The sequence below is a fragment of the Dama dama genome, chromosome 5, assembly GCF_033118175.1.
Source record: "Dama dama isolate Ldn47 chromosome 5, ASM3311817v1, whole genome shotgun sequence".
NCBI lineage: Eukaryota > Metazoa > Chordata > Mammalia > Artiodactyla > Cervidae > Dama > Dama dama.
Genome location: NC_083685.1, coordinates 125,862,836 through 125,992,326, shown reverse-complemented (window position 1 = coordinate 125,992,326; position 129,491 = coordinate 125,862,836). Strand labels below are relative to the sequence as shown.

General features: G+C 50.6%; 10 protein-coding genes across 33 annotated transcripts in view; all 10 read right to left on the bottom strand.

The window, feature by feature from the left end:
- Window positions 1-8,666: 8,666 nt before the first annotated feature.
- On the bottom strand, window positions 8,667-20,597 carry CD300LB (CD300 molecule like family member b). Of its 3 annotated transcripts, none has more exons than XM_061144943.1 (5): window positions 20,437-20,597; window positions 12,259-12,311; window positions 11,982-12,156; window positions 10,368-10,431; window positions 8,667-9,709 (listed from the first exon to the last, which is right to left on the bottom strand). In XM_061144943.1, exons 1-5 carry the CDS (start codon window positions 20,474-20,476, stop codon window positions 9,544-9,546), a joined length of 498 nt encoding a protein of 165 aa, XP_061000926.1. In that variant the 5' UTR covers window positions 20,477-20,597; the 3' UTR covers window positions 8,667-9,543. The 3 variants fall into 3 exon arrangements, with proteins under 3 accessions (XP_061000926.1, XP_061000927.1, XP_061000925.1); XM_061144944.1 differs by lacking the exon at window positions 20,437-20,597 and adding an exon at window positions 15,608-15,953 and having other exon boundaries at window positions 11,982-12,086; XM_061144942.1 differs by having other exon boundaries at window positions 11,982-12,311.
- Window positions 20,598-24,893: 4,296 nt separating this feature from the next.
- LOC133056176 (CMRF35-like molecule 6) lies at window positions 24,894-28,562 on the bottom strand. Its single transcript, XM_061141277.1, has 4 exons — window positions 28,165-28,562; window positions 27,393-27,716; window positions 26,375-26,498; window positions 24,894-25,199 (listed from the first exon to the last, which is right to left on the bottom strand). The coding sequence occupies exons 1-4, from the start codon at window positions 28,223-28,225 to the stop codon at window positions 25,079-25,081; spliced, it is 630 nt and encodes a 209-aa protein (XP_060997260.1). The 5' UTR covers window positions 28,226-28,562; the 3' UTR covers window positions 24,894-25,078.
- Window positions 28,563-30,786: 2,224 nt separating this feature from the next.
- On the bottom strand, window positions 30,787-35,997 carry LOC133057861 (CMRF35-like molecule 6). Of its 6 annotated transcripts, XR_009693112.1 has the most exons (6): window positions 35,628-35,997; window positions 34,845-35,174; window positions 34,261-34,305; window positions 32,973-33,096; window positions 32,255-32,423; window positions 30,787-31,669 (listed from the first exon to the last, which is right to left on the bottom strand). XR_009693112.1 is itself a non-coding variant. In XM_061144937.1 (5 exons), the coding sequence occupies exons 1-5, from the start codon at window positions 35,686-35,688 to the stop codon at window positions 31,522-31,524; spliced, it is 708 nt and encodes a 235-aa protein (XP_061000920.1). In that variant the 5' UTR covers window positions 35,689-35,987; the 3' UTR covers window positions 30,787-31,521. The 6 variants fall into 6 exon arrangements, 4 of the variants coding, with proteins under 4 accessions (XP_061000920.1, XP_061000923.1, XP_061000922.1 ...); XM_061144937.1 differs by lacking the exon at window positions 32,255-32,423 and having other exon boundaries at window positions 35,628-35,987; XM_061144940.1 differs by lacking the exon at window positions 32,255-32,423 and having other exon boundaries at window positions 34,845-35,037; window positions 35,628-35,987.
- A 3,123-nt stretch (window positions 35,998-39,120) lies between these two features.
- LOC133057860 (CMRF35-like molecule 6) lies at window positions 39,121-44,332 on the bottom strand. 6 transcript variants are annotated; one of them, XR_009693110.1, is made up of 6 exons: window positions 43,963-44,332; window positions 43,179-43,508; window positions 42,595-42,639; window positions 41,307-41,430; window positions 40,589-40,757; window positions 39,121-40,003 (listed from the first exon to the last, which is right to left on the bottom strand). XR_009693110.1 is itself a non-coding variant. In XM_061144933.1 (5 exons), exons 1-5 carry the CDS (start codon window positions 44,021-44,023, stop codon window positions 39,856-39,858), a joined length of 708 nt encoding a protein of 235 aa, XP_061000916.1. In that variant the 5' UTR covers window positions 44,024-44,322; the 3' UTR covers window positions 39,121-39,855. The 6 variants fall into 6 exon arrangements, 4 of the variants coding, with proteins under 4 accessions (XP_061000916.1, XP_061000918.1, XP_061000917.1 ...); XM_061144933.1 differs by lacking the exon at window positions 40,589-40,757 and having other exon boundaries at window positions 43,963-44,322; XM_061144935.1 differs by lacking the exon at window positions 40,589-40,757 and having other exon boundaries at window positions 43,179-43,371; window positions 43,963-44,322.
- Window positions 44,333-47,455: 3,123 nt separating this feature from the next.
- On the bottom strand, window positions 47,456-52,665 carry LOC133057859 (CMRF35-like molecule 6). 6 transcript variants are annotated; one of them, XR_009693108.1, is made up of 6 exons: window positions 52,296-52,665; window positions 51,514-51,843; window positions 50,930-50,974; window positions 49,642-49,765; window positions 48,924-49,092; window positions 47,456-48,338 (listed from the first exon to the last, which is right to left on the bottom strand). XR_009693108.1 is itself a non-coding variant. In XM_061144928.1 (5 exons), exons 1-5 carry the CDS (start codon window positions 52,354-52,356, stop codon window positions 48,191-48,193), a joined length of 708 nt encoding a protein of 235 aa, XP_061000911.1. In that variant the 5' UTR covers window positions 52,357-52,655; the 3' UTR covers window positions 47,456-48,190. The 6 variants fall into 6 exon arrangements, 4 of the variants coding, with proteins under 4 accessions (XP_061000911.1, XP_061000914.1, XP_061000912.1 ...); XM_061144928.1 differs by lacking the exon at window positions 48,924-49,092 and having other exon boundaries at window positions 52,296-52,655; XM_061144931.1 differs by lacking the exon at window positions 48,924-49,092 and having other exon boundaries at window positions 51,514-51,706; window positions 52,296-52,655.
- Window positions 52,666-53,683: 1,018 nt separating this feature from the next.
- LOC133057858 (uncharacterized) lies at window positions 53,684-55,647 on the bottom strand. The gene is made up of 2 exons (XM_061144927.1): window positions 55,324-55,647; window positions 53,684-54,441 (listed from the first exon to the last, which is right to left on the bottom strand). Exons 1-2 carry the CDS (start codon window positions 55,406-55,408, stop codon window positions 53,894-53,896), a joined length of 633 nt encoding a protein of 210 aa, XP_061000910.1. The 5' UTR covers window positions 55,409-55,647; the 3' UTR covers window positions 53,684-53,893.
- A 124-nt stretch (window positions 55,648-55,771) lies between these two features.
- LOC133057857 (CMRF35-like molecule 6) lies at window positions 55,772-65,304 on the bottom strand. Of its 3 annotated transcripts, none has more exons than XM_061144926.1 (5): window positions 61,290-65,304; window positions 60,375-60,931; window positions 59,613-59,942; window positions 57,972-58,095; window positions 55,772-56,670 (listed from the first exon to the last, which is right to left on the bottom strand). In XM_061144926.1, the coding sequence occupies exons 2-5, from the start codon at window positions 60,433-60,435 to the stop codon at window positions 56,523-56,525; spliced, it is 663 nt and encodes a 220-aa protein (XP_061000909.1). In that variant the 5' UTR covers window positions 60,436-60,931; window positions 61,290-65,304; the 3' UTR covers window positions 55,772-56,522. The 3 variants fall into 3 exon arrangements, with proteins under 3 accessions (XP_061000909.1, XP_061000908.1, XP_061000907.1); XM_061144925.1 differs by having other exon boundaries at window positions 60,375-61,461; window positions 65,246-65,286; XM_061144924.1 differs by having other exon boundaries at window positions 60,375-65,304.
- A 2,233-nt stretch (window positions 65,305-67,537) lies between these two features.
- LOC133057856 (protein CD300H-like) lies at window positions 67,538-75,034 on the bottom strand. 2 transcript variants are annotated; one of them, XM_061144923.1, is made up of 4 exons: window positions 74,920-75,034; window positions 71,623-71,979; window positions 70,000-70,054; window positions 67,538-67,694 (listed from the first exon to the last, which is right to left on the bottom strand). In XM_061144923.1, exons 1-4 carry the CDS (start codon window positions 74,969-74,971, stop codon window positions 67,628-67,630), a joined length of 531 nt encoding a protein of 176 aa, XP_061000906.1. In that variant the 5' UTR covers window positions 74,972-75,034; the 3' UTR covers window positions 67,538-67,627. The 2 variants fall into 2 exon arrangements, with proteins under 2 accessions (XP_061000906.1, XP_061000905.1); XM_061144922.1 differs by lacking the exon at window positions 67,538-67,694 and adding an exon at window positions 67,703-68,170.
- A 912-nt stretch (window positions 75,035-75,946) lies between these two features.
- LOC133057855 (CMRF35-like molecule 5) lies at window positions 75,947-117,389 on the bottom strand. 4 transcript variants are annotated; one of them, XM_061144919.1, is made up of 5 exons: window positions 117,035-117,381; window positions 115,867-116,196; window positions 97,493-97,822; window positions 96,066-96,168; window positions 75,947-76,079 (listed from the first exon to the last, which is right to left on the bottom strand). In XM_061144919.1, the coding sequence occupies exons 1-5, from the start codon at window positions 117,087-117,089 to the stop codon at window positions 76,010-76,012; spliced, it is 888 nt and encodes a 295-aa protein (XP_061000902.1). In that variant the 5' UTR covers window positions 117,090-117,381; the 3' UTR covers window positions 75,947-76,009. The 4 variants fall into 4 exon arrangements, with proteins under 4 accessions (XP_061000902.1, XP_061000903.1, XP_061000900.1 ...); XM_061144920.1 differs by lacking the exon at window positions 75,947-76,079 and adding an exon at window positions 92,945-93,259 and having other exon boundaries at window positions 117,035-117,371; XM_061144917.1 differs by lacking the exons at window positions 75,947-76,079; window positions 97,493-97,822 and adding exons at window positions 93,282-93,979; window positions 114,440-114,542 and having other exon boundaries at window positions 117,035-117,389.
- Window positions 117,390-126,010: 8,621 nt separating this feature from the next.
- The window catches only part of LOC133056175 (CMRF35-like molecule 5), a 7,451-nt gene continuing 3,970 nt past the window's right edge, over window positions 126,011-129,491 (bottom strand). The window contains exons 3-4 of the mRNA XM_061141275.1: window positions 128,428-128,497; window positions 126,011-127,606 (exon numbers count right to left, since the gene is read on the bottom strand). Coding sequence (XP_060997258.1) covers window positions 127,471-127,606; window positions 128,428-128,497 — 206 coding nt within the window. The 3' untranslated portion in view covers window positions 126,011-127,470. The remainder of the gene's footprint in view (window positions 127,607-128,427; window positions 128,498-129,491) is intronic.

The following is a 129,491-nucleotide window of genomic DNA, read 5'->3' as shown; positions in this document are numbered from 1 at the left end:
GGGATGTGGGGTCAGGACAAAGGGCTGCCTAAGGTTCTCTACAGATGTCAGGGAAAGAGCTCTCCAGCTTTCTGTCCTTGTCACAGATGAAGTTGAAACAGTATCATCCTCACCAAGGCCAGAGTTGGCCACTCAGCATCTCAGGAGCAATTTGGTGGATGTGTGTGTGTGGGGGGGGGGGGGGCGGGTGAGAGAGACAGACAGACAGAGAAACAGACACACACGGAGGTTCAAGACGGGAGAGATAAAAAATCCAAACATCCGTCCTTGGCCATCGCAGACCACGTTTGTGTACCCACGTATAAAATATATCTGTGACTGTAGCTGTTGGGAAAAAAATCCCATCAGTGGAACTTTTTTTAAGTCTTTGCTGAATGTGCTACTATACCCTCTGTTTTATACTTTGGTTTTTTGGCCGTGAGGTACATGGGGTCTTAGCTCCCCGACCAGGGATCCAACCTGCACAGCCTGCACTGGAAGGCCAAGCCTTAATTACTGGACCGCCAGGGAAGTCCCTGGGAACTGTTTATTTCGATAGATATTGACAGGTAGACCTTCAAAAGGCCTTGCCCTCTGACTTTCCCATTAAGAATACCCAGCAGAGCCCATTTCCCTTCACTCTTGCCCATCTTAGATATTTTCAAACATCTATTTTAATTTTACTGTGATTGGAGATAATACTATCAATTTGCATTCCCTTCCTTAGGAGTGACGTCAAACCCATTTTCCCGTGTAGGGACCGCTTTAATTTCTTTCCCTGTGGTCTTTGCACCCTGCTCCAGGGTGGCAGACCTGTGCATGCAGGGAGCAGAGCCCAAGTTCACATACCCGAGGAAACAGTCCAGTCTCCGTCGGGAGCTCTGGACAGAACCTGGCCAGGAAAGAGTGCCGATCTCAGGACTTCCTGCCTTTCTGGAGCTCTGGCTTAGGGACCAACGTCTGCCCCCACCCTTGTCACTGAAGCATCTTTGTTCCTGGGTACAGAGCTCCAGGGGGTCGACCTCAGAAGGAACCACTCTCTACCCACAGATGTTTGAGGTATTAAGTCCTCCAATTCCAAATTCTTGCCTGGCAGAGGCAACACAGCCTGGTCAGATTAGAGAGGCCCAGACCAGGTGTCAGGAAATGGGCCTCCTCTCCCAGCTTGGCATCATGTGGGAAGTCGGGGTTGGCTAGGATGGGATAGATCATGCATCATCCCTTTCACAGATGTTAAAACTGAGGCCCAAAGAGGTAAAAGGATGCACCCAAGCCTGCACTGTTTGCCTGGAGCCTGGATTCTGGACCAGGCTCTGAAGAGACCTGAGTCTATTCTTTTTTTTTTCCTTTAATTGAAATACGGTTGATTTACAATGTTGTGTTAGTTTCTGGCATACAGTATACTGAATTCCTTCACGTATGAAGTGGGGCTGGCCTTGCCCAGCAGCCAGAGTTATTGAGAAAAATGGGGCAGCGGACGTTGTAAAATGGGGTTTGCACTGTTTGCACACGCAGTGCGTGTGTGTGCCTGTGTGTGTGTGTGACAGAACGCTATCTCTGACCTGTGATGTAAGTTCCCTTCCCACCCCTGATCAGTGGGGTGGGTGCTCTCTGACCTACCTCCTTGAACTTTTCTCCTTGCTGCTGAATTTTAGGCTCAGCACAGCAATTTAGGTCCATCTAGTCAAAGGTCTGTCTGGTCAAGGCTGTGGTTTTTCCAGTGGTCATGTATGGATGTGAGAGTTGGACTATAAAGAAATCTGAGCACTGAAGAATTGATGCTTTTGAACTGTGGAGTTGAAGACTCTTGAGAGTCCCTTGGACTGCAAGGAGATCCAACCAGTCCATGCTAAAGGAAATCAATCTTGAATGTTCGTTGGAAGAACTGATGCTGAAGCTAAAGCTCCAATACTTTGGCCAGCTGATTCAAAGAACTGACTCACTGGAAAAGACCCTGATGCTTGGAAAGATTGGGAGGTGGGAGGAGAAAGGGACAACAGAGCATGAGATGGTTGGATGGCATCACCGAGTCAATGGACATGAGTTTGAGTAAACTCCGGAGATTGGTAATGGACAGGGAAGCCTGGCGTGCTGCAGTCCATGGGGTCGCAAAGAGTCAGAAACGACTGAGCAACTGAACTGAACTGACAGCAGTTTAGCCGGGAAGTGTGGGAGTGATGCTGAGATGAGATCGAGGAGAATGCATGTGAGCAGCTTGAGGATCCAGACCCCAGCAGACAGAAGGATGCACCAGTCCGCTTGGGATCGCTCCACCTCATGAAGTGGGCCATGGGGACCCTGAGGTTTCGTCTGGTTGGACCAATCTCCCCACGTGCGTCTGAAGAGGATGGATGTAGGAGACAGTGAGGAGGCCTCCTCGTGTTACATCCCTTGGGTGAATTTACCCAGGCCTGGTCCTCATCCTTGCAAATCTAGAACCCAGACTCCAGCCAGACAAGCAGAGATGCTCAGACTCCACCATGACTCAGCTCAAAGGATTCATTTTGGGGATAGTCCCTTCTGGAACCTGAATGTCTTGACCCCACGTCTCCAGGCAGGCTTCAGGGCCCCTCTCCAGTTTTCTGGTCTCAGTTACCTGGGGGGTTGCCTAAATCATGAAATAGGCAGAAGGTAGTTCATAAGTCTGGGTTAGAACTGGTGTCATTCTGCTGGGGCATCTCCTCTGCAGCTGGGCTGGCCTCAAGTGGCCCTCATCGTCTCTATCTTTCTTTGTATTCCAAATATTCTGCAGTTGGCATCATGTTCTTTGTTCAAATAGAGTTTCTCAACCTTGGGTCTGTTTATTTCCTTTGAGTGACTCATTTTTTATCTGTCTCCCAGGGTTAGCCTTTCTTAGCTAGATTTTTATTATTTTTCTTTTGTTTTTCCCTACTTATAAAAGTAATAATATCATGAATTCTTTCTTATTCTTCACCTTCTTCTTCTTCATATTCTCCCATCTCTTCCCCTCCCCCCTTTTTCTTCTTCCTTTTTTTTTTTTTTTTTTTGCCACACCATGCAGCATGCGGGATCTTAGTTCCCTGACCAGGGATTGAACCCTCGCTCCTTGCACTGGAAGTGTGGATTCTTAACCACTTTGGTTTTCATGACAACCAAAAGCATCTCGGACATTGACAAATGTCCCCTCATTGTCTCCGGTTGAAAACTTCTGGTTTAAAGGGTTTGCTTGATTTATTAAAGTTTGAGGTTGAGACTTCCCTGGGAGTCCAATGGTTAAGACTCCGTGCTTCCACTGCAGGGGGCCTGGGTTCGATCCCTGGTCAGGGAAATAAGAGCTCCACAAGCCGTGCGGTTTGTTCGGAAAAAAAGTGAAGTCTGATCATGACATTGGTCCTTTGAGCCTGGCAAACATTCCATGTGTCTTTCTATACTCCTCCCTGCCGTCCAACACTGAGTCTTATTTTAAATGAATTCCTCCCCACAGGGGCAGGCCCCCTCTCTCGTACTGACACCCTCTATATTGTCTGTTGTTTCCTCATTTATTGACTATTTACTAGATACCAGGGGGTGTCCACACTGGGGATGGAGAAACAGACGAGATAAGCACGGTTCCTGCTTCACGGCTTCCCTCTTCCTCATTCTGCTCGTCAGCTCGGAGAACAAGCACATGTGGGTGCTGCCGTGGGGAGGGAGGGCTCAGGCTTTCTCAGAGTTTACAATGAAAAAGCTGTTAGGAGACGCTGCGTCTGTATCTCCACTGCACACAGGATGTTAGGAGGAGAGTGGCAGTGAAACCAGAGGCAGAAGGTCATAGCCGAGCAAGGAGCGCAGTCCACACACCCTGACCCGGCTGCGACGCCCTCTCCTTTAAAAATATTTATTTAGTTTTGACACTGTCAAGTCTTGCTTGCCACACGCGGGATCCTCGCTTCAGCGCTTGAGCTTCTCTCTAGTTGTGACTCGTGGACTCAGTAATTGTCACTCACGGACTCAGTAGTCATGGTTCATGGACTTAGCTGCTATGGCGAGTGGGTTTAGTTGCCCCAAGACGTGTGGGATCTTAGCTTCCTGACCAGGGATCAAACACATTGGCAGGCGGATTCTTAACCACTGGGCCACTAGGGAAATTGCTCCCATGTTTTTTGGCCCCCATTATTCAGGATTGGATGTGTTTGTCCCTATAAGATCAACTCCCAGACTTTCTCAGGGCACCTTAGGAACCCAGGCTTATCAAATGATGTGCAAATCCAAGGGTGTTTTTTGTTTGTTTGTTTTTTCAAGTCTAAAATCTTTGCTTTTTAATCTGAAAGGGCCCAAAAGGGTTACCCAGGAGAGGAAAGACTAGAAAATCCTTACAGGATCCATCCTGATTTATCCTCAGAAATTCTTGGCTTCTGAGTATGATGTTTGATCATCTTAATTCTCTGACCCAACCCTGTCCCTTTATTCTCATGTCCCCTCTTCCCGCCATCCTGAAGCCCAGCCCTCTCCATTTCCCCAAGCAGGGCTTGGGGCAGCCTCAGAATACTCCGTTTCCAGCTCTTGTGTGTCTTGATATAAAAACAGCAGCAAATTCCAATCTTATGTGGATTTTACCCCAGTGCTATTAAAATTTTCCTATTGGCCACCTTAAAAACACTTTTAAAAAGTTGAAATTAATTTTAGTAGTATTACTCGATACACTGGAGAAGACTCTTGAGAGTCCCTTGGGCTGCAAGGAGATCCAACCAGTCCATCGTAAAGGAGATCAGTCCCGGGTGTTCATTGGAAGAACTGATGTTGAAGCTGAAACTCCAATACTTTGGTCACCTGAGGTGAAGAACTGACTCATTGGAAAAGAGCCTGACGCTGGGAAAGATTGAGGGCAGGAGGAGAAGGGGACGACAGAGGATAAGATGGTTGGATGGCATCATCGACTCAATGGACATGGGTTTGGGTGGACTCTGACAGTTGGTGATGGACAGGGAGGCCTGGCGTGCTGCGATTCATGGGGTCGCAAAGAGTCAGACACGACTGAGCGACTGAACTGAACTGAACTGACTCGATACACTCAAAATATTATCATTTCAGTGATATTGGAGATATTTTAAATTCTTTTTTCCATAGCAAGTCTTCAACACCTAGTGTGTATTTGACACTGGCAGCACACCTCAAGGCAGACCATTCACAACGTCAGGAGCTCAGCAGCCACATGTGTCCTGTGGCTGCCGTATTGGTCTGGATGCTGGTTACCTGGCTCCCAAACCTCCAGCCCAGATCTCCTTGGTGTTTCTTTTTCCTCTACTTTCTTCTCCCACCTCCTCCAGCTGTGTCTTAATTTCAAGTATTAAAAGAGGCAGCAGTGGCAGAAAACTCCTCGTAAGGGTTAAGAGCCTGATGCACATCAGACCATGAGCTTTTGCCTTGGTAATGAAATAAACAGAATGCACGCAGAGTTGTATTTAAACTACAGAAAGTGTCAGTTCTCCCGACTCCCCATCACGGCCCCCGTCTGCCTCTGGCCAGCTGCCCTTCCCCTCTAAGATTCTCACTTTTTCTCTTTATGATCAGGGCAATGTCCTAAATAAAAGTCTTCAAAGTGAAGATTCTACCCATCTTTCTGGTTTGACGACTAGGGCATTAGTGTCGGATTTTTTTTTTCTTCCCACATTCCCTTTATCGAGATTAGTTTGGGACTTCCCTGGTGGTCCAGTGGTTAAGAATCGCCTTGTAATGCAAGGGCATGCAGGTTCGATCTCTGGTCCGGGAACTAAGAGCCCACATGTTGTGGAGCAACAGAGACGACTGGCAGAGCAGGGGTGGGGGGGGAGGGTAGTGCTCAGCAGCAAGGGGATGGGAGAGGGCTGCCATCCCCTCCTTGCTAACTCTCCCAGTGTGAGTGTCGGGGGAACTCAGGAAAGCCCCCAGAGGTGCATCTGCACGCCCCTTCTGGGAGGAAACTTGACTCCCAGCTTCATAGGAGGCAGGGTCCACAGATAAGGACAGAAACAAAGCCAGCCATGAGGATCTAGGAAGTTTGGGGCAGGTGGAACAAAGCCAGGCGGACAAGCCAGCTGTGGAGAACGAAGCTTCAGAGAATAGGTGAGGGAAGTGCTGAAAACTTATTCTTTTTGCCTCATTTATTAAGAAAACAGGGCTTCCCTAGTTCCTTAGATGGTAAAGAAGCTGCCTTCAATGCAGGATACCCGAGTTCCATCCCTGGGTCAGGAAGATCCCCTGGAGACAGGCATGGCTACCTGCTCCAGTATTCTTGCCTAGAGAATCCCACGGACAGAGGAGCCTGGTGGGCTATAGTCCATAGGGTCCCACAGAGTCAGACACGACTGAAGTGACTTAGCACGCACTCATTAGGAAAACATCATTCAGGGAGCATCCGTCATCAAGAAGAAAGCTCCCGGAGTCCTGGCTTGGGCTACTGTTGCTTCTCCCACCCCTGACTCGCTTCTCTCTGCTCTGGGTGAACTTCCTCTGTGGTTGCACAGAAGCTCAGAAGTAAAGGCCCGTGAATAGGAGCTCACAGGAAAGAAGTGCTTTCCTCTAAAAATAGCAATCCGCATTACAGAACCCGCTGGTTACAGAACCCGCTAAAATCACACACGAGGAACCATCTGAGTCTCCAGCTATTGGAGGACATGAGGGCTTGGTTACCAGGCTCCTTCTAGAAACACATTAGCTGGGAAATACCATCCCAGCTGTAGTGCTAACCTATTTCATTTCTGTCTCTCTCCCTGCCCTGGAGAGTGGGCGTATTAGTCAAGTGTTGCCTGACAACTTTCGTTGGAACCCAAGAGGCAATTCCCAGAAGCATGAGTGTGTGTGTGTGATTTTATGTGTGTGTGTGTTCGTGAGTGGGTGAGTGTGTGTGTGTGGCAGAGATGGGGTTCAGGACAGACAGGGGATGCCTACTCCAGTGGATTTTCTTTGATGACATTGTGTGAGTAACAACCCACCCACAGTTTCTCCATAGAGATCCGGGGCTAAGTGAATATCAGCTGCAAAGAACGGTGGGAAAATCACTGTCACCAGTGATTGGCCCCTCAGCCACCTGAGCCAACGAGGCAGCTGGACTCTGGCTTTGCCAGAGCAGAGCTGCTGTCACCTGAAGCTATCTGGCCGGATCTTTGGAAGGCTGGATCCAGGAGGTATACACAGAGGAGGGGTCTTGGGAGCTGGAAGACTGCGGGTTCCCAACAGGGTGACTTGGAGAGTCTTTAGTCATTTCAATTCAGTCTCTCAGTCGTGTCCCACTCTTTGCGACCCCATGGACTGCAGCATGCCAGGCCTCCCTGTCCATCACCAACTCTGGCTCAAATTCTGTCCTTTCTGAAAATGTGCAGGCCCATCACTGACCAGAACGTTAAACCAAGTGTAAAGTGGGAGGTTTCTCATTGGCCAAAGGACAAAGAGAGGGGATTACAGTACCCCAGGGAGGTGGGGGAGGGGGGATCCCAGCCACCTTACTGGGGACGGGGAAGATTCCCTTCTCCTTTCCCCCCAGGTGAGGCATCTTCCGGGCTGAGAACCAGGGCCCACCTATTAGGATAAAGGGTAGGATGGACAGGTCTTCACAGGTGTTCAAAGAGAAACATTCTGCACAGAACTTGGGAGTGGAATCAGTGGGGAGGGGCAGGGCCGGTGGGAGGGGGCTGGGTGGGGCGCAGCGGGGAGGAATGGGAGAGGCTGACCAGAGGGGACAGACTTCCGGGTCTGAGATGAGTAAATCTGGGCTCTAAGAGTACGGGGACTTCAACTCATCAGACTGCTGTATGGTGGGGATTCGTAAGAGGGTGGATCTCATGTTCTCACTGCACAAAAAATATTAAAACTGATTAAAACAATAAGTGTGTAAAGCGACTGTTAACTTATTGGGGTGCTCATTTCACAATGTATATGTACACTAAATTATCATATTATGCGCATTTTAAAAATCATATTTACATTTTAAATATACACAGTTTTTATTTGTTGCTGTTGAGTCGCTTGGTCATGTCCAACTCTTCGGGACCCCATGGACTGTAGCCCACCAGGCTCCTCTGTCCATGGGATTCTCCAGGCAAGAATATTGGAGTGGGTTGCCATTTCCTTCTCCAGGGGATCTTCCCGACCCAGGGATTGAACCTGCGTCTCCTGCGTTGGCAGGAGGGTTCTTTACCACTGAGCCCCCAGGGAAGCCCAGTAAAGCTGGGGGAACAACCAGAGGGAAACTTCCCAAAGGTGTGTCTATCCGCAGGCTTGCCGGTGTAGGTGTGGAGGCACACATCTCAGGGGGAGCTATTTCTCCTCAGTGAACTGAGGCTGCCGCTGGTGTGCGGACTGTAACTGAGTGACAGAGAGAGACCGAGTCCCAGGGCGTCCCCAACGCACGTGAGGCGCTTCAAAGAGGCGACTTTCCCTCAGATGTTTTAAATTATTATGATGTTTTAAAGAACATAACTTTTTTTTTTTTTTTAACTTTTGAGCCACACAGCATGTGGGATCCTAGTTTCCCAGCTGGGCATCGAACCCACAGCCCCTGCAGTGGAAGCTCAGAGTTCTAACCACTGAGCCAGCAGGGAAGTCCCCAAAGGACATCACTTCAGAGAGGCAACAAGATTTCCCTCAGACAATTTTAATTAACCTGATGCACACGTTATTTAAAAGAGACACCACCCTCCCTGACCTTGACGTACTTTCTGAGCTCCCCCCCCCCGCCCCCCCCCCCCCCCCACCGACACCGCCCAGCCCCATGGAGACCCTGCAGGCTTACTGCCGGGAGGAAGTGAAGGGCAGGCTCCCAAGTCTCAGCCCCCGGGGAGCCCAGCCCCCGAGAGGTGGGGAGCAGGGAGCTTGGGGAGCCAGAGCAGAGTGGGGAGGGGGAGGATGAAGGGGAAGAGAAAGGCCAGTCCCAGGGCCGCACCTCAGCCCCCTGGACACAGAGCAGTGTCCTCCCTGGGCAGAGGGGATGTCAACCTGTCATGGTCCAGAACAAGCACTCTCTGCAGAATCACCGTCCTTAGGATGTGTGTGTGTGTGTGTGTGTGTGTGTGTGTGTGCGCGTGCCCACGAGTGCATCAAGTCAAGTGATGGTCCCGAGCCTTCAAAACCCAGCTTGAGATTCATGTTGATGTTTGACAGAAAACAACAAAATTCTGTAAAGCAATTATCCTTCAATTAAAAAATAAATTAATTTTTTAAAAAACCCAGCTAAAGGAAAAAAACTACAAAATCCCATATGTCGGAAGCCCAGTCAGGGAGCGCGCTGAGCCAGTCTCAGGAAGGAGGCCCCCGCGTCCTCTCCCCTGTACCCCTGTGGCTTCTCTCTGGACTTCGGCCCCCAGCCCTGCTCCCAAGCTCTCTCAGCACTGGGGACACGATGGTCTGAACCGGGGCTCCAGCCCAGCAGCTCCCAACTGTGAGCCCTGAACCCTGAGTGTGGGTCCAGGCAGGGCACTTGCGACCTGGAGAAGCAGGAACAAGATGCTGGCCCTCCAGGTGGGGACCGCACATCGGGAGCGTGGGCCCTGAGCCGGGCAGGACGGCTATGACTCCGCGGTGTTTCTTTCCACAGCCGAGTTTCCCCTGGAAACGGGGTGCCGTGTTGGAAGCCTCCGCTCATCCGTCCGTCTAAACGCGGGTGTCTCTGGTCAGAAGCTCAGAGGACAAGTTGGCGTAGATGGGCTGACCCTGCGGCTCCACAACGTCCCTCCGACGTTCCTCCAACCAGAGCACGGCGCCAACCAAGCCGAGCAGGAAGGGCATCTTCAGGAATGCCAGGAGCATGTAGTGGGTCCTGGGAGGGGGTGGGCAGAGCAATCAGAGCCCCGGGCCCCTCCATGTCCACCCCCCAGAACTCGGACACCAGGGAGCCTTGCGGGGAGCAAAGCCTGTGACGCTGGGCTCGGCAGCCCCGTCCCCCAGGGACCTGCTTAAAGGCTCAGTCCCGAGGGCCCTAGGAATAGCTCAGCTTTGCGGCCTTGCTCTATATCATGCTCACTTCCCTCTCCAATTTCACCTTTGTCTGAGTGCATCTCAGCCCAGGAGATGCGCCTGCAGGTCACCCACGGCAGGCTGGCTCTGTGTGTTCACGGCTCCCACGGCCGCCAGCTCCAGGCTGCTAAACCACCCTCCCTGAAGCCTGGAGGTTTGTGTCTCCCTCCGCATCCACTAGGTCATCCGTGCTGTTTTGTTGATTGGGCAGAGGACCCGCGAGCTCCTCTCCAGCAGGGATGCTTACAGAGGAGGAGTCTGCAGAGCAGACATCTGGCTGGGGCTCCAACAGGAAGATAGAGGATGAGGAGGGGCCTGGGCGGAGGGGCACAGAGGGTGGGCCAGGGTCCTTGGCTCTGACCGAGGTGGGCTCCAGGGTCAGGTGACTGACTGCATGAGGGTCGACAGCCCCACAGGAGAGGCCCCAGGTCGGGGCAGGAGAAAGGACCACAGCTACTCACCTGCTGTGGGGGCGGGAGGACGCGGCTGGACGGCTGGTGTTCCTCGTCCTGGAGGCCTGGCTTCCTAGTACGGTCAGAGCAGGCGAAGTCGGCCCAGGTCATCAGCACAGACCCGGGGTGCATGCTCCCCTCACAGTACCCCACCGCGCTCAGCCCTCTCAGGAGACCCCCTTCCCCTGGTCCAGGGGGCTTCCTCTCTAGCTGCAGTCCCTCTGGTTTCTCCCCTTTCTGCCAAGTCATCTGAACCACAGTACACAGTCATCTCCCCCCCCGCCATCATTTCCAGGTGTGGCCAAAAGGAGTAAAATTAAATATGTCAATCCCAGTCTCCCAGTTCGGCCCATCCTCCACGTGTAAAGCAGATAGCTAGTGGGAAACCGCTGGGTAGCACCGGGAGCTCGGCTGGGTGCTCTGTGATGACCTAGCCGGGTGGGATGGGGGGGTGATGGGAAGGAGGTTCAGAAGGGAGGGGATACTTGTATGCATACTGTTGATTTACTTCACTGCACAGAAGAAACCAACACAACATTATAAAGCAACTATCCTCCAATTTTAAAAAAGAAAAAGAATGTATATATATATATTAATATATGACTAACCCTATATGAATCCCTTTGCTGTATAGTGGAAATTAACACAGCATTGTAAATCAACTATGGAATTCGATCCCTGGGTTGGGAAGATCCCCTGGAGGAGGGCACGGCTACCCACTCCCATATTCTTGCCTGGTGAATCCCATGGGCAGAGGAGCCTGGCGGGCTACAGTCCATGGGGTTGCAGAGTCGGGCATGACTGAATAACTAACACTTCCACAAATCAACTGTACATCAAAAAAATAAATTTTTAAGATGAAAAAAAAATTTTACATTCCCATTAAAAAAGAATTCAAAAGAAAATGAAATAAAAGTAAGCACTGCATTTTATTCTGGGGAGAGAGAAAAATCACACCGCAAGTGGAACTTTTTGGTTGAAGGTGGTGGGAATCCCTGGTCCTTTCTGCTCAAACAGTGCCCGAGCAATGAGAGCTCAAGAACAGACGTTCTGGAAACAGGGCGTCTAGTTACTGGGGCGGAAATGAGCAAGGGGGATTCCAGAACGCTGGTGGATAAGAGGACCCCTTCCGGTGAAATAGTGAACAGTGACGGTGATGAAGGAGATATACATCTCATTAAGAGAAACTATGGAGACGATTTATGTGAGCAGCCTGGTCTCCAGTGAACAGAGGCCCCAGAGCACCCTGGGGTGGCCGGGGTCCTGGGGTTCAGCGCTGGGACGCACTGGGTTACCCCAGATGTCCCTCTGTGCCCTTCTGCGTAATGACAGGTTCCGGGTGTGACGACCGGAGGTTGGCCACTTCCTAGAGTGATGCTCTGAGACATCACCGCAGGGGCCTCGGAGAGACCTCGGGGATGCGGTGGGCAGCCGGGCTGGGAAGTGATGCTTTGCCTTGGTCTCTCCCCCTTCCTCCCCATCCGTCTGTCCCTTGCTCTCGCTCACGCTCGCTCTCAGACACCCCGACCTTTCTCTCCTGCCCTCGGGGAGGGGTGGGGAGGGGACATCAGTCTTCCAGTCCTGAGCACCAGGGCCCCGTAGTGTAGACAAGAAAGCTCTTACTTGGTACAACAGTCACTTTAATTTGCGTCCCCAGGTCAGTTCCAGGCTTCTCAATCCCGCACCAGTAAGTGTCTGCGTCGTCCTGCCTGAGCTCCTGCAAGGTCACTGTGAACGAGCGGTTTCTCTGGTCGTCCTTGATGGACACGCGGTCTCCTTTCTCTTCTCGCCCCGATCCCTGGGTTTGCACGAGGATCCGGCATGAAGCCCACCACGCCCCCCGACACCACCACTTCTTATGGCTCTCCCACTTGGAGTCGTATCGACACTTCACACTCACCGACTCCCGCTCCTGGCCCCGCACGGACTCTGGGCCTCGGATGGACAAACAGCCTGGAAAACAGAACCCAGAATCCAGCTCCTGCCACTCCGAGCTGGACCAGACTGATGTCCGAGATTGCACCAGCGTCCCCGGCCTTCCCCGAAACCCCCAGCTGACGGCTCAAGTCCACCTTCTCCTCTGTCCTTCTCCCCACCAGCTGCCTTGGTCTCCTCGGTCCCCGTGTCCCTACGCCTGCTCACCGCATCTGCTTTTCTGGCACTTTCTTTCTGTGTCCTCTCAACACTGTTCTCAGCTGGCTCCTCCTCTTCTCCAACTACTCAGTCCCCAAGGCCTCTATGGATTCTCTTCTCTCTCTCTCTTTTTAAATCTTGGTGTAAACAGTGGTGCTGTTTTGGTAAATACCTAACAACCCGTCCTTGGGGGTAAAAACAATCTCCAGTTTGGAGTGCTTTCCAAATTCTGGCGTGTAAATATTCCCACCACGGCTGACTTCAGGCTATCCACGTGACGTCACTGGGCACCGAGGTGGGAAGAGGTGTCCCCAGTCTGAGCCAGCTCCCCCGAGGAAGAGCCGGGGACCCCCTTCCAGCCTTTATCTTGTCTCACTGTATTACACCCCCAAAGAGTGACTCTCCATTCCTATGGTTTCTTGTCTACATGATGATGATTCCCAAATCCATATTTGTAGACCCAATTCTCCCCTTGGCCCCAGCCTGACTGTGCGCATGCTAAGTCACTTCAGTCGTGTCCGACTCTTTGCGACCCGACAGACTGTAGTCCGCCAGGATCCTCTGTCCATGAGATTCTCCAGACAAGAATACTGGAATGGGTTGCCATGCCCTCCTTCAGGGGATTGTCCCAACCCAAGGATGGGAGCTATATCTCTTAGGTCTCCTATATTGCAGGCAGATTCTTTACCACTCGTGCCAGCTGGGAAGCCCTGGCCCCAGTCTACCGCTTACAAATACACACTGGATGTCTCTTTCCCAGAGTCAATAGTTACAGAGCTATAACGCTTTTGAGGGGAGCTGGGTCACACAGCTTTGGGGATCTCAGTTCCCCAACCAAGGACTGAACCTGGACCACAGTAGTGAAAGCGCAGAGTCCCAGTGCCTGGACCACAAGGGACGTCCCGACAGTCGCAGAATTGAATACATCGCTTCTTCCATCCGGACTCACTCTCCTCTCTCCACTTCCTCTCTCTCTTGGAGAGTTGGCATGGACGAACCAGCAAGGGTCTGCTGGGAGTGGAACTAGGTATTCTGCTTTTCTGTGGACTGAATGGTTAAACTCACTGTGTTCAGATACACAGATACTCTATCCTGGGCCAGGACCATTTGTGCATTGACCACGGGGCAATACGCCAAGAGAAGCTCACAGGAAGCCTCTCTTGACCATCTCATGGCCCCAGAGCACCAGGGCCAGGGCGCGGGCTGGGGTCTGTGCAGGACGGAGAGAGTCAGGTCCGTTGAACCAGGTGTCACCTCTCACACCTCGGACCTTCTCCCTGCAACTATTTTAGTTACTTGGGGTTTGCACTTATGGCAGCAGAATAACTCCCTCCCAACATGCTCACGTCCTGGGCTTCCCCTGTGGTTCTGTGGCAAAGAATCTGCCTGCAGTGCAGGCGGTATCAGCGACGCGAGTTCAATTCCTGGGCCAGGAAGATCCCCTGGAGAAGGAAATGGCAACCCACTTCAATAATCTTGCCTGGAATATCCCATGGACAGAGGAACCTGTTGGGCTACAGTCCATGGGGTCACAAAGAGTCAGATACAACTGAGCGACTAAGCACAGATCCTAATTCCCAAGAATTCACAGATGTGACTGAAATAAGGCTCTCAAGATGGCAAGCTTATCCTGGGTTATCCAGCTGGGTCCAATGTAATCACAAGGGTCCTTAAAAGTGAAAGCAGAAGGGACTTCCCGGGCTGTCCAGTGGTCAGGACTCCACACTTCCACTGCAGCCCTGGGTTCAATCCCTAGTCAGGGAACACAGATTCCCACAAGCCATGTGGTCAAAAAAGAAAAAAAGCGAAAGAGCTGAAGGAGAGTTAGTATCAGCATCAGAGATTTGAAGGCAGAGAAAGGGCTCTCGAGCCAAGGACTGTGGGCGGCTTCTGGAAACTGGGAAAGGTGAGCAGACAGCTCTTCTGTAGGGCATCTAGGAGGGATGAAACCTTGCTGACCCCCAGAGTGTAAGCCAGTGAGACCACTTTGGACTTCTGACCTTCAGAACTGTAAGAAAATAAATTCGTGTCATTTCGAGCCCAAGGCTTGTGGTAATGTGTTACAGCAGCCACAGTGAAATGGAGCAGAACCCTATGGTGCCTGCCCCCCATGTCCTCTGCCTGCCTTTCCTCTGTGGAAAAACTGTAGCCCATGAACAAGTTTCATTAGAGAAGTGAAAACACGCAGAAGCCAAGAAAAACAGTCAGAAGAGACCAAACGATAGCGATGCCGTGCTTAAGCATAGTCAGAGAGCTTTAGTTCCGTCTCACGGGCTACAAATAGTATTCTGAGCCCTGCTCTCTGAGCAGTCTTACAGAGATGAGCCCCTCGCCAGGTGGAAAAGTGAATTACAGATGACCAGATTATAGCCGTGACATAAGCTACCACAGTTCCAAGAACTGGCCTCAGGGAAATGGGAACAAGCCCACCCTGGAACTGAAGACTAACTGTACTTAAAATAATACGATGACGCTTGTCAGACTGCTGATGACCAACTTCAGGATGACTGTCGGAGATGATTGTGTTGTTTCTGCCTGGAGCCCCCCACCCCCGCAGTCTGTAAAAGCTCTGGCATCTTGACTGTCAGTGGGAGGGGAGTCAGCCTTTCGACAGGCGTCTGTGCCCAGCACCCACCCCGCCCTGTTGCTGGCATCCAGCTAAAGCAAACTTCCCACCAACCTGCTGTCTTTAACGGCTTTGAGCAGCGAGCAGTCCGACCCTGCTTTCGATTATGATAAGAAAGGAGTGTGGATTTCAATCAGCAGAACTAATGCTACTCTCCTCAAACCAGCACCGCCACGAGCACATCTAACTGGAGACCCTGGCATCCTCACTGCCCTGTTCCCTCCCTCCCCCTCCACAACTAACGGGTAACCAATCAGACAACTCTCCCTCAAAAATGGGGGCTTCCCTGGTGGCTCAGTGGGAAAGAATCTGCCTGCCAATGCAGGAGACTCAGGTTTGATCCCTGGGTCAGGAAGACCACTGGAGAAGAAATTGGCAACCCACTCCAGTAGTCTTGCCTGGGAAATCCCATGGACAGAGGAGCCTGGAGGGCTACAGTTCATAGGGTCGCAAAGAGTCAGATAGGATTGAATGACTGAGCATAGCACACCTCAAAAATGCTTGTCCAGATGATTGTCTTGTTTCCTCTGCCATCAAGGTCCACGGGGACAGCCTGACATGCTAGAAAGAGCCTGAGCTCTGGACACAGAAAGACCTGTCAGCCACAGAGTAGTTGGGAAACTTTAAGTTGCTTCCTCTCTGAGCCTTGCTTCTGTATTTGCAAACTGGCTAGCTACTTTCCACCTTGCAGGTTCTTCTTGGGGATGCGTGCAACCCTCAGCATTCAGGAGTTGCCCCATCAGCGGTAGCCCAACCACACCCCTGCTCTGCTGCCTGGGTCACAGCAGCAGCCCGCTGTGGGGTTCCCCAGCCCCGACTGCACCCCTCCTCCTGTCTCCTCTGCACATCGCCACGGGAGTTTTGCACCAAAATTGTCCCCAGATCGTCCTCAATGACTCTTGCCACGAGCACTTAAAATCTTTCAGGACCTCTCCCGCAGCTGCTTCCCACTGCCTTGGAATGATGTTAGATGCCTGAGTTTGCTCTACTTAAAATGGATAAGCGAAGACCTAATGTACAGCACAATGAACTCTGCTCCATGTTGCCGGCAGCCTGGACGGGAGGAGAGTTTGGGGCAGAATGGATCCATTGTGTGTACGGCTGAGTACGTTCGGCTGAGTCCCTTCTCAGTTCACGTGAAACTGTCACAACACGGCCAACCTGCTCTGCTCCAATACAAAATGAAGTTTTTAAAAAATGTCTTAGTTTGGTAGTTAGGTCTTTTACAACCTTGATCCAGTTCTCTGTTCAGTGTGACTTCCTGTGGCTCCCTGCCTCCCACTCTGCCCACCCCCACTTTCCTCTTTCCCTGACTCAGACGCTGCCTCCCAAGCGGCTGTGTCACTGCCCTTCTCCTTCCTTCCAGCTAGAAACCCCTGCTCCCAGCCCTGCCTGTCTCCTGGTCATTCTCCAGGTCTCCTTCAAGGTTCCGCCTTCTCTGCAGCCTTCCTCCTCTTCCCCCCACTGCTCCACAGCCCTTTACAGGAACCTGAATGCTGCACTAGTGTCTTATCGTCCTCAGCAGTCTTTCTCTCTGCCTCCCTTGCCAGGATGCTCTGTTCCAAGGAGCAGAGATCTTGTGTTTGTTTTTTCTCTCTCTTCCCATCCCCAGCCCCCTGTGACTTACACACTGTTTGGATCCTGGTTGGGACCCTTGAAGTATATGATTTATTTTGAAAAGAAGCTAGTTGTTATGATCTCAGACAGAATCATCCAAGTCTAGGATCAATTATAGTTTCCACACCAGTGAGAAATGACATGTAAGGGTGCTAGCTGCATTGCTAACACTGAAACAAATCCAAATGCCACCAGTGGGAGACTGGGCTAATAGACTGTGATCTGTCTGACACATGGTTAGAAGAAAAAGACAGGGACTTCGCTGGTGGTCCAGTGGCTGATTCCCACTCCCAATGCAGGTGGCCCAGGTTCGATCCTGGGTCAGGGAACTAGATCCCACATGCTGCAGCTAATATCCAGTGCAACCAAATAACTAAGTACATGTCAAGAGAAAAGACAAATCATAATGATGGGAAAGACGTCCCAGATATAGTACCATTAGGTTAAAACAAGTTGCCTGATAGAATGTGTGTGATTCCTCTTCCTTAGTTTTTTCGATGGCACATGCGTAGGGGAAAATAAGTGGTTCGAGTTGAGTTTGAGGATTTTGAGGGGAAATTTCACTTTCTAAGTCACACATTTCTATTTTGTCAAAATCTTCAAAAATATAATTAACTGATGAAACAACAGCTTTTTTTATTAAAAAGGAGTCAATTGGAAGAATTGCTGAAAAGACAGGAATTGGTGCAAATTAAAATCTAATGTAAGAGTCAGCAGAAGGAGTCATGTTTTTGCCCCTTAAAAATAAATAAGCTATAGTAGGAAGCAAAAGCACAATCAAAACATATTCTATCTGCCGATGATCATAAACAGCAAAAAACAGGTGTGGATACTTGGAAACAGAAATGCCATCCACCCCAGCCTTGGTAATTTAACAGAATGGTCAAGCACTCATAATGTGATGGCGCTTGGTTTTTAAAAATACATGGGAGGTTTTTATAAACTGAGATTATGATGGATAATAAACTGTTCATTAGACCTATGTGTATTTTCAAGAGTTTTTTGTCGTTGTTGTTTTTAGTTTTTGCTTTTGGCCGTACCACTGCAGTTTGCAGGATCTTAGTTCCTGACTGGGGATTGAACCCCGGGGCCCCAGCAGTGAAAGCGAGAAGTCCCAACTACCGAACCTCCAGGAAATTGCCCCAAGAATTGGTCTGAAGGAAGAGAGAAAAATGATACGACACTGCTGACCTGGGAGCAGAACTCTGGGAAACATAACTGATGGGTTTTAAAAGCCTAAGCTTGTTTGAGGCTTCCCTGATGGTTCAGATGGTAAATAATCTGCCTGCAATGCGGGGGACCCAGGTTTGATCCGTGCATCCATCAAGAAGATCCCCAGGAGAAGGGAATGGCTACCCAATCCGGTATTCTTGCCTGGAGAACTTCATGGAAGAGGAGACTGGCTGTTCGAATTTCAATTTTTTTTTTTTTTTTTTTTTGCTTTCATGAATTTTAGATATAAACTTTCTTTTTCATGTCAATCGTTCAGGGAAGTTTGCCCTCTGTGCAAAATTCTTGGGTGAATGGTCTTGTCTCAAAATCGAGAGCGTGGTTAATCTCCACATCTAGGCTGATAGCGAGTGAAAAATGACTCATAAAAATGAGGCAAATTCACCCAAGGGGGACTCAGAGCAGATGTCCTGGGGAACGTGTGTTGTGCAGTGGGGTTTGATCCTGTCTTAGTTTGCACTTATAGGGCCAGGGGTCTGGGCTGGTGTTCCCCAGACATCATGGCAGCCCAAGCTAAAAGAAACAGTTTCTGGGGTGCAGATCTGGGCCCCTGGTTATTCTTGCAACACTTTGCTCTTTGGGGAACAGGGATCTCTTCTTCCATTCTTGGGGTTGTTGGGGGTCAGGTAACCAAGCAGATGAATGTCCAACCAGAAGCTGGGTCATTGTGACTTCACCATGTCCACCTCTCTCCTGCCTTTCACAGAGGAAACCCAGGGCGGCTGATGGTGTCTAGAGGTGAAAACTTGACCGGCTGGCTTCTTTTTTTCATCCTTGACTAACTTCATGCCCAAGTTCATTCAGAACTGGAAGAGGAGGGACCCATCTGCTCTCTCAAGGCCAACCCTCCCCCCAAGCCACCGATCAGCCTGTGTGAGTGTGTGTGTGGCTGTGCAAGTGTGTGGTTATTCTGTGTCCCTGTGAGTGAACATATATGTGTGTCTGTGTGTCTATACGAGTGTGTGTGTATTATAAGAGTGTGGGAATATAGATGTGAACTGGCATGTGATTCCATAGGTATGTATGTTCAACTCCATCGGGTGAGTGTGTTGTGTACATGCGTCTAAGAGCATGTGATCCCAACACAGTCCACCCACACCCTTCTCCTTGGCCTCCCGGTGAGCTGGACGTTGAGGTTAAGAGAGGGAGGAGATGGAGGGGTGGTCTTGGAACTCAGATGGAAAGCTGGAGCCCAGGGGGAGATGCATACATTCTGAGCGGCCATCCTTTGGGGGTCTGGGTCACCTGGGGTCGCTGTTAGTGAACACGGCCATCACAGACAAGCTAGTCCCACAACCCGTCCACAGGTATCATCAGAAGGCTTCTTCAGCATCAGTACCATCAACAGTGGCAGTGAGAATTCAGGGGCGCCCATCTGAATGGTAGAGTCCTATGCCTCTAGAGCTGGAAAGGGCTCAAGGACTCCCATCCCCTCGGAAAGCCAACAAGGGACCGGGACTCAGCTCTCTGGACTCCTTGGCCGTGCTCTTTCCTGCGGCCCCTCTACGGAGTGGTCTGTGAGTGTCACAGGGTCAGTCCCCAGGCCTGGAGAGAGAGGACCGTGTGACCCACACCTACTGCCTACATTGTGCAAGCTTCCACGCTGTTTCCTGGATGCTAGGGCAGTGGTTTTCCATAGAAGAGAAGCCCCTCTCATCACCCAGCAGTTCCCTCTTTGAAAGCCTCAGTTCCTGGGCAGGGTATCCCAGGCCCTTCAGAGTCCTGTCTGTGGCGCTCCCAGCCTCAGTTCCAACCAGACACCCCAAGGCTCTCTGAGAATTCAGAGCTCCCTCTGCATGAACCCAGCATCCTTTCTCAAGCCTCCAACCCTTGGCATGCAGTTCCCTTTCTGAGGAACACTGGTCCCTCTTCTCCACGTGGAGAGCTGATCCTCCCGTTCTCCCAGGCTCATCAGATGGACGGTTGCCATGAGCCTTTTCTGTTAGGCTCGTGGGAACTTAGTTCTCTGACCAGGGATTGAACCCAGGCCCTCAGCAGTGACATTGCAGAGTCCTAACCGCTGGACCGCCAGGGAACTCCCAGCTCCTCTTTTTAAAGGTTGGTCCTATTTCTCTTTTCCCTTCCTCAGAGCCAGATGCCTGTCTGGTACAAAGAGGAACCCAGTGAGCTTTTGTCGGATGAATTAACAAAGTCATCTCTCATTTCCCCAAGATATTCTTCTTTGTACCTGAGACAAGGGCTTCCCAGGTGGCACAGTGGTAAAGAACCCACCTGCCAAGGCAGGAGATGCAAGAGATGTGGATTCGAATCCTGGGTCAGGAAGATCCTCTGGAGGAGGGCATGGCAACCCACTCCAGTATTCTTGCCTGGAGAATCCCACGGACAGAGGAGCCTGGTGGGATAGTCCATGGGGTAGCAAAGAGCTGGACACGACTTAGCGACTTAGCACACACACATATCTGGGACAGACCCTCCACCCCCTCGCCCCCTGCAGTGCCCCAGCCCGCTCACCTGGGATGCTGAGAAGCAGCAGAGCTGGGGGCAGCCACATGGTCCTGCCTCCGGGCTTCCTCTCCCCGCTGACTTACAAACTGGGAAGCACGTCCAGGTGCCAGCTGACGCTCAGAGCTCTGAGCACAGGCAGGCTGGAGCCCTCAGCCCGTCCAGACCGCCTTTACGTTTCTTATTCGCTTCCTTTTATGGAGTGAGTGTTTCCTGCTTTTAATTATTCAGCATAAGCAGTGCTGTTTCTTGGCAGGGCTGGGTCACAGGGTATGAGACCTGCACTAGGCCAGAAAGAGGAAGCTGGGGAGCTGTGCGGGGGAGAAGGGGGCCCGTGTTTGCAGAAGGGTCAGAGGAGCGGGTTTCTGACCTACCAGGCCTCGGGTGGGTGTCAGCTCCAGAAATGATTCTCCATGACAGCAGTGGGTCCCAGCAGCAGGAAACTCTGCAACTCGCGGGCCAGGTGTCCGTGCTGGGCACACCTGCTGATGCCTCTGTCCAGGTGTTACAGCCAAGCGCGTAAATGTGCCGGCTGTGAAATGAGACAAACCCAGGCTCTAACCCCATGAGCACCACATACGAGCCATGTAACTGTGGACAACTTACTTAATCTTTCTGAGCCTCAGTGTTTATATCTGTAAAACGGACTAATAAGAGCTCTTATGAGAATTTAATGAGGAAATGTACGAGAAGTTCCAAAAACAGAGTTCTGGGATGTGGTTAGCAAAGTGCGTCCTTATTAATACCCTGGGCAAGACTCCAGACACTAGATGAAGAGTAGGATTAAAATAAGCCCAGGATAGGGGCTTCCCTGGAGATTCAGGGGTTAAGACTCTGTGCTCCCACTGCAGGGGGCTTGGGTTCCATCCCTGCTCCGGGAACTAAGGTCCTGCATGCCACAGGGTGTAGCCAAAAAAGAGAAAAGCCAAGGGGGCTGAGAAGAAGCCAGTGGACTGGGTTTCCTCACTAATAATAGGACAAATTCTAATCTCAACCAGACTACATTTAATTCAGATCACAATATATAATATAACCCAGGACTAAAACTCTTCAAGAGCAGTTCTGGGAGGCAGGTGAGGGTGTTTCTTCCCCGGAGTCCAGAGCCAAACTGGAGGGGGGAGCTGTCCCTGGAAGTCCTGTGTTTTGGTGGCTCAGCACACATTCAGAAGGGCTGGAGGAATAAGAGGACCTTAGTCACGTATCTGGGCGCTATGGGCACCAAGGAAGGGATGAACGGGAAGTAGGAAAAGGTGTGGAGTATGAGTCTCCCCCAGGTTTCCTCAGAATCAGGCCGGTTCACTGCCCCACCATCTTCACTCCTCTGGGAAGGTGGAGCAAGTCTGTTGCTAGTATAAAAAATTTAGGGAGTTCCCTCAGATATGCAGATGACGCCACACTTAATGGCAGAAAGCAAAGAAGAACTAAAGCGCCTCTTGATGGAACTGAAAGAGGAGAGTGGAAAAAGTTGGCTTCAAACCCAACATTCAGAAAACTAAGATCATGGCATGTGGTCCCATCACTTCGTGGCAAATAGATGGGGAAACAATGGAAACAGTGAGAGACTTTATTTTGGGGGGCTCCAAAATCACTGCAGATGGTGATTGCAGCCATGAAATTAAAAGACACTTGCTACCTGGAAGAAAAGTTATGACCAACCTAGATAGTGTATTAAAAGCAGAGATATTACTTTGCCAACAAAGTTTCGTCTAGCCAAATCTTTGGTTTTTCCAGTGGTCATGTATGGATGTGAGAGTTGGGCTATAAAGAAAGCTGAGTGCTGAAGAATTGATGCTTTTGAACTGTGGTGTTGGAGAAGACTCTTGAGAGTCCCTTGGACTGCAAGGAGATCCAACCAGTCCATCCTAAAGGAAATCAGTCCTGGGTGTTCATTGGAAGGACTGATGCTGAAGCTGAAACTCCAATACTTTGGCCACCTGATGTGAAGAGCTGACTCATTTGAAAAGACCCTGATGCTGGGAAAGATTGAAGACAGGAGGAGAAGGGGATGACAGAGGATGAGATGGTTGGATGGCATCACATACTCAATGGACATGAGTTTGAGCAAGCTCCAGAAGCTGGTGATGGACAGGGAAGCCTGGCATGCTGCAGTCCATGGGGTCGCAAAGAGTTGGACACGACTGAGCAACTGAACTGAACTGAACTGGTGATCCAATGGTTAGTGGAAGCAACTCGGTGCTTCCACTCCCAGGGCTCAGGTTCAATCCCTGATCAGGAAATTAAGATCCCACAAGTGGCATGGCAGCACCCCCCCAAAAAAATTATATAATTCATCATGGTAATGTAATAAATGGCATCCGGTCCCATCACTTCATGGCAAGTAGATGGAGAAACAGTGGAAACAGTGGCTGACTATATTTTTCTGGGCTCCAAAATCACTGCAGATGGTGACTGCAATCATGAAATTAAAAGACACTTACTCCTTGGGAGGAAAGTTATGACCAACCTAGACAGCATATTAAAAAGCAGAGACATTACTTTGTCAACAAAGGTCCATCTAGCCAAGGCTATGGTTTTTCCAGTGGTCATGTATGGATGTGAGAGTTGGACTGTGAAGAAAGCTGAGCACCGAAAAATTGATGCTTTTGAACTGTGGTGTTGGAGAAGACTCTTGAGAGTCCCTTGGACTGCAAGGAGATCCAACCAGTCCATCCTAAAGGTGATCAGTCCTGGGTGTTCATTGGTAGGACTGATGTTGAAGCTGAAACTCCAATACTTTGGCCACCTGATGCGAAGAGCTGATTCATTTGAAAAGACCCTGATGCTGGGAAAGATTGAGAGCAGGAGGAGAAGGGGATGACAGAGGATGAGTTGGTTGGATGGCATCACCAATTCAATGGGTATGGGTTTGGGTAAACTGTGGGAGTTGGTGATGGACAGGGAGGCCTGGTGTGCTGCGGTTCATGGGGTCACAAGGAGTTGGACACGACTGAGGGACTGAGCTGAACTGAACTGAATGTAATAAAGGAGAAAAGCCAAATTACCCTGAATATTCATTGGAAGGACTGATGCTGAAGCTGAAGCTCCAATACTCTGTCCACCTGATGCGAAGAGCTGACTCATTGGAAAAGACCATGATGCTGGGAAAGGTTGAGGGCAGGAAGAGAAGGGGGTGACAGAGGATGAGATGGTTGGATGGCATCACCAATTTAATGGACATGAACTTGGGCGAACTCCGGGAGGTGGTGAGGGACAAGGAGGCCTGGTGTGCTGCAGTCCACGGAGCCGTAAAGACTTGGACATGATTGTCCAACAACAACATGCAAAGCATTATACAAAAATCCAGTACTTTTCATGATAAGCTAGGAATGGAAAGATATCTATAAGGAAACATTCTGCAAACATTAAAACCAGTGGTAAGGACTTCTCTGGGGATCCAGTGGGTAGTACTCCACGCTTTCAATGCCAAAAGTAAAAGTCACTCAGTCACGTCTGACTCTGTGACCCCATGGACTATACAGTTCATGGAATGCTCCAGGCCAGAATACTGGAGTGGGTAGCCGTTTCCTCCTCCAGGGGATCTTCCCAACCCAGAGATCAAACCCAGGTCTCCCACATTGCAGGCGGATTCTTTACCAGATGAGCCACGAGGGAAGTCCCACAAGCCTCAGGGCATGGCCAAAGGAAAAAAAGGCAAATCATGAAAAGGCCTCCCTTTAAAAGCAGGAGAAAGACCAGGATGTTCATAAAGGCTCCTGAAAACCTAAAGAGAAGAACGACCATATCACCTGGTCATCCCACTTCCAGGCATGTATCAAAAGGAAGTGAAAACGGTCTCGAAGAATATCCACACACCCACATCACTGCAATAACCGAGATATGGAAACAAACCGAAATGTCTAACAGCAGACGAAGAGATGAGGCAGACATGGTGTACACACGGTGAAATTGATGCCGTACATCAGTTATATCTAAAAATACCCGGAAAAAATGAAAATAGAGTGATCTTGGGGACGGCTAAAAATATATGAATGCTCTGAGGGGAGGATAAATTAGGAGTTTGAGGTTAACATATACATACTACTATACATATTGAATAAAATAGTTAATCGACAAAGACCTACTGTATAGCACGGGGGCCTCTAGTCAATACTCTGGAACAACCTCTATGGGAGAAGAATCTAAAAAATGGATATATGTGTATGTATGTATGTATAACAGAATCATTTTACTGTACACCTAAAACTAACACAACATTGTAACTCAACTCTATTCCATTATAAAACAAACATTAAATTAAATTGACAAAGAAGATGCTGGGTTGACAAACCTATATGTGTATATACATACACACTCTGGAAAATCATATGCATATATATGGTAAAACCATGAAGAAAGGAGATGATGAATGTAAAATCCAGAGTTTAAAGGAGGAACTTAGGGCTTCAAAAGTTTTAACGATGTCTATTACTTAAGCTGCAAGATAGACACTCAAGAGTTACAGAGTATTCCTGGTTTAAAGAGTAGGCATTTATTAGGTATATTCTTTTGTTTGCATGATATATTGCAAGAAAAAGTTTCCCAAAAGTTCCCCGAGTGTTCTGAGAGCAACACTGGCACTGAATTTATTGGTCAGAAGTCATTTCCATCCAGCAGAGGGGGCTGTGACCCTTGGCAGTCATAGCAACAGATGTCACTGGTTCTCGGAGCTTCTCAAGGGCCTGTGGGCCCAGAGGACGGCACCGAGCAGGCCCAGGAGCAGCGGCACTTTCAGGAAGACCGGGAGCAGGAAGTGGGCGCTGCCCAGCCGGGGCCTGTGGGGACACGGGGACAGACAGTGAGCAGCATCCTCAGGGAGGCCCTGGGCTCTCCACCCCCGCCCCCCAGAGCGGAGGCCACGACAACCCACACGAAGATCACCCCCGGACAGGGCAGCCCCTCCCTAAGGACCCCTGCTCCCCTTCTCTCTGCTGAACAATTCCCCGCGAGAATTAGGCCTGTGAGCAGGAGGGTGGACGTCGCCGTGAGAATCTCGTGAGGGAGACCAGGGATCCTGGCGGGATCTGGGCAGGAGGAGGATTCCTTCCGAGGCCCTCCGCAGGTGGGGTTACCCTATCTTGGGTACAGTAATCAGTCGTGGGGTTATTTGTTTGTTGTCTCCTCTCTTATAAACAGCGTTTTCCACGAAGGAAGGGACTGTTTGTTTTATTCACAGGGAGAAACTCGTACCAGGCTGATACCTCTGAAGATCAGCAGTTAAACATCTGCTGTATACTCTAATATGAAATAAAAATTAAATTAAAAAAAAGTCATATGGTGAACATTAAAAAAGTGATGGTATTAGTTGACGGATGAATGAATGACTCCCTGAGCTCTCTCTGCCCTTGGAGGCTGGGGTTCTTCGACGGGATGACACGTCTGACCAGGGTTCAAGGTGGGGAGGGGCCACAGTGCAGGAGCCAGTGATGCCCAGAGCTGCTGCCACCTGCTCTGCCCTGGACCAGGTCCCGCAGCCTCCTTTTATGGGACATTTACACTCACTTTTCTCTCTACCTGGAGCCTCATTTCTGCAGAAACCTGAATGCCAGGCTCCCCAGATCCTGCAGGTCTCCCCTCAAAGGATTCAGCCAAGCATCCCTGATTATCATGTATTAAATAGCAAATCTAATCATCTTCCCACACACACACTTAGCAAACCCCAGTGACTGGTATTGTTCCGTAGTACTCATCACAAACCACCATATTTACATAGGAACTCTGTGTGGACTGGCCCAGGGCGTGACTTCCCCCTTAGAGCACAGTTCTCATCAGAGTAGGATCCTGTCCGGGTGGTCTTACCTGCATCCACACCAGAGCACCAGCACCAGGACCTTCACAATCAGGTGTGGGAATAAACGAGGGGCCCGGAGACGGAAGACCAAATCCCCCACCTGTCCCCTCACCCAGAGAAACCACCCAGGTGCCCTGTCCTGGGACGTGGGCCCCTTACCACAGAGGGTGGCCGGGATCGGGGGTCTCCTGACCGGATGCGGTGCTCCAGGTGGGCCCTGGCAGGGTCGTGGGAGAGCCTGGGGAGCCTGTGGGCCTCTCAGGGCTGGTGGCTGCAGCAGGGGCTGAGAGAGAAGCACAAGGCAGGCCCTGTCTCCTTCCCCTGGTCCCCACACGCCGGCCCGATGTGGCTGTGACTCACACAGTCAGGGTCACTCAGGCCACCTGATCAGATGTGCTGTGTCCACCGCTCCCCATGGTCTCACCCAGGGCTGACCAGCACCCTGGGCCCCCCTCCCCCCAGCCTTCAGATGCACCTTGGCCAGGTGGGCACAGGCAGATGCAGAGTGGAGAAAAAGAGGGAGAAACAGGCTTAGCCCAGCAGGGCCGGAGGAAGTCCCCCAGAGCGACAGAGGGAGCCCCGCTCAGGTCGGGGGCATGTTTTTGCACTTTCCTTGGGGTTACAAGAGAAGCCCCAGAACCCCGGGAGGTCCTTCCAGAACACTGTAGGGTCATTGGTGGCCTCTGGGCCAGCACAAGGGCAGAGTGTGTATTGGATCGTGGTGGAGAAGCCCGCCGCAGGTGCGGGCTCTGGAGCAGGTCCCACCCCTAGGCTCAGCGGGCTGCCCCATCTCACGCACGTCCTCAGGGCCCCGGGGTCAAGGCGGGCCTGCATGCAGTGGGGCCTTGTGAGAGTGCGCCCCCCGTAGGCGGGACCCTGCACAGGCCAGAAAGAGACACGGGCCTCTTGAGAGTGGACGTGCCCTTGTGAGGACAGCAGGCAGCCTAGACCCCAGAGCGGATGCCTGCCAGCCTGTGAAGCAGAAATGTGCATGAATGTCTCCACCTGGAGACAGAGATGTGCATGTGTGCAAACAAACATGTCCCAAGACACCACCCAGACAAAGGCTCACTGCCCACCCGCTCTGGGTCATCCTGGCCCAGCTTTTCTGTCCCACTTCCTTCCTGAGGGTCCGGGTGACCAGCCTGCTGCTGGAGTGAGGGTGGAGGATGCTCACCTGGGGTCACAGACACCTCCACCTGGAAGGTGAGATCCAATAAAAGTGGCACATCGATCCCACAACCATACTTTCCCGCATCCTCCTCTCTGAGGCTCTCCAAGGTCACTGTGAAGGTGAGGTTTGCAGGACGGTCTCTGATGGACACGCGGCCCATCCTCACTTCTCTCGCAGACCCTCCAGTCTCCACAGTATTCCACAAACAGGGGGCTTTGCACCAGAATTTGATGTTTTGCTTGAATTCCTCCCGGTACTGACACTCCACGCTCAGTGATCCCCCCACGATGCCCGTCAGTCTGCTGGGGCCACTCAGGGACAAACAGCCTGGAAAACACAGTCGGGTCCGGCTTTCAACAGGTGGGCCTGGGTCAGAAGAGCCCCGGATGCGGGTCCCTCAGCTGCCCATGGGGTCTGGAGGAGGCCAAGGCAGAAAGGGAGCCTTCCTCAGACCCAGGGGAGGAAGACGGAGCTCCCTTCTCACCGAGGAAGGGTGTCCTCAGAGACAGAAGAGCCCAGGATGGGAACACCTCCGTGTGTGTGTGTTGGGGGGTGCCCCAGGAGGTCATCTCTGACTGTGACCGTTGAGGTGTGACCATCACAGGTGCCCCCCCCACCAGCAGAGTGGACCAGCCTCACCTGCTTCACGCCCTGAACCCTCCTGCTCGCTGCTGAGACAGGCGGCGGCCCCTCCTGGGACCTTCGTCCCCCTCCCCCCGCTCACCCAGCTCCAGCCCTGCCCCCTCCCCTCCCCAGGAAGGGCTCAGCCGCTCACCTGGGACCTGGAGCAGCAGCAGAGCTGAAGGCAGCCACCCGGCCCTGCCCCTCGGGCTCATTTCCCCAGCAGGGATGTCAACTGCAGCAGTGCCAGGCCCCGGGCAGGGACAGGGTCAGGCCTCCTCAGAGCAGTCCCTCCCCATCCCCACTTCCCCTCCTCTGGGCATCTCTGCTTCCTGGTTCCGTCCTGGGTCGGGTGAGATGATCCAGGGGGCAGGGGGCAGGAAGCTTAGGGGGAGGGGCACATGGCTGGTCCCGGGCAAGGACCCGCTGCCCTCAGCTCCGCTCAGCCCAGCAACTAGACAGGTGCCGGGCCCCTTGATCGGGGAGGCTGTCCCTTCCTCGCCCAACCCACAGCAGAATCTCTTTCAGTCTCACACGCCCATCCACGGCAGGGACAAGCTGGAGTCTTCTTCGTGGCACATCCCCGCCCTCTGCGATACGTCATTTCGTTCTGGTCAGGATGGGAAGTCTGAGGGTAGATGTCATGCTCATCCACCCTCCCCAGTCCTGGTGGTGACCAAGCGGTCACTGTCTCCCCATCTGCAGCTCTAGGCGACCACAAGCCGTTGCCCCCACAGGAATCAAAGTCCTCTTCCTACCCTGCAAATCTGCCCCGTGATCCCAGACAACTTCCTACGTCCCATCCTGGCTCTGGTTCCCGCCAGGGTACACATCCCTTGGGCTGTGGCTCCCCCCATCTCGGGCCCCTCGCTGCCCACATTAGACACAGATCAGCTGTTCCCAGCCTTCCTTGACCCCTTCTTCATGCTCTGCCTCTGGACAGAGGCTACTCCCCGTTGAGAAGCAGAGAGAGACTGGGGACGGACAGGAGCCATAGGAGAAGACGCTGGGTGGAGGGATGAGGAGCTGGGGACCTGGGGGCTGAGAGGAGCCTCCTCCCCCGTCAGTGGCACACAGGGGGCAGTTGTACAACAGGGGCCCGAGGGCAGACTGCTGGGCCTCTCCTGGATCCACGATGAGCAGGGGCCTCTTCGCAGTGCAGGGATGAGGGAGGGACCTGCCCACAGAGAGGAGACACACTGCCCCTCCTCACTCACAATGGCATTCTCACATGACATGCAGGGGCATGGAGTCATATCTTCCTGGGCAGTGGGATGGGGATAATGGGGAACTGCAGTCCTTCCCTCGGGTAGGTTTTCTCAGCTTCTCAAGATTGTCTGCAGAAACCAGGGTCTCCCATTACGCCCACGCTGGTCTTAACTCTCCCTGCTTCCCGGGCATGGGCAGTGGACCTGGGTCCCAGGGCAAAGCTGGAGAGATACAGTAGAGATGGGTCACTCTGCTTGACCGATCACTGACCACACCAGCGACTCCTGCCCTTCTCCAGATGAAGCCCCCGTGTTCTGACCAGGTCTCTCCCACAGCTCGTGGCAGCATGCAGAGGCCAAAAACTCAGCCACCTCATCCTGACTCCAGATCCACCCCCAGGCTGCCCCTATCCCCACACTGGGCCTCATCCAGACCCTTGGACCCCTATTCCTCCTACTGACCCACAGCCAACACCCTTGACTGTTCAACTTCCCTGACCCTCCCAGCTGAGTTTGGTTCTCTTGTTGTGTGTCCCGTTGGACCATTGGACACCCCCTCTGGGATTGATCTCCTGGGATTTGTGGCTCCCTGTGTGTCTCCATCTGGGCTGTGGCCCCAAGAGCTGATATCACCTTCTTGCCTGAAGCCCACTGTCTTTCCAGCATAGCCTGTGGCAATTCAGCTAAGGGATCAATGACTGAATTCCTCTCTCAGGACTCCCCTGCTTTCAGGAAACTAACTTCTCCAATCCTGCTTTTCCTTTTTCTACTCAGGCTGGTGAACACGACTGGATCATGATTCTTGGAGAACTTGGCACCAGTGGACCCTGCAAGCATCTGCCCTCTGCTCTCCCCTGCATCCGCATCTAAGATGCTCCCAAGGCAGGACGTTTGCACCCGCAGTTCCCTTTGCCTGAGGACACTTCGTCCAGGTGCCCACAGGGCTCACTGCATTCCTTTCTTCTGGACTTGGTTAAAGATCACCCTCTTCACAAGGATGATAGGACTCATCCCTTACTGTCTCACCAATAGCACCTCCTCTTATGTTGTGTTACTAAAGATACCCTTCAATATGGACTTGGACATTTCTGCATGTCTGCATACCTGCACTATTGTATCTGTTATTTCTCTCTGTCCACCAACTGGAATATGAGCAACAAAAGCTGAGCTTTTTCTTCTGTTTAATCATGGTTGGAAGTAATGCCTAGGTTACTGGTTACTGCTTTGGTCCTCTCTCCATATATTTGCTGCATGAAAAGTGGGCGCAATTGCCCAGGTCCTGGCTGCTTCAAACAGATGAGTCAGGATGATAACCTGCCTCTCAGAGATCTTTGGTGCTGGCAAGTTCATCACGATGCAGTTTGAACTGAAACTGTGGGAAGCCTACCCAGGTCTTTGGTCGTACAAGTCATGGAGACTAAGCTACTGAATAGAAGACTCACTCATGGCCCCTCAATCGATTTCAAAACTTGAACCAGGTCTATAACCACGGACCTTGAATGATGGGGTGACAGTGGGACTTGAGTTAACTTTCAAAAGGAGGAAGGAAGGATTCTGTGATAGTTGCATAAATTTCATATGGTTATTTTCTACCAGCCATCCACAAAGGACCTAAACACACGAACCAGTTTGACTGGGCATGGGGAAGGGAATAATCTGGTTTTCCATGCAATGCTGGATTCTGTTCTGAACTGACACCAATTGGAGAATCCCACATGGTCCTTCGGGCCATTAGACAGAACAGTGGGATGTGAAAGTTCATGCAGAATGGAGTCTTGATTCAGGTCCCATGCATGCTGGCTCCGTGGACTGTCGACTCTCTGCATTGTTGTTTCCTGAGTTTAGAATGCCTAATTAAATAGACACATTCAGCAACTGGAAGTTTCCCCACTCTGGATCCGAGACCTGTGGAAGGTGGGTGATTATGGTAGCACAGATCATGTGGGAAACCATGGAACTGCCTGGATCCATCAAAACAGATCCAAAAGCCAGATTCCCACACTCCTAGGGTTTGAAGCCTGCAGAGAGGGCCCCTGAGACTTCAGTGCATGAGTGATGCTCCGCGGATGAGCTGAAAGCTCTGAAGTCAATATTGATCTGTGGTCACAGTTCAGAAGCACCCATTGAGGAGGTATGCTTTTGGTTTCAGAGAATCATGGGCAAGGAAAGAAAGCTACAAGGAAATCCACAAAGGCAGTATTCTGAGAGAGTGGTAGAGTGTGATACAGGACAGGTGAGTCAGAAGGTCATTTCCATTCAGTGGTCCGACTGCATCATCGAAGAGAACACGATGAACACGGGGGCTACTGGTTCTCATAAATGGACCGACTCCGTCTGTCTGCAGAGCTCCTCAGAGGCCTGTTGACCCAGAGGACGGCACCGAGCATGCCGAGGAGCAGGGGCACCTTCAGGAAGACCAGGAGCAGGAAGTGGATGCTGCCCAGCAGGGGCCTGTGGGGATACGGGGACAGACAGTGAGCAGCATCCTCAGGGAGACCCTGGGCTCTCCACCTTGCTTGGCCCGCGTCCAGGTTCTGTGGCCTCAAGAATCTAAACAAGGATCAACCCAACACAGAGCAGCCCCACTTGAATGACTTCTGGACCCTGAACTTCAAGAATTGCCCCTGAGATTTAGGACTGTGGACATAAGGGTGGATGTGGCTATGAGAATCATGTGAGGGAGACCAGAGATCCAAGGGGGACCTGGGCCTTAGGAGGGTTTCTATCTGAGCCCTCCTCATGGGGGCTTCCCCAGAGGCCCAGAGGGTAAAGAATCTGCCTGCGATGCAGGAGACACCCGGGTTGGATTCAGGGTCAGGAAGATCCCCTCAAGAAGAGATTGGCTACCCACTCCAGTATTCCTGCCTGGAGAATCCCATGGACAGAGGAGCCTGGTGGGCTAGAGTCCGTGGGGGTCACAGAGTCAGACATGACGGAAACATCTAAGACACTCCTCATGTGGGGGATTTGCGGTCTAGGGTACTGAACCCAATACTGGGAGACTTGGTTGATGTCTGCTAGCCAGTAGAGCATCACCTTCTTGAGCACAGGAACTCTTCTGTCTTATTCAGTGAGCAGCCAGTATCTGCCCAGGGTCTCCAAAGCTCCAGTCCTTTAAAGCCCTTGGCTGGTGAAAGAGTGACCCCCTCAGCTCTGCACCATCAGAGGCCAGGTCTCTTCAGCAAGATGATGCTGATGAGCAGGGCTGCAGGGGACAGAGGGGTCACCAATGCCTAGAGCATCTGTTTCCTGCCCTGCCCCTGGCTGGGGGCCTTTGGTTCACCCTGTTCCTCCATGTGCCTGGGGCCTTATTTCTGAGGATCCCGGCATACCTGGCCCCCCAGATCCTGCGGGCCTCCACTCAAGTGTCTGGAATCAGTTAGGGGCCCTCTCATCATTGTGTGTTAACTAGCAAACTCCACCACCCTCCCACACATGCTGGCCCATCACCCAGGTGACATTGTCCTCCAAGCAATCATCAGTAGGTCGTGTATTTATACGACTGGCGTGTCGATCTGTTCATCATGTGAGTCCCCTCTTAGAACACGACTCTGTCAGGGCAGGACTGGGTCTGTGTGCTTTGCTGCTGCATCCCAAGTCAACGAGAGTTCCAGGCACTTAGTAGGACCCTTACTTCTTGTTACAGAATTTGTTGAATAAATTAGGGTCTTTGGTGAAGGGACACTGGCCTGTTACTCCCTGGGCTCACCGAGAAATCACCCAGGTGAGATGTCCTGGGATGGGGGTCCCTTACCGATGAGCTTGGCCGGGATCAGGGGCCTCCGGCCCAGACACGGTGCTCCAGGTGGGCACTGGCAGGGTCGTGGGAGACTCCGGGGTGCTTGTGGACCTCTCGGGGCTGGTGGTTGTCATAGTGACTGAGGGAGAAACACAAGTTAGGACCTGTTTCATTCCCTGGGTCCCCCTCTCCGTCCCAGTGTGGCTCTGACTCACAGTCAAGGTCACTCACGCCATCTGGATGGACGTGCTGTGTCCACCACCCCTTGGCCACACCCAGGCCTGACCAACACCCTCGGCCCCCCTCCCTGCCCCTCTCCAGATGCCCCCACCAAGATGGGCACTGGCAGAGGCTTATGACCCTGCTCCCCTGGGGATCTGAGAGTGTAGAGAGGGCACTTGGCTCCAGGTCACCCCAGCCACAGACACACCTCTGTCCTCCTGGCCCACCCTGCCAGGGGACAAACGCGCAGTGACCCGTATTCTTTAGGGATTAACACAGAGAGACGGGGTGGACAGTGACGGGCAAGGGGAGAGGCTGGAGCGAAGCTCAGATGGAAAGTCCTGCAGCTGAGTCTGAGCTGAATCAGGAGACCCCGTGTCCCTGTCAGCCAGGCCCAGGGTCCCAGGCAGTCCTCTCCATGAGAGGGCATGACCGGAAAGATCTAGAGAAATACCGGCCTGGTGGACCCCATGAAATGTGGCCTCTCCTGAGGTTAGTGGACAAAGCCCTTCCCCGACACACCCCGCGGAACCAGTCAACTTTCAGTTCTGTTCTTGTAAAGAGAAACACACAAAGGAAACCTCCCTCGTGAGAGAGAAGCAGGGGCCAGCAGGAAGGAGCTCGGGGAGCCGGGGGCTACGTCAGAGCAAGCAGTCAGGGGAGAAAGCGTGTGTGTGGACAGAGGATTGTGGCTGGCTTCCTAGGAAACCAGAGCAGCCTTCTGTTAAAGAAGTCTTATTGGGGCTTCCCTGGTGGTCCAGTGGCAAAGAATGTGCCTCCCACTGCAGGGGACAGGGGTTCAATCCTTGGTCTGGGAAGATCCCACACGCCACCAGGCGTGCACAATGCCTGAGCCTGTGCTCTAGAGCCCGCGCTCCGCAGCAGGAGATGCCACTGAGCAAGAAGCCCGAGCGCCGCAGCAAAGAGCATCCCATGCTCACTGCAGCCGGAGAAGGCCCGCGTGCAGCAGTCAAGACCCAGCACGGCCAAAGAGAAAGAAAGAAAAGTTTAAGGATTCATTTTCAGCATGTGGTGGTCTACTGAGAGCCATAACACCTCCTAAGACCCTTTTCCTCTTTACCTTTCCTCATCCTTCTTTGCCTAACGGGCCCCTCTGGGTTTCCTCCTTGGGTACCAGGTGCCAGAAGAAGAGGGAGAGGCAAGGTCAGGCTGGAGCAGAGAGGGGTCTCCAAATCATCCAGAGCCCCACGTGGGATCCGGGACTCTGCCTCCCCCCTCTCGAGGCTGCTGCAGATCCCCAGGACCAGCTCGGTGAGGCTGGGGCCCCAGGAGCCCTCCACGACACTGCAATGTCCTCTGCTGGCCCTGCTGGTCCCTGTCCCCTAGGGCTTGCCAGAGAGGTCCAGGAAGAGACACAGAGTCACCTTCAGAGTAGACCTGACCCTTGTCAGGTCAGAAAGGCAGCAGGCACCCAGATTCAGGGTGTATCTCCCTCCCCTTCCACCCAGGAGAGCTTCAGCTGTGCGGGTGTGTCAGGGTAGACACAGAGGAGGTCTCGAAGAACCAGAGGTGCACATGTGCCTGTCGACCACTCAGCCCTGGGTCCTGATCACGGATCCCAGGACACCCTCCGCTCCAGGTCCTCCCTGAGGGTCAGGGTCCCAGGTACAGTCAGCAGCCCTAGAGTTGACGTCACAGGCTCACCTGGGATCACAGACACTTCCACCTGGAAGGTGGGATTAATTGAAAATCGCACATCAATCCCACATACATATGTTCCCGCATCCTCCTCTCTGAGGCTCTCCAAGGTCACTGTGAAGGTGAGGCTCGCAGGATGGTCTCTGATGGACACGCGGCCCCTCCTCACTTCTCTCTCTGACTCTCTGGTCTCCATGATCTTCCACAATAACACACACGGGAATTTGCACCAGTATTTGGAATTGTTTATGAATTCCTCCCGGTACCGACACTCCACGCTCAGCGATCCCCCCACGATGCCCGTAACTCTGCTCGGGCCACTCAAGGACAAACAGCCTGGAAAACAATCAGGTTCAGCTTTCATCAGCTGGGCCTGGGTCAGAAGAGCCCCGGATGCGGGTCTGTCAGCCGTCCGTGGGGTCTGGAGGTGGTCAAGGCAGCAAGGGAGCCTTCCTCAGGCCAGGGGAAGAATATGGGGAGGAGCTCTTTCCTCACCGAGGAGAGGGTGTCCTCAGAGACAGAAGAGCCCAGGATGGGAACACCTCCGTGTGTGTGTGGGGGGGGGGGTGCCCCAGGAGGTCACCTCTGACTGTGACCATTGAGGTGTGACCATCACAGGCGCCCCTCCCACCAGCACAGTGGACCAGCCTCACCTGCTTGACGCCCTGAACCCTCCTGCTCGCTGCTGAGACAGGCAGCGGACCCTCCTCAAACCTTCTCCCCCTCCCCCCGGCTCATCCAGCTCCAGCCCTGCCCCCTCCCCTCCCCAGGAAGGGCTCAGCCGCTCACCTGGGACCTGGAGCAGCAGCAGAGCTGAAGGCAGCCACCCGGCCCTGGCCCTCGGGGTCATTTCCCCAGCAGGGATGTCACCTGCAGCAGAGCCAGGCCCCGGGCAGGGACAGGGTCAGACCTCCTCAGACAGGCCCTTCCCATCCCTACTTCTGCTTCTCTGGACCTCTCTGCTTCCTGGTGCTGTCCTTGGTCAGATCAGATGGGTCAGGGGTCAGGGGACAGGAAGCTTAGGGGGAGGGGAACACGCCTGGTCCGGTGCAAGGACCTGCTACCCTCAGCTCCTCTAAATCAGGGACTGGACACATGCAGGGCCTCTCCATCGGGGAGGCTGCCCCCTCCTCACCCAACCCACAGCTGGTCCTCTCTCCATCCCACATGCCCCCCCCTGCCCCATGCCCCTCCCACCTCCTATGGTCAGGGACAAGCTGGGTTCCTCCTTCCAGGAATGTCTCCACCCTTTGTGACACATTCTCTTGTGGTCGGGGGTGGATTTCATACTCATCAGCCTGTCTGTCTTTGTTGTTGTTGTTTATTCACTAAGCGGTGTCCAACTCTTTGTGTTCCCATGGACTGTAGCATGCCAGCCTTCACTGCCCTTCACTATCTCCCAGTATTTCCTCCAACTCATGGCTATCGAGTCGAAGATTCCATCCAACCATCTCATCCTCTATCACGTTTTCTCCTCTTGCCTTCAATCTTTCCCAGCATTATGGTCTTTTCCAATGAGTCGACTCTTTGTATCAGGTGGCCAAAGTATTGGAGCTTCAGCTTCAGCATCAGTCCTTCCAATGAATATTCAGGGTTGATTTCTTGTAGGTTTGACTGGTTTGATCTCCTTACTGTTGGAGGGACTCTCAAGAGTCTTGTCCAGCACCACAATTCAAAAGCACCAATTCTACGCCACTCGGCCTTCTTTATGGTCCAGCTCTCACATCCATACATCTGTACTGGAAAAATCGTATAGTTTTGACTATATGAACCTTTCTTGGCTAAGTAATGACTCTGCTTTTAAATATGTTGTCTAAGTTTGTCATAGCTTTTCTTCTAAAGAGCAAGCATCTTTTATTTTCATGGCTGCAATCACTGTCTTCAGTGATTTTGGAGCCCAAGAAAAAAAGTCTATCTCTGTGTCTATTGTTTCCCCATCTATTTGCTATGAAGTGATAGAATGGGATGCCATGATTTTAGTTTTTCGAATGTTGAATTTTAAGCCAGCTCTTTCATTTTCCTTTTTCACCATCAAGAGGCCCTTCAGTTCCTCTTCACTTTCTGCCTTTGGAGTGGTGTCATCTGCATATCTCAGGTTATTGACATTTCTCCTGGCAATCTTGATTCCAACTTGTGATTCATCTAGCCTGGCATTTTGCATGATGTATTGGTCCTGATATTGACCAGAGAGGTCTCTCTGTTCCAACCTGAAGCTTGTGGCAACCATGAGACTCTGCCCCCACAAGACCCCAAAGTCCACTTCCTGCCTTACAAATTGGCCCTATGACCCCAGAAAACTTGCTATGTCCCATCTTGATTCTGGTTCCCCCCAGGGTACACATCCCTCAGGCTGTAGCTCCCCCCATCTCGGGCCCCTCGCTGCCCACGTTAGACACAGATCAGCTGTTCCCAGCCTTCCTTGACCCCTTCTTCACACTCCGCCTCTGGGCAGAGGCTACTCCCCGTTGAGAAGCAGAGAGAGACTGAGAATGGACAGGAGCCAGAGGAGAAGACGCTGGGTAGAAGGATGAGGAGCTGGGGACCTGGGGGCTGAGAGGAGCCTCCTCCCCCATCAGTGGCACACAGGGGGCGGTTGTACAACAGGGGCCCGAGGGCAGACTGCCGGGCCTCTCCTGGATCCACGATGAGCAGGGGCCACTTCACGGTGCAGAGATGAGGGAGGGACCTGCCCACAGAGATGAGACACCGCCCCTCCTCACTCACAGTGGCACGCTCACATGACGTGCAGGGGCATCGGTCATATCTTCCTGGGCAGTGGGATGGGGGTAACAGGGGGCTGCAGTCCTTCCCTCGGGTAGGTTTTCTCAGCTTCTTAAGATTGTCTGCAGAAACCAGGGTCTCCCATCCCTTCCATGTGGGTCTTAACTCTCCCCGCTTCCCGGGTATGGGCAGTGGACCTGGGTCCCAGTTCACAGCTGGAGAGATGCAATAGAGATGGGTCACTCTGCTTGACCGATCACTGATCACCCCAGTGACGCCTCCCCTTCTCCAGATGAAGCCCCCGTGTTCTGACCAGGCCTCTCCCACAGCTCGTGGCAGCATGCAGAGGCCAAAAACTCAGCCACCTCATCCTGACTCCAGATCCACCCCCAGGCTGCCCCTATCCCCACACTGGGCCTCATCCAGACCCTTGGACCCCTATTCCTCCTACTGACCCACAGCCAACACCCTTGACTGTTCAACTTCCCTGACCCTCCCAGCTGAGTTTGGTTCTCTTGTTGTGTGTCCCGTTGGACCATTGGACACCCCCTCTTGGACTGATCTCCTGGGATTTGTGGCTCCCTGTGTGTCTCCATCTGGGCTGTGGCCCCATGAGCTGATGTCACCTTCTTGCCTGAAGCCCACTGTCTTTCCAGCATAGCCTGTGGCAATTCAGCTAAGGGATCAATGACTGAATTCCTCTCTCAGGACTCCCCTGCTTTCAGGAAACTAACTTCTCCAATCCTGCTTTTCCTTTTTCTACTCAGGCTGGTGAACACGACTGGATCATGATTCTTGGAGAACTTGGCACCAGTGGACCCTGCAAGCATCTGCCCTCTGCTCTCCCCTGCATCCGCATCTAAGATGCTCCCAAGGCAGGACGTTTGCACCCACAGTTCCCTTTGCCTGAGTGCTCCTCTTCCAGGTGCCCACAGGGCTCACTGCATTCCTTTCTTCTGGACTTGGTTAAAGATCACCCTCTTCACGAGGATGATAGGACTCATCCCTTACTGTCTCACCAATAGCACCTCCTCTTATCTTGTGTTACTAAAGATACCCTTCAATATGGACTTAGACATTTCTGCATGTCTGCATACCTGTACTATTGTGTCTGTTATTTCTCTCTGTCCACCAACTGGAATGTGAGCAACAAAAGCTGAGCTCTTTCTTCTGTTTAATCATGGTTGGAAGTAACGCCTAGGTTACTGGTTACTACTTTGGTCCTCTCCTCATATATTTGCTGCATGAAAAGTGGGAGCAATTGCCCAGGTCCTGGCTGCTTCAAACAGATGAGTCAGGATGATAACCTGCCTCTCAGAGATCTTTGGTGCTGGCAAGTTCATCACGATGCAGTTTGAACTGAAACTGTGGGAAGCCTACCCAGGTCTTTGGTCGTACAAGTCATGGAGACTAAGCTACTGAATAGAAGACTCACTCATGGCCCCTCAATCGATTTCAAAACTTGAACCAGGTCTATAACCACGGACCTTGAATGATGGGGTGACAGTGGGACTTGAGTTAACTTTCAAAAGGAGGAAGGAAGGATTCTGTGATAGTTGCATAAATTTCATATGGTTATTTTCTACCAGCCATCCACAAAGGACCTAAACACACGAACCAGTTTGACTGGGCATGGGGAAGGGAATAATCTGGTTTTCCATGCAATGCTGGATTCTGTTCTGAACTGACACCAATTGGAGAATCCCACATGGTCCTTCGGGCCATTAGACAGAACAGTGGGATGTGAAAGTTCATGCAGAATGGAGTCTTGATTCAGGTCCCATGCATGCTGGCTCCGTGGACTGTCGACTCTCTGCATTGTTGTTTCCTGAGTTTAGAATGCCTAATTAAATAGACACATTCAGCAACTGGAAGTTTCCCCACTCTGGATCCGAGACCTGTGGAAGGTGGGTGATTATGGTAGCACAGATCATGTGGGAAACCATGGAACTGCCTGGATCCATCAAAACAGATCCAAAAGCCAGATTCCCACACTCCTAGGGTTTGAAGCCTGCAGAGAGGGCCCCTGAGACTTCAGTGCATGAGTGATGCTCCGCGGATGAGCTGAAAGCTCTGAAGTCAATATTGATCTGTGGTCACAGTTCAGAAGCACCCATTGAGGAGGTATGCTTTTGGTTTCAGAGAATCATGGGCAAGGAAAGAAAGCTACAAGGAAATCCACAAAGGCAGTATTCTGAGAGAGTGGTAGAGTGTGATACAGGACAGGTGAGTCAGAAGGTCATTTCCATTCAGTGGTCCGACTGCATCATCGAAGAGAACACGATGAACACGGGGGCTACTGGTTCTCATAAATGGACCGACTCCGTCTGTCTGCAGAGCTCCTCAGAGGCCTGTTGACCCAGAGGACGGCACCGAGCATGCCGAGGAGCAGGGGCACCTTCAGGAAGACCAGGAGCAGGAAGTGGATGCTGCCCAGCAGGGGCCTGTGGGGATACGGGGACAGACAGTGAGCAGCATCCTCAGGGAGACCCTGGGCTCTCCACCTTGCTTGGCCCGCGTCCAGGTTCTGTGGCCTCAAGAATCTAAACAAGGATCAACCCAACACAGAGCAGCCCCACTTGAATGACTTCTGGACCCTGAACTTCAAGAATTGCCCCTGAGATTTAGGACTGTGGACATAAGGGTGGATGTGGCTATGAGAATCATGTGAGGGAGACCAGAGATCCAAGGGGGACCTGGGCCTTAGGAGGGTTTCTATCTGAGCCCTCCTCATGGGGGCTTCCCCAGAGGCCCAGAGGGTAAAGAATCTGCCTGCGATGCAGGAGACACCCGGGTTGGATTCAGGGTCAGGAAGATCCCCTCAAGAAGAGATTGGCTACCCACTCCAGTATTCCTGCCTGGAGAATCCCATGGACAGAGGAGCCTGGTGGGCTAGAGTCCGTGGGGGTCACAGAGTCAGACATGACGGAAACATCTAAGACACTCCTCATGTGGGGGATTTGCGGTCTAGGGTACTGAACCCAATACTGGGAGACTTGGTTGATGTCTGCTAGCCAGTAGAGCATCACCTTCTTGAGCACAGGAACTCTTCTGTCTTATTCAGTGAGCAGCCAGTATCTGCCCAGGGTCTCCAAAGCTCCAGTCCTTTAAAGCCCTTGGCTGGTGAAAGAGTGACCCCCTCAGCTCTGCACCATCAGAGGCCAGGTCTCTTCAGCAAGATGATGCTGATGAGCAGGGCTGCAGGGGACAGAGGGGTCACCAATGCCTAGAGCATCTGTTTCCTGCCCTGCCCCTGGCTGGGGGCCTTTGGTTCACCCTGTTCCTCCATGTGCCTGGGGCCTTATTTCTGAGGATCCCGGCATACCTGGCCCCCCAGATCCTGCGGGCCTCCACTCAAGTGTCTGGAATCAGTTAGGGGCCCTCTCATCATTGTGTGTTAACTAGCAAACTCCACCACCCTCCCACACATGCTGGCCCATCACCCAGGTGACATTGTCCTCCAAGCAATCATCAGTAGGTCGTGTATTTATACGACTGGCGTGTCGATCTGTTCATCATGTGAGTCCCCTCTTAGAACACGACTCTGTCAGGGCAGGACTGGGTCTGTGTGCTTTGCTGCTGCATCCCAAGTCAACGAGAGTTCCAGGCACTTAGTAGGACCCTTACTTCTTGTTACAGAATTTGTTGAATAAATTAGGGTCTTTGGTGAAGGGACACTGGCCTGTTACTCCCTGGGCTCACCGAGAAATCACCCAGGTGAGATGTCCTGGGATGGGGGTCCCTTACCGATGAGCTTGGCCGGGATCAGGGGCCTCCGGCCCAGACACGGTGCTCCAGGTGGGCACTGGCAGGGTCGTGGGAGACTCCGGGGTGCTTGTGGACCTCTCGGGGCTGGTGGTTGTCATAGTGACTGAGGGAGAAACACAAGTTAGGACCTGTTTCATTCCCTGGGTCCCCCTCTCCGTCCCAGTGTGGCTCTGACTCACAGTCAAGGTCACTCACGCCATCTGGATGGACGTGCTGTGTCCACCACCCCTTGGCCACACCCAGGCCTGACCAACACCCTCGGCCCCCCTCCCTGCCCCTCTCCAGATGCCCCCACCAAGATGGGCACTGGCAGAGGCTTATGACCCTGCTCCCCTGGGGATCTGAGAGTGTAGAGAGGGCACTTGGCTCCAGGTCACCCCAGCCACAGACACACCTCTGTCCTCCTGGCCCACCCTGCCAGGGGACAAACGCGCAGTGACCCGTATTCTTTAGGGATTAACACAGAGAGACGGGGTGGACAGTGACAGGCAAGGGGAGAGGCTGGAGCGAAGCTCAGATGGAAAGTCCTGCAGCTGAGTCTGAGCTGAATCAGGAGACCCCGTGTCCCTGTCAGCCAGGCCCAGGGTCCCAGGCAGTCCTCTCCATGAGAGGGCATGACCGGAAAGATCTAGAGAAATACCGGCCTGGTGGACCCCATGAAATGTGGCCTCTCCTGAGGTTAGTGGACAAAGCCCTTCCCCGACACACCCCGCGGAACCAGTCAACTTTCAGTTCTGTTCTTGTAAAGAGAAACACACAAAGGAAACCTCCCTCGTGAGAGAGAAGCAGGGGCCAGCAGGAAGGAGCTCGGGGAGCCGGGGGCTACGTCAGAGCAAGCAGTCAGGGGAGAAAGCGTGTGTGTGGACAGAGGATTGTGGCTGGCTTCCTAGGAAACCAGAGCAGCCTTCTGTTAAAGAAGTCTTATTGGGGCTTCCCTGGTGGTCCAGTGGCAAAGAATGTGCCTCCCACTGCAGGGGACAGGGGTTCAATCCTTGGTCTGGGAAGATCCCACACGCCACCAGGCGTGCACAATGCCTGAGCCTGTGCTCTAGAGCCCGCGCTCCGCAGCAGGAGATGCCACTGAGCAAGAAGCCCGAGCGCCGCAGCAAAGAGCATCCCATGCTCACTGCAGCCGGAGAAGGCCCGCGTGCAGCAGTCAAGACCCAGCACGGCCAAAGAGAAAGAAAGAAAAGTTTAAGGATTCATTTTCAGCATGTGGTGGTCTACTGAGAGCCATAACACCTCCTAAGACCCTTTTCCTCTTTACCTTTCCTCATCCTTCTTTGCCTAACGGGCCCCTCTGGGTTTCCTCCTTGGGTACCAGGTGCCAGAAGAAGAGGGAGAGGCAAGGTCAGGCTGGAGCAGAGAGGGGTCTCCAAATCATCCAGAGCCCCACGTGGGATCCGGGACTCTGCCTCCCCCCTCTCGAGGCTGCTGCAGATCCCCAGGACCAGCTCGGTGAGGCTGGGGCCCCAGGAGCCCTCCACGACACTGCAATGTCCTCTGCTGGCCCTGCTGGTCCCTGTCCCCTAGGGCTTGCCAGAGAGGTCCAGGAAGAGACACAGAGTCACCTTCAGAGTAGACCTGACCCTTGTCAGGTCAGAAAGGCAGCAGGCACCCAGATTCAGGGTGTATCTCCCTCCCCTTCCACCCAGGAGAGCTTCAGCTGTGCGGGTGTGTCAGGGTAGACACAGAGGAGGTCTCGAAGAACCAGAGGTGCACATGTGCCTGTCGACCACTCAGCCCTGGGTCCTGATCACGGATCCCAGGACACCCTCCGCTCCAGGTCCTCCCTGAGGGTCAGGGTCCCAGGTACAGTCAGCAGCCCTAGAGTTGACGTCACAGGCTCACCTGGGATCACAGACACTTCCACCTGGAAGGTGGGATTAATTGAAAATCGCACATCAATCCCACATACATATGTTCCCGCATCCTCCTCTCTGAGGCTCTCCAAGGTCACTGTGAAGGTGAGGCTCGCAGGATGGTCTCTGATGGACACGCGGCCCCTCCTCACTTCTCTCTCTGACTCTCTGGTCTCCATGATCTTCCACAATAACACACACGGGAATTTGCACCAGTATTTGGAATTGTTTATGAATTCCTCCCGGTACCGACACTCCACGCTCAGCGATCCCCCCACGATGCCCGTAACTCTGCTCGGGCCACTCAAGGACAAACAGCCTGGAAAACAATCAGGTTCAGCTTTCATCAGCTGGGCCTGGGTCAGAAGAGCCCCGGATGCGGGTCTGTCAGCCGTCCGTGGGGTCTGGAGGTGGTCAAGGCAGCAAGGGAGCCTTCCTCAGGCCAGGGGAAGAATATGGGGAGGAGCTCTTTCCTCACCGAGGAGAGGGTGTCCTCAGAGACAGAAGAGCCCAGGATGGGAACACCTCCGTGTGTGTGTGGGGGGGGGGGGTGCCCCAGGAGGTCACCTCTGACTGTGACCATTGAGGTGTGACCATCACAGGCGCCCCTCCCACCAGCACAGTGGACCAGCCTCACCTGCTTGACGCCCTGAACCCTCCTGCTCGCTGCTGAGACAGGCAGCGGACCCTCCTCAAACCTTCTCCCCCTCCCCCCGGCTCATCCAGCTCCAGCCCTGCCCCCTCCCCTCCCCAGGAAGGGCTCAGCCGCTCACCTGGGACCTGGAGCAGCAGCAGAGCTGAAGGCAGCCACCCGGCCCTGGCCCTCGGGGTCATTTCCCCAGCAGGGATGTCACCTGCAGCAGAGCCAGGCCCCGGGCAGGGACAGGGTCAGACCTCCTCAGACAGGCCCTTCCCATCCCTACTTCTGCTTCTCTGGACCTCTCTGCTTCCTGGTGCTGTCCTTGGTCAGATCAGATGGGTCAGGGGTCAGGGGACAGGAAGCTTAGGGGGAGGGGAACACGCCTGGTCCGGTGCAAGGACCTGCTACCCTCAGCTCCTCTAAATCAGGGACTGGACACATGCAGGGCCTCTCCATCGGGGAGGCTGCCCCCTCCTCACCCAACCCACAGCTGGTCCTCTCTCCATCCCACATGCCCCCCCCTGCCCCATGCCCCTCCCACCTCCTATGGTCAGGGACAAGCTGGGTTCCTCCTTCCAGGAATGTCTCCACCCTTTGTGACACATTCTCTTGTGGTCGGGGGTGGATTTCATACTCATCAGCCTGTCTGTCTTTGTTGTTGTTGTTTATTCACTAAGCGGTGTCCAACTCTTTGTGTTCCCATGGACTGTAGCATGCCAGCCTTCACTGCCCTTCACTATCTCCCAGTATTTCCTCCAACTCATGGCTATCGAGTCGAAGATTCCATCCAACCATCTCATCCTCTATCACGTTTTCTCCTCTTGCCTTCAATCTTTCCCAGCATTATGGTCTTTTCCAATGAGTCGACTCTTTGTATCAGGTGGCCAAAGTATTGGAGCTTCAGCTTCAGCATCAGTCCTTCCAATGAATATTCAGGGTTGATTTCTTGTAGGTTTGACTGGTTTGATCTCCTTACTGTTGGAGGGACTCTCAAGAGTCTTGTCCAGCACCACAATTCAAAAGCACCAATTCTACGCCACTCGGCCTTCTTTATGGTCCAGCTCTCACATCCATACATCTGTACTGGAAAAATCGTATAGTTTTGACTATATGAACCTTTCTTGGCTAAGTAATGACTCTGCTTTTAAATATGTTGTCTAAGTTTGTCATAGCTTTTCTTCTAAAGAGCAAGCATCTTTTATTTTCATGGCTGCAATCACTGTCTTCAGTGATTTTGGAGCCCAAGAAAAAAAGTCTATCTCTGTGTCTATTGTTTCCCCATCTATTTGCTATGAAGTGATAGAATGGGATGCCATGATTTTAGTTTTTCGAATGTTGAATTTTAAGCCAGCTCTTTCATTTTCCTTTTTCACCATCAAGAGGCCCTTCAGTTCCTCTTCACTTTCTGCCTTTGGAGTGGTGTCATCTGCATATCTCAGGTTATTGACATTTCTCCTGGCAATCTTGATTCCAACTTGTGATTCATCTAGCCTGGCATTTTGCATGATGTATTGGTCCTGATATTGACCAGAGAGGTCTCTCTGTTCCAACCTGAAGCTTGTGGCAACCATGAGACTCTGCCCCCACAAGACCCCAAAGTCCACTTCCTGCCTTACAAATTGGCCCTATGACCCCAGAAAACTTGCTATGTCCCATCTTGATTCTGGTTCCCCCCAGGGTACACATCCCTCAGGCTGTAGCTCCCCCCATCTCGGGCCCCTCGCTGCCCACGTTAGACACAGATCAGCTGTTCCCAGCCTTCCTTGACCCCTTCTTCACACTCCGCCTCTGGGCAGAGGCTACTCCCCGTTGAGAAGCAGAGAGAGACTGAGAATGGACAGGAGCCAGAGGAGAAGACGCTGGGTAGAAGGATGAGGAGCTGGGGACCTGGGGGCTGAGAGGAGCCTCCTCCCCCATCAGTGGCACACAGGGGGCGGTTGTACAACAGGGGCCCGAGGGCAGACTGCCGGGCCTCTCCTGGATCCACGATGAGCAGGGGCCACTTCACGGTGCAGAGATGAGGGAGGGACCTGCCCACAGAGATGAGACACCGCCCCTCCTCACTCACAGTGGCACGCTCACATGACGTGCAGGGGCATCGGTCATATCTTCCTGGGCAGTGGGATGGGGGTAACAGGGGGCTGCAGTCCTTCCCTCGGGTAGGTTTTCTCAGCTTCTTAAGATTGTCTGCAGAAACCAGGGTCTCCCATCCCTTCCATGTGGGTCTTAACTCTCCCCGCTTCCCGGGTATGGGCAGTGGACCTGGGTCCCAGTTCACAGCTGGAGAGATGCAATAGAGATGGGTCACTCTGCTTGACCGATCACTGATCACCCCAGTGACGCCTCCCCTTCTCCAGATGAAGCCCCCGTGTTCTGACCAGGCCTCTCCCACAGCTCGTGGCAGCATGCAGAGGCCAAAAACTCAGCCACCTCATCCTGACTCCAGATCCACCCCCAGGCTGCCCCTATCCCCACACTGGGCCTCATCCAGACCCTTGGACCCCTATTCCTCCTACTGACCCACAGCCAACACCCTTGACTGTTCAACTTCCCTGACCCTCCCAGCTGAGTTTGGTTCTCTTGTTGTGTGTCCCGTTGGACCATTGGACACCCCCTCTTGGACTGATCTCCTGGGATTTGTGGCTCCCTGTGTGTCTCCATCTGGGCTGTGGCCCCATGAGCTGATGTCACCTTCTTGCCTGAAGCCCACTGTCTTTCCAGCATAGCCTGTGGCAATTCAGCTAAGGGATCAATGACTGAATTCCTCTCTCAGGACTCCCCTGCTTTCAGGAAACTAACTTCTCCAATCCTGCTTTTCCTTTTTCTACTCAGGCTGGTGAACACGACTGGATCATGATTCTTGGAGAACTTGGCACCAGTGGACCCTGCAAGCATCTGCCCTCTGCTCTCCCCTGCATCCGCATCTAAGATGCTCCCAAGGCAGGACGTTTGCACCCACAGTTCCCTTTGCCTGAGTGCTCCTCTTCCAGGTGCCCACAGGGCTCACTGCATTCCTTTCTTCTGGACTTGGTTAAAGATCACCCTCTTCACGAGGATGATAGGACTCATCCCTTACTGTCTCACCAATAGCACCTCCTCTTATCTTGTGTTACTAAAGATACCCTTCAATATGGACTTAGACATTTCTGCATGTCTGCATACCTGTACTATTGTGTCTGTTATTTCTCTCTGTCCACCAACTGGAATGTGAGCAACAAAAGCTGAGCTCTTTCTTCTGTTTAATCATGGTTGGAAGTAACGCCTAGGTTACTGGTTACTACTTTGGTCCTCTCCTCATATATTTGCTGCATGAAAAGTGGGAGCAATTGCCCAGGTCCTGGCTGCTTCAAACAGATGAGTCAGGATGATAACCTGCCTCTCAGAGATCTTTGGTGCTGGCAAGTTCATCACGATGCAGTTTGAACTGAAACTGTGGGAAGCCTACCCAGGTCTTTGGTCGTACAAGTCATGGAGACTAAGCTACTGAATAGAAGACTCACTCATGGCCCCTCAATCGATTTCAAAACTTGAACCAGGTCTATAACCACGGACCTTGAATGATGGGGTGACAGTGGGACTTGAGTTAACTTTCAAAAGGAGGAAGGAAGGATTCTGTGATAGTTGCATAAATTTCATATGGTTATTTTCTACCAGCCATCCACAAAGGACCTAAACACACGAACCAGTTTGACTGGGCATGGGGAAGGGAATAATCTGGTTTTCCATGCAATGCTGGATTCTGTTCTGAACTGACACCAATTGGAGAATCCCACATGGTCCTTCGGGCCATTAGACAGAACAGTGGGATGTGAAAGTTCATGCAGAATGGAGTCTTGATTCAGGTCCCATGCATGCTGGCTCCGTGGACTGTCGACTCTCTGCATTGTTGTTTCCTGAGTTTAGAATGCCTAATTAAATAGACACATTCAGCAACTGGAAGTTTCCCCACTCTGGATCCGAGACCTGTGGAAGGTGGGTGATTATGGTAGCACAGATCATGTGGGAAACCATGGAACTGCCTGGATCCATCAAAACAGATCCAAAAGCCAGATTCCCACACTCCTAGGGTTTGAAGCCTGCAGAGAGGGCCCCTGAGACTTCAGTGCATGAGTGATGCTCCGCGGATGAGCTGAAAGCTCTGAAGTCAATATTGATCTGTGGTCACAGTTCAGAAGCACCCATTGAGGAGGTATGCTTTTGGTTTCAGAGAATCATGGGCAAGGAAAGAAAGCTACAAGGAAATCCACAAAGGCAGTATTCTGAGAGAGTGGTAGAGTGTGATACAGGACAGGTGAGTCAGAAGGTCATTTCCATTCAGTGGTCCGACTGCATCATCGAAGAGAACACGATGAACACGGGGGCTACTGGTTCTCATAAATGGACCGACTCCGTCTGTCTGCAGAGCTCCTCAGAGGCCTGTTGACCCAGAGGACGGCACCGAGCATGCCGAGGAGCAGGGGCACCTTCAGGAAGACCAGGAGCAGGAAGTGGATGCTGCCCAGCAGGGGCCTGTGGGGATACGGGGACAGACAGTGAGCAGCATCCTCAGGGAGACCCTGGGCTCTCCACCTTGCTTGGCCCGCGTCCAGGTTCTGTGGCCTCAAGAATCTAAACAAGGATCAACCCAACACAGAGCAGCCCCACTTGAATGACTTCTGGACCCTGAACTTCAAGAATTGCCCCTGAGATTTAGGACTGTGGACATAAGGGTGGATGTGGCTATGAGAATCATGTGAGGGAGACCAGAGATCCAAGGGGGACCTGGGCCTTAGGAGGGTTTCTATCTGAGCCCTCCTCATGGGGGCTTCCCCAGAGGCCCAGAGGGTAAAGAATCTGCCTGCGATGCAGGAGACACCCGGGTTGGATTCAGGGTCAGGAAGATCCCCTCAAGAAGAGATTGGCTACCCACTCCAGTATTCCTGCCTGGAGAATCCCATGGACAGAGGAGCCTGGTGGGCTAGAGTCCGTGGGGGTCACAGAGTCAGACATGACGGAAACATCTAAGACACTCCTCATGTGGGGGATTTGCGGTCTAGGGTACTGAACCCAATACTGGGAGACTTGGTTGATGTCTGCTAGCCAGTAGAGCATCACCTTCTTGAGCACAGGAACTCTTCTGTCTTATTCAGTGAGCAGCCAGTATCTGCCCAGGGTCTCCAAAGCTCCAGTCCTTTAAAGCCCTTGGCTGGTGAAAGAGTGACCCCCTCAGCTCTGCACCATCAGAGGCCAGGTCTCTTCAGCAAGATGATGCTGATGAGCAGGGCTGCAGGGGACAGAGGGGTCACCAATGCCTAGAGCATCTGTTTCCTGCCCTGCCCCTGGCTGGGGGCCTTTGGTTCACCCTGTTCCTCCATGTGCCTGGGGCCTTATTTCTGAGGATCCCGGCATACCTGGCCCCCCAGATCCTGCGGGCCTCCACTCAAGTGTCTGGAATCAGTTAGGGGCCCTCTCATCATTGTGTGTTAACTAGCAAACTCCACCACCCTCCCACACATGCTGGCCCATCACCCAGGTGACATTGTCCTCCAAGCAATCATCAGTAGGTCGTGTATTTATACGACTGGCGTGTCGATCTGTTCATCATGTGAGTCCCCTCTTAGAACACGACTCTGTCAGGGCAGGACTGGGTCTGTGTGCTTTGCTGCTGCATCCCAAGTCAACGAGAGTTCCAGGCACTTAGTAGGACCCTTACTTCTTGTTACAGAATTTGTTGAATAAATTAGGGTCTTTGGTGAAGGGACACTGGCCTGTTACTCCCTGGGCTCACCGAGAAATCACCCAGGTGAGATGTCCTGGGATGGGGGTCCCTTACCGATGAGCTTGGCCGGGATCAGGGGCCTCCGGCCCAGACACGGTGCTCCAGGTGGGCACTGGCAGGGTCGTGGGAGACTCCGGGGTGCTTGTGGACCTCTCGGGGCTGGTGGTTGTCATAGTGACTGAGGGAGAAACACAAGTTAGGACCTGTTTCATTCCCTGGGTCCCCCTCTCCGTCCCAGTGTGGCTCTGACTCACAGTCAAGGTCACTCACGCCATCTGGATGGACGTGCTGTGTCCACCACCCCTTGGCCACACCCAGGCCTGACCAACACCCTCGGCCCCCCTCCCTGCCCCTCTCCAGATGCCCCCACCAAGATGGGCACTGGCAGAGGCTTATGACCCTGCTCCCCTGGGGATCTGAGAGTGTAGAGAGGGCACTTGGCTCCAGGTCACCCCAGCCACAGACACACCTCTGTCCTCCTGGCCCACCCTGCCAGGGGACAAATGCGCAGTGACCCGTATTCTTTAGGGATTAACACAGAGAGACGGGGTGGACAGTGACGGGCAAGGGGAGAGGCTGGAGCGAAGCTCAGATGGAAAGTCCTGCAGCTGAGTCTGAGCTGAATCAGGAGACCCCGTGTCCCTGTCAGCCAGGCCCAGGGTCCCAGGCAGTCCTCTCCATGAGAGGGCATGACCGGAAAGATCTAGAGAAATACCGGCCTGGTGGACCCCATGAAATGTGGCCTCTCCTGAGGTTAGTGGACAAAGCCCTTCCCCGACACACCCCGCGGAACCAGTCAACTTTCAGTTCTGTTCTTGTAAAGAGAAACACACAAAGGAAACCTCCCTCGTGAGAGAGAAGCAGGGGCCAGCAGGAAGGAGCTCGGGGAGCCGGGGGCTACGTCAGAGCAAGCAGTCAGGGGAGAAAGCGTGTGTGTGGACAGAGGATTGTGGCTGGCTTCCTAGGAAACCAGAGCAGCCTTCTGTTAAAGAAGTCTTATTGGGGCTTCCCTGGTGGTCCAGTGGCAAAGAATGTGCCTCCCACTGCAGGGGACAGGGGTTCAATCCTTGGTCTGGGAAGATCCCACACGCCACCAGGCGTGCACAATGCCTGCGACTGTGCTCTAGAGCCTGTGCTCCGCAGCAGGAGATGCCACTGAGCAAGAAGCCCGAGCGCCGCAGCAAAGAGCATCCCATGCTCACTGCAGCCGGAGAAGGCCCGCGTGCAGCAGTCAAGACCCAGCACGGCCAAAGAGAAAGAAAGAAAAGTTTAAGGATTCATTTTCAGCATGTGGTGGTCTACTGAGAGCCATAACACCTCCTAAGACCCTTTTCCTCTTTACCTTTCCTCATCCTTCTTTGCCTAACGGGCCCCTCTGGGTTTCCTCCTTGGGTACCAGGTGCCAGAAGAAGAGGGAGAGGCAAGGTCAGGCTGGAGCAGAGAGGGGTCTCCAAATCATCCAGAGCCCCACGTGGGATCCGGGACTCTGCCTCCCCCCTCTCGAGGCTGCTGCAGATCCCCAGGACCAGCTCGGTGAGGCTGGGGCCCCAGGAGCCCTCCATGACACTGCAATGTCCTCTGCTGGCCCTGCTGGTCCCTGTCCCCTAGGGCTTGCCAGAGAGGTCCAGGAAGAGACACAGAGTCACCTTCAGAGTAGACCTGACCCTTGTCAGGTCAGAAAGGCAGCAGGCACCCAGATTCAGGGTGTATCTCCCTCCCCTTCCACCCAGGAGAGCTTCAGCTGTGCGGGTGTGTCAGGGTAGACACAGAGGAGGTCTCGAAGAACCAGAGGTGCACATGTGCCTGTCGACCACTCAGCCCTGGGTCCTGATCACGGATCCCAGGACACCCTCCGCTCCAGGTCCTCCCTGAGGGTCAGGGTCCCAGGTACAGTCAGCAGCCCTAGAGTTGACGTCACAGGCTCACCTGGGATCACAGACACTTCCACCTGGAAGGTGGGATTAATTGAAAATCGCACATCAATCCCACATACATATGTTCCCGCATCCTCCTCTCTGAGGCTCTCCAAGGTCACTGTGAAGGTGAGGCTCGCAGGATGGTCTCTGATGGACACGCGGCCCCTCCTCACTTCTCTCTCTGACTCTCTGGTCTCCATGATCTTCCACAATAACACACACGGGAATTTGCACCAGTATTTGGAATTGTTTATGAATTCCTCCCGGTACCGACACTCCACGCTCAGCGATCCCCCCACGATGCCCGTAACTCTGCTCGGGCCACTCAAGGACAAACAGCCTGGAAAACAATCGGGTTCAGCTTTCATCAGCTGGGCCTGGGTCAGAAGAGCCCCGGATGCGGGTCTGTCAGCCGTCCGTGGGGTCTGGAGGTGGTCAAGGCAGCAAGGGAGCCTTCCTCAGGCCAGGGGAAGAATATGGGGAGGAGCTCTTTCCTCACCGAGGAGAGGGTGTCCTCAGAGACAGAAGAGCCCAGGATGGGAACACCTCCGTGTGTGTGTGTGGGGGGGGTGCCCCAGGAGGTCACCTCTGACTGTGACCATTGAGGTGTGACCATCACAGGCGCCCCTCCCACCAGCACAGTGGACCAGCCTCACCTGCTTGACGCCCTGAACCCTCCTGCTCGCTGCTGAGACAGGCAGCGGACCCTCCTCAAACCTTCTCCCCCTCCCCCCGGCTCATCCAGCTCCAGCCCTGCCCCCTCCCCTCCCCAGGAAGGGCTCAGCCGCTCACCTGGGACCTGGAGCAGCAGCAGAGCTGAAGGCAGCCACCCGGCCCTGGCCCTCGGGGTCATTTCCCCAGCAGGGATGTCACCTGCAGCAGAGCCAGGCCCCGGGCAGGGACAGGGTCAGACCTCCTCAGACAGGCCCTTCCCATCCCTACTTCTGCTTCTCTGGACCTCTCTGCTTCCTGGTGCTGTCCTTGGTCAGATCAGATGGGTCAGGGGTCAGGGGACAGGAAGCTTAGGGGGAGGGGAACACGCCTGGTCCGGTGCAAGGACCTGCTACCCTCAGCTCCTCTAAATCAGGGACTGGACACATGCAGGGCCTCTCCATCGGGGAGGCTGCCCCCTCCTCACCCAACCCACAGCTGGTCCTCTCTCCATCCCACATGCCCCCCCTGCCCCATGCCCCTCCCACCTCCTATGGTCAGGGACAAGCTGGGTTCCTCCTTCCAGGAATGTCTCCACCCTTTGTGACACATTCTCTTGTGGTCGGGGGTGGATTTCATACTCATCAGCCTGTCTGTCTTTGTTGTTGTTGTTTATTCACTAAGCGGTGTCCAACTCTTTGTGTTCCCATGGACTGTAGCATGCCAGCCTTCACTGCCCTTCACTATCTCCCAGTATTTCCTCCAACTCATGGCTATCGAGTCGAAGATTCCATCCAACCATCTCATCCTCTATCACGTTTTCTCCTCTTGCCTTCAATCTTTCCCAGCATTATGGTCTTTTCCAATGAGTCGACTCTTTGTATCAGGTGGCCAAAGTATTGGAGCTTCAGCTTCAGCATCAGTCCTTCCAATGAATATTCAGGGTTGATTTCTTGTAGGTTTGACTGGTTTGATCTCCTTACTGTTGGAGGGACTCTCAAGAGTCTTGTCCAGCACCACAATTCAAAAGCACCAATTCTACGCCACTCGGCCTTCTTTATGGTCCAGCTCTCACATCCATACATCTGTACTGGAAAAATCGTATAGTTTTGACTATATGAACCTTTCTTGGCTAAGTAATGACTCTGCTTTTAAATATGTTGTCTAAGTTTGTCATAGCTTTTCTTCTAAAGAGCAAGCATCTTTTATTTTCATGGCTGCAATCACTGTCTTCAGTGATTTTGGAGCCCAAGAAAAAAAGTCTATCTCTGTGTCTACTGTTTCCCCATCTATTTGCTATGAAGTGATAGAATGGGATGCCATGATTTTAGTTTTTCGAATGTTGAATTTTAAGCCAGCTCTTTCATTTTCCTTTTTCACCATCAAGAGGCCCTTCAGTTCCTCTTCACCTTCTGCCTTTGGAGTGGTGTCATCTGCATATCTCAGGTTATTGACATTTCTCCTGGCAATCTTGATTCCAACTTGTGATTCATCTAGCCTGGCATTTTGCATGATGTATTGGTCCTGATATTGACCAGAGAGGTCTCTCTGTTCCAACCTGAAGCTTGTGGCAACCATGAGACTCTGCCCCCACAAGACCCCAAAGTCCACTTCCTGCCTTACAAATTGGCCCTATGACCCCAGAAAACTTGCTATGTCCCATCTTGATTCTGGTTCCCCCCAGGGTACACATCCCTCAGGCTGTAGCTCCCCCCATCTCGGGCCCCTCGCTGCCCACGTTAGACACAGATCAGCTGTTCCCAGCCTTCCTTGACCCCTTCTTCACACTCCGCCTCTGGGCAGAGGCTACTCCCCGTTGAGAAGCAGAGAGAGACTGAGAATGGACAGGAGCCAGAGGAGAAGACGCTGGGTAGAAGGATGAGGAGCTGGGGACCTGGGGGCTGAGAGGAGCCTCCTCCCCCATCAGTGGCACACAGGGGGCGGTTGTACAACAGGGGCCCGAGGGCAGACTGCCGGGCCTCTCCTGGATCCACGATGAGCAGGGGCCACTTCACGGTGCAGAGATGAGGGAGGGACCTGCCCACAGAGATGAGACACCGCCCCTCCTCACTCACAGTGGCACGCTCACATGACGTGCAGGGGCATCGGTCATATCTTCCTGGGCAGTGGGATGGGGGTAACAGGGGGCTGCAGTCCTTCCCTCGGGTAGGTTTTCTCAGCTTCTTAAGATTGTCTGCAGAAACCAGGGTCTCCCATCCCTTCCATGTGGGTCTTAACTCTCCCCGCTTCCCGGGTATGGGCAGTGGACCTGGGTCCCAGTTCACAGCTGGAGAGATGCAATAGAGATGGGTCACTCTGCTTGACCGATCACTGATCACCCCAGCGACGCCTCCCCTTCTCCAGATGAAGCCCCCGTGTTCTGACCAGGCCTCTCCCACAGCTCGTGGCAGCATGCAGAGGCCAAAAACTCAGCCACCTCATCCTGACTCCAGATCCACCCCCAGGCTGCCCCTATCCCCACACTGGGCCTCATCCAGACCCTTGGACCCCTATTCCTCCTACTGACCCACAGCCAACACCCTTGACTGTTCAACTTCCCTGACCCTCCCAGCTGAGTTTGGTTCTCTTGTTGTGTGTCCCGTTGGACCATTGGACACCCCCTCTGGGATTGATCTCCTGGGATTTGTGGCTCCCTGTGTGTCTCCATCTGGGCTGTGGCCCCAAGAGCTGATATCACCTTCTTGCCTGAAGCCCACTGTCTTTCCAGCATAGCCTGTGGCAATTCAGCTAAGGGATCAATGACTGAATTCCTCTCTCAGGACTCCCCTGCTTTCAGGAAACTAACTTCTCCAATCCTGCTTTTCCTTTTTCTACTCAGGCTGGTGAACACGACTGGATCATGATTCTTGGAGAACTTGGCACCAGTGGACCCTGCAAGCATCTGCCCTCTGCTCTCCCCTGCATCCGCATCTAAGATGCTCCCAAGGCAGGACGTTTGCACCCACAGTTCCCTTTGCCTGAGTGCTCCTCTTCCAGGTGCCCACAGGGCTCACTGCATTCCTTTCTTCTGGACTTGGTTAAAGATCACCCTCTTCACAAGGATGATAGGACTCATCCCTTACTGTCTCACCAATAGCACCTCCTCTTATCTTGTGTTACTAAAGATACCCTTCAATGTGGACTTAGACATTTCTGCATGTCTGCATACCTGTACTATTGTGTCTGTTATTTCTCTCTGTCCACCAACTGGAATGTGAGCAACAAAAGCTGAGCTCTTTCTTCTGTTTAATCATGGTTGGAAGTAACGCCTAGGTTACTGGTTACTACTTTGGTCCTCTCCTCATATATTTGCTGCATGAAAAGTGGGCGCAATTGCCCAGGTCCTGGCTGCTTCAAACAGATGAGTCAGGATGATAACCTGCCTCTCAGAGATCTTTGGTGCTGGCAAGTTCATCACGATGCAGTTTGAACTGAAACTGTGGGACGCCTACCCAGGTCTTTGGTCGTACATGTCATGGAGACTAAGCTATTGAATAGAAGACTCACTCATGGCCCCTCAATCGATTTCAAAACTTGAACCAGGTCTATAACCACGGACCTTGAATGATGGGGTGACAGTGGGGCTTGAGTTAACTTTCAAAAGGAGGAAGGAAGGATTCTGTGATAGTTGCATAAATTTCATATGGTTATTTTCTACCAGCCATCCACAAAGGACCTAAACACACGAACCAGTTTGACTGGGCATGGGGAAGGGAATAATCTGGTTTTCCATGCAATGTTGGATTCTGTTCTGAACTGACACCAATTGGAGAATCCCACATGGTCCTTCGGGCCATTGGACAGAACAGTGGGGTGTGAAAGTTCGTGCAGAATGGAGTCTTGATTCAGGTCCCATGCATGCTAGCTCCGTGGACTGTCAACTCTCTGCATTGTTGTTTCCTGAGTTTAGAATGCCTAATTAAATAGACACATTCAGCAACTGGAAGTTTCCCCACTCTGGATCCGAGACCTGTGAAGGGTGGGTGATTATGGTAGCACGGATCATGTGGGAAACCATGGAACTGCCTGGACCCATCAAAACAGATCCAAAAGCCAGATTCCCACACTCCTGGGGTTTGAAGCCTGCAGAGAGGGCCCCTGAGAGTTCAGTGCATGAGTGATGCTCCGCGGATGAGCTGAAAGCTCTGAAGTCAATATTGATCTGTGGTCACAGTTCAGAAGCACCCATTGAGGAGGTATGCTTTTGGTTTCAGAGAATCATGGGCAAGGAAAGAAAGCTACAAGGAAATCCACAAAGGCAGTATTCTGAGAGAGTGGTAGAGTGTGATACAGGACAGGTGAGTCAGAAGGTCATTTCCATTCAGTGGTCCGACTGCATCATTGAAGAGAACACGATGAACACGGGGGCTACTGGTTCTCATAAATGGACCGACTCCATCTGTCTGCAGAGCTCCTCAGAGGCCTGTTGACCCAGAGGACGGCACCGAGCATGCCGAGGAGCAGGGGCACCTTCAGGAAGACCAGGAGCAGGAAGTGGACGCTGCCCAGCAGGGGCCTGTGGGGACACGGGGACAGACAGTGAGCAGCATCCTCAGGGAGACCCTGGGCTCTCCACCTTGCTTGGCCCGCGTCCAGGTTCTGTGGCCTCAAGAATCTAAACAAGGATCAACCCAACACAGAGCAGCCCCACTTGAATGACTTCTGGACCCTGATCTTCAAGAATTGCCCCTGAGACTTAGGACTGTGGACATAAGGGTGGATGTGGCTATGAGAATCATGTGAGGGAGACCAGAGATCCAAGGGGGACCTGGGCCTTAGGGGGGTTTCTATCTGAGCCCTCCTCATGGGGGCTTCCCCAGAGGCCCAGAGGGTAAAGAATCTGCCTGCGATGCAGGAGACACTGGGTTGGATTCAGGGTCAGGAAGATCCCCTCAAGAAGAGAATGGCTACCCACTCCAGTATTCCTGCCTGGAGAATCCCATGGACAGAGGAGCCTGGTGGGCTAGAGTCCGTGGGGGTCACAGAGTCAGACATGATGGAAACATCTAAGACACTCCTCATGTGGGGGATTTGCGGTCGAGGGTACAGAACCCAATACTGGGAGACTTGGTTGATGTCTGCTAGCCAGTAGAGCATCACCACCCTGAGCACAGGAACTCTTCTGTCTTACTCAGTGAGCAGCCGGTACCTGCCCAGGGTCTCCAAAGCTCCAGTCCTTAAAAGTCCTTGGCTGATGAAACAGTGACTCCCTCAGCTCTGCACCGTCAGAGGCCAGGCCTCTTCAGCAAGATGATACTGATGAGCAGGCTCCAGGGGACAGAGGGGTCACCCATGCCTAGAGCATCTGCTTCCTGCCCTGCCCCTGGTTGGGGGCCTTTGGTTCACCCTGTTCCTCCGTGTGCCTGGGGCCTTATTTCTGAGGATCCCGGCATACCTGGCCCCCCAGATCCTGCGGGCCTCCACTCAAGTGTCTGGAATCAGTTAGGTGCCCTCTCATCATTATGTGTTAACTAGCAAACTCCACCACCCTCCCACACATGCTGGCCCCTCAGCCAGGTGACATTGTCCTCCAAGCAATCATCAGTAGGTCGTGTATTTATACGACCGGTGTGTCGATCTGTTCATCATGTGAGTCCCCTCTTAGAACACGACTCTGTCAGGGCAGGACTGGGTCTGTGTGCTTTGCTGCTGCATCCCAAGTCAACGAGAGTTCCAGGCACTTAGTAGGACCCTTACTGCTTGTTACAGAATTTGTTGAATAAATTAGGGTCTTTGGTGAAGGGACACTTGCCTATTACTCCCTGGGCTCACCAAGAAATCACCCAGGTGAGATGTCCTGGGATGGGGATCCCTTACCGATGAGCTTGGCCGGGATCAGGGGCCTCCGGCCTAGACACGGTGCTCCAGGTGGGCACTGGCAGGGTCGTGGGAGACTCCGGGGTGCTTGTGGACCTCTCGGGGCTCGTGGTTGTCATAGTGACTGAGGGAGAAACACAAGTTAGGCCCCGTTTCATCCCCTGGGTGCCCCCTCCATCCCAGTTTGGCTCTGACTCACAATCAAGGTCACTCACGCCATCTGGATGGACGTGCTGTGTCCACCACCCCCATGGCCGCACCCAGGCCTGACCAACACCCTGGGCCCCCCTCCCTGCCCCTCTCCAGATGACCTCAGGCCAGATGGGCACTGGCAGAGGCTTATGGACCTGCTCCCCTGGGGATCTGAGAGTGTAGAGAGGGCACTTGGCTCCAGGTCACCCCAGCCACAGACACACCTCTGTCCTCCTGGCCCACCCTGCCAGGGGACAAACGCGGTGACCCGTATTCTTTAGGGATTAACACAGAGAGATGGGGTGGACAGTGACGGGCAAGGGGAGAGGCTGGAGCGGAGCTGAGATGGAAAGTCCTGCAGCTGAGTCTGAGCTGAATCAGGAGACCCCGTGTCCCAGTCAGCCAGGCCCAGGGTCCCAGGCAGTCCTCTCCATGAGAGGGCATGACAGGAAAGATCTAGAGAAATACCGACCTGGTAGACCCCATGAAATGTGGCCTCTCCTGAGGTTAGTGGACAAAGCCCTTCCCCGACACACCCTGTGGAACCAGTAAACTTTCGGTTCCATTCTTGTAAAGAGAAACACACAAAGGAAACCTCCCTCGTGAGAGAGAAGCAGCGGCCAGCAGGAAGGAGCTCGGGAAGCCGGGGGCGACGTCAGAACAAGCAGTCAGGGGAGAAAGCATGTGTGTGGACAGAGGATTGTGGCTGGCTTCTTAGGAAACCAGAGCAGCCTTCTGTTAAAGAAGAAGGCCCGCGTGCAGCAGCCAAGACCCAACACGGCCAAAGAGAAAGAAAGAAAAGTTTAAAGATTCATTTTCGGCACATGGCGGTCTACTGAGAGCCATAACACCTCCTAAGAACCCTCTTCCTCATCCTTCTTTGCCTAACGGGCCCCTCTGGGTTTCCTCCTTGGGTACCAGGTGCCAGAGGAAGAGGGAGAGCCAAGGTCAGGCTGGAGCGGGGAGGGGTCTCCAAAGCATCCAGAGCCCCACGTGGGGTCCGCGACCCTGCCTCCCCCCTATTGCAGCTGCTGCAGATCCCCAGGACCACCAGGGTGAGGCTGGGGCCCCAGGAGCCCTCCACGACACTGCAATGTCCTCTGCTGGCCCTGCTGGTCCCTGCCCCCTAGGGCTTGCCAGAGAGGTCCAGGAAGAGATACAGGGTCACCTTCAGAGTGGACCTGACCCTTGTGAGGTCAGAAAGGCAGCAGGCCCCCAGATTCAGGGCACCTCCCCCTCCCCTTCCACCCAAGAGAGCTTCAGGTGTGAGGGTGTGTCAGGGCTGGACACAGAGGAGGTCTCGAGGAACCAGAGGTGCACATGTGCCTGCCGACCACTCGAGCCTGGGTCCTGACCACCTACCCCAGGACACCCTCTGCTCCAGGTCCTCCCTGAGGGTCAGAGTCCCAGGTACGGTCAGCAGCCCTAGAGCTGACGTCACAGGCTCACCTGGGATCACAGACACCGCCACCTGGAAGCTGGGGTCAACTGAAAACGGTACATAGATCCCACATCCGTACGTTCCCGCATCCTCCTCTCTGAGGCTCTTCAAGGTCACTGTGAAGGTGAGTCTCGCAGGACGGTCTCTGATGGACACACGGCCCCTCCTCACTTCTCTCTCTGACTCTCTGGTCTCCACAATCTTCCATGGTGACACACACGGGTGTTTGCACCAGTATTTGATGTTGTCTACCAATGCCTCCTGGTACCGACACTCCACGCTCAGGGATCCCCCCACGATGCCTGTCACACTTCGGGGACCACTCAGGGACAAACAGCCTGGAAAACACAAACGAGTCCAACTCCATCAGGTGAGTCTGGGTCTGGGGAGCCCTGGATGTGGGTCCCTCGAGGGCCCGTGGGGTCTGGAGGAGGCCAAGGCAGGAGGCAGGCCCTTCCTCAGACCTAGGGGAGGAAGACGGGGGAAGGAGGTCCCTCCTCACAGAGGAGAGGGATCCATGGAGACAGGATGGGAAAAACTGTGTGTGGGGCCCCAAGAGGACATCTCTGACTGTGACTGTTGAGGTGTGACCATCACAGGCGGCCCCTCCCACCAGCACAGTGGACCAGCCTCACCTGTTTCGTGCCCTGAACCCTCTTGCTCGCTGCTGAGACAGGTGGCGGCCCCTCCTGGGACCTTCGCCCCCCTCCCCCCCTGACCCAGCTCCAGCCCTGCCCCCTCCCCTCCCCCGGAAGGGCTCAGCCACTCACCTGGGACCTGGAGCAGCAGCAGAGCTGAAGGCAGCCACCCGGCCCTGCCCCTCGGGGTCATTTCCCCAGCAGGGATGTCAACTGCAGCAGTGCCAGGCCCCGGGCAGGGACAGGGTCAGGCCTCCTCAGGGGATTTCCTCTCGGTGCCCACTTCTCCTCTGTGCCTCTTCGCTCCTTGTCCAGCCCTGTCCCTGTTCCCCACAGTTCTCCTGGCGGCCGGCGCTGAGCCGAGTGCAGAAAGCTCGGGGTAAGGAGCAGAAGGATGTGAAATGCCCGCCGGTGACCCCCGGCTCCTCTCCGTCTGGTGACTGGACGTCCGCGGAAGCCTTCCAAGGATGAGTGGCCCACTCGGCTCAGCCCACAGCTGCCCTCTGCGGGTCTCACATGTGCCCCCCCCAACACCTGGGCCATGCTGGGCTGTCTCCGAGGCGCATCCCCACCCTTGGTGATGCATCATTTCCTCTGTGGTCAGGGTGGACGGCTCCGGGGGTAGGTGCCAGGTTCCTCCATCCTCTGTGGCCTGGGTGGTGACCACAGCAGGTCTGTGTCCCGCCGACCTGCAGATCCAGGCACCCGTGAGAGCACCGCCCCGTGGAGCCTCAGGCTCCTCTTCAGTCAACCTCAGATGCTTCCAGAAGGTCCTGTCGGGTCCGAGCGCAAATCCCACAGCCCAGGGCTTCCCTCCAGGTGTGCATCCTGGATCCCCGACACAGATGGGGAGCCGCTGACCCCACCCCTCCACCTTCCTCACTGTTTACTCTTCTTTGAGAGTGGACTGAATCGTGAGCCTCAGGACAGAGAGCTGAGTGTGAGCGAGGGCAGTTCAGCGGTGAAAGATGCTCAGGGGGAAGCTGGGACCCCGGGAATCATGGGCCCTTTACCCTCCACCCAGGGGCATGGAGGGGGCAGCTGTACATCACGCGGGCGGTCTGCCTGAAGACACCGGAGCTGGCCTCTCCTTTGAGCTCGCAGTGATGAGCACAGATGCTGAGAGCGGGGGTGGTCCTTCCCAGGAGGTGGGCAGGCAGGTCTGTCCTCACTCAGGGTGGCTCATCCTCATGGCGTGATGGTTTAGGGTCAGTTACCCCTGGGATTGACAGGGAGGTTGGTCCAGGTGCAGAGTCATCTCACCCACCTTATGTGTTTCTCGACCTTGTCCTGCACAAGCCAGGTCTACTGATTTCCTCCTAAACACTCTCTTCCCAGATCTGTTCCTCTTCTAGACTCTCTTATCAAGATCAGAGGCCACAATATTCCTGGAACCCAAATCCTGTAGTCCTTGATTTCTCTAACCCTCTCTTTCTCCCTCCTTTCCCCCTGGTATTATAATAGCCTTCTCTCCCTACAACACTGTAATTACAGCTGTCTCCATCTCAGTCCTCCTCATGCCCTTTCTGTTTGTATGTTATGCCTCGATAAAAGAATTTAAGCACCAATTTAGAAAGAATAAAATAGAGCCATGTGCAGCAATATGAATGGACCTATAGAACGTCATACTGAGTGAAGTAAGTCAGACAGGGAAAGACAAATATCATATGATATCATACATGGAGTCCAGTTTTTTAAAAATGATATAAAGACACTATTAACGAAACAGAAACAGACTCGCAGATTTCAGGAAAAAATTATGGTTTACCAAAGGAAAAATGTGGATGGGGATAGGGATATGTTAGGAGTTTGAGCTTAACAAACACATAGTACTCTACATAAAATGGATAGCCAACAAGGATTTACTGTGAAAAATAGGGAACTCTGCTCAGCATTCTATAATAACCTATATGGGAAAAGGATCTGAAAATGAGTACATGTATGTGTGTAACTGAATCACGTTGCCGTACACTTGAAACTAATACGACACTGTGAATCAAATAAACTCTAATAAACCTTTTTAAAAAGAATTTAAAAACCAAAACATGGAAATAAAAAATTAAGTAATGAACACACATGCAAAATCAAAATGCGAAATTATACTTCGGAACGTTTGCTTGATTTTTTTTTGGGGGGGGGCGGGAATTGATCCTTTACTGGCCTTTTTCATGTAGTAAAGAGTGTATCGCTAAACCTCACCTCTCCCCAGCTACCTTTCCCACGAACCAGAAGTTAAACAAACTGCATGTGTGCATGTTCAGTCCCTCAGTCGTGTCTGACTCTTCACAACCCCCTGAATTGCAGCCCACCGGGCCCCCCTTTCCATGGGATTTCCCAGGCAAGAATACTGGAGTGGGTTGCCATTTTCTTCTCCAGGGGGTCTTCCTGACCCAGGGATCGAAGCCACATCTCCTGCATTGGCAGGCGGATTCTTTACCCCTGTGCTACCTGGAAAGCCTGAACAAACTGACCAGAAGCATATCATAAGTGATGGTGACAAGGCCCGAACCCAGGTTTCCCTGGCACAGCGGCCCAAGTGTCTCCTCACCATCTGGTGACTCTGAAGGGGAAACAGCCAGCGGCCAGCAAGAGGCAGAAGCACAGTCATCAGACCCAGGAAGCAGAACGCGAGGTTTGTTGGTCACCAGGGTAACCTCAATTGAGAAACCTGATCTGGACTGTTTCTTACACCTTCTCCACCCACCAAGATCTCTCCCTTCTCACTAACTTCCCCTGGGTATCTTCCTTTCCAGAAAAACATTTCTTGAGCTGAAAGCAGTTTCTGCTGGCTCCTGGCTGTGCTGATTGGTTGGAAGAATCAACATGGGCAATGACAACAGTAATTCAGGAAACGCATCTGGTTTTCTGTAGGGGTTCCTGTTGTGATGGCTAATTTTATTCATCTACCCGACTGGCCACAGAGTGCCCGGATTGAACAGTGCTGGAGGTGTGTGCGAGGACGTTTCCCGGGGAGATCAATGTGGGAAGGGGTGGACTCAGTGAAGCAGGTTGCCCCTGACCAATGTAGGTTGCCGTTGTGTAGCTGTGTCCAACTCTTTGCAACCCCATGGACTGCAGCATGCCAGGCTCCTCTGTCCTTCACTGTCTCCCAAAGTTTGCTCAGATTCATGGCCACTGAGTTGGTAAGGCCATCCAACCATCTCATCCTCTGCCGCCTCCTTCTCCTTTTGCCTCCAATCTTTCCCAGCATCAGGATCTTTCCTGATGAGTAGGCTCTCCGCATCAGGTGGCCAAAGTATTGCAGCTTCAGCGTCAGCATCTGTTCTTCCAGTGAATATCCAGGGTTGACTTCTTTTAGGAAGGACTGGTTGGATCTCATCTGATCTCCCAGTGTAGGCGGGCATCCTTTAGTCGGTCCGATGAAGTTAGCCTGATGGGTGGAGGAACAAGGTCTTCAGCCCTTCCTGCCTGGTTGCTTCCTATCCTTGGCACTTCTGCTTCTCAAGCTTTTGAACTTGGCGTGAATCATACAGACAGCAGACGATGGTATTCCCAGGTGAGCCAATTCCTTATAATAAATCTCTTCATATGCAAACATCTCCTATTGTTCCTTTTTTCTAAAGTGTTGACCAACATAGGTGTGTATCTGGTGGCCCTGTGGGAATTTCCTTCTTCAACTCTCAAGTCTGCACATGAAGACCTAACTCAGAAAGATTTCCTGCGAGGAACTGACACAGAGATCCCAAACCTCTATGAGGGAAATAAAGCTGATACTCCTGATCCACTCCCCTCCAAAGAAAGGCAATGACTTGGCTTTAAGCTCAGGCGGTAAAGAATCCGCCTGCAATGCGGGAGACCTGGGTTTGATCCCTGGGTTGGGAAGATTCCCTGGAGGAGGGCATGGCAACCCTCCTACAGAGCGACACCCCCAACACACAGACATCCCCCGGAGCTGACGAACTGTTTGTGTTTCAGAGGGCTGCTAGAGAGGCATGTAGAGCAAAAAGCCTAAAATGTCAAGTGGAGCATTAAATAGCATGGGAATCAACCAGAGTGAACTTGATTGGGACAGAGTAAAGGGACAAAGTAGGTGATTAAATAGTTACCCCAATAGGGGTTGGAAGTAGAAAATAAATGGGTGGTGGGTGCGTGAAACCACGAAAGTCGCTCAGTCATTGCAAAGTTGCAAAGTCAGACTCTTTGCAACCCCATGGACTATACAGTCCATGGAATTCTCCAGGCCAGAACACTGGAGTAGGTAGCCTTTCCCTTCTCCAGGGGATCTTCCCAACCCAGGGGTCCGAACTTAGGCCTCCCACATTGCAGGTGGATTCTTTGCCAGCTGGGTTGCAAGTCTTGTAAGTTGATGATTACTCATGAAAGCAGGTTTGCTTAACCACAAAACCAAGCAGGCTTGCTCAGCAACAAAACCATGCAACAGAAGCACAAGACATGCCTCCCCAAAATAAAACGGTGGTGGCATGAGCCCCACATCCTGTCCAGTGAGTTCAGTAATTAATGCTTTCTGCACACATAAAAATCAATAATTTGTGGACCTAGCTTGACTGTGTGGGGACAAGAAAACTCCACTACTCAATCTGGAGGAGGAGCTGATGATGGAAACACTACATTTACTCAAGAAAAACAAAGTTCTTCTCCTCCTCCCCACTTTTCCTTTGATTATAAAACTGTAACCCAGTAAGTTCTCGGGCGTGATATCTCTCAGCCACCCTTTTGTAAGCCTCACAAGCATCCTATTCTAATAAATCATTTCTTATCTATCACTTTGCTGTCACTGAATTCTTTGCATTGAGACATAAAGGACTGTGGTACCAGAGCTCTTCAGAGCTCCCTGGATGACATCTAACGGTTTCATATTGGGTCTCTCTTTCACCAGGGAAAAATATAATTAAACTAATAAAAAGTTCCGTGCTTAGTTGCTCAGTTATGTCCGACTGTTTGAGACCCCATGGACTACACCCGCCAGGTTCCTCTGTCCATGGCGATTCTCCAGGCAAGAATACTAGAGTAGGTTGCTATACCCGCCTTCAGGGGATCTTCCCAGCCCAGGGATGGAACCCAGATCTCCCGCATTACAGGCAGATTCTTTACCGCCTGAGCTTAAAGCCAAGTCACTGCCTTTCTTCGAAGGGGAGTGGATCAGGAGTATCAGCTTTATTTCCTTCTGGGTTTCAGGGTCTCTCCAAGCTCCACAGAAACCTGGGGAATAAGATAGATACTTTATAAAATAAAGCTTTTTATTTTATAAAAGCTCTTAGAGTCTTAAAAAAAAAGGAGAGATGCCAAAAGAGGATTATAAGAATTGCAGTGTATTTTAAACGCGCCAAGTTCACAGATTGACTTTCTGTTACACAAATGGCCATAAAGTAGAATTAATTGGGCTATTAAATGACTTCTGGATTAAAACTTAATCTGCTGATGCATGTTCGCGTGCCTGAGGCACAGTGAGGCCAAACAAACTGAAACGTCGGAGGAAAGGAAGTTTCATTGCAAGAAGAGGAGGCTCATACCCTAGAAAGCCTTGAGCTCCCTGAAAGACTTCAGCAAAGCATTTTTAAAAGCCAGCTTGAGGGAGGTGGTCGCAGGGTCCCCCATGATCCTCTGATCGGCTGATGAGGAAGAGCAGAGGGTGTCACAGGGGTTCCGTCTACCAGTCCTGAGGACCAGGAGGCCTGGGGCCAGGTGCTCATGGTCATCAAGCAGTCAACATCTTCCCTTTGGTGGGGGGTTTTCACCCCTGCAAAACAGCTCAGGAACTGTGCATCAAATACTGTTACGTAGGTACTTCAGAGAGGAGCTGAAGCAGGGGATAAGGAGGAAGGCCTGACCACCCCACACACACCCCAACCCCGGGAAGGCCCCATAGGGTCCTGCTCACTTACACATCTACCGGTGGTTTGATAGGAATAGCAGCTTCCCTCACTCACGGGTGATACAAGGAAACTGACAGTCGTCACCACTTCGAGTTCCAAGCGAGCAGACACGTTTAGCAGGGGGCGCTGGGTCTCTCCACTCCTCCCAGGGAGGAAGACGTCCAGAAGAGCAGTTAGGGAGCGGCTGCTCCGGGCAGCTGTAGTCCCGGACTGGAATCAGATGTGTCCTCATCCTTCTTACCTGGGTCTAGCCCCTCCCTGGGGAACGGGTCTTTAGGACCTTGATCAACTCCAGTCCGAACTACCCACTGGCCCCAGAGCCCCGGTTGCCCCTTGAGCTCTGGTCCTGGAACCCCTGGATGTCTGGGTCCGTGTCTGGTCGGTCCCATGGTGGGGAGGTGACCCCTACTCAGACAGCTCAGGCTGACGAGAGGGAAGGGGCGGTAGGACTCAGTCTGGAGAGGAACGGCTGTCAGGATGCAACGGGTCTTGTTCTGATGCTCAGGGTGGCCAGGATCAGATTCAGCAGCTGAGAGGCAATCCCGTTGGAGTAGAATTGTTCGTATGTCCTTGAAGGAGTGAAGCTCTGCAAGAGGCCACTAGCACCACCTGGTGGGGGGATGAAGAACTGCCACAAGTGTGCCCTGGTGTGTGCCGACTTGCCTCAGTCGTGTCTGAGCCCACCAGGCTCCTCTGTCCATGGGATTCTCCAGACAAGAATACTGGACTGGATTGCTGTGCCCTCCTCCAGGGGATCTTCCCAACCCAGGGATCAAACCTGCATCTCTTATGTCTCCTGCATTGCAGGCGTTCTTTACCACTAGCACCACCTGGGAAGCCCGAGTGGTTACCTTCTACTTTTGCCCTTGAGGTCAGGAAATAGAGATGCCACATCCACCCAGCAAGGCTTCCGACTGACCTGGGGCTCAGACACGGGGGATGGGCCCCAACAAGGTAAACTACCCTAACCTCTACCCAAGCTCCCACCTCCCAGAGAGCAAGAGGCTCTATTTTATGGAGACTCTTTTTGATGCTGGCTGACTTAGAGGGGATCACCCGGTTGGAGAGAGAGGGTCATCCCAGCCCCTGCTCCTTCTTGACCCAGGCCTTTGCCTCTGTCCAGCCCGTCCACCTCCCCCACCAGCCAGAGGCTCTCATCCGAGAGGTCGTCTCTGCCCTCCTGTCACCCCACCCTCTGAATTCTGGTCTGGTTTTTTTTTTTTTTTTTCCTCTATGAGACTTTTTTTTTTGGTGTGTGTGTGAACCATTTTTAAAGTGCTTATTGAATTTGTTACAACATTGCTTCTGTTGTTTATGTTTTGGTTTTTTGGCCATGAGGCATGTGGAATCTTAGTCTCCTGACCAGGGATCAAACTCACACTCCCTGTATTGAAAGGCGAAGTCTTAACCACTGGACCACCGGAGAAGTCCCCACAACGCTTGTTATAAACCAGTGTTATATCTTTATTTTTTTAAAAACTACCATTAGAATATAAACCCATGTTTTAATGATTGCTCTCTCCACGACACCTAGGAACATGTCAGGCTCTTTGTATTTGGTGAGTGAATGAAGAAATGAAGAGTTGAGAATCTATACCTGGGGGAAAGAAACGCAGGTGGGTGAGATGGCAGAAAATCAGGCCCTGGGGTCCCCTGACGAGCAGTGCTGTGCCTGGGGCTCCCTCCTAGGGAATGAGGGGTTCTGGGTGCCCTTGTGAAATGCTCTCCCCGGTTCTCCCCAGCCAAGCACCAGGCAGGTAAATATCATATAGACACTTGTATATGTGATATATTTCATTAAACTCTTTTAAGTTTTTTTTTTAATCGAGTCTCTGGCTATAAGGTGAAAAGCGACATGAAGTTCAAGGTCAGAAGTTCTTCTCTAGTCTGCTCTGGACAGTATATTGATGGCGAGGGGGCAAGGCTGCAGATTGTCTTGGTCAGACTGGTTCTGTCTCCCCACAAATTGCCCGCTGAGTCCTGTTGACCCAGAGGAGGGCACTGAGCAGGCCCAGGAGCAGGGGCACCTTCGGGAAGACCAGGAGCAGGAAGTGGGCGCTGCCCAGCCAGGGCCTGTGGGAGGATGTGGCGACCCGTGGTGAGTTTCTGCTTTAACAGGAGGCCCAGACCCCTCCCCCATCTTCCTCTGTGCTCAGGTCCCTTGGCCTCAAAACTCAAAATCAAGGTCAAGTCTGGTTGGTATTGAGGCTGCACTGGGTCTTAGTAGTGGTATGCGGGATCTTTAGTTGTGGCAAGTAGAATCCTACTTCCCTGATCAGGGGTTGAACCTGGGCTGCCTGCATTGGGAGCGTGGAGTCTTAGCCACTGGACCACCAGGGAAGTCCCCACTCACCCTTAACAATCGCGTGGGAGAGCATCTCTTCTGTGTAAATGGTTCCGCAGTCTCAACCACAACAATCTCAACTCCTAGCTCAGCTCACCGCCAGTTCTCTCACCTCTGGGTCCCAGGACCTGCCCTCACTCCAGCTCCTCACAAACACCGCGTCCTCTTCCCATCCTGAGCCTCTGCTTAATCTCTCCGCCTCCCCGGCCCCCCGCCTGGCTCCCAGCCTAAGGCGGCCCTCCAGGGTCACCTCCGAGATCACACTGGGCTCCTGGGGCCGACCCTGCTGGTTCCCGCCTTGTTCCCTCTTGGCCCCCGAGAGCTCCTGGCCGCTTGGACAGTACTGAGCCCACCAGTGGTCTCCCACATCCTTGGCCTGAGGACGATCTCTGGTTTTGGGGTGTATGTGGCTTCCTGCACCAAGCAGGCCACACGTGCTATAGAACCCTCTGCCTGGACACTCCTCCAGGCTCCGTGGTGAGCTCTCCCGCTTCCTTCAGGTTTCTGCTCACACATCACTTTTTCTGAGAGGCCGTCCCTCATTGCTCTGTATGAAAACCGCCAGCCTCTCCATCTTCTCCCACCACGAGGACCAGTGTGTATGGACCACCACCCCAGCTTCCTCACCATGCTGTGGGACTGTCCCAGGGGATGCCCCACAGAGTCTCTCGGAGAGGGAGTGAGCCCCGTTGCTATGGTGACACCTCTTTCACTGGTGTCTACTTCACTGGCGTTCCCTGCTTCCCCGTTCCCCATTCCCTCACCGTTATTCCTGGGATCAACTCGCCAAAACATGTCTTAGGATCGAGTTTGAACAAACCTAAACTAAGACGATCTCTTGGTTATTTGTTTTCACTGAGCATCTTGGTCACCTTCATCATGCCCCGTCATTTTCCCACACACCTCTCACCCTATCCTTACACACCTGCTTCATTTTCCTCACAGTGAATGCTGTTAACTGACCTTTCCTCTATTATCTATCTATCATCTATCCAAGTATCCACCTCTCCATCTATCATAGATGTTATTTATCATATGTCTATCCATCCTGTCACATATCTCTGTCTCTACCAACTATGCTCTATATGTATGTATCTATCAATCATCCATCCATATCTATCTATATTCATCCATGTATGTATCATCCATCCATCCATCTATCCACCCATCTATCCATCCATCCATCCGTCCATCCATCTATCCCTCCATCCATCTAGCCATATCTAGCTATCCTTCCTTTCACACATCTCTATCAACTGTCCTCTATCTATTCCTATGTGTGTATGTATCTTTGTATCTATCGATCATCCATATCTATCTATCATCTATCTCTCTTCTTATCCATCTTGCCATTGCCTAAAATCTACCCATTTGAAAGAAACTTCCACGAAAGTACAACTTTGCTCATTAGTTCACAGTCATATTCCTAGCCTTTGGATCAGTTCCTGGCACACAGCAAGTAAATGAAATGTTTGTTGAGTGGTGACTCATTAAGGAAGCCCTGCCCTTGGGAAGAAGCGTGAAGATGACAGAGGACACGACGAGGCGTGCACCTTACCCTTGCTGCTGGCTGAGCGATCCAGAAGTCCACGTAGAGCTGTTGCTACTGGAGGCTGTGATGGAAGGTGGAGTGAAGAACAGTGGAGGGTGAAGAACAGCGTCCTGTCCACGACTCTCCCCAGCCAGTTGCCTGTCACCTGCATGGCTCCCAGTCACAGAAGGGGCTGGACAGGTGTTCTGGGACCATCACCTCCTCATACTCAGACCCAGGCCTGACCAACATATAGGAGTATCTCCACCCAACGCCATCCCAACCTGTTCTGCGTCCAGGTGGACACAACCAGGATCAGCGTCATTGCCTCTGGCATTAAGCATTAAGCATTTTCCTTTTCCTCACCTTGTTGAAAACAGGAGTGCGTGAAGGTCAGCACAAGAGTTGGACCTCAGGCCCCACCCGCTAGCCAGTGCATCCACATGCCACCCCACCCTCACCCTGTCCACGCTGGCAGAAGACAGCAGAGCGGAAGCTACTGAAGCCTGAGCGTCCTAGAGCCTGTGCTCAGCAACCGGAGAAGCCACTGCCAGGAGAAGCCTGTGCCCCAGAGCTGGAGGGTTGCACCCACTTGCCACACTGGGGAAAAGCCCGTGTGCAGCATGAAGATCCAGCACACCCATAAATAAGTAAGGAAATATTTTAAAAATATTCTGCTAGTGGTCCCCCAGCCCACTTCCGCCTTGTCCGGTCCAGGGGTTTGTGGGCTCCCTGCTGCCCACCACTCTGAGGGTTCAGAGTCCAGAAGGGAAAGGAGCAGAAGCAGAGGGAGGCTGAGGAGACAGAGAGGATGTCAGACAGACAGAGACACAGCATTTATGCACAATATGCACAGCATACTGAGTGCAGCCCTTTCACAGCATCATCTTTCAGGATTTGAAATAGCTCAACTGGAATTCCATCACCTCCACCAGCTTTGTTCGTAGTGATGCTTCCTAAGGCCCAGACAGGGGCCAGAGGCTTGGGGGCTCCCTCTCGGGCTTTCCCATGCTTACAAACCACTCCCCTTGGCCCCCCGCCCAGTTGCTGGTGCCTCCGGGGAATGGGTTTTCCCTGGGTCAGCACAGTGGTCAGAGGCCAAGGAAAGGCTCAGGGGAGGAGCTGGGGCTGGGGCTTGCCCTTCGGGATCACGTGGTCAGAGAGATGAGCCTGGACCACTCAGGGCTCCTGGATGAGGATCTGGGTTGTTGAGAGGCCCCAGTTCTGACAGCAGAAGCCAGGGGAGAGTGAGAAGAGATTCTTTTGGAGTGGCCCCCACCCTCCCACACACACCCTGTGCCCCGTGAGCACAGAGAGACGGCAAGAGCCCCTAGTCTTGACGGATCCGGGATAACAACGGGCCCTTCCCCCCTCTACAGCCTCAGAATCCCCAAGGCCCACAGACATTGTCAGGACCCGGGGCAGTGGCAGGAACCTGGGTGTCCCCCCCTCACTCTCACACCCTCTTACACTCTCACACTCACACACCGGACACACACTCGCGTGCACACAATGCACTTGGCCCTGAAGCTCTGACATACAACCACCAGGCCCAGTTCCTCTCCCCTGGGCTGAGATTTCCTGGGACTCCCCAGCAGACCTGAGCTCAGATTCTTTTACCACCAGTACCAGAGAAAAGGAGGGTCTTACCTGGGGAGACAATCACTTGAACCTGGAAAAAGGGATCAGGCAGGAAGCCGAGGAGTCCTTCTTCCTTCAGAATTGTCGCAGCCCCACACCTGTATTTCCCTGCATCGTCTGCAGTGAGGCTGTCCAAGGTCACTGTGAAGGCGAGGTCGTCCGGATGGTCCGTGATGGACACCCGGCCGCTCTTCACTTGCACTTCGGACCCGCTGGTCTGCACAGCCCGCTGCCAAAGCAGGAAGCACGGCTGTCTGCACCAGTATTTGTGAAATGCCCTGTATTCCTCCTCGTAGCGACACCCCACGCTCAGGGAGGCCCCCACGGTACCCGTCACGGTGCTGGGGCCACTCAGGGACAAAGAGCCTGGAAGACACAGTCAGTCTTGTCTTCATCCTAAAGAGCCTGGGCCAGAGGAGCCTGGGGGGTCAGGTCCTCTGGGAGCCTGGAAGTCACCCTGAGGCCAGAGGAAGGAGGGATCAGAAGCCAAGGAGGCAATGGGTTAGCCCGGTATAAAGGTCAGGTGAGAAATGGTTTTGGCAAAGTGCCAAACTTCTGAAAAAGGATTGTGTATGTAATATACTTGTGTGTGTGTGTGTGAGTCCCTTCAGTTCTGTCTGACTCTTTGCAACTAACAAGCTAATAAACTGAGTAACAAACGTGTGAAGGAGGCCAGAACTCTGTGACGATTGTTGCGGTTTAGTCGCTAAGTCGTGCCCAGCTCTTTGCACCCCCATGGACTAGATAGCCTGCCAGGGTCTTCTGTCCATGGGATTCTCCAGGCAAGACTACTGGAGTGGGTTGCCATTTCCTTCTCCAGGAGATCTTTCTGACCCAGGGATCAAACCCGGGTCTCTGTCATTGCAGGCAGGTTTTTTTACCATCTCAGCCAGCAGGGAAGCCCAAATAATCTACTTACTGATCACCTGTCTGTCTGTCCATCCAGCCATCCTTCCCTCCCTCCCTTTCTCTTTCCTTCCCTCTCCCCATCCACCCATCCAACCAACCATTGAGGCAATATACTGTCACCCACAGATTGGGAGCCTTTTGCTTTTGTTTAATGTTCAAGTTAACATACAAAATACATTTTTTCCTTCTTCATTTTCAAAAAAATTTTTGGCTGAGCTGCCCATCTTGCAGCATCTTAGTCCCCCACCCCACCCCACGGATTGAAACCAGGTCCCTCAGCAGGAAAAATGCCAAGTCCTAACCACTGGACCACCAAGGAATTCCCACTTCTTCACCTTCAATATCTTGAATTTGGACACTTTATTTCCCAGCAAGTCCAAGTGGCCCACTGACCTATATTCCACAACAGAACTCTGTCTGCTTCTCCCACCAACATTCCCTAGTGCAGTGGTTCCCAAGCAACAGCGATAGTCCCGGCGGGAGAGACCTGGCAATGTCTGAAGACAATTTTGAGGGTCACCATTGTGGAGCGGGGGGAGGAGGGAGAGGGAGGGTGCGAATTGCCCCTGCCATCCAGTGGGCAGAGGCCAGGGATGCTGCTAAACATCTCTCAGTGCACGAGGCGCCCTCCACCACACAGAGCGAGGCGCCCCAGGTCAGCAGTGCTGAGGTCCAGCAACCTTGCTGGAGGGGGCGAAATGCCCCAGCCGGAAGACCTCCACGCTGAGGCTTGGGACTCAAGGCGAGCTGGGGCAGCCGCGCTGAGCCTTCTCTGTGCATCTGCTGCTGGGCCCTGCAGGCGCTGTTCTGTCCAATTCTGACCACGAGGATGGGAGGGAGGGGAAGGGAAGAGGGGAGGAGGGGAGGGACGGGGCGCGGGAGGAGGGCGACTTCTGGCCTGGACTCTTAACATTCGACTCTTTGAGTTGCCCGGGCCCCACCCTTAAAGATCTGGGGCCCCGCTTCCTCAGATGCGGATGGGAAACGTGAGGGACACTTGGAGTTCCATCCAGAACCTCCCTGCCCTCTGATGCTCCGCCAGACCCTGACCCCGAGCCAGCGTGAGTGGCTCCCCCAGCACCCCCTAGAGCAAGCTCCCTGCCCCCCAGGGCCTCAGAAAGAAACCTTGGCTTTTTCTCTCCGACCAGGACTGACCACATTCCCAGCAGTCTCACTTTCCAGGGGCCCACAGAGCAGGAACACCCCCGCCCAGCCCCGCGCACCCCACCACCTGGGGCCAGCCCAGACCCCCAGAGAGGCACCGGGCCCTCAGTGCATCAGGGCCTCCATACATAAAGGGATAGTCACTGGGGACTTAGACGTAACTGACATTGTACTATTAAAAAACCCGATGCCCTTGGATATAAAAGTATTTGGTTTGAATCTTCACTATGTCCTTTATATATGTATATATATATATATATATATATATATATCTTTTTAATTTACTTATTCTGCTGTGCTGGGTCTTACTTGCAGCATGCAGGATCTTTAATTGCAGCATGTGGGATCTAGTTTCCTATCCGGGGATGGAACCGAGGCTCCCTGCATTGACAGGGCACAGTCTTAGCCACTGGACTTCTGGAGAAGTCCATTGTCTGTGTGTGTCTTTATGAACTGATTTTGAATAAATTATCTACACCTTTCTGAGTTTGTCTGTCTTTTTCTAAATGTATTTATTATTTTTATTATTTATTTAATACAATAAATAATATTTATTAATGGATAAATAACATAATTTTACATAATTTTTATTATTTTTAAAAAAAATTTACAATACTGTGTTAGTTTCTGCTGTCAGCAACATGGATCCGTTATATGTCTACATATCTCTCCTCCTTCTCAGCCTCCCTTCCACCATACCTTCTCTTGTTTTAATAAGAATTAAGGATTGGATAAGGAAATGACAACTCACTCCAGTATTCTTGTCTGGAAAATCTCATGGACGGAGGAGCCTGGTGGGCTACAGATCATGGGGTTGCAAAGAGTCAGACATGACTGAGCGACTTCACTTTCACTTTCAAAGACTGGGTTAAGTAACAAGAGAAAATCTTGTCTAATTGATTTGTCCAATTAGTATTAGTTCTCTGCTCCCCCCACCCTTCTCTCTGGTGTATCAAGATGACATTCCTGATTTTAATCATCTTGGCGATAATGACTCAAGTGGCCAGATATAAACTTAGGGCTCAGTATGTGCTGTCTGTGTGGGAAGCACGCTTTACATCTCATACTCCTCCTTTCCCAGTGAGCAAATACGCTGAACTGGGCTTTTTACAGGCACATCTCGCCCTCTGCTTTCTTAGCTTCCTCTCCTTCCCATCACCACCCTTTGCTCACACCGTGCTCACCCTGACTCGCCCACATGATCTTCCCCACTTCAGGCCCCGCCCCGCTCACCTGGGACGCAGAGAAGCAGCAGAGCCGCCGGCAGCCGCAGCCGCAGCCGCATGCCCCGGTCCCCCGGTGATCTCTCCAAGCTCCTCCAGAGCCTGGAGCCTCCTCACCCAGTTCCACTCACTGTTTCCCTTTTCTGCTTTTCTTGGTGCTTTTCTGCTGCCTCCGTCAGCCTCTTAGAGCTGTTCTCAGTTCGTCAGAAAATGAGGGAAGCTGGGGCCTTGGGACATCGTGAGATAATCATGCTGAAACCTTGTCGAAGGTCATTCTCACATAGCACATTTGCATGTGCAGTTCCAGTTGCTGTTCCTTGTGAAGATGCCCATCCCATTCCTTGCCTGCGGTTGATAGGCCCATCTACCCTTCTGTAAATCAGTGTTGCCCAGACAGCCACGCCAGTCTCGGTTAAATTCCATCTAGATTTTCTGAGCAAGTCCTCCTCTTTGTAAAGATAGCGCATTTCCTGTGGCTGGCACAGGCAGTCCCGTGTGATCAAGCACTGACTAAGCCTTGTCTGGACACAGTCAGCTGTTTGCAGGGCCCAGTGCAAGATGAAAATATCCTTATTCTTGAAATATTAAGAATTGCAGGGGTGGTCTAGTGGCTAACACTCTGTGCTCCCAATGCAGGGAGCCCAGGTTTGATCCCTGGTCAGGGAACTAGATCCCACATGCCACAACTAAGAGTGACGCAATGAAGATCAAAGATCCTGAGTGCCATGACTAAGACCCAGTGCAGTCAAATAAATAAAGAAATACTAAAAAAAAAAAAAGAATTTCAAGATGGCAGCAATGGAGTATCAACCAAGCACATGGCCCTTCTAAGTGTGAAGTCTGCTGATGCTACTCCGGCTGTACCCCTGTGAGGCTGGCTCTGTCTTGGCCCTTGATGGCATAGATGAAGGGCATCATGGAGGTCAGTGAGGCTGCCAAGGATGGAATGGAGGGAGATTAGCTGGACATGATGTCACAGAGAAACTCAGTGTGGACCTTGGAGGGTTTCAAGCAGAGGAGTGGCATGATCCCATGTTTGTTTCCACAGCATCGTTCTTGCTGTTAAATGCAGAATAGGGACTTCCCTGATGGTCCAATGGTTAAGACTTCGCCTTCCAATGCAGGGGGTGTAGGTTCAGTCTCTGGTTGGGGAGCTGAGATATCACATGTCTTGTGGCCAAAAACCCAAAACATAGAACAGAAACAATATTGTAACACATTCAATAAAGACTTTAAAAATGGTCCAGATCCAAAAAAAAAAAAAAAACTTTTTAATAAATGCAGAGTAGATCATCCCCTCCCCAAGAAAAAGAAATGCAAAACGGCTAAATGGTTGTCTGAGGAGGCCTTACAGATAGCTGAGAAAAGAAGAGAAGCTAAAGGCAAAGGAGAAAAGGAAATATATACCCATTTGAATGCAGAGTTCTAAACAATAGCAAGGAGAGATAAGAAAGCCTTCCTTCAGTGATCAATGAAAAGAAATAGAGGAAAACAATAGAATGGGAAAGACTAGAGATCTCCTCAAGAAAATTAAAGATACCAAGAGAACATCTCTTGCAAAGATGAGCACAATAAAGGACAGAAATGGTGTGGACTTAACAGAAGCAGAGAAGGCAATGGCTCCCCACTCTAGTACTCTTGCCTGGAAAATCCCATGGACGGAGGAGCCTGGTAGGCTGCGGTCCATGGGGTCGCAAAGAGTCGGAGACGACTGAGCGACTTCACTTTCACTTTTCACTTTCATGCACTGGAGAAGGAAACGGCAACCCACTCTAGTGTTCTTGCCTGGAGAATCCCAGGGACGGGGGAGCCTAGTGGGCTGCTGTCTATGGGGTCACACAGAGTCGGACACGACTGAAGTGACTCAGCAGCAGCAGCAGCAACGGAAGCAGAAGATATTAAGAAGAGGTGGCAAGAAAACACCTAAGAACTATACCAAAAAGATCTTCATAACCCAGATAATCATGATGGTGTGATCACTCACCTAGAGCCAGACATCCTGGAATGCGAAGTCAAGTGGGCCTTAGGAAGCATTACTATGAACAAAGCTAATGGAGGTGATGGAATTCCAGTTGAGCTATTTCAAATCCTAAAAGATGATGCTGTGAAAATGCTACACTCGATAGCCAGCAAATCTGGAAAACTCAGCAGTGGCCACAGGAGTGGAAAAGGTCAGTTTTCATTCCAATCCCAAAGAAAGGCAGTGCCAAAGAATGCTCAAACTACTGCACAATTGCATTCATCTCACATGCTAGTAAAGTAATGCTCAAAATTCTCCAAGCCAGACTTCATGAACCATGAACTTCCACTTGTTCAAGCTGGATTTAGAAAAGGCAGAGGAACCAGAGATCAAATTGCCAACATCTGCTGGATCATTGAAAAAGCAAGAGAGTTCCAGAAAAATATCTATTTCTGCTTTATTCACTACGCCAAAGCCTTTGACTGTGTGGATCACAATAAACTATGGAAAATTCTGAAAGAGATGGGAATACCAGACCACCTGACCTGCCTCTTGAGAAACCTGTATGCAGGTCAGAAAGCAACAGTTAGAACTGGACATGGAACAACAGACTGGATCCAAATTGGGAAAGGAGTACATCAAGGTTGTATATTGTCACCCTGCTCATTTAACTTATATGCAGAGTACATCTTGAGAAACACTGGGCTCGAGGAAGCACAAGCTGGAATCAAGATTGCTGGGAGAAATATTAATAACCTCAGATACACATATGACACCACCCTTATGGCAGAAAGTGAAGAACTAAAGAGCCTCTTGAAGAAAATGAAAGAGGAAAGTGAAAAAGTTGGCTTAAAACTCAACATTCGGAAAACTAAGATGATGGCATCTGGTCCCATCACTTCATGGCAAATAGATGGGGAAATAATGGAAACAGTGGCAGACTTTATTTTGGGGGGCTCCAAAATCACTGCAGATGGTGACTGCAGCCATGAAATTAAAAGACGCTTGCTCCTTGGAAGAAAGGTTATGACCAACCTAGATAGCATATTAAAAAACAGAGACATTACTTTGCCAACAAAGGTCTGTCTAGTCAAAGCTATGGTTTTTCCAGTAGTTATGTATGGTTGTGAACATTGCACTATAAAGAAAGCTGAGCGCTGAAAAATTGATGCTTTTGAACTGTGGTGTTGGAGAAGACTCTTGAGAGTCCCTTGGACTGCAAGGAGATCCAACCAGTCCATCCTAAAGGAAATTGGTCCTGAATATTCACTGGAAGGACTGATGCTGAAGCTGAAATTCCAATACTTTGGCCACCTGATGCTAAGGGCTGACACATTTGAAAAGACACTGATGCTGGGAAAGATTGAAGGCAGGAGGAGAAGGGGACAGCAGAGGATGAGATGGTTGGATGGCATCACTGACTCAGTGGACGGAGTGCTGCAGTCCATGGGGTTGGCGTGCTGCAAAGAGTCAGACATGACTGAGCAACTGAACTGAACTGAGTATACCGTTCAGATGAGGAAGAGCATTTAACGTGAGAACCGGGAGAGCAGTTAGTCTGCAAAAGTCCAAGAGTTGATGATGACTGGCTCTCAAATTAAGAGCAGAGGGGAGAGTGGTTAGATCCTGGAGATTGGTATTCTGAAGGAAGGATAATTTAACAGACCAGATATGGTGTATGAGCAAAAGAGAAGGGTCAAGAGTATCGCTCCAGTTTGGGGAACAATGGGAAGAATGAAATCGAAATAAACGGGAGTGGGAAAAGATGGTTTGGGGATGAAGACCCGAGCCTGGCTTGTTTTGTTATTACTGTGGTCTTTAAATTTTTTTGGCTGGGCCACACAGCGTATGAGATCCTAGTTCCTCCACCCGGAGTTGAACTCAGCTCCCCCACACTGGGGGCACGGAGTCTTTGCCATTGGACCACCAGGGAAATCCCTGATTTAAGTTTGAAGATGTCTGTCAGTCATCCATCATGGACCAAACATCTGTGTCTCTTTCCAACCCCAGTTGGAGGTAAACAGTTTAGATGAGGTCATGAGGGTGGGGCCCTGTTCTGATAGGATGATGACCTTATTACAAGAGGAAGTTTTCTCTCCCTTTCCCTCCATCTCTCTCTTTCTCCCTCTCTCTCTCTCTCTCTCTCAAAAAGATAAAAGCAGAATTTAGTGAATTTTAAAACAGAAAAGCAGTAAAACCATGAACAAACCCAAGGACTGACCTTTAGTGGAGTGGAGGAAAATGTGGGGGAAAAAAGACAATGCAACAGAGGAATTTAAAAAAGAGAATATTCCCAGATAAAGAGAAAATTAAAAGAATCTCACGAGAGCATTTCAAAAAAAAATATTTACAAGTATGCTCATAAACTGAGATTAGACCAGCAATTTCCTAGGGAAATATACATTACCTAAGCTTACTGCAGATGAAATAGAAATCTTCAAAATACTGTAGAAAGGGCTTCCCTGATAGTTCAGTGGTAAAGAATCCTGCTGGCAATTCAGGAGACACGGGTTTGATCCCCGGTCCCGGAAGATCCCGCGTGTCCCGTGGGCCATGACTACTGAGCCTGTGCTCTAGGGCCCACGCTCACAACAGGAGAAGCCACAGCAATGAGGAGCTCATGCACTGCCACTGGAGCATAGCCCCCAGTCTCTGCAACTAAAGAAAAGCCCACGCAGCAAGGAGAACAGTCAAATAAATAAATAAAATTATTTCCTTAAAAATGTTATGAAAAAATCTGAGAATGTTACCAAGGAACTATTTATTCCCTCCAGTCCCCACTCCAACCCTCAAAATGATGGGCAAACCCCAGTGATTTATCCTTCCAAAGCTTCAAGGAGCAGATACTTCCAACACAATGAAACCATTCCAGGCCTGGAATGGAACATTTTGGGGTGGAAAGAAGGAACATTTTGGGGTGAAGTCAGACTAATATTGATATGACAACCTGATCAAGAGAACATTTATGAGAAAGAAAATATAGTCCAATCTCATTGATAGGCATTGGTGCAAAGGTTCTTCTATAAAAAAATCAAAGATAAATTTGGGAAAGTACTTTAAAAGAATGATACAATATGATCAAGTTTGATTCATTCTAGGAATCTAGGAATCACAGGGTGATTCATATGGGAAATATGTTTGTATTTTTAATCACTTTAAAATTCTAGTGAGAGAGAGAAATATAAGTAAATGGAAAGCTATATCTCTCTCAACCCCATGGACAGAGGGACCTGGTGGGCTACAGTCCATGGGGTCACAAAGGGTCGGGCATGACTGAGTGGCTGATCACACATACACACACACACACACACACACCTCTTTCAATGCCGTGAATGTGTGTGTGTGCCGTGTACCCTTCTGTTCCCTCTTTCAGTCCCATCTTGTTTCTGACCTAGAGCCGATCACAGAGTCAGGAGGCTGGGGGGCACATCAAGCCCAGCGACGACTCCACCTCATTCTACTAATCCCGTTTAGATGCCAGTCCTCACGCTGTTCTCGCCTTCAGTAAATATCTATGCACCTCCTTCTCAGCAGTTAGAGGGACACACGTTTCCTTTATCAAGAAGAACAGTTGTGCTATAGGTCAGTCCGGGACCTAATGTTTTTAATGGTTCTTTCAATTTTATTTTTTAATTGACGTATAGGTGATTTATGATGTTGTGCCAATCTCTGCTGACAGCAAAGTGACTCAGTTATACACATATAGAATTTATATACATATATATATATTATTTTTCCCTTATGGTTTATCACAGGATATTGAATATAGTTCCCTGTGTATACAGTAGAATATACTTACTGTTTATCCATCCTACAAAAAAAATAGTTTATATATGCTAAACCCACACTCCCAGTCCTTCCCTCCCAAACTACCCTCCCCCTTGGCAACCACAAGTCTATCCTCGGCATCTGTGAGTCTGTTTCTGTTTTGTAAATATATTTATTTTCCCCATATTTTAGATTCTACATGTAAGTGATTGTTGTTGTTCAGTTGGTAAGTCGTGTCCAACTCTTTATGACCCCATGAACTGCCACACGCCAGGCTTCCCTGTCCTTCACTATCTTCCTGAATTTGCCCAAACTCATGTCCATTGAGTTGGTGATACCATCCAACCATCTCATCCTCTGTTACCCGCTTCTCCTCCTGCCTTCAATCTTTCCCAGCATCAGTGTCTCTTCCAATGAGTCAGTTCTTTGCATTAGGTGGCCAGAGTTTTAGAGCTGCAGCATCAGTCCTTCCAATGAATATTTAGGGTTGATTTCCTTTATATATGGTGTTTGTCTTTGTCTTTCTGGACACAGCTCCCATCACCTGCTGCAATTCATCTTCTCAAAGAGTGACACCCTTTCCTCTTAATATATAAAATGCAGAAGTAGGTGCTGACAGTGGGAAGTGAATCAAAGACAAGTGCAAAGGAGATTCAAGCAGCTTCACTTAAACCTTAAGGACATCCAAGGTGTCCACTCTTGACCTTGGCTTTGCATCCTTGAAGGGTATTGAGCATGTGTTACCACCAAGGATGGGAGGTTGGACCACGTGGCTGCTCCCTGCTCTGCTCCTTCTCATCATCCCAGGTGAGTGGGGCTGGTTCTTCAGACACGAGTGATTGAGGTTGGGCAGGAGATCATGAGGGTCTGTCTTGGCTTGCAGATAGGCAGCTTCTTACTGTGACTCTGTCTCTATATCTATGCAGAGAGAGAGAGTCTGGACCTCCAGGGAATTCTAACAGGCTCTTGAGGAAATCCACACTGGAACTTTTGACTGTGAGCACAGTATCAACCTCCCTGATCATTCAGAGGAGTGTTAGCACCTGCCCAGGACCCCAGGCAGCCTCATTCCTCTGGCCGTCTGCCCACTCAGGCAGAGTTAGCAACCATGTCCACTGCTTGAAGTTATATCCACCAGAAAAAAAAGTTCCCCTCTTCCATGTTTGGATTATGCTGGGTTTCTCAACGTTGACACTGTGGACACTTGGGGCCAGATCATTCTTTTTCATAGGGACCTTCCTGTGTTAAGCAACATTCCCGGCCTCTACCCACCAGATGTCGATTACACCTCCTCCCCTAGTGATAATCAAAAATGTCTCCAGACCCAGCCTAATGTCCTCTGGGAGCAGGGGAAGGGGGGTGATGGCAAAACACCTCCGTGAGAACCACTGCTTTTGGGTCGCCCCTACATTTATCCAAGTGCTGGAGCTATTCACTTACAGGAGGCTCAGCACACCACACAGAACCATCTGATCCAGCCATGTGCCTTCCTTCTGCAGTCCACTGATGCCCCAGATCACAGGATCTGGTCTACTCATGAATGAGACCAGCTGGTGCCTCCAGGACCTGCCTGGTCCCCATCTGATACAGAGAATTTCCTCTTGACTCTTGGTCTGCAGTGTTCTCAGGATAGGAGATGCCTTGGCACACAACACAGTCTGTAATGTCTCATAAACACTGTAGCAGAAGAATGCACATTGTGCCAGGAGAGAGCTGCTGCATGTGCCACTGAAGGACGGACAAGAGTCCCAGCTGGTTCCAGGCAGAGGGGCCTTGACGGGGATGCTGGGCAGAGACTAGCATAAAATGAGCAAGGACGCAGGGGCCTGACTGCATTGTTGCAATAGTGCTGGAGTACCTAGACTGTTGTGTGAGCTATGAGAATATCTCACCCTGTGAATATCATGGTGAGGTGATGTGCTTAGTTGCTTAGTCATGTCTGACTCTCTGTGACCCCATGGACTGTAGCCCGCCAGGCTCCTCTGTCCATGGGATTTCCCAGGCACAAATACTGGAGTGGATTGCCATGCCCACCTCCGGGGGATCTCCCCAACACAGTGATCCAATCCAGGTCTCCCACATTGCAGGTGGATTCTTTAATATGTGGGGGTTTTTTTCAAGACTTTTTTAAAATAATGTAGACCACTTTAAAGTCTTCATTGTTTTAAAATATTGCTTCTGTTTTATATGTCTTATTATTTTGGCAAAGAGGCCTGTGGGATCTTAGCTCCACAATCAAGAATTGAACCCACATCCCCTTCATTGGAAGGTGGAGTCTTAGCCACCAGGGAAGCCCCAGTGTGCTGCAATTTTATTTGCTAAACCTGATAACTCTATCCTCTGGGGTACTCAAGCTGGGGCCCCCACACATGGCCCCTCTGATATCTCCTTGTGTCAGCAGAGTCTTTGGGAAGTCTGGGGTGGGCCTCCCCAACCTCATTTTGTCTTTGAATACAGTCAGTTTCCCACCTGAGCTTTAGGTAAGTGAAGGCAAAATCTTCAGCTGGATGGCAGGACAGGAGGCTGAAACCTTGGTCTCTCTCTTATGTGCCCCTCACCTCTCAGGGGGCAAGAGAAAGTCTCAAGGTTTCACCTCTAGCAGATTAGGAAAAAAGACTTCTCGGAGAATATTGCATGGCATCCTTGTGAAATCTTAAATGATACAAATGATTTTACTTACAAAACAGAAAGAGATTCCCAGACTTAGAGAATGAATGTATGGTTGCAGGGGAAAGGATGGGGGAAAGGATCGTTAGGAAGTTTGGGATAGACATGTACACACTGGTGTATTTAAAATGGATAACCAGGGGTGGTCATAAGATAGTGAAGGAATAGGACAGGGAGACCACTTTCTCCACCACATATTCCTCGAAAGATCATTTGAATGCTGAACAAATTCCACAAAACAACTTCTGAATGCTGGCGGAGGACATCAGGCACCCAGAAAGGCAGCCCATTCTCTTCAAAAGGAGGTAGGACAAAATATAAAAGATAAAAAGAGAGACAAAAGAGTTAGGGATGGAGACCCATTCCAGGGAGAGAGTCGTGAAGGAGGAGAAGTTTCCAAACACCAGGAAACCCTCTCACTGGTGGGTCTGCAGGGAGGTTTGGACTCTCAGAGGGCAACATAACTGGGAGGGGAAAAAAATCCCACAGATTGTGCACCTAACCAGAACTCCCAGCAAAGAAGTAGCCCAGACGCTCGTGTCCACCACCAGCAAGCGGGACCTGAACAGGGAGGCATGGGCTGCATGTTAAGGGTAAGGACCAGGCCTGAATGCCCTGAGGACAATCTGAGGGAGCTAATGTGAAATAGCAACCTAAACTGTGGGATAGCCAGAAAGAGAAAGAGAGAGACAGACAGACAGAAAGAGAGAGAACTTTCTCGCAAAAAGCTCTAAGGCACAAGCTGTGGCCCACTCACAGAACAAAGGACTGAGTGAACACCAGAAGAGAGCTGGCCAGCCGCAGACCAGCCCATCCCCCGCCAGAGGCAGAGAGGCAGGCGGGTGACAGCCAGAGCCAGAAGGCGAGGGGCAATCTCGGCACCAGAGATGGCATCCTCCACCAAGCTGTGAGCAGGCTCCCAGTTGCTAACCAAGTCTTCCTGGGATCCTGGATGGTTGACATCCTCCAGGAGAGTCGCAGTCAGAGATCAGTTTCCCAGAGAAGACACATGGCACACCTGAGACAGCGTTCTTGCAGTGCACCCAGGAAACCCAGCCGCTGGGACCAGGGAGATGATAAGATGCATCGCCCACCTAGGGAGAGTGTGCTCACCAAGCACCCGGGCACCTGAGCTGCTCAGACCTGGGAAGGACACAAAACGCAGGCCCAACCGAGTCTGTGCCTTTGTGGAGTACCTGAGAACCTGAACCTGAGCGACTTAGACCTGGGAAGTGCATGTAACCCAGGGCCCGCTTTAGGCAGTTCCCCTGCAGAGCAACCTGGAGCCTGAGCAGTGTAGACTGGGAAAGCACACATGCCGTGAGCGGGGGCAAGCCCAGTGTGGCCCAGACACTGCGAGTGCTCCCCACGCATGCCAGTGATGTTTGTTTGCAGCGTTCCTACCTCCCCACAGCACGACTGAACAAGTGAGCCTAAATAAATGACCACCCTTGTGTCAGGATGGAAATTAGACCCTGAACAGTCTTGCAAACAGAGGGAGCCAAAATAAAGAAAAGGGAACCACTTTGGAAGTGACAGGTGCAAAATATTAAAATCTGTAGTTAGCATTGACTATATTGGAAGGGGCCTATAGACCTTGAGAAAAAATATAAGCTGGAACAAGGAACTATCTGAAACTTAACTGACCCCACACTGCCCTCAACAGCTTCAGAGAAATTCCTAAATATATTTTACTATTATCATTTTTTAATTTTTTAAATTTTAAGTTCTTTATTACTCCTTTAATTTTCATTTTTAAAACCTACTATTACCTTGCAAAAAAAGACCCTATTTTTAAAGCAAATTTCATATATATATATATTTTATAATTTTTACAATTTTGTTTTGTTTTTTTAATACTGTATTTTTGAGAATCTAACCTCTAATCTAGATTTTTAATTTTCTTTTTGGTATTTGTTATCAATTTTGTACCATTAAGAATCCAATCTTCACTACTCATTTTTACCTAGGAGTGTGATTACTGGTTTGATTGCTCTCTCCCCTTTTGATTCTCCTTTTTCTCCCCCAGGTCACCTCTATCTCCTCCCTTCCCCTTCTCTTCTCTATTTAACTCTGTGAATCTCTTTGGGTGTTCCAGGCTATGGAGAACACTTAGGGAACTGATTATTGGCTAGATTGGTCTCTCTCCTTTTGACTCCCCCTCCTCTCCTCCTGGTCACCTCTATCTCTCTCCTCCCTCTTCTCTTCTCCATTTAACTCTGTGAACCTCTCTGGGTGTCCCTCACTATGGAGAATCTTTTCACCATTAACCTAGATGTTTTGTCATCAGTGCTGTGTGGATGGAGAAGTCTTGAGGCTACTATAAGAATAAGACTGAAAGCCAGAGGCAGGAGTCTTAAATCCGAAACTTGAGAATGCCAGAAAACTCCTGACTCCAGGCAACATTAATTGACAAGAGCTCATTCAAAAGCCTCCATACCTACACTGAAACCAAGCTCCACCCAAGAGCCAACAAGTTTCAGAGCAAGACATACCAAGCTAATTCTCCAACAACGCAGGAACATAACCCTGAGCATCAAAATACAGGCGGCCAAAAGTCACACCAAACCCATAGATATCTCAAAACTCACTACTGGACATTTCATTGCACTCCAGAGAGAAGAGATCCAGCTCCACCCACCAGAACACCAACACAAGCTTCCTGAACCAGGAAACCTTGACAAACCACTCGTCAAACCCCATCCACAGGGAGGAACCTCCACAATAAAGAGGACCCACAAACTTCCAGCATACAGAAAGGCCACCCCAAACACAGCAATCTAAACAAGATGAAAAGGCAGAGAAATATTCAGCAGGTAAAGGAACATGATAAATGCCCACCAAACCAAACAAAAGAAGAGGAGATAGGGAGTTTACCTGAAAAAGAATTCAGAATAATGGTAGTGAAAATGATCCAAAATCTTGAAAACAAAATGGAGTTACAGATAAATAGTCTGGAGACAAGGATTGAGAAAATGCAAGAAAAGCTTAACAAGGACCTATAAGAAATAAAAAAGAGTCAGTCAATAATGAATAATGCAATAACTGAGATCAAAAGCACTCTGGAGGAAGCCAACAGTAGAATAACTGAGGCAGTAGATAGGATAAGTGAGGTGGAAGATAGAATGGTGGAAATAAATGAAGCAGAGCGGGAAAAAGAATTAAAAGAAATGAGGACAACCTCAGAGACCTCTGCAACAATGTTAAATACCCCAACATTTGAATCATAGGAGTCCCAGAAGAAGAAGACAAAAAGAAAGGCCATGAGAAAATACTTGAGGAGATAATAATTGAAAACTTCCCTAAAATGGGGAAGGAAATAGCCACCCAAGTCCAAGAAACCCAGAGAGTCCCAAACAGGATAAACCCAAGGCAAAACACCCCAAGACACATACTAATCAAATTAATGAAGATCAAACACAAAGAACAAATATTAAAAGCAGCAAGGGAAAAACAACAAATAACACACAAAGGGATTCCCATAAGGATAACAGCTGATCTTTCAATAGAAACTCTTTAGGCCAGAAGGGAAAGGCGGGACATACTTAAAGTGATGAAAGAGAAAAACCTACAACCCAGATTACTATACCCAGCAAAGATCTCATTCAAATATGAAGCAGAAATCAAAAGCTTTACAGACAAGCAAAATCTGAAAGAATTCAGCACCACCAAACCAGCTCTTCAACAAATGCTAAAGGATCTTCCCTAAACAGGAAACACAGAAAAGGTTTATAAACTCAAACCCAAAACAACAAAGTAAATGGCAATGGGATCATACTTATCGGTAATTACCTTAAGTGTAAATGGTACCCCAACCAAAAGACAAAGATTCGCTGAATGGACACAAAAACAAGACTCCTGTATATGCTCTCTATAAGAGACCCACCTCAAAACAAGGGACACATACAGACTGAAAGTGAAGGGCTGGAAAAAGATATTTCACGCAAATGGAGACCAAAAGAAAGCAGGAGTAACAATATTCATATCAGATAAAATAGACTTTGAAATAAAGGCCATGAAAAGAGACAAAGAAGGACACTACATAACGATCAAAGGATCAATCCAAAAAGAAGATATAACAATTACAAATATATATGAACCTAACATAGGAGCACTGCAATATGTAAAGCAAATGATAACAAGTATGAAAGGGGAAATTAACAGTAACACAATAATAGTGGAAGATTTTAATACCTCACTCACAGCTATGGATAGATCAACTAAACAGAAAGTGAACAAGGAAACACAAACTTTAAAAGATACAATGGACCAGTTAGACCTAATTGATGTCTATAGGACATTTCACCCCAAAACAATCAATTTCACCTTTTTCTCAAGGGCACATGAACCTTCTCCAGGATAGATCATATCCTGGGCCATAAATATAGCCTTGGTAAATTAAAAAAAGTTGAAATCATCTCAAGCATCTTTTCTGATCACAATGCGGTAAGATTAGATGTCAACTACAGGGAAAAAAACTATTAAAAATACAAACGTATAGAGGCTAAGCAACATGCTTCTGAATAACCAAGAAATCACAGAAGAAATCAAAAAAGAAATCAAAATATGCATAGAAACAAATGAAAATGAAAACACAACAACCCAACATCTATGGGATTCAGTAAAAACAGTGCTAAGGGGAAGGTTCATAGCAAAGAACAGGAGAACAGCAAAGAAACAGGAGAAAATCAAATAAATAACCTAACTCTACACCTAAAGCAACCAGAAAAAGAAGAAATGAATAACACCAGGGATAGCAGAAGGAAAGAAATCATAAAAATTAGGGCAGAGATAAATGAAAAAGAAACAAAGGAGACCACTGCAAAAATCAACAAAGCTAAAAGCTGGTTCTTTGAGAAGATAAATAAAATAGACAAACCATTAGCTAGACTCATCCGAAAAAAAGGGAGAAGAATCAAATCAACAAAATTAGAAATGAAAATGGAGAAATCACAACAGACAACACAGAAATAAAAAGGATCATAAGCGACTACTATCAGCAACTATATGCCAATAAAATGGAAAACTTGGAAGAAATGGACAAATTCTCAGAAAAGTATAATTTTCCAAAACTGAATCAGGAAGAAATAGAAAATCTTAACAGACTCATCACAAGCATGGAAATTGAAACCCTAATCAGAAATCTCCCAACAAATAAAATCCCAGGACCAGATGGCTTTGCAGGTGAATTCTATCAAAAATTTAGGGAAGAGCTAACACCTATCCTACTCAAACTCTTCCAGAAAATTGCAGAGGAAGCTAAACTTCCAAACTCATCTATGAGGCCACCATCACCTTAATACCAAAACCAGACAAAGATGCCACAGAAAAAGAAAACTATAAGCCAATATCACTGATGAACATAGATGCAAAAATCCTTAACAAAGTTCTACAAACAGAATCCAACAACATATTAAAAAGATCATACATCATGACCGAGTGGACTTTATCCCAGGGATGCAAGCATTCTTCAATATTCACAAATCAATGTAATATACCACATTAACAAATTGAAAGATAAAAACCATATTATTATCTCAGTAGATGCAGAGAAAGCCTTTGACAAAATTCAACATCCATTTATGATAAAAGCCCTTTAGAAAGCAGGCATAGAAGGGACATACCTCAGCATAATAAAAGTCATATATGATAAAACCCACAGCAAACATTATCCTCAATGGTGAAAAATTGAAAGCATTTCCCCTAAAATCTGGAGAAGGAAATGGCAACCCACTCCAGTATTCTCGCCTGGAGAATCCCAGGGACAGAGGAGCCTGGTTGGCTGCCATCTATGCGGTCACAAGGAGGCTGACACAATTGAAGTGTCTTAGCAACAGCAGCAGCCCCTAAAGTCAGGAACAAGACAAGGGTGCCCACTCTTACCACTACTATTCAACATAGTTTTGGAAGTTTTAGCCACAGCAATCAGAGAAGAAAATTACTAGAGGTAATCATATATAGTAAAGTTTCAGGATATAAAATTAACACACAGAAATCCCTTGCATTCCTATACACTAACAATGAGAAAACAGAAAGAGAAATTAAGGAAACAATTCCATTCACCATTGCAACAAAAAGAATAAAATGCTTAGGAATAAATCTACCTAAGAAAACAAAAGACCTATATATAGAAAACTATAAAACACTGATGAAAAAAATCAAAGATGACAAAAATAGATGGAGAAATATACCGTTTTCATGGATCAGAAGAATCAATATAGTGAAAATGAGTATACTACCCAAAGCAATCTATAGATTCAATGCAATCCCTCTCAAGCTACCAACAGTATTTTTCACAGAACTAGAACTAATAATTTCACAATTTGTATGGAAATACAAAAAACCTCAAATAGCCAATGCAATCTTGAGAAAGAAGAATGGAACTGGAGGAATCAGCCTGCTGACTTCAGGCTATACTACAAAGCTACAGTCATCAAGACACTATGAAACTGGCACAAAGACAGAAGTATAGATCAATGGAACAAAATAGAAAGCCCAGAGATAAATCCACGCACCTATGGACACCTTATCTTTGACAAAGGAGGCAAGAATATACAATAGAAGAAAGACAATCTCTTTAACAAGTGGTGCTGGGAAAACTCATCAACCACTTTGTTTTTTTTTTTTTTTTTAATTTTTTTTTTAATCTTATTATTTTTTTTATTAGTTGGAGGCTAATTACTTTACAATATTTCAGTGGGTTTTGTCATACATTGATATGAATCAGCCATAGATTTACACGTATTCCCCATCCCGATCCCCCCTCCCACCTCCCTCTCCACCCGATTCCTCTGGGTCTTCCCAGTGCACCAGGCCCAAGCACTTGTCTCATGCATCCCACCTGGGCTGGTGATCTGTTTCACCATAGATAGTATACATGCTGTTCTTTTGAAATATCCCACCCTCACTTTCTCCCACAGAGTTCAAAAGTCTGTTCTGTATTTCTGTGTCTCTTTTTCTGTTTTGCATATAGGGTTATCGTTACCATCTTTCTAAATTCCATATATATGTGTTAGTATGCTGTAATGTTCTTTATCTTTCTGGCTTACTTCACTCTGTATAAGGGGCTCCAGTTTCATCCATCTCATTAGGACTGATTCAAATGAATTCTTTTTAACGGCTGAGTAATATTCCATGGTGTATATGTACCACGGCTTCCTTATCCATTCATCTGCTGATGGGCATCTAGGTTGCTTCCATGTCCTGGTTATTATAAACAGTGCTGCAATGAACATTGGGGTGCACGTGTCTCTTTCAGATCTGGTTTCCTCATTGTGTATGCCCAGAAGTGGGATTGCTGGGTCATATGGCAGTTCTATTTCCAGTTTTTTAAGAAATCTCCACACTGTTTTCCATAGTGGCTGTACTAGTTTGCATTCCCACCAACAGTGTAAGAGGGTTCCATTTTCTCCACACCCTCTCCAGCATTTATTGCTTGTAGACTTTTGGATAGCAGCCATCCTGACTGGCGTGTAATGGTACCTCATTGTGGTTTTGATTTGCATTTCTCTAATGAGTGATCATCAACCACTTTGTAAAAGAATGAAACTAGAACTCTTTCTAATATCATACACAAAAATAAACTCAAGGTGGAATAAAGATCTAAATGTAAGACCAGAAACTATAAAACTCCTAAAGGAAAACATAGGCAAAACACTCTCTGACATAAATCATAGCAGGATCCTCTATGACCCACCTTCCAGAGTAATGGAAATAAGAGCAAAAATAAACAAATGGGACCTAATTAAACTTAAAAGCTTTTGCACAATGAAGGAAACTATAAGCAAGGTGAAAAGACAGTCTTCAGAATGGGAGAAAATAATAGCAAGTGAAGCAACTGAAAAAGAATTAATCTCAAAAATATACAAGCAGCTCCTGAAGCTCAATTCCAGAAAAATAAATGACCCAATCAAAAAATGGGCCAAAGAACTAAACAGATATTTCTCCAAAGAAGACATACAGATGGCTAACAAACACATGAAAAGATGCTCAATATCACTCATTATCAGAGAAAGGCAAATCAAAATCACAATGAGGTGCTATCTCACGCCAGTCAGAATGGCTGCTATCAAAAAGTCTACAAACAATAAATGCTGGAGAGAGTGCAGAGAAAAAAGAACCCTCTTACACTGTTGGTGGGAATGCAAACTAGTACAGCCACTATAGAGAACAGTGGGGAGATTCCTTAAAAAATGAAATAGAACTACCATATGAGCCAGCAATCCCACTGCTGGGCATACACACCAAGGAAACCAGAATTGAAAGAGACACATGTACCCCAATGTTCATTGCAGCACTGTTTACAATAGCCAGAACATGGAAGAAACCTAGTTGTCCATTGGCAGATGAATGGATAAGAAAGCTGTGTTACATATACACAATGGAACATTACTCAGCTATTAAAAAATGTATTTGAATCAGTTCTAATGAGGTGGGTGAAACTGGAGCCTATTATACAGAGTGAAGTAAGTTAGAAAGAAAAACACCAATACAGTATATTAATGCGTATATATGGAATTTAGAAAGATGGTAATGATGACCCTGTATGTGAGACAGCAAAAGGGACACAGATGTAAAGAACAGACTTTTGGACTCAGTGGGAAAAGGCAAGGGTGGGATGATTTGAAAGAATAGCATTGAAACATGTATATTATCATATGTGAAATAGTTCACCAGTCCAGGTTCGATGCATGAGACAGGGTGCTCAGGGCTGGTGCACTGGGATGACCCTGATGGATGGGATGGGGAAGGAGGTGGGAGAGGGGTTCAGGATGGGGAACACATGTACACCCATGGCTGATTCATGTGAACGCATGGCAAAAACCACCACAATATTGCAAAGTAATTAGCCTCCAATTAAAATAAATCAATTAATTAAAAAAAAATAATAAATGGATAACCAATAAGGACCTCCTGTCTAGCACAGGGAACTCTGCTCAATCTTAGGTGGCAGCCTGGATGGGAGGGGAGTTTGGGGGAGAATGGATACATGAATATGCATGGCTGAGTCACTTTGCTGCTCACCTGAAGCTATCACAACATTGCTAATCAGCTATACTCCAATACAAAACAAAAAGTCTTTTAAAAATGAAAAAGAGGCTACTTTCCCATCTGCTCCTGGTGCAGCCCTCTCCCCCAAGTACAGAGTGGCAACATGAGTAGCCTCCCTCTCTGGTCTTAAGGCAACCCAGAAGTAAAAACCCAGGGAGGAACTTGAGAAGAAGAAAACCATTGACCTTTTCTAAACTTGCTCCCTGAGGCCCTGCCCCCTTCCTCCACAATGAACCACAGGAAGAACTTAATTCATAGCCCAGGACTCTTAGTTTAGCGATCTTTATAAAAAAAGAGTCCTCTCCAAGCCCCACCCTCTCCAGCCCAGCCTAGCTCACAGCCGCTGATCAGTTCTAACTCCAGGGTCTGACTGATGGATTACTCCACCATCCCCAAAATTCATGGAGGATCTCCTCGCACACCCCAAGTGAGATTCAGACTGAATACATTCGAGAGAGGGAAGAGAATGGAGAGATTAATGGGGCGGGGACTTAGGATGAGAAGGAGAGACTGTGAGGTTGCTCTCATCTTCAGGTGTGGTGAGGGATGGCGCTGGGACTAGAATCTCATTTCACACATACACAAAATATACCAGGGCAGGGACGCCAGAGTCTTCTGCCACTTTTTAAGAAATTACTTTATTTATTTGGCTGCATTGCCCCCAGGATCTTCCTTGAGTCATGTAGAATCTTTCGTTGCACTGTACGGTCTTGGTTTCCCAACCAAGGATTGAACCCACAGCCCCTGAATTGCAAGGCGGATTCTTACCCACTGGACCACCAGCAAAGTCCCTCTGTCCACTTACAGCTTCATATCTTCACATGCAGTTAGCGCATTATCATCATTTTGCACATTTTTCTACTTTCCTGGGGTCTAGAATTTCCCAGGTGGCTCAGTGGTCAACCTGCAAATACAGGAGATGCAGGAGACACGGGATCAACACCTGGGTCGGGAAGATACCCTGGAGGAGGAAATGGCAACCCACTGCAGTATTCTTGTCTGGAGAATCCCATGGACAGAGGAGCCTCGTGGGCTAGAGTCCATGGGGTCACAAAGAGTCGGACACGATCCAGCACACACACAGAGAATCTCAAAGGCCCAACTGGCTGAAGCCCTGCCCCGCATACAATGCAAAGACAAGTGTATTACATTGTGTGTGGCACAGACTTGAGATCATGTATGTCCTCCAAGAAACAAGGCCCAGAAGAAAGGCATCTGCTCTTCCATTCCTTCCTGTAGTTTCTCCTGTGTTGGAGGCCTCAGGACGAAGAAGGTCAGAGGCTGTGCAGGGAAGGGTGAAACTAGATCCAGGCCTGAGCATCACAGCAGCAGGTTTCCAGGGACTAGGGGACTGATTCTTGAGGCAGGGGAGCCACGCTGCCTCGAGAACCACCACAGTGCCGCTGACCACCATCATTGCCTGAGAAAAATGCCTTTTTCTTCTCTTTGAGGGTCTTTCTCTCTGGACAACGTTGAAGACCATGGGAGCTACTCGTTTTCCTGGGGCTTCCCCCCAGAGCTGCTCAGAGGCCTGTTGACCCAGAGGACAGCACCAAGCAGGCCCAGGAGCAGGGGCACCTTCAGGAAGACCAGGAGCAGGAAGTGGACGCTGCCCAGCAGGGGCCTGTGGGGGACACGGGGACAGGAAGTGCGTTGCCCCCCAAGGCCCCCTCCTCCCAGCTCTCCCGGGTCCCAGGTTCCAATAACCTACACGAGGGCCAGCCTGGGACCGCAGGGTGACAACGGCCTTCATCCCCAAACTCTCCTTCTTATCTCACTGTTCTGACCCTTGCTGCTCTCCTGGGCAGGAAAGGACTAGTGTCCTCATCAGAAGGAGAAGAGCTTAGGACACAGACACACACAAAGGGAAAACACAGGATGCCACAGTGAGGAAGATGGCCGTCTACACGGCTAAGGAGGGAGACCTTGGAAGAAAGGAAATACACTGACACCTTGACCACAGAACCTGGCCTCCAGAGTTGTGAGAAATGAACATTGTGTAAGCTGCCTGGCCTGTGTTACTTTGTCATGGCAGCCAAGCTAATACAAGAATCATCCCTTATTCTTCACTCTTCACAGAAATTTGTCAAGTAAAGTCATGAATCAATCACTTTTAAAAAGTACATAAATTATGTAATGTAAGTACCTGGAAGGCAGACTGCTGGATATTTGGATAATCCTCCTATCCCCTCGTATTCCTAAAACAGGGATGGGCAGGCTTCCCTGGTGGTCCAGTGATAAAGAATCCACCTGCCAATGCAGGGGTCATGCATTGGATCCCCGGTCTAGGAAGATCCCACATGCTGCAGAGCATCTAAGCCTGTGTGCTACATCTTCTGAAGCCCATGCACCCCAGAGCCCATGCTACATAAGAAGAGAAGCCACTGCAAAGAGAAGTCCACTGACCACAACTAGAGAGAGCCTGCATACAGCGATGAAGACGCAGAGCAGCCAAAAATAAATAAGCTAATTACTTGGAAAAACAGGAATAGGTGGGGTGCGTGCTCAATGCTTAATTGTTGGAAGAATGAGTGACTCGGCCATCTCATGTGCATCAAAGGCCCTGCCTTTGATACTGACGAGTGCCTTCAATCCATTCAATGAAGATATTCCTTAGTGATCACTTATTCACAGCCATTCGGTAGAAAGAAACTTGCCAAACACAGAGCAAAAGTGACAGGGGAAGGCAAGTGTTCCTGGAAGAAGAAGGTGGGGGGATGGCCCACAGATATTCTGTGTGAAGGCCCAGCAATAGGAAACGGGGCAGATCTAGAAGCAGGGAAGGCCAGGGAGAGAGAAGGAGGAAGTGAAAGGGACCTCGCAGCGTACAGAAAGCCCCTCTGGCTGCAATGGCCGGGCAGGGCACTCGGGGTCATGGGTGAGACTCAGTTTGTTCCTCTGTAAATGGGGAACGTGCCTCTATCCATTCCTGCTCATGAGTGGTGTAGGCAGGGGCAAAGAATTAACAGAATAATGACAGGAAAGCCTCTGTGAGCCGCCAGGAGATATGATGTCACTGCTGTTGCTATAGCAGAAGTTAGGGAAAGCAGGACTTATCAGGCCTTCCCTGCTCTCCCAGAATCTGCACCAAGAGCCCCGCTGTGGCCCACACACACCAGCTCTGCCATCCGCACTGGCTGCCGTCCCGACTGAGTCCCAGACTCAGAGTCGCCATGTCTGAGCTCCACAGGAGAGGCTCCTTGTCTGTGTCCCTGGAGCCCCACACAGTGCAGGCCACACAGAGGTTCACTCTGTAAAAATGGGACAGATGACCGTCGGAAACAACACGCCTGCCAAAGTCACTGAGCCCAGGATGAGGGGTCTGAGGGCTCCGAGGACACTTGTGGCCCAGGAGCAAGTGGGAAGAGAGCCTGGGACCTTGCCCTCTCGACAGAGCCTGAGGGTCGGGAGACAAGCTCTGGCCGGGACTCTGAAGGGGGCCTCCATTGGAGGGCTGGGCCACCGGTAGGTACAGCAGCAGCAGACCTGGACGACCTGCTGTCGGAGCGGGGGTGGTCACAGTCGGGGACCCAAAGGGCCACAGCTAGAAAAAGCCCGTCCACAGCCGTGAAGACCGAGCATATCCAAAAAAATAAAATAAATAATTTTTTTTTAAGGGATAGGCAGGAGTGGGTACGCAGTGCTTGTATGTTGGTTAAATGAGACAATCGGACATCTCATGCAGATCAAAAGCCCTAATTGGTACTTACAGTTGCCCTTGATTCTCTTCTGGGGCAACTGCTGCCGTTAACATGTTGGCGTTGGAGGTGGGAGGCGTGGAGGTGGCAGGCGTGGGGATCGACACTGTAGGTGCTGTAAGAAGTACAGACCACGTTACACACCACTCTGCCTGCTCACTGCCCGCCACCCTAAACATGACTGAGTCTGGGGATTTGGGAAGCGTGGGCCTCCCTGCCCTGAGGAGTCTGGAGCAGGGTCAAGGGAGGGGCCGACAGCCTGGACTGCACATATCTCCCTGGCCTCCAGGAGACTCAGAGGCTCAGAGGCAGTGGGGCTGGCACAGGTCCAGGGGGGTCAGAGGGGCCCAGGGTCGCCTCAGGACAAGGGCAGCTAGAGGGCAGCTGAATCCAAATGCTCCAGCTGCTTACGAAGAGGACTTGGCCAGTGCCTCCCCCATCTACTTATCCACGAGGACGGGAGTAGACTGGGGGCTACCAGGCAGCTGACATAGCCAAGGTCTGGGACGTCAAAGGTCAGGACCAGCCCTGAGCAAAGTCCCGCGGTTCAGGAAGAGCCTGCACTTGGAGGACGTTATTAAGCTCCCACGATGGGATAGTTCTCAGGAATGTTGTCAGGATTGAATGAGACGACGAACCTGCTCTGCTTTGCAAGTACAATGAGCCTCACAGGTTCCAGGTGTATGTGTAGGGGAGCTATTGACTGTGTGCCCACCCCTCTTTGCCAGAGGTTCCCAGTAAGCTGGTGTTGCCTGGTCAGAGAGTCAGCAGAGGCAGAGCCCGACAGACAAAATCTGTCAAACCAAGGTCCCTCAGCTGATAAGCCCAGGAGTGTTTGCCTTCTAGAAGGATTTAGGAAGAGTGTCATTCAACACAAATGTACAAATGGCTCCAGATGGGGCTTCATGCATCAGAAATGCAGCCTTCTGACTGTGGAGCCCTTTCCAGACCCCGACATTAAGCACAGCATCCCCCACTGGGCTGGGTCTTTCCCCTGAGATGGGATATGGACCACGCGGTGGGCATGGCAGCTCTGAAGACTCAACCCTGAATTCCAAAAGAGCAGGAACACCCCCAGGGCAGCAGGGGTCCCAGGAAAGCACTGGCGGGAATCGGGGGCTCCAGGTCCCACAGAGGAGGGTCCCTTGGCCCACGGGCTGACACTGGGACCACCACCTTCATCTCCTTGGGAACAGACTCGGCTCTGACTGTGCAGAGGAAAGCAAGGTGCCGGGAAAGCCTGATCCCCTCCCGGAGGAGGCCCTGGAGCCAGGAGAGCGATGAGGGGAAGCCCTGCCCCTCCCAGCCCAAGTGGTCAGCGGGGGCTCCGTGAGACCTCAGGACTCCCCCACCCCTGTGACATTCCCTCTGAGGGCCAGCTGGGTCCCTGGACAGAGCAGGCCCTGAAGAGACACGTCCACATGGACACAGACTCTTACCTGGGTCAATGGTCACTTTTACTCGGTTCCCCAGGTCAGTTCCAACTCTCTCAATCCCACACCAGTAAGTGTCTGAATCGCCTAGCCTGAGCTTCTCCATGGTCACGGTGAAAGAGCGGTCCTTCCAGTTGTCCTTGATGGACACACGGCCCTTCTTCACCCCCTTCTCTGATCCAGTGGTTTTAACGATGATCCGACAGGGGCCCCAGTCAGCCCCCCGGCACCACCACTTCACGTAGGACTCATACCCCGGGTCGTATCGACACCGCACGGTCAGTGATTCCTGCTCCACACCTCTCACTGATCTGGGACCCGAGATGGCAGATGAGCCTGGAAATACAAATCCATGCACCTGTCACCTCCCGCCCTGGGGGCAGGGCCACAGCATCCTGCACTGTGAATAGTTCAACCAGACACAAGGGTCTCCTGAGCTGAGTAACAGTCAAGAAAGGAATACACCTTCCACAAGATGGACCTTTTGCCCTTCAATATACTAGTCAAAGCCACCAGGAAAATCCCATAAAAGCACAACTGCAGATCTCAAAGAAGCACAAACATTGACACAGAGCAAGGGTAGCTTCCTGTAATTAACCCCACTTCCCCTGTCTGCAGCCAGTAAGTCTTTCCATTCCAGCCGTGTCCCTTTGCAGTCATCCCTGTGTTACTCTGCTCTGATGGGGAGGAAAGGCCAGGGGACGCATTTCCACAGAGGATGACTCTGCACTGACGACCTCAGGAGGTCCAGCTGACACACCCCCTTAACATGTCTGTGGGGAGGCTGCTCCTCCTGGTTATGATGTAGTAAACCAGTAAACTGTAGTAAACTGGGTATGCTGTAGTAAATGTGCCCGCAGGGGCCTCCTTGAAGCTGACCAGAACAGTGGTTGCTACTGGGGCTCCGTGTGCTATGGACTCCATGCAGGACACATCCCATTATGTTCACTGAATTGTGAATTCCACTCCCAAACTCCTGGGAGAAGTGCTTTTGTAGGATAAAAGCAAGGACAGGACAGCACTCACTGGCTCATTATTTTCAGTCTAGGTCTGTCTAGTCAAATCTATGGTTTTTCCAGTAGTCAGGTATGGATGTGAGAGTTGGACTATAAAGAAAGCTCAGATACTTTTGAACTGTAGTGTTGAAGAAGACTCTTGAGAGTCCCTTGGACTGCAAGGAGATCCAACCAGTCCATCCTGAAGGAGATCAGTCCTGCATATTCATTGGAAGGACTGATGCTGAAGCTGAAACTCCAATACTTTGGGCACCTGATGTGAAGAACTGACTCATTGGAAAAGACCCTGATGCTGTGAAAGATTGAAGGCAGGAGGAGAAGGGGACGACAGAGGATGAGATGGTTGGATGGCATCACTGCCTCAATAGACCTGAGTTTGAGTAAACTCCGGGAGTTGGTGATGGACAGGAGGCCTGGAGTGTTGCAGTCCATGGGGTCACAACGAATCGGACATGACTGAGCAACTGAACTGAAACTTGCATAAAGACACTCAGAGCACTGAAAATAACTTAAATCAGACCTCCATTAAAAATTGTTTAAATTTACTGAAGTCAACACAAACCTGGAGCTTCCCAGTGGCTCAGGGGTAAAGAATCCACCTGCAATTCAGGAGCTGCAGGAGACAAGTTCCATTCCTGGGTCAGGAAGATCCCCTGGAGGAGGGCTTGGCAACCCACTCCAGTATTCTTGCCTGGAGAATCCCATGGACAGAGGAGGCTGGCAGGCAATGGTCCATGGAGTCACAAAGAGTTGGACATGACTGAAGCAACTTGGCATGCATGCATGCAAATGCAAACCCATTCACAGAAGCGCTGACCACTTCTTTACAGTCAGTAAACATTCATACAGCCTTTCCATGTTTCCTGTCTAGAGAAGATCCTTTAGCATCTGTTGAAGAGCTGGTTTGGTGGTGCCGAATTCTCTCAGCTTTTGCTTGTCTGTAAAGCTTTTGAATTCTCCTTCATATCTGACTGAGTCCTTGCTGGGTATACTAATCTGGGTTGTAGGTTATTCTCTTTCATTACTTTCAGTATGTCCTGCCATTCCCTTCTGGCCTGAAGAGTTTCTATTGAAAGATCAGCTGTTATCCTTATGGGAATCCCCTTGTGTGTTATATGTTGTTTCTCCCTTGCTACTTTTAATATTTGTTCTTTGTGTTTGATCTTTGATAATTTGATTAATATGTGTCTTGGGGTGTTTCACCTTGGGTTTATCCTGTTTGGGACTCTCTGGGTTTAATGGACTTGGGTGGCTATTTCCTCCCCCACTTTGGGGAAGTTTTCAGCTATTATCTCCTCGAGTATTTTCTCATGGCCTTTGTGTCAATGTATGGCAAAAACCACCACAATATTGTAAAGTAATTAGCCTCCAACTAATAAAAATAAATGAAAAAATAAATAAATAAACATTCAGCGTGATTGTTCAGCATGAGTTTGAGATGGAACTAGAAGCATGTGGAACGCGATCTAACAACTTCAAACAACAGGTTTTTTGAAAGCGCATAGAGAACATTTACAAAAATTGACCATTAAAGAGACTGCCACAGAATAGGTCACTGAAATTTTCCAAGGACTGAAGTCATTGAGAATGTTCTCTAGATATAATTCAACTAAGCTAGAAATTCATAATAAAACAGTAGTTAAACATTTCCACACCCTCAGAAAATGTCTAAAGAGCAAATAAAATGGAACTGTTATCGCTAAGTCGAGTCTGACTTTTTGCCACACCATGATCTGTCATGGAATTCTCTAGGCAAGAATATTGGAATAGGTTGCTATTCCTTTCTCCAGGGGATCTTCCTGACCCAGGGGTTGAACCAGGATATCCTGCCTTAGAGGCAATTTTTTTTTTTTTTTTTTTTAACATCTGAGCTACCAGGGATGCCCAAAATCAACAAAGTAGTGAGGGAAAAAAAATCACAATAAAAACTTTAAGGACTATCCCAATGGTCCAATGCCGGGGCATGGGTTCCACCCCGGTCCAGGAAGATTCCCCACTCCATGGGTGGGGTGGGCAACTCTGTGCCGGACCGTAGCGATGGAGCCTGCGTCCCCTGGAGCCTGTGCTCTGAGACCAGAGAAGCCACTGCTACGAGAAGCCCGCGCACCACAGCTAGAGAAAGACCCTGAGCACCCCCACGACCCAGTGCAGCCAGAAATAAAGCTTGTAAAAAGCTCTTAGGAGTGGATTCCTTCATTACCCCCATTTTCCTTCATGCATCTGCTTGTGTAGAAATACCAAGGTTGAAAAACATGTCCTACAGTGGGGGACACTTTGGTTTGGTGTGGTTTCTTGTTTCCCAGCACCTAACATAGAACCTGTGAGGTATTAATAGTAAACGTGATATTTGGTTAAAAAGTAAGTGTCTGGATGAAGGAATGGACCCTGCCACGTTCCCTGCCATGTTCCCCCAGGACAGACCCTCAGGATCTCCTGCCTCAATCACTCCAGGGTCTGAAGCCCCGACCCACTCACCAGGGATGATGAGAAGGAGCAGAGCTGGGAGCAGACACGTGGTCCTGCCTCCCATCCTCGGAGATAATGAGCTCTCAGTGCCCTTCAAGGACCCGGAGCCAAGGTCAGAAGTAGACACACCAGATGTCCCTCAAGCCTCGAGAGAAGTTTCCTGAATCTCCTTTGCACTTCTCTCTGGTTCACTTCCCACTTCAGCACCTACTTCTGCATTTTACATATTTGGAGAAAGGAGAGTCATTCATTGAGAGGATGAATTGCAGCATGTGATGAGAGCTCTGTCCAGACCTCTGTGCCTCTAGGGAGAAAAAGTGGTCCGGGTCCAGGCGAGTGTGCCCACGAGGAGCTGAGACATCGCTGCCGGGGGGAGAGGGCAGAGCTGGTGGTGGGTGAGGAGAGAGGACCCCAGAGCAGGGGTCGGAGGCAGGAATGGACTCAACAGGGTCTGTGCTTTGGGGAGAAGGCGGAGCTCGGGGCTCAGGTCCAGCCTCACTGCAGAAACATCCCCACCCTCCCCTCCCTGCAGGCAGCAGCCCCACCTGCATCCCAACCACCTTCCTGCCCTGACCCTGACTCCTGCCCCTCCCTGGGGTCGGCTCCCTTTGAGGTCCTGAGTCACTGCAGAGCAGAGGCCACCCTGGGGGAGGATCAGAAAGGAGAAGCCCCTTTTCCTTTCACCCATTTTGGCCAGAGGCTTCCTCTCCCACGTCTGCACCTGCCCCCCGGCTCCCGGCTGCTGGTCACCGCCCTGCACAGGCACTGCTTATTCTTCTGTGTCCTGGGTGACCCTCCCCACTGCCCTCAGGGGCCCCTTGTGTCCCCTGCTCCCTCTCCCCGTCCTCTCTGGATGGATTCTTTGTCTCTCGTTCTCTCTGTCATATTTTAGCAGGGGAGTTTCTCTGAGCCTCTGACCCCTTCTTTCTCACTCTGTCCTGGCCAGTTCTGTTTATTTCATGTCATGTGTGGTCTTATGGCTTCCATGCTGCAAAGAGCTACCCAGAGGTGAACAGGGCCCAGCTCCCCAGGCTTGGCAAGTGTGCTGAGTGCCCCATGGTGTGTGTGTGTGTGTGTGTGTGTGTGTGTGTGTGTGTGTGAGCCCCAGGTCGAAAGACTCCTCCTTGGTCACCATGAAATTCCACCTCTGGGATCTGTGCCTTGAGATCCACTCCCAGGCACGCCCTCTGGTCATGACGAAAGGAGCTCCTTTTCTTCTTCCCTGGTAGCCAAGCACTCCCCAGGGGCCATGCCCACACTCAACTTCACCCATTGGTCTGGGGTCAGGAGGGCAGGTGGGCAGATCCTGGGGGCGGGAGCGTGTCCCGGCTCCCTCTCAGAGGGTCCCATCTGCTGCAGGGAAGCCACTGTCTTCTAACGGGTGTTCAGGCCTCTTCTGCCCACCCTGAGGGTTCAGGGCACCTGGGCAGGCAGTGAGGAGCTCAAGTGCACTGGTCTCAGGGCCTCACTGTCCCTCCAGGAAATTGTGTCTGAATCACTGGTTGTGGCTGAAGATTTAACCCTGGCTGAAATTCCATTTCTCTTAAAAGTAGGTCCTGGCCATTTCTCCAAAGAAGACATCCTGATGTTCTGCACAGGATATGAGAAGATGCTCAGCATCACTAATTAGTAGAGAAATGCAAATAAAAACTTCAGTGAGATATCACCTCACACTGGTCAGAATGGCCATCATTAGAATGTCTACATTTAACAAATGCTGGAGAGAGGGTGGAGAAAAGGGCAACATCCTACCCTGTTACTGAGAATAAAAGTTGGTGCACTTATATGGAAGTTGAGTGGAGGTTCCTTAGAAGACTAAAAATAGAATTACGATATGATCCAGCACTCCTACGCCTGGGCATAGACGTGGACAAATCTCTAATCCAAAAAGACGCACACGCCCCTATGTTCACAGCAGCTCTGTTCACAATAGGCGAGACATGGAAACCACCTAAACGGCCATGAGCAGATGAGTGGATGAGAAGAGGTGTGTATATATCCACATACACACACGCTTTGGGGTACTACACAGCCATAAAAAAGAATGAATAATGACACTTTCTGGAGAAGGAAATGGCAACCCACTCTAGTATTCTGGCCTGGAGAGTCCTATGGAGAGGAAACCGGTGGGCTACAGTCCATGGGGTCTTATGGGTCAGACACAACTGACAGACTAACACAGTGCCATTTTCATCAACATAGGTGCAACTAGAGATTATCCTACTAAGTGCAGTAACTCAGAAAGACAAAGACAAACACCATATGATAGCACTTATGTGTGGAATCTCAAATATGGCATAAATGAACATATCGACCAGACAGAAACAGACTCATGGACGTAGAGAACATATTTGTGGTTGTCGAGGGGGAGGGAGGAGGGATGGGAAAGGCTCGGAGTCTGGGATTAGCAGATGAAAGCTGTTACATGTGGATGGATAAGCAGCAAGATCCTACTGTATACCACGGGGGACTGTTTGCAACATCCTGTGATAAATCACAATGGAAACGAATACTTTGAAAAAAAAAGTCTCTATATGTACAACTTCTGCCTTTTCTAAAACCAGCTTGAACATCTGGAAGTTCACAGTTCACCTACTGCTGAAGCCTAGCTTGGAGAATTTTGCCATCATTTCATGGCAAATAGATGGGGAAAGAGTGGAAACAGTGGCTGACTTTATTTTTCTGGGCTCCAAAATCACTGCAGATGGTGATTGCAGCCATAAATTATTTTTTTTAATTTTAGTTCTTTTACTAGCATGTGAGATGAGTGCAATTGTGCGGTAGTTTGGGCATTCTTTGGCATTGCCTTTCTTTGAGATTGGAATGAAAACTGACCTTTCCCAGTCCTGTGACCACTGCTGAGTTTTCCAAATTTGCTGACATACCAAGTGTAGCACTTCACAGCATCATCGTTTAGAAGTTGAAATAGCTCAACTGGAACTCCATCACCTCCATTAGCGTTGTTTGTAGTGAAGCTTCCTAAGGCCCACTTGACTTCTTATTCCAGGATGTCTGGCTCTAGGTGAGTGATCACACCATCATGATTATCTGGGTCGTGAAGATCTTTTTTGTACAGTTCTTCTGTGTACTTAAAATTCTCCAAGTCAGTTTTCAGCAACACAAGAGCCGTGAACTTCCATATATTCAATCTGGTTTTAGAAAAGGCAGAGGAACCAGAGATCAAATTGCCAACATCTGCTGGATCATTGAAAAAGCAAGAGAGTTCCAGAAAAACATCTATTTCTGCTTTATTGACTATGCCAAAGCCTTTGACTGTGTGGATCACAAGAAACTGTGGAAAATTCTGAAAGAGATGGGAATACCAGACCACCTGACCTGCCTCTTGAGAAACCTGTATGCAGGTCAGGAAGCAACAGTTAGAACTGGACATGGACCAACAGACTGGTTCCAAATAGGAAAAGGAGTCCGTCAAGGCTGTATATTGTCACCCTGCTTATTTAACTTATATGCAGAGTACATCACGAGAAATGCTGGGCTGGAAGAAGCACAAGCTGGAATCAAGATTGCTGGGAGAAATATCAATTACCTCAGATATGCAGATGACGCTACCCTTTTGGCAGAAAGTGAAGAAGAACTAAAGAGCCTCTTGATGAAAGTGATAGAGGAGAGTGAAAAAGTCGGCTTAAAACTCAACATTCAGAAAACTAAGATCATGGCATCTGGTCCCATCATTTCATGGCAAATAGATGGGGAAACAGTGGAAACAGTGGCTGACTTTATTTTTCTGGGCTCCAAAATCACTGCAGATGGTGATTGCAGCCATAAATTATTTTTTTTAATTTTTTTTTAATTTGTTGAATTTTATTTTATTTTTTTAGTTCTTTTTAAATTTTTTTTATTTTTTTTCATTTATTTTTATTAGTTGGAGGCTAATTACTTTACAATATTGTAGTAGTTTTTGTCATACATTGACATGAATTAGCCATGGATTTACATGTGTTCCCCATCCCGATCCCCCCTCCCACCGCCCTCTCTACCCGATCCCTCTGGGTCTTCCCAGCGCACCAGGCCCGAGCACTTGTCTCATGTATCCAACCTGGGCTGGTGATCTGTTCCACCCTAGATAATATACATCTTTCGATGCTGTTCTCTCGAAACATCCCACCCTCGCCTTCTCCCACAGAGTCAAAAAGTCTGTTCTGTATTTCTGTGTCTCTTTTTCTGTTTTGCATATAGGGTTATCATTACCATCTTTCTAAATTCCATATATATGTGTTAGTATACTGTAATGGTCTTTATCTTTCTGGCTTACTTCACTCTGTATAATGGGCTCCAGTTTCATCCATCTCATTAGAACTGATTCAAATGAATTCTTTTTAATGGCTGAGTAATATTCCATGGTGTATATGTACCACAGCTTCCTTATCCATTCGTCTGCTGATGGGCATCTAGGTTGCTTCCATGTCCTGGCTATTATAAACAGTGCAGCCATGAAATTAAAAGACCGTAACTCCTTGGAAGGAAAGCTATGACCAACCTAGATAGCATATTTAAAAGCAGAGACAATACTTTGCCAACAAAGGTCCATCTAGTCAAGGCTATGGTTTTTCCAGTGGTCATGTATGGATGTGAGAGTTGGACGGTGAAGAAAACTGGGCGCTGAAGAATTGATGCTTTTGAACTGTGGTGTTGGAGAGGACTCTTGAGAGTCCCTTGGACTGCATGGAGATCCAACCAGTCCATCCTAAAGGAGATCAGTCCTGGATGTTCATTGGAACGACTGATGCTGAAGCTGAAACTCCAATACTTTGGCCACCTGATGCGAAACGTTACTCATTTGAAAAGACCATGATGCTGGGAAAGATTGAGGGCAGAAGGAGACGGGGACAACAGAGGATGAGATGGTAGGAGGGCATCACCAACTCAATGGACATGAGTCTGGGTATACTCCGGGAGTTGGTGATTCACAGGGAGGCCTGGCATGCTGCCATTCATGGGGTTGCACAGATCAGACACGACTGAGGGACTGAACGGAACTGAGCTGATATGTATAGCTGAGTTACTCTGCACAGGAGAGGTTGGAACAACATGTCAATCAATTGTACTTCAATTAAAAAAATAAAATGAAAAGAGCCATTATGAAAATTAGGTCCTGACCTCATCTATACACGATTGCTTCTTCCCATAAAGAAAACAAGGGTCCCTTTAAATGCTAAGAAGAAGGTATACAGATGTTCACCAAAGGCATGGGCCAGAATGTCAGAGCAACACTCCTCATAACAGTCAAAACTTGACACCACTCAGACACCCACCGACACAAAGGATCGGGACTTCCCTGGTGGCTCAGTCGGTAAGAATCCACCTACCCATGCAGGGGACACGAGTCTGACCCCTGGTCCGGGAAGGTTCCGCATGCTGTGGACCAAGCAACCCCGTGTGCCCCGGCTACTGAAGCCTAGGGCCTGAGAGCCGCAGCTGCAAAAGCCCCCCGACCCTGGAGGCCCCGCCCCCGGAGGCCCCGGCCCTGGAGGCCCCGCCCCGGAGACCCCGCCCCCGGAGGCCCCGCCCCGGAGGCCCCGCCCCGGAGGCCCCGCCCCAGGAGGCCCTGATCCTGGAGTCCCCCGCCCCTCGAGGTTCCGCGGGGCTACAAGAGAAGCCACCACAAGTGAGAAGCCTGCCCCTTGCAACTAGAGTAGGCCCTGCTCACCACAAGTAAAGCCTGAGTGCAGCAGCAACGACTCAGCCAAGCCAAAAGATAAATAAATAAATCTTTCTTTAAAAAAGGAATTGAAGAAGCAGCATGGGGGCGGCTGGCAGGGAAGGCAGTGCGTGTTTCTTCTCATGCTCCCTCTGACGGGCCCTGGAGGCTGACCCAAGCCGACAGGGAAGACAAAAGCCTCAGCTTGCCAACCAGCGGACCAGGAAGCAGGGGGAGGGCTCTGGGAGCTGCGAAGGGGTCAGGGAGTTGAGGAAGAGGACGCAGCTCCAGAAAGGGCCCCTGGGCAGTCAGCTCACCCTCCAAGCTGTGCCAGCCGGGCGGGACCCTGAGCGAGTTCCCAAGACTGAGACCTGGGGAAAGGCCACCCCGTGTCACGGACTAGCCGCTGGGTGGCGCACACGGGCCAGGTCCGAAAGCACCTCAAAGCCTCTGAAAGCTGAACTCAGTTGGATCCGCAGTCCTGGGAAGCCTTCAGCACGTGAAGCACTTGACTGCCTGACATTAAAGAAGCGGAAGCCTCATTTGAAGACCCCGGGAGGAAAGTGATGGAATTGTGCTGTATGTTTGTGGTGGTGTTTGCAAGAAATGATGATGTGTTAAACACTCATGAAAGTATACATCAGCAATACGTGAACCGTGAGCTTCCAGACGTTCAAGCTGGTTTCAGAAAAGGCAGAGGAACCAGAGATCCAATTGCCAACATCCGCTGGATCATCGAAAAAGCAAGACAATTGCAGAAAAACATCTATTTCTGCTTTATTGACTGTGCCAGAGCCCTTGACTTGTGGATCACAATAAACCGTGGAAAATTCTGAAAGAGATGGGAATACCAGACCACCTGACCTGCCTCTTGAGAAACCTGTATGCAGGACAGGAAGCAACAGTTAGAACTGGACAGGGAACAACAGACTGGTTCCAAATAGGGAAAGGAGTACGTCAAGGCTGTATATTGTCACCCTGCGTATTTAACTTATTTGCAGAGTACATCATGAGAAACACTGGGCTGGAGGAAGCACAAGCTGGAATCAAGATTGCCGGGAGGAATATCAATTACCTCAGATATGCAGATGACACCACCCTTATGGCAGAAAGCGAAGAAGAACTAAAGAGCCTCTTGATGAAAGTGAAAGAGGAGAGTGAAAAAGTTGGCTTAAAGCTCAACATTCAGAAAACTAAGATCACGGCATCCGGTCCCATCACTTCATGACAGATAGTTGAGGAGACAACTGTGGAAACAGTGGCTGATTTTATTTTTCTGGGCTCCAAAATCACTGCAGATGGTGATTGCAGCCATGAAATTAAAAGACGCTTACTCCTTGGAAGGAAAGTTATGACCAACCTAGACAGTATATTAAAAAGCAGAGACATTACTTTGCCAACAAAGGTCCATCTAGTCAAGGCTATGGTTTTTCCAGTAGTCACGTATGGATGTGAGAGTTGGACTATAAAGAAAGCTGAGCGCTGAAGAATTGATGCTTTTGAACTGTGGTGTTGGAGAGGACTCTTGAGAGTCCCTTGGACTGCAAGGAGATCCAACCAGTCCATCCTAAAGGAGATCAGTCCTGGGTGTTCATTAGAACGACTGATGCTGAAGCTGAAGCTCCAATACTTTGGCTACCTGATGCGAAGAGCTGACTCATTTGAAAAGACCCTGATGCTGGGAAAGATTGAGGGCAGGAGGAGAAGGGGACGACAGAGGTTAAGTTGGCTGGATGGCATCACCGACTCGATGGATATGAGTTTGGGTAAACTCCGGGAGTTGGTGTTGAACAGGGAGGCCTGGCGTGCTGCAGCTCATGGAGTCTCAAAGAGTCGGACCCGACTGAGCGAATGAACTGAACTGAATACAAAATATTGAGTTGAGTTCCCTGTGCTGTAAGTAGGTCCTTGTTGGTTATCTATTTTATATATAGTAGTATGTATATGTTCATCGCAAACTCCTAATTTATCCCTCCCCTCCTCTCCCCTTTGGTAGCTATAAGCTTGTTGTTTTAGTCTCTGCATCTGTTTTTGTTTTAATATGTTCATTTGTATCATTCTGTAGATTCCACATATAAGTGATATCATATGATATTTGTCTTTCTCTGGCTTAATTCACTTAATATCATCATCTCTAGGTTCAACCATGTTGCTGCAAATGCCATTGTTTCATTCTATAAACTGCATAGTCTTCATTCAACACACCAACTCCAGCTCCTCAATACATCTCAATACATCTGGAGGAGCTCAGGGAAAACAATGCAGACACTTACTGATGTGGGGCTGAGAGAATCAAAGCGGGCCCTGGGGTCTGAGTTAAACTGACCCAGATAAAGACTCTTCCTTTCTGCATCATGTTGCTGGGGGATTGAGGTTTCAGGGTCCCCTTCATTCTTATTCAAACTATAAAACTGAACTTCCAAACCCTTCCCTGAGACCACGTGTATGAGTGTGAGTGAGGGAAGGAGTGAGTGTGTGACATCAGAAGAAGATGCCTGTCTTAGCCTCTCAGAGCAGGACATGCTCAGCTCAGGTAGAAGAATTTGAAAAAGACCCTGTCCCCATTTTGGTCATTGATGGCACCCACTCTGCCTTCCTTAGAACCAGACAAGCCTGACAGTCCACTTTCAATGGAACCTCCAATTTTTACTATAAGTATTTTCCCAATATTTCACGGGATATACTTATATTTTCAAATATTTGTTGTTTAGCCAAACTTCAGTTATAACTGAGTGTCCTGTGGAGCTTTTTCCAAGATTTTTTTTTAATGGAGACCACTTTAAAGTTTTATCGGTTTAAAATATTGTGTCTGTTTTTTATATTTCTTGGCCACAAGGCATGTGTGCTCTTAGCTCCCCAATCAGGAATCGAACCCACATCCCCTACATTGGGAGGGGGACTCTTAGCCACCAGGGAAGCCCCAAGTGTCCTGCGATTTTATTTGCTAAACCTGATAACTCTATCTTCTGGGGTACTCAAGCTGGGGCCCCCACACTTGGTCCCTCTGATGTTTCCTTGTGTCAGCAGAGTCTTTGGGAAGTCTGGGGTGGGCCTCCCCAACCTCATTTTGTCTTTGAATACAGTCAATTTCCCACCTGAGCTTTAGGTATGTGAAGGCAAAATCTTCAGCTGGATGGCAGGACAGGAGGCTGAAACCTTCGTCTCCCTCCTATGTGCCCCTCACCTCTCAGGGGGCAAGAGAGAGTTTCAAGGTTTAGCCTCTAGCTTGAGAAGAAAGCAGTTGTCCTTTTCTAAACTGTCCTGCCCCCTTCCTCCACAATGAACCAACTGGAAGAGCTTAATTCATATCCCAGGACTCTTGTCTAGAGATCTTCATAAGAATAAAGAGTCTTCTCCAAACCCCACCCTCTCCAGCCCAGCCTAGCTCACAGCCGCTGATCTGTTCTAACTCCAGGTTCTGACTGATAGATTACCCCACCATCCCCAAAATGCATGGAGGATCTCCTCGCACACCCCAAGTGAGAGTCACAGCCAGACTGAATACATTCGAGAGAGGGAAGAGAATGGAGAGATTGATGGGGCGGGGACTTAGGGTGACAAGGAGAGGCTGTGAGGTCGCTCTCATCTTCAGGTGTGGTGAGGGATGGCGCTGGGACTAGAATCTCATTTCACGCAAACACAAAATACACCAGGGCAGGGACGCCACAGTCTTCTGCCACTTTTTAAGAAAATACTTTCTTTATCTGGCTGCATCGCCCCCAGGATCCTCCTTGAGTCATGCAGAATCTTTCATTGCACTGCACGGTCTTGGTTCCCCAAACAGGGATCGAACCCACAGCCCCTGCATTGCAAGGCAGATTCTCACCCACTGAACCACCAGCAAAGTCCCTCTGTCCACTTACAGCTTCATATCTTCACATGCAGTTGGCATATAATCTTTGTTTTGCACACTTTTCTACTTTCCTGGGGTATAGAATTTCCCAGGTGGCTCAGTGGTCCACCTGCAAATACAGAAGATGCAGGAGACACGGGATCAACTCCTGGGTCGGGAAGATCCCCTGGAGGAGGAAATGGCAACCTGCCGGGGTCCAGCCCCAGCAGGATCCAGGGGAACCCTCAGGATGAACTGCGTCGGCGAATGAGAGAGAGAGTGAGACAAAGCTCGGGGCTAAGTCTGAAGTTTATTTGTGCACGGCCCCTTTATACCCCTAACAACATCTTTTTTGGGGGAAGTGCATATTGCTTACACACAGGGCATCTCAAAACATTATAGCAACTTGACCTTCAACAGAAACTGGATGTCACCCACTTACTTTTTCATTCAAAAGAGTCTTTCTTATCCTTTGGCCTTCAGGCCTGCTAACATTTTATGACTTGCACCTGGTGTGACTTAAGCAACTTCAGTAGCCGATCCTGTTTTTCTTATAATTAATCTATTTTCTTTCTAATAAGCGTCATCTCTATGGGAACTAGATAGGATTACATTTTTACAGAACAGAAATGCAAAGGACTGCAGAAACAGTAGATATGGCACAAGACAGGCTCTTAGTCTAAAAGTTAACCACCTGCAAGAAGTCGCCAGCTAATCTCTATCTAAAGTATTTTCTGTCAGGCACGTTTGTGGCTGTCATATTTGTGGAGCTTTTCTCACAAATACGCTTTTGTTAGCGTGCTGTGCTTAGGATGTTTAGAACAATCAAGAGCACTTTGTGCAATGAGATCACACATTTATCAAACAAGTCAGAATGCCAGCAAAATGTTTGATGGAAGCATTTCCTTCATCTCTGGCCCCTTCATAGGGCAGCAGCATCCAGGAGATTTATTAATTAGGGTTTTAAGTTGGTCCTCATTCAGTGAAAGAGGAGCAGGAGAGCTCTCGGCAGGCAACACAAGAATCTGCAACAGGGCAAAGAAGAACAACAGCAGAAAAGGGGGGAAGATACAGGGTGGGGTAGAGGCCGAGGCCAACCTGGAGGGTCCCTTATCCTAGACGGCCTTGCCTGTCAGGTTCTTTCCTCGTGACCTTGTCATGGATGGGGTCCCGGACGGCCTTGCCTGCCCGGTATTTTCTTCATGAACTCGTCACGGGCAGGACCCCCCACATAACGGCTCCCGGCAGCAACCCACTGCAGTATTCCTGTCTGGAGAATCCCATGGACAGAGGAGCCTCGTGGGCTAGAGTCCATGGGGTCACAAAGAGTCGGACACGATCTAGCACACACACAGAGAATCTCAAAGCCCCGACTGGCTGAAGCCCTGCCCCGCATACAATGCAAAGACAAATGTAATTCATTGTGTGCGGCACAGACTTAAGATCATGTATGTCCTCCAAGGAACAGGGCCCAGAAGAAAGGCATCTGCTCTTCCATTCCTTCCTGTAGTTTCTCCTGTGTTGGAGGCCTCAGGACGAAGAAGGTCAGAGGCTGTGCAGGGAAGGGCGAAACTGGACCCAGGCCCGAGCATCACAGCAGCAGGTTTCCAGGGACTAGGGGACTGATTCTTGAGGCATGGGAGCCACGCTGCCTCGAGAGCCACAGTCACTCCTGACCACCGACATTGCCTGAAAAAATGCCTTTCTCTTCTCTTTGAGGGTCTTTCTCTCTGGACAACGTTGAAGAGCATGGGGGCTGCTGGTTTTCCTGGGGCTCCCCCCCAGAGCTGCTCAGAGGCCTGTTGACCCAGAGGATGGCACCCAGCAGGCCCAGGAGCAGGGGCACCTTCAGGAAGACCAGGAGCAGGAAGTGGACGCTGCCCAGCAGGGGCCTGTGGGGACACGGGGACAGGAAGTGAGTTGCCCCCCAGGCCCCCTCCTCCCAGCTCTCCCGGGTCCCGGGTTCCAATAAAGTACATGAGGGCCAGCCCGGGACCCCAGGGTGACAACAGCCTTCACCCCCAGACTCTCCTTCTTCATGTCTCACTGTTCTGACCCTTGCTGCTCTCCTGGGCAGGAAAGGACTAGTGTCCTCATCAGAAGGAGAAGAGCTTAGAACACAGACACACAGAAACGGGAAACACATGATGCCACAGCAAGGAAGACGGCCGTCTACACGGCTAAGGAGGGAGGCCTTGGAAGAAAGGAAATACGCTGACACCTTAACCGCAGACCCTGGCCTCCAGAGTTGTGAGAAATGAACGTTGTGTAAGCCGCCTGGCCTGTGTTACTTTGTCACGGCAGCCAAGCTAATAGAAGATTCATCCCTTATTTCTCACTCTTCACAGAAATTTGTCAAGTAAAGTCATGAATCAATCACTTTTAAAAAGTATGTAAATTATGTAATGTAAGTACCTGGAAGACAGACTGCTGGATATTTGGATAATCCTCCTATCCCCTCGTATTCCTAAAACAGGGATGGGCAGGCTTCCCTGGTGGTCCAGTGATAAAGAATCCACCTGCCAATGCAGGGGTCATGCGTTGGATCCCTGGTCTAGGAAGATCCCACATGCTGCAGAGCATCTAAGCCTGTGTGCTACATCTTCTGAAGCCCATGCACCCCAGAGCCCATGCTACATAAGAAGAGAAGCCACTGCAAAGAGAAGTCCACCAACCACAACTAGAGAGAGCCTGCATACAGCGATGAAGACCCAAAGCAGCCAAAAATAAATAAGCTAATTACTTGGAAAAACAGGAATAGGTAGGGGTGGGTGCTCAATGCTTAACTGTTGGATAAATGAGTGAATTAGCCATCTCATGTGCATCAAAGGCCCTGCCTGACACTGACGAGTGCCTTCAACCCATTCAATGAAGATATTCCTTAGTGATCACTTATTCACAGCCATTCGGTAGAAAGAAACTTGCCAAACACAGAGCAAAAGTGACAGGGGAAGGCAAGTGTTCCTGGAGGAAGAAGGTGGGGGGATGGCCCACAGATATTCTGTGTGAAGGCCCAGCAATAGGAAACGGGGCAGATCTAGAAGCAGGGAAGGCCATGGAAAGAGAGGGAGGAAGTGAAAGGGACCTCGCAGTGTACAGAAAGCCCCTCCGGCTGCAATGGCCGGGCAGGGCACTCGGGGTCATGGGTGAGACTCAGTTTGTTCCTCTGTAAATGGGGAACGTGCCTCTGTCCATTCTTGCTCATGAGTGGTGTAGGCAGGGGCAAAGAATTAACAGAATAATGACAGGAAAGCCTCTGTGAGCCGCCAGGAGACATGATGTCACTGCTGTTGCCATAGCAGAAGTTAGGGAAAGCAGGACTTATCAGGCCTTCCCTGCTCTCCCAGAATCTGCACCAAGAGCCCCGCTGTGGCCCACACACACCAGCTCTGCCATCCGCATTGGCTGCCATCCCGACCGAGTCCCAGACTCAGAGTCACCATGTCTGAGCTCCACAGGAGAGGCTCCTTATCTGCGTCCCCGGAGCCCCACACAGTGCAGGCCACACAGAGGTTCACTCTGTAAAAATGGGACAGATGACCGTCGGAAACAACACGCCTGCCAAAGTCACTGAGCCCAGGATGAGGGGTCTGGGGGCTCTGAGGACACTTGCGGCCCAGGAGCAAGTGGGAAGAGAGCCTGGGACCTTGCCCTCTCGACAGAGCCTGAGGGTCGGGAGACAAGCTCTGGCCGGGACTCTGAAGGGGGCCTCCATTGGAGGGCTGGGCCACCGGTAGGTACAGCAGCAGCAGACCTGGACGACCTGCTGTCGGAGCTGGGTGGTCACAGTCGGGGACCAAAAGGGCCACAGCTAGAAAAAGCCCGTCCACAGCCGTGAAGACTGAGCGTATCCAAAAAAGTAAAATAAATAATTTCTTTTTTTTAAGGGATTGGCAGGAGTGGGTACGCAGTGCTTGTATGTTGGTTAAATGAGACAATCGGACATCTCATGCAGATCAAAAACCCTAATTGGTACTTACAGTTGCCCTTGATTCTCTTCTGGGGCAACTGCTGCCGTTAACATGTTAGCGTTGGAGGTGGCAGGCGTGGAGGTGGCAGGCGTGGGGATCGACACTGTAGGTGCTGTAAGAAGTACAGACCAGGTCACACACCACTCTGCCTGCTCACTGCCCGCCACCCTAAACATGACTGAGTCTGGGGATTTGGGAAGCGTGGGCCTCCCTGCCCTGAGGAGTCTGGAGCGGGGCCAAGGGAGGGGCCGACAGCCTGGACTGCTCGTATCTCCCTGGCCTCCAGGAGACTCAGAGCCTTAGAGGCAGTGGAGTTGGCACTGGTCCAGGGGGGTCAGAGAGGCCCAGGGTCACCTCAGGACAAGGGCAGCTGGAGGGCAGCTGAATTCAAATGCTCCAGCTGCTTATGCCGGGGCCTCGGCCAGTGCCTCCCCCATCTATTTATCCACAAGGATGGGAGTAGACTGGGGGCTACCAGGCAGCTGACATAGCCAAGGTCTGCGACGTCAAAGGTCAGGACCAGCCCTGAGCAAAGTCCCAAGGTTCAGAAAAAGCCTGCACTTGGAGGACGTTGTTAAGCTCCCACGATGGGGACAGTTCTCAGGAATGTTGTCAGGATTGAATGAGATGACGAACCTGCTCTGCTTTGCAAGTACAATGAGCCTCACAGGTTCCAGGTGTATGTGTAGGGGAGCTATTGACTGTGTGCCCACCCCTCTTTGCCAGAGGTTCCTAGTGAGCTGGTGTTGCCTGGTCCGAGAGTCAGCAGAGGCAGAGCCCAACAGACAAAATCTGTCAAACCATGGTGCCTCAGCTGATAAGCCCAGGAATGTTTGCCTTCTAGAAGGATTTAGGAAGAGTGTCATTCAACGCAAACATGTAAATGGCTCCTGATGGAGTTTCATGCATCAGAAATGCAGCCTTCTGACTGTGGAGTCCTTTCCAGACCCCGAAATTAAGCACAGCATCCCCCACTGGGCTTGGTCTTTCCCCTGAGATGGGATATGGACCACGCGGGGGGCATGGCAGCTCTGAAGACCCAAGCCTGAATTCCAAAAGAGCAGGAACACCCCCAGGGCAGCAGGGGTCCCAGGAAAGCACTGCAGGAATCGGGGGCTCCAGGTCCCACAGAGGAGGGTCCCTTGGCCCACGGGCTGACACTGGGACCACCACCTTCATCTCCTTGGGAACAGACTCGGCTCTGACTGTGCAGAGGAAAGCAAGGTGCCGGGAAAGCCTGATCCCGTCCCGGAGGAGGCCCTGGAGCCAGGAGAGTGATGAGGGGAAGCCCTGCCCCTCCCAGCCCAGGTGGTCAGCGGGGGCTCCGTGAGACCTCAGGACTCCCCCACTCCCGTAACATTCCCTCTGAGGGCCAGCTGGGTCCCTGGACAGAGCAGGCCCTGAAGAGACACGTCCACATGGACACAGACTCTTACCTGGGTCAATGGTCACTTGTACTCGGTTCCCCAGGTCAGTTCCAACTCTCTCAATCCCACACCAGTAAGTGTCTGAATCGCCTAGCCTGAGCTTCTCCATGGTCACGGTGAACGAGCGGTCTTTCCAGTTGTCCTTGATGGACACGCGGCCCTTCCTCACCTCCTTCTCTGATCCAGTGGTTTTAACCATGATCCAACAGGGGCCCCAGGCGGCCCCCCGGCACCACCACTTCACGTAGGACTCATACCCCGAGTCGTATCGACACCGCACGGTCAGTGATTCCTGCTCCACACCTCTCACTGCTCTGGGACCCGAGATGGCAGATGAGCCTGGAAATACAAATCCATGCACCTGTCACCTCCCGCCCTGGGGGCAGGGCCACAGCCTCCTGCATTGTGAATACTTCAACTAGACACAAGGGTCTCCTGAGCTGAGTAACAGTCAAGGAAGGAATACACCTTCCACAAGACGGACCTTTTGCCCTTCAAAATACTAGTCAAAGCCACCAGGAAAATCCCATAAAAGCACAACTGCAGATCTCAAAGAAGCACAAACATTGACACAGAGCAGGAGCAGCTTCCTGTAATTATCCCCACTTCCCCTGTTTGTGGCCAGTAAGTTTTCCATTCCAGTGGTGTCCTTTTGCAGCCATCCCTGTGTTACTCTGCTCTGATGGGGAGGAAAGGCCAGGGGACCCATTTCCGCAGAAGATGACTCTGCACTGACGACCTCAGGAGGTCCAGGTGACACACCCCCTTAGCATGTCTGTGGGGAGGCTGTTCCTACTGGTTACGATGTAGTAAACCTAGAGAAAGACCCTGAGCACCCCCACAACCCACTGCAGCCAGAAATAAAGCTTTTAAAAAGCTCTTCAGGAGTGGATTCTTTCATTACTCCCATTTTCCTTCATTCATCTGCTTGTGTAGAATGGCCAAGTTTGAAAAACACTGTTCTACGGGTGACACTTTGGTTTGGTTTGGTTTCTTGTTTCCCAGCACCTAATATAGAACCTGTGAGGTATTAATAGTAAACGTGATATTTGATTAACAACTAAGTGTCTGGATGAAGAAATGGACCCTGCCACGTTCCCTGCCATGTTCCCCCAGGACAGACCCTCAGGATCTCCTGCCTCAATCACTCCAGGGTCTGAAGCCCCGACCCACTCACCTGGGATGATGAGAAGGAGCAGAGCTGGGAGCAGACACGTGGTCCTGCCTCCCATCCTCGGAGATAATGAGCTCTCAGTGCCCTTCAAGGACCCGGAGCCAAGGTCAGAAGTAGACACACCAGATGTCCCTCAAGCCTCGAGAGAAGTTTCCTGAATCTCCTTTGCACTTCTCTCTGGTTCACTTCCCACTTCAGCACCTACTTCTGCATTTTACATATTTGGAGAAAGGAGAGTCATTCATTGAGAGGATGAATTGCAGCATGTGATGAGAGCTCTGTCCAGACCTCTGTGCCTCTAGGGAGAAAAAGTGGTCCGGGTCCAGGCGAGTGTGCCCACGAGGAGCTGAGACATCGCTGCCGGGGGAAGAGGGCAGAGCTGGTGGTGGGTGAGGAGAGAGGACCCCAGAGCAGGGGTCGGAGGCAGGAATGGACTCAACTGGGTCTGCACTTTGGGGAGAAGGCGGAGCTCGGGGCTCAGGTCCAGCCTCGCTGGAGAAACAGCCCCACCCTCCCCTCCCTGCAGGCAGCAGCCCCACCTGCATCCCAACCACCTTCCTGCCCTGAGCCTGACTCCTGCCCCTCCCTGGGGTCGGCTCCCTTTGAGGTCCTGAGTCACTGCAGAGCAGAGGCCGCCCTGGGGGAGGATCAGAAAGGAGAAGCCCCTTTTCCTTTCACCCATTTTGTCCAGAGGCTTCCTCTCCCACGTCTGCACGTGCCCCCCGGCTCCTGGCTGCTGGTCACCGCCCTGCACGGGCACTGCTTATTCTTCTGTGTCCTGGGTGACCCTCCCCACTGCCCTCAGGGGCCCCTTGTGTCCCCTGCTCCCTCTCCCTCTCCTCTCTGGACGGATTCTTTGTCTCTCGTATTTTAGCAGGGGAGTTTCTCTGAGCCTCTGACCCCTTCTTTCTCACTCTGTCCTAGCCAGTTCTGTTTATTTCCTGTCATGTGTGGCCTTGTGGCTTCCATGCTGCAAAGAGCTACCCAGAGGTGAACAGGGCCCAGCTCCCCAGGCTTGGCAAGTGTGCTGAGTGCCCCATGCTGTGTGTGTGTGTGTGTGTGTGTGTGTGTGTTGTCTCTGTGTGTGTGTGTGGGAGCCCCAGGTCGACAGACTCCTCCTCAGTCACCATGAGATTCCACCACCAGGATCTGTGCCTTGAGATCTCCTCCCAGGCACACCCTCTGGTCATGACGAAAGGAGCTCCTTTTCTTCTTCCCTGGTAGCCCAGCACTCCCCAGGGGCCATGCCCACACTCAACTTCACCCATTGGTCTGGGGTCGGGAGGGCAGGTGGGCAGATCCTGGGGGTGGGAGTGTGTCCCAGCTCCCTCTCAGAGGGTCCCATCTGCTGCAGGGAAGCCACTGTCTTCTAATGGGTGTTCAGGCCTCTTCTGCCCACCCTGAGGGTTCAGGGCACCTGGGCAGGCAGTGAGGAGCTCAAGTGCACTGGTCTCCGGGCCTCACTGTCCCTCCAGGAAATTGTGTTCTGAATCACTGGTTGTGGCTGAGGATTTAACCCTGGCTGAAATTCCACTTCTCTTAAAAGTAGCTCCCGGCCATTTCTCCAAAGAAGACATCCTGATGTTCTGCACAGGATATGTGAAGATGCTCAGCCCCCCTAATTAGTAGAGAAATGCAAATAAAAACTTCAATGAGATATCACCTCACACTGGTCGGAATGGCCATCACTACATTTAACAAATGCTGGAGAGAGGGTGGAGAAAAGGGGAACATCCTACCCTTTTAGTGAGAATAAAAGTTGGTGCACCTACTATGGAAATTCAGTGGAGGTTCCTTAGAAGACTATAAACAGAATTATGACATGATCCAGCACTCCTATACCTGGGCATATACTGGACAAATCTCTAGTCCAAAAAGACGCACACACCCCTATGTTCACAGCAGCTCTGTTCACAATAGGTGAGACATGGAAACCACCTAAACGGCCATGAGCAGATGAGTGGATGAGAAGAGGTGTGTATATATCCACATACACACACACTGGGGTATCTCAGCCATAAAAAAGAATGAATAATGCCACTTTCTGGAGAAGGAAATGGCAACCCACTCTAGTATTCTTGCCTGAAGAGTCCTATGGAGAGGAAATCGGTGGGCTACAGTCCATGGGGTCTTATGGGTCAGACACAACTGACCGACTAACGCAACACCATTTTCATCAACCTGGATGCAACTAGAGATTATCCTAAGTGCAGTAATGCAGAAAGACAAAGACAAACACCATATGATATCACTTATAGGTGGAATCTCAAATATGGCATAAATGAACATATCGACCAGACAGAAACAGACTCATGGACATAGAGAACAGATTTGTGGTTGTCGAGGGGGAGGGAGGAGGGAAGGGAAAGGCTCGGAGTCTGGGATTAGCAGATGAAAGCTGTTACATGGGGATGGATAAGCAGCAAGATCCTACTGTATACCACAGGGGACTGTCTGCAACATCCTGTGATAAATCACAATGGAAACAAATACTTTGAAAAAAAAAAAGTCTCTATATGTATAACTTCTGCCTTTTCTAAAACCAGCTTGAACATCTGGAAGTTCACAGTTCACCTACTGCTGAAGCCTAGCTTGGAGAATTTTGAGCATTACTTTACTAGTGTGTGAGATGAGTGCAATTGTGTGGTAGTTTGGGCATTCTTTGGCATTGTCTTTCTTTGAGATTGGAATGAAAACTGACCTTTCCCAGTCCTGTTACCACTACTGAGTTTTCCAAATTTGCTGACATACTGAGTGCAGCACTTCACAGCATCATCGTTTAGAAGCTGAAACAGCTCAACTGGAGCTCCATCACCTCCAGTAGCGTTGTTGGTAGTGAAGCCTCCTAAGGCCCACTTGACTTCTTATTCCAGGATGTCTGGCTCTAGGTGAGTGATCACACCATCGTGATTATCTGGGTTGTGAAGATCTTTTTTGTGCCGTTCTTCTGCGTACTTAAAATTCTCCAAGTCAGGTTTCAGCAACACATGAACCGTGAACTTCCACATGTTCAAGCCAGTTTTAGAAAAGGCAGAGGAACCAGAGGTCAAATTGCCAACATCTGCTGAATCATCGAAAAAGCAAGAGAGTTCCAGAAAAACATCTATTTCTGCTTTATTGACTATGCCAAAGCCTTTGACTGTGTGGATCACAATAAACTGTGGAAAATTCTGAAAGAGATGGGAATACCAGACCACCTGACCTGCCTCTTGAGAAACCTGTATGCAGGTCAGGAAGCAACAGTTAGAACTGGACATGGAACAGCACACTGGTTCCAAATAGGAAAAGGAGGGCGTCAAGGCTGTATATTGTCACCCTGCTTATTTAACTTATATGCAGAGTACATCATGAGAAACGCTGGGCTGGAAGAAGCACAAGCGGCAATTAAGATTGCCGGGAGAAATATCAATAACCTCAGATATGCAGATGACACTACCCTTATGGCAGAAAGAGAAGAAGAACTAAAGAGCCTCTTGATGAAAGTGAAAGAGGAGAGTGAAAAAGTTGGCTTAAAGCTCAACATTCAGAAAACTGAGATCATGGCATCTGGTCCCATCACTTCACGGCAAATAGATGGGGAAACAGTGGAAACAGTGGCTGACTTTATTTTTCTGGGCTCCAAAATCACTGCAGATGATGATTGCAGTCATGAAATTAAAAGATGCTTACTCCTTGGAAGTAAAGTTATGACCAACCTAGACAGCATATTGAAAATCAGAGACGTTACTTTGCCATCAAAGGTCTGTCTAGTCAAGGCTATGGTTTTCCAGTAGTCATGTATGGATGTGAGAGTTGGACTATAAAGAAAGCTTAGCACTGAAGAATTGACGCTTTTGAACTGTGGTGTTGGAGAGGACTCTTGAGAGTCCCTTGGACTGCATGGAGATCCAACCAGTCCATCCTAAAGGAGATCAGTCCTGGGTGTTCATTAGAACGACTGATGCTGAAGCTGAAACTCCAGTACTTTAGCCACCTGATTTGAAGCACTGACTCATTGGGAAAGACCCTGATGCTGGGAAAGATTGAGGGCAGGAGGAGAAGGGGACAACAGAGGATGAGATGGTTGGATGGCATCACCAACTCAATGGACATGAGTCTGGGTATACTCCGGGAGTTGGTGATTCACAGGGAGGCCTGGCATGCTGCCATTCATGGGGTTGCAAAGATCGGACACGACTGAGGGACTGAACCGAACTGAACTGATATATATAGCTGAGTCACTCTGCACAGGAGAGGTTGGAACAACATTGTCAATCAACTGTACTTCAATTAAAAAAATAAAATGAAAAGAGCCATTATGAAAATTAGGTCCTGACCTCATCTATACACGATTGCTTCTTCCCATAAAGAAAACAAGGGTCCCTTTAAATGCTAAGAAGAAGGTATATAGATGTTCACCAAAGGCATGGGCCAGAATGTCAGAGCAACACTCCTCGTAACAGTCAAAACTTGACACCACTCAGACACCCACCGACACAAAGGATCGGGACTTCCCTGGTGGCTCAGTCGGTAAGAATCCACCTACCCATGCAGGGGACATGAGTCTGACCCCTGGTCCGGGAAGGTTCCGCATGCTGTGGAGCAAGCAACCCCGTGTGCCCCGGCTACTGAAGCCTAGGGCCTGAGAGCCGCAGCTGCCAAAGGCCCCGCCCCCGGAGGCCCCCGGCCCTGGAGGCCCCGCCCCGGAGACCCCGCCCCCGGAGGCCCCGCCCCGGAGGCCCCGCCCCGGAGGCCCCGCCCCAGGAGGCCCTGATCCTGGAGTCCCCCGCCCCTCGAGGTTCCGCGGGGCTACAAGAGAAGCCACCGCAAGTGAGAAGCCTGCCCCTTGCAACTAGAGTAGGCCCTGCTCACCACAAGTAAAGCCTGAGTGCAGCAGCAACGACTCAGCCAAGCCAAAAGATAAATAAATAAATCTTTTTTTAAAAAAGGAATTGAAGAAGCAGCATGGGGGCGGCTGGCAGGGAAGGCAGTGCGTGTTTCTTCTCATGCTCCCTCTGACGGGCCCTGGAGGCTGACCCAAGCCGACAGGGAAGACAAAAGCCTCAGCTTGCCAACCAGCGGACCAGGAAGCAGGGGGAGGGCTCTGGGAGCTGCGAAGGGGTCAGGGAGTTGAGGAAGAGGACGCAGCTCCAGAAAGGGCCCCTGGGCAGTCAGCTCACCCTCCAAGCTGTGCCAGCCGGGCGGGACCCTGAGCGAGCTCCCCAGTCTGAGACCTGGGGAAAGGCCAGCCCGTGTCACGGACTAGCCGCTGGGTGGCGCACACGGGCCAGGTCCGAAAGCACCTCAAAGCCTCTGAAAGCTGAACTCCGTTGGATCTGCAGTCCTGGGAAGCCTTCAGCACGTGAAGCACTTGACTGCCTGACATTAAAGAAGCGGAATCCTCATTTGAGGACCCTGGGAGGAAAGTGATGGAATTGCGCTGTATGTTTGTGGTGGTGTTTGCAAGAAATGATGATGTGTTAAACATTCATCAAAGTATACATCAGGAATACGTGAACCGAGAACTTCCAATTGTTCAAGCTGGTTTTAGAAAAGGCAGAGGAACCAGAGATCCAATTGCCAACATCCGCTGGATCATCGAAAAAGCAAGAGAATTGCAGAAAAACATCTATTTCTGCTTTATTGACTATGCCAGAGTCTTGACTCTGTGGATCACAATAAACCATGGAAAATTCTGAAAGAGATGGGAATACCAGACCACCTGACCTGCCTCTTGAGAAACCTGTATGCAGATCAGGAAGCAACAGTTAGAACTGGACATGGAACAACAGACTGGTTCCAAATAGGGAAAGGAATACGTCAAGGCTGTATATTGTCACCCTGCGTATTTAACTTATTTGCAGAGTATATCATGAGAAACGCTGGGCTGGAGGAAGCACAAGCTGGAATCAAGATTGCCGGGAGGTATATCAATAACCTCAGATATGCAGATGACACCACCCTTATGGCAGAAAGCGAAGAAGAATTAAAAAGCCTCTTGATTAAAATGAAAGAGGAGAGTGAAAAAGTTGGCTTAAAGCTCAACATTCAGAAAACTAAGATCACGGCATCCAGTCCCATCACTTCATGACAAATAGCTGGGGAGACAGTGGAAACAGTGGCTGACTTTATTTTTCTGGGCTCCAAAATCACTGCAGATGGTGACTGCAGCCATGAAATTAAAAGACGCTTCCTCCTTGGAAGGAAAGTTATGACCAACCTAGACAGTAGATTAAAAAGCAGAGACATTACTTTTCCAACAAAGGTCCATCTAGTCAAGGCTATGGTTTTTTCAGTAGTCATGTATGGATGTGAGAGTTGGACAGTGAAGAAAGCTGAGCGCTGAAGAATTGATGCTTTTGAACTGTGGTGTTAGAGAGGACTCTTGAGAGTCCCTTGGACTGCAAGGAGATCCAACCAGTCCATCCTAAAGGATATCAGTCCTGGGTTCATTAGAACGACTGATGCTGAAGCTGAGGATCCAATACTTTGGCCACCTGATGGGAAGAGCTGACTTGTTTGAAAAGACCCCGATGCTGGGAAAGATTGAGGGCAGGAGGAGAAGGGGACGACAGAGGTTGAGATGGCTGGATGGCATCGCCGACTCAATGGACATGAGTTTGGTGTTGGTGTTGGTGTTGGTGTTGGTCCGGGAGTTGGTGTTGGACAGGGAGGCCTGGACTGCTGCAGCTCATGCAGTCTCAAAGATTCGGACCCGACTGAGCGACTGAACTGAATGAATACAAAATATTGAGTTGAGTTCCCTGTGCTATAAGTAGGTCCTTGTTGTTTATCTATTTTATATATAGTAGTGTGTATATGTTCATCGCAAACTCCTAATTTATCCCTCCCCTCCTTTCCCCTTTGGTAGCTATAAGCTTGTTGTTTTAGTCTCTGCGTCTGTTTCTGTTTTAATATGTTCATTTGTATCGTTCTGTAGATTCCACATATAAGTGGTGTCATATGATATTTGTCTTTCTCTGGCTTAATTCACTTAGTATCATCATCTCTAGGTCCAACCATGTTGCTGCAAATGGCACGGTTTCATTCTATAATCTGCATAGTCTTCATTCAACACAGCAACTCCAGCTTCTCAATACATCTCAATACATCTGGAGGAGCTCAGGAAAACAATGCAGACACTTACTGATGTGGGGCTGAGAGAATCAAAGCAGACCCTGGGGTCTGAGTTAAACTGACCCCTGACCCAGATAAGGACTCTTCCTTTCTGCATCATGTTGCTGGGGGGATTGAGGTTTCAGGGTCCCCTTCATTCTTATTCAAACTATAAAACTGAATCCCCAAACCCTTCCCTGAGACCATGTGTATGAGTGTGAGTGAGGGAAGGAGTGAGTGTGTGACATCAGAAGAAGATGCCTGTCTTAGCCTCTCAGGGCAGGACATGCTCAGCTCAGGTAGAAGAATTTGAAAAAGACCGTGTCCCCATGTTGGTCATTGATGGCACCAACTCTGCCTTCCTTGGAACTACACAAGCCTGACAGTCCTCTTTCAATGGAACCTCCAATTTTTACTATATGTATTTTCCCAATATATCACGGGATATACTTATATTTTCAAATATTGGTTGTTTAGCCAAACTTCAATTATAACTGAGTGCCCTGTGGAGCTTTTTCCAAGATTTTTTTTTAACATAGATGACTTTAAAGTTTTATCGGTTTAAAATATTGTGTCTGTTTTTTATATTTCTTGGCCACAAGGCATGTGTGCTCTTCGCTCCCCAATCAGGGATTGAACCCACATCCCCTACATTGGGAGGTGGACTCTTAGCCACCAGGGAAGCCCCAAGTGTCCTGCGATTTTATTTGCTAAACTTGATAACTCTATCCTCTAGGGTACTCAAGCTGGGGCCCCCACACACGGTTGCTCTGATGTTTCCTTGTGTCAGCAGAGTCTTTGAGAAGTCTGGGGTGGGCCTCCCCAACCTCATTTTGTCTTTGAATACAGTCAATTTCCCACCTGAGCTTTAGGTACGTGAAGGCAAAATCTTCAGCTGGATGGCAGGACACGGGGCTGAAACCTTGGTCTCTCTCCTATGTGCCCCTCACCTCTCAGGGGGCAAGAGAGAGTCTCAAGGTTTAGCCTCTAGCTTGAGAAGAAAGCAGTTGTCCTTTTCTAAACTGTCCTGCCCCCTTCCTCCACAATGAACCAACAGGAAGAGCTTAATTCATATCCCAGGACTCTTGTCTAGAGATCTTCATAAGAATAAAGAATCTTCTCCAAACCCCACCCTCTCCAGCCCAGCCTAGCTCACAGCCGCTGATCTGTTCTAACTCCAGGGTCTGACTGATGGATTACCCCACCATCCCCAAAATGCATGGAGGATCTCCTCGCACACCCCAAGTGAGAGTCACAGCCAGACTGAATACATTCGAGAGAGGGAAGAGAATGGAGAGAATGATGGGGTGGGGAATTAGGATGAGAAGGAGAGGCTGTGAGGTCGCTCTCATCTTCAGGTGTGGTGAGGGATGGCGCTTGGACTAGAATCTCATTTCACGCAAACACAAAATACATCAGGGCAGGGACACCAGAGTCTTCTGCCACTTTTTAAGAAAATACTTTATCTGGCTGCATCGCTCCCCGGGATCTTCCTTGAGTCATGCAGAATCTTTCATTGCACTGCACGGTCTTGGTTCCCCAAACAGGGATCGAACCCACAGCCCCTGCATTGCAAGGTGGATTCTCACCCACTGGACCACCAGCAAAGTCCCTCTGTCCACTTACAGCTTCATATCTTCACATGCAGTTGGCATATTATCATCGTTTTGCACACTTTTCTACTTTCCTGGGGTCTAGAATTTCCCAGGTGGCTCAGTGGTCCACCTGCAAATACAGGAGATGCAGGAGACACGGGATCAACTCCTGGGTCGGGAAGATCCCCTGGAGGAGGAAATGGCAACCTGCCGGGGTCCAGCCCCAGCAGGATCCAGGGGAACCCTCAGGATGAACTGCGTCGGCGAATGAGAGAGATTGAGACAAAGCTCGGGGCTAAGTCTGAAGTTTATTTTTGCACAGCCCCTTTATACCCTTAACGACATCTTTGGGGGAAGTGCATGTTGCTCACACACAGGGCATCTCAAAACATTACAGCAACTTGACCTTCAACAGAAACTGGATGTCACCCACTTACTTTTTCATTCAAAAGAGTCTTTCTTATCATTTGGCCTTCAGGCCTGCTAACATTTTATGGCTTGCACCTGGTGTGACTTAAGCAACTTCAGTAGCCGATCCTGTTTTTCTTATAATTAATCTATTTTCTTTCTAATAAGCGTCATCTCTATGGGAACTAGATAGGATTACATTTTTACAGAACAGAAATGCGAAGGACTGCAGAAACAGCAGATATGGCACAAGACAGGCTCTTAGTCTAAAAGTTAACCACCTGCAAGAAGTCGCCAGCTAATCTCTATCTAAAGTATTTTCTGTTAGGCACGTTTGTGGCTGTCATATTTGTGGAGCTTTTCTCACAAATACGCTTTTGTTAGCGTGCTGTGCTTAGGATGTTTAGAACAATCAAGAGCATTTTGTGCAATGAGATCACACATTTATCAAACAAGCCAGAATGCCAGCAAAATGTTTGATGGAAGCATTTCCTTCATCTCTGGCCCCTTCATAGGGCAGCAGCATCCAGGAGATTTATTAATTAGGGTTTTAAGTTGGTCCTCATTCAGTGAAAGAGGAGCAGGAGAGCTCTCGGCAGGCAACACAAGAATCTGCAACAGGGCAAAGAAGAACAACAGCAGAAAAGGGGGGAAGATACAGGGTAGGGTAGAGGCCGAGGCCAACCTGGAGGGTCCCTTATCCTAGACGGCCTTGCCTGTCAGGTTCTTTCCTCGTCACCTCGTCCTGGATGGGGTCCCGGGCGGCCTTGCCTGCCCGGTATTTTCTTCATGACCTCATCACAGGCGGGACCCCCCATAACGGCTCCCGGCAACAACCCACTGCAGTATTCTTGTCTGGAGAATCCCATGGACAGAGGAGCCTTGTGGGCTAGAGTCCATAGGGTCACAAAGAGTCGGACACGATCCAGCACACACACAGAGAATCTCAAAGCCCCGACTGGCTGAAGCCCTGCCCCGCATACAATGCAAAGACAAGTGTATTACATTATGTGCGGCACAGACTTGAGATCATGTATGTCCTCCAAGGAACAGGGCCCAGAAGAAAGGCATCTGCTCTTCCATTCCTTCCTGTAGTTTCTCCTGTGTTGGAGGCCTCAGGACGAAGAAGGTCAGAGGCTGTGCAGGGAAGGGCGAAACTGGACCCAGGCCCGAGCATCACAGCAGCAGGTTTCCAGGGACGAGGGGACCAATTCTTGAGGCAGGGGAGCCACGCTGCCTGGAGAACCACAGTCACTGCTGACCACCATCATTGCCTGAAAAAATGCCTTTTTCTTCTCTTTGAGGGTCTTTCTCTCTGGACAATGTTGAAGAGCATGGGGGCTACTCGTTTTCCTGGGGCTTCCCCCCAGAGCTCCTCAGAGGCGTGTTGACCCAGAGGACGGCACCCAGCAGGCCCAGGAGCAGGGGCACCTTCAGGAAGACCAGGAGCAGGAAGTGGACGCTGCCCAGCAGGGGCCTGTGGGGACACGGGGACAGGAAGTGAGTTGCCCCCCAGGCCCCCTCCTCCCAGCTCTCCCGGGTCCCAGGTTCCAATAACCTACACGAGGGCCAGCCCGGGACCCCAGGGTGACAATGGCCTTCACCCCCAGACTCTCCTTCTTCCTGTCTCACTGTTCTGACCCTTGCTGCTCTCCTGGGCAGGAAAGGACTAGTGTCCTCATCAGAAGGAGAAGAGCTTAGAACACAGACAAACACAAACAGGAGACACTTGATGCCACAGTGAGGAAGACGGCCGTCTACACGGCTAAGGAAGGAGGCCTTGGAAGAAAGGAAATACACTGACACCTTAACCGCAGACCCTGGCCTCCAGAGTTGTGAGAAATGATCGTTGTGTAAGCTGCCTGGCCTGTGTTACTTTGTCATGGCAGCCAAGCTAATACAAGAATCACGCCTTATTCTTCACTCTTCACAGAAATTTCTCAAATAAAGTCATGAATCAATCACTTAGCCCTGTTTGGTACGTTGATTATGTAATTAAATATCTGGAAGGCAGACAGCTGCAAATTTGGTTAATCCTCCTATCCCCTCGTATTCCTAAAACAGGGATGGGTGGGCTTCCCTGGTGGTCCACGGATAAAGAAGCCAAAGCCAATGCAGGAATCATTAGAAATCCCAAGCACAGCCATGAAGACCGAGCATTTCCCCCAAAAAATAAAATAAATTAAAAAATTTTTTTGAGAAAAGGGATGGGCAGGAGTGTGTACTCAGTGCTTATTTGTTGGATAAATGAGTGAATCAGGCATCTCATGAAGATCAAAAGCCCTAACTGGTACTTACGGGTGCCCTTCTGGGGCAACAGGTGCCGTGAACATGTTGGCATTGAGGGTGGCAGACGTGGAGGTCGACTCTGCAGTTGCAAGACAACAGACCAGGTTACAGAGCACTCTGCCTGCTCACCCGCCCACCGCCCTAAACATGCTTCTGAGGCTGGGGGAATGGGGCCTCCCTGCCGTGAGGAGTCTGGAGCAGGGCCAAGGGAGGGGCCGACAGCCTGGACTGCTAATATCCCCCTGGCCTCCAGGAGACTCAGAGGCTCAGAGGCAGTGGGGCTGGCACTGGTCCAGGGGGGTCAGAGGGGCCCAGGGTCACCTCAGAACAAGGGCAGCTGGAGGGCAGCGGAATTCAAATGCTCCAGCTGCTTATGCCGGGGCCTCAGCCAGTGCCTCCCCCATCTACTTATCCACGATGACATGAGTAGACTGGGGGCTACCAGGCAGCTGACATAGCCAAGGTCTGCGACGTCAAAGGTCAGGACCAGCCCTGAGCAAAGTCCTGCGGTTCAGGAAGAGCCTGCACTTGGAGGACGTTGTTAAGCTCCCACGATTGGGACAGTTCTCAGGAATGTTGTCAGGATTGAATGAGATGACGAACCTGCTCTGCTTTGCAAGTACAATGAGCCTCACAGGTTCCAGGTGTATGTGTAGGGGAGCTATTGACTGTGTGCCCACCCCTCTTTGTGCCCACCCCTCTTTGCCAGAGGTTCCCAGTAAGCTGGTGTTGCCTGGTTCGAGAGTCAGCAGAGGCAGAGTCCAACAGACAAAATCTGTCAAACCAAGGTGCCTCAGCTGATAAGCCCAGGAGTGTTTGCCTTCTAGAAGGATTTAGGAAGAGTGTCATTCAATGCAAACGTGTAAATCGCTCCTGATGGGGTTTCATGCATCAGAAATGCAGCCTTCTGACTGTGGAGCCCTTTCCAGACCCCGACATTAAGCACAGCATCCCCCACTGGGCTTGGTCTTTCCCCTGAGATGGGATATGGACCACGCGGTGGGCATGACAGCTCTGAAGACCCAACCCTGAATTCCGAAAGAGCAGGAACACCCCCAGGGCAGCAGGGGTCC

Coding starts and splice junctions, on each gene's coding strand:
- CD300LB (XM_061144942.1), bottom strand. CDS start 20,476: ATGTGGCTGCCCCCAGCTCTGCTGCTTCTCAGCATCCCAG. Junction 12,312..20,436: donor GCTGCTTCTCAGCATCCCAG/GTGAGCGGGCTG, acceptor TCTGTTTTCCAG/GCTGTTTGTCCATCCGAGGC. Junction 9,710..10,367: donor TCCTCCCGCCCCCACAGCAG/GTGAGTAGCTGT, acceptor ACCCCCTCCCAG/GACCCACTACATGCTCCTGG.
- LOC133056176 (XM_061141277.1), bottom strand. CDS start 28,225: ATGAGCCCGAGGGGCAGGGCCGGGTGGCTGCCTTCAGCTCTGCTGCTG. Junction 27,717..28,164: donor GCTGCTGCTCCAGGTCCCAG/GTGAGCGGCTGA, acceptor TGTGTTTTCCAG/GCTGTTTGTCCCTGAGTGGC. Junction 25,200..26,374: donor GATCCCGGCCACCCTCTGTG/GTAAGGGGCCCA, acceptor GTGTCCCCACAG/GCCCCGGCTGGGCAGCGCCC.
- LOC133057861 (XM_061144937.1), bottom strand. CDS start 35,688: ATGACCCCGAGGGCCAGGGCCGGGTGGCTGCCTTCAGCTCTGCTGCTG. Junction 33,097..34,260: donor GCAAAGAAGGATGAGGAAAG/GTAAAGAGGAAA, acceptor TTTCTCCCTCAG/TCACTATGACAACCACCAGC. Junction 31,670..32,972: donor GATCCCGGCCAAGCTCATCG/GTAAGGGACCCC, acceptor GTATCCCCACAG/GCCCCTGCTGGGCAGCATCC.
- LOC133057860 (XM_061144933.1), bottom strand. CDS start 44,023: ATGACCCCGAGGGCCAGGGCCGGGTGGCTGCCTTCAGCTCTGCTGCTG. Junction 42,640..43,178: donor GGAAGTGTCTGTGATCCCAG/GTGAGCCTGTGA, acceptor CTGGTACCCAAG/GAGGAAACCCAGAGGGGCCC. Junction 40,004..41,306: donor GATCCCGGCCAAGCTCATCG/GTAAGGGACCCC, acceptor GTATCCCCACAG/GCCCCTGCTGGGCAGCATCC.
- LOC133057859 (XM_061144928.1), bottom strand. CDS start 52,356: ATGACCCCGAGGGCCAGGGCCGGGTGGCTGCCTTCAGCTCTGCTGCTG. Junction 51,844..52,295: donor GCTGCTGCTCCAGGTCCCAG/GTGAGCGGCTGA, acceptor ATTGTTTTCCAG/GCTGTTTGTCCTTGAGTGGC. Junction 49,766..50,929: donor GCAAAGAAGGATGAGGAAAG/GTAAAGAGGAAA, acceptor TTTCTCCCTCAG/TCACTATGACAACCACCAGC.
- LOC133057858 (XM_061144927.1), bottom strand. CDS start 55,408: ATGATTAAACAGAAGAAAGAGCTCAGCTTTTGTTGCTCACATTCCAGT. Junction 54,442..55,323: donor TAACAGACACAATAGTACAG/GTATGCAGACAT, acceptor GCATCTCTCCAG/CTGTGAACTGGGACCCAGGT.
- LOC133057857 (XM_061144924.1), bottom strand. CDS start 60,435: ATGACCCCGAGGGGCAGGGCCGGGTGGCTGCCTTCAGCTCTGCTGCTG. Junction 59,943..60,374: donor GCTGCTGCTCCAGGTCCCAG/GTGAGTGGCTGA, acceptor TGTGTTTTCCAG/GCTGTTTGTCCCTGAGTGGT. Junction 58,096..59,612: donor GGCGGTGTCTGTGATCCCAG/GTGAGCCTGTGA, acceptor TTTCTCCCTCAG/TCACTATGACAACCACGAGC.
- LOC133057856 (XM_061144922.1), bottom strand. CDS start 74,971: ATGCGGCTGCGGCTGCGGCTGCCGGCGGCTCTGCTGCTTCTCTGCGTC. Junction 71,980..74,919: donor GCTGCTTCTCTGCGTCCCAG/GTGAGCGGGGCG, acceptor TGTGTCTTCCAG/GCTCTTTGTCCCTGAGTGGC. Junction 68,171..69,999: donor TCGCTCAGCCAGCAGCAAGG/GTAAGGTGCACG, acceptor ATCCTCCCACAG/GCCCTGGCTGGGCAGCGCCC.
- LOC133057855 (XM_061144917.1), bottom strand. CDS start 117,089: ATGGGAGGCAGGACCACGTGTCTGCTCCCAGCTCTGCTCCTTCTCATC. Junction 116,197..117,034: donor GCTCCTTCTCATCATCCCAG/GTGAGTGGGTCG, acceptor TTGTATTTCCAG/GCTCATCTGCCATCTCGGGT. Junction 96,169..114,439: donor GAAGAGAATCAAGGGCAACT/GTAAGTACCAAT, acceptor TACTTCTTACAG/CACCTACAGTGTCGATCCCC.